The sequence below is a fragment of the Sus scrofa genome, chromosome 9 (assembly GCF_000003025.6).
Source record: "Sus scrofa isolate TJ Tabasco breed Duroc chromosome 9, Sscrofa11.1, whole genome shotgun sequence".
In the NCBI taxonomy this organism is placed as follows: domain Eukaryota; kingdom Metazoa; phylum Chordata; class Mammalia; order Artiodactyla; family Suidae; genus Sus; species Sus scrofa.
In genome coordinates this window covers 82,244,853-82,366,748 of record NC_010451.4, presented here as the reverse complement: position 1 = coordinate 82,366,748, position 121,896 = coordinate 82,244,853, and the positions used below count along the sequence as shown (strand labels likewise).

General features: G+C 37.3%; 1 long non-coding RNA gene across 1 annotated transcript; it reads right to left on the bottom strand.

The window, feature by feature from the left end:
• Positions 4,927-98,109, bottom strand: LOC102165070. The gene is made up of 4 exons (XR_002335837.1): positions 97,668-98,109; positions 10,211-10,306; positions 8,274-8,366; positions 4,927-7,977 (listed from the first exon to the last, which is right to left on the bottom strand). It is a non-coding gene; the product is annotated as an uncharacterized LOC102165070 (long non-coding RNA).

Genomic DNA, 121,896 nt, shown 5'->3' with positions numbered 1-121,896 from the left:
ATAGACAATCATTTTCTACTCTCAAACTTTGAGTCCTGCACTCTGAGATATTAGAGGGTCCATCTTGCAGTGATTTTTAAATTCAACAAATCTAGGTTTAACTTACAAATAGATAACAATAAGTGAACAGTGATAAGAATATTAAGAGGCAGTAAAAGATTATGGGCCAAAAGGAATTTTTGTGTAATTGTGGATAACAAAGACTACTCCTATGATGCCAAAAGCATATGAGAAGCGCTCAAAACATTATTAGGGAAATGCAAATTAAAATTACAATAATGCATCAATACACAAGCAGACTTTTGACCAGGAGAATAACTGACAATACAAAGTGATAGTGAAATGCAGAGTGGGAGTTCCCGTCGTGGCGCAGTGGAAACGAATCCAACTAGGGACCACGGGGTTGTGAGTTTAGATCCCTGGCCTTGCTCAGTAGGTTGAGGATCCCGCGTTGCCATGGGCCGTGGTGTAGGTGACAGATGCAGCTCGGATCTGGCATTGCTGTGGCTGTGGCATAGGCCAGCAGCTCTAGCTCCAATTGGACCCCTGGCCTGGAAACCTCCATATGCTGTGAGTGTGGCCCTAAAAGGCAAAAAAAAAAAAAAAAGAAATGTAGAGACTAGAACTCTTATACATTGTTGGTGGGAGTGACAGTTGTAACAACCACTTTGAAAAATTATTTGTCTATATATTAAAACTAAAAATATCTAGGACCCAACAAATCTGAACCTGGGAATGCACTCAAAAATAACGAGTTCTTAGATCCACTGAGACATGAACAAAATGTAAATAGAACCTTTATTCATAATTGTTCAGAACTGAGTTGATTCTAATGTCCCTCAACAATAGAATGGATAAATCGTGTGGTATTCATGCTCTCCCTAATGAAAAAGAACAAACCGGTAGTACTACAAGCAAAGACTTAATGAATCCCACAGGCAAAAGCAGACAGACTCAAACGAGGAAATGCTATATGATTCCCTTTACTTGAAGTTCAAAAATGGGAAAAATGAACTCATGATGATAAGTTATAATAATGGTTACCTTTGTGTGCAGATACAGAGAAGGGCATAAGGGAACCACTTGAGGTGCTGGAGATATTTCATATCTTGATCCATTGGTAGTTTCACAGGCATCTACAATTATAAAATTTAATTTATTTGATAAATCTAAGAAGTGTGCATAGAAAAACTATCAGTAGAGGCTTATAGCTTTATAATATTATAGTTTAAAACATAAATTCATCTTTTTCCGTCTCAGCACCTTTAGAACACACCAAAATAATACTGTGTGCAACACAGTCAAGTTGGGAAGAGTTGCCAAGAGCTTAATTTGAATTAATTATTGTGTTTGAAAAGAAAAGCTGCCTTTATAATTGTGTATCTTGATAGTAGGCAAGTATATTTAGCATGTTGAAATGTCCTTCTGTTTACTTAATATAAGAGTTTACTAAAATGAGTTGCATAGTTTCTCACTGATGAAAGCATTCATGAAAAATAAATATATTTTAAGTAGCAGTTACTTTGTTTACTACAAAGGCAAATTAGGAATATCTGGGTCAAAAAATGGTTTTAACTGAGACGGATTTGTTATTTTTGGAATTCTATAGCAAAGTTGAACTAAAATGACTTTTACCACATCACTTTCTCAAAAAAAAAAAAAATGGAATTTGCTAAAGAAAGCAGTCACTTGGAAAATTGTTCCAATAGTTTACCCCGAGTATCATGAACTTGAGGATGCAAAATTTCTAGTCACTAATTCTCTGAGGCAAACACTTTGGGAAGAGAGATGTGATTCATCCTGACCATGACCTCCCTTCTCTGATAAATCTACAGCTGCCTATGCACCCAGGTTCATTCAATACTTTCACTTATTCAAACAATTCTAATGGCAGCTACCTCCCTTAAAGAAGAGTATGAGAATAAAAGTAATCTTACTCTTTCATTGGTAATAAGATAAACATTAAAAATAGAGAAAACCAACTACTTAAAACATCCAGTACTTAAATTAGGAGTTCGGGATTAGCATATACACACAACTATATATAAAATAGATAATCAACAAAAGCCTATAGTATAGCACAGGAAATTTTGTTCAATAATCTGTAATAACCTATATGGGAAAACAATCTGAAAGAGAATGGATGTATGTATATGCATAACTGAATAACTTTGCTATAACCTGAAACTAACATAACATAAATCAACTATACTACAATATAAAAATTAAATTTAAGAAAAAGGGTTTGCAAAAAAAAAAAGCAACAGAGAGAGAAAGTGTTCAGAGTAGAGAGAGAGCAGAAAATACCTAACTCCTTCATGAGAATTTTTTTTCAATTGAATGGAAAGAGAAATTAATCAGACAAAGGAAGGAGGGGAAAAGATCCATTATAGAATTGAATATCAAATGCTTATACCTTTCATAATGTCATATGACATTACCTGAGTGGGGTCTATGAAAATAAAGGGAACATTTTTGAGAAGGGTCCAGAAACCCTCCTTCTCGAGGCCCAAGCTCCCCAGAGAGCAAGCTTTCAGAGTCTCCCCTGATAGAAAGGGACTGCTCATCCTCAGCACCACCACCGACCTCTACTATCCTCTTAAACCCCTGCCTTCCAAATCCTCACCCTACACTTGTGTTTTCATTTTTTTTTTTAATTTATTGAAAAAGCAGAAACTATGGTATAAAATGCAAAGAAAATGTTCTAGTTTCTGGGGAATAGTCCAACTCTTTGGGCTTTAAAAAAAAAATATTCAATAAATTTCTACTATATTCAAAGCACTATAATAAATTCAGGAAAATAAAGAGTATTAAAGGAAAATAAAACACATTCTATGAAAGGTTGACATCAAATTGCTTAAAATCCTGCAGGGGGAACTGGAGTTGTGGAGCTGTTTGAGACCAAGGACGTAAAAGAGAGAAAGGATATCCTAAATGCATCATATCTGGAACAATTAAACTTTACTCTTTCATGGGAAATAAGAGCATTTTAGCTAGTGAAGTTCATTTAAAAATCTGATCCCCAGTGTCACGGTGAAAGTGGAGTCCAAGATGATGTTTAAGGATGGGAGGGTAGGACAGGGCTGAACTCTGTGAAAAAGTATAGGGTAAAACAATAATTCTGTTTTTAGGAGGCTAAGTACATGGAACTATTGCCAGCACTACTTACCTTTGGAAGCTTCAGAAATTCCTAGGTTGATGGATCTAGGGGAGTGATCTGGTTGAAGAAAGGTAAGCAGACTTGCCTTCAAGCTTAATTTTCATTACAAGCAAATCATTGTATTTGGCATGGCTTAGGAGAGGCCAATGGATAATGTCTGTCTTCCCATATTCTCCTTTCCCTCCCCCACATCGCTTGGTGCCTCCACTGACTGTGAGTAAAATTAATAGTAAAGAACACGAAGTGTATAGCACAGGGAAATTTACTCAATATTGTGTAATAACCTATATGGGGGGAAAAAATCTGAAAAAGAATGGATATATGTATATGTGTAACTGATTTACTTTGCTGTATGCCTGAAATTAGCACGACTTTGTAAGTCAACTAAACTACAGTAAAATTTTAAAAAAACAAAAGAACATGAAGAAAAAACAAGAAGCTAGTTCCTAATAAGTTTAAAGGCAAAAATTTAGAATAACCAGATATTGTTTATCATTTCAGAATCAAATGATAATTTGCATAGCTATCTACAGGTTGATGATTCTTGAATTTTTATTGGTTACTGAGGTGAGAAAAAGATAGTCTCTCCCTTCCAAAGTACCTATATTTGTCTACCCACACATACGAAAATTGTACCAATTTGGTGAAGAATATGGATCATATTTTGTGTTTCTTTTAACCCACTGAGGAATCTGTTCCCCTCAGCCTCCTAGCAGCCCACCCCGACCCCAAATGTTTGGAAGCCAGAGATTGTTTCTATTTTCTTACTGCTCACTTTATTTTTCCACACAAACATCCTCCACCATAAAAGGAAATACATAGATGGCTTGCAAATACAAATCCTATGAAAATCCAGGAATTTCTGTATGATTCTTTAATTTGGTACTCATTATTGTCGCTGATCTTGGATTTTTAGAGCAATAAAGAAATAATGGAGTTCCCCTTGTAATGAACCTGACTAATAACCATGAGGATACAGGTTCCATCCCTGGCCTCAGTGGGTTAAGAATCTGGTGTTGCTGACAGCTGTGGTGTACGTCACAGACGCAGCTCAGATCCCACTTTGCTGTAGCTATGGTGTAGGCTGGCAGCTGCACCTTCAATTCAACCCCTAGCCTGGGAACTTCCATATGCTGCTGGTGTGGCCCTAAAAAGACAAAAAAAGAAAAAAAGGATGAAGGGTTATTTGAGTAAAAATTTTGACTTTGGTGTCTGTAACAGACTGCCTTTATGTACTATAGCTTTTGGTATATCTCATTACAAATAGAAGTAAATTATCAAAGTAAAACAGCCCCATCCCCCAAGTGGAGTTCTATTAATAAAAAATGGAGGTCTGAAGCCATAGTAATAAAATGCTTAATGCTAATAATTTATTTGCCTTAATAACATCTATCAGGCTTACAAATGCAAACAAGACAAAAATATGAAAATTAAAATTTTTTTCTTCAAAATATTTTTTAATTCCTTCAAAAGAAATAGAAATAAATAAATACCCATGAAAAATAAAATTAATTTATTTCAATGTTTTTCTTTTGTCCCTCTAGGGCCACACTCGCAGCATATGGAGGTTTCCAGGCTAGAGGTCAAATCACAGCTGTAGCCTCAGGCCTACACCAAAGCCACAGCAATGCAGGATCCAAGCCATGTCTGCAACCTACACCATAGCTCACAGCAACGCTCTGCAACCTACACCATAGCTCACAGCAACGCTGGATACTTAATCCACTGAGCAAGGCCAGGGATCGAACCCACGTCCTCAAGGATGCTAGTCAGGTTCATTAACCACTGACCACAAAGGAAATTCCTATGTCAAGATATTAAATTATTTATAGCAATATTCCAATCCCTTCTGAAAATAATCTTTTGAACAGTCTCATGGACTAAAATTTTAAAAAGAAAAACAGGTTATTAGTCAGTATTTAATAAAATGTTGCTCCATATTGCTTTTGAGATTGTGTAGCTAGACGTACTAAAGAAGTGAATAACAGACATTAGAACTTAACACCATTAAGCTAATTAAGTAGATGGGTAAATAATACTTGCTACAGAATTTTGAAATTCTGGGCCCTGAAATGGTCAAATTTTCTTTTATAATACACAGCAATAATAATGAAGGAATTATAGCATTTTTTAGTTGTATGTGTTGCTGAAACTCAGCCCCTGTCCACTGCCCACTGGTGCCAGAAAGAATCACAGAGACAGAGTATTGGGTAAAGGAAAAAATATATAATTATTGCTTTGCCAGGCAAAGGAGGCCATAGCAAGCTAATGCCCAAAGACTGTGGTCTTCTAAAGGAGAAAGATAAGAATTGCATGTAGTTTTACAACCTAAAAGGAGGAAAACAGGGCTTCAGATAAAAAATCAAGGTTGGGGCAGACTTGCATTCTTCTTTCTTTGGGGAATCTTAGTCATCAAAGCTGGTGTCAGGAGATTTCAACATGATCCTTGTGGTCATCTTCTTGGTTATGGCATCTTGACTTTTCCTGGAATAACAGTTTTTTGCAAAAAGAGCATATTGATCAGAGATTAGACCTAGGAAGATTCCTGAAAAATATAAAGTGCTTGTAATGTTTAACCCACAGGCAATTGTGGTCACGGTGCCTTTAGCTCACAGGTGATTGTGTTTAGGGGGTAATCCAATGAGGGAGAAGCAGAGGAAGGACTCCAAGTTGTTCAATTTTAAAATATTCGTTTCTAGGCTACTCATTTCTAAATGAGCATAAGGAACATAACTTTTCTCTTAGGTGTATAAGATGCCTACATCATTATGTGTCTCCTTTGAGAGGGACCAGGATCCTGCCCTAAGGCTGTACAATTGCTGCTTAACTGTTCCTCCCTTGTCTTTACATCCCTTCCCTTGCCTGATTAGCAACTCTCTGAACCTGCCCCTTGGAAATTAGGAAAGGCCGTGAAGGCTAAGTGAGGTTCCTTTCCTAAAAATAAGAAATGGAGGACCCAGAAAGACTTCTGTACCCGGGAGCCACTCAGGTCCCTATTTGCTTTCACAAGGGCTTTAGAATTATTTATTAAATCCATGTTTTAAAAAGAAGAGGGAGCAGAAGGTATTCATATAAAATATGAATTTTACAAAATAAAAACTAAATTATTTACAAAATAAAAATGAACTGTACTTGGAGTTGGATTACTTTGATGCAGAATCCAGCCCTGCACCTTAATAGCGTATGTCCTTGGACAAGCCATTTAACCTGTCTAAGCTTAAGGATATGAGCCAAAAGAGATTTAACAGCCTAATAGGGTGTTCGGCCCCAGAGAACAGTGAACTTAAATAAAAATCTCCCTAGGAAGATGATTTATACTCTGCATTCCTTTCCTCAAATAGTGGTTAGAATTTTGAAGCTCTGGATCCTGAAGCTATTGAAGAGGTAGAACCAGGATCAGAGACAGAGGTTTCTTTCCCCTCATTTCTGGAGGTTTGCTTAGGGCACAGCTGTGTTGGGATCCCCCAGTTTTCTCAAAGGGCCAGGTGGGCCTGGGGGGCTCATGGCTCATGGGCTGCCCTGCTCTGGCTGAAGCAGGTGGCCTTTTTCTCAATGTTAAGTACAAATAAGAACTCTTATTGCACAGTTTCAAGACAAACACAGCAATATTTCATTAATGTGAACCCCTAGAGTAGCCCCAGTAGTGGATTGTCAGGACTTGAGAGTTTGGGGTAGAACAATCACAGAGTTCCAAGAAGGCAGTTGGAGCCCTTCTGCTACTGGCCAGAAACTGAGATGTGGTGCCCAATGGACCCAGGGAGGGCTTCTTGGTGGTCACAGAAATGTCCTTCTGGCTAGTTCTGTGGCAGCTGTTCTGTGATGCTGCTGTCTGAACTATGGACACAAGGCTCAAGTCTTTTAATTTTCCTTAGAAATTCTGATATGTACTGCTTCGATGGTTTATAAGGTAAAATGCTAGTGTACTCGGAGGGAAAATAAGCCAGCCAAAGATTTTCCTGTCCTAGTTGAAAAGTAGCATAAACCCAGTGGGAAGATTAGGCTCATTACAGAAGACTTTGGAACCCTGGAGTCACCTGTGATAGGCCAGTCCTTTGAAGTTATAAACTCTGTTTGACAGCAGTTAGTAGAGATGCAAACAGGTCCACCTTCTCCCTGGGGGATATAGTAGATAGACCTTTTCAACCAAGAACAGAAGAGTTCCTAAAATTTTACTTCATGGAGTGACAACCACTCATCTTGAAGGACAGACATAGCCATTCAAAAAGACATCAAAATCTCTCCAGGCCCAAGGGATTGAGGCCAAAAATATCTTCAGGGCATCTTAGAAAAATGCAGAAAAATATCAGAGGAAAATAGTTAATGGTTTTGAAGACAATGTTCAGGAAAACATACAGCTGCTTGCCCAAAAGGTATTAATGGTAGGATAAAGGAACAAGAAGGCAAGCCTATCTATGTAAAGCTGAAGGAACAGAAAGAAACGCTTGAAAATTTTAACACACAAGGTTGTAAATGATAAAAAGAACTGATTAAATTATGACTGAATCTGTGTGAAAATCACTCACCTGCTCTCTTTATGGAGGATTATACAGTAATACAACAGGAAATTAGAAAAAAAGGAGTGAATCACAAAGTGGAGACTGAGATTATAGGTCAGATGTTAATTTGAGTAAAGTCACTGATGATGTTAAGAGCTATCTTTAGAAACTTGAAAAAGAAAAACAAGGAATATTCTTAAAATTACGTGAAGAAAGTCAAATAGACAAATTACTTACCATTCAAATCAATCCAACATCCTCACCCAGGAGTTCCCACTGTGGTGTGGTGGGTTAAGAATCTGACTGTAGTGGCTCCAGTCACTGTGAAGGTGCAGGTTAAAGATCTGGTGTTGCCACAGCTGCAGTGTAGGTTGCAGCTGAGGCTCCGAGTCTGTCCCTGGCAGGGGAACTTGCATATGCTGTGGGTGCAGCCATTAAAAAAAAAAAAGGTTCCCCACCCAACCAGAGAAATATGGTGAAAATTCATAATTTTAAAATACGGTTCAAAGGTTTCAGTTAAAACCCCAGACACTTCCCAAACTATATCCAGAACATGAAATGCAATTAACATGTATAACATAATTACAAGGAGAAAATCAATGGAGAAGGGAATTTACCTCTTAGAAATCTTGGAGAAACTTCCCAGCATGTATGAAAACATCAGTCTCACACAGCAACATTTCATTCCTTACAGGAAGATGACCAAATACCTGGAGGAAAAAAAATTGGAAAGTATCATTTCCTTTAATCAAAACTGGATCAGCTCCTGTGAAAAAATAGCTCAATAAAATTGGTTGGCAGTTCTGTTGACCAAAATAAAGCTCAAAGATCTAAGGGGAAAAAAATCTTCACAGCAGGCAAAAATTGGCTGAATTTGAATTGTAAATCCAGCCTTTTCGAGGGAGAGCCCCTGTAGCAGCTATTCTGCACCTGGTCCTGGGCAGCAGCGCAACAGGATCAGGACATCTCTGCATCCTTAGGCTGCATGGAAACCGGAAGGTTGGGCTATGAGGACCCCTGGATGGAAGGCAAACTGCAGGTTTGATTCTGGTTTACAACAGGCACTCCCTCCCCACAGGCAACGGCCACAGGCACAGCAGGGTAACAAATGTGTTTTCTCTCTTTAAATTCATTCTAATTGATGCCCTTTTAGTTTAGTTACTTAATTGATACTACATTTGCACTCACTGAAGTTTTACATAATTATTTTAAGACAGTGTTTACAGAACATAAATGGTTTTAATATAATTCTTAATCATAAAATATTCCCAGTTCATTGGACCCTCTAGAATTAAATCTCACATGGATTTCATTTTAATTTAATTGACTCACTATTATTTAAACACAATTGAAGTTTGGCATGCCCTATAGAGATAAATGAAACATGAAAAAACATGCTAGAAGCTGTGACAAGAAATCTCTACAAGTAACCTCACATTTATTTCAGTAAAGGTTAATTAGGTTTAAAAACAAAACAAAAAAAATCAAATCAACTATCACATTCCTTGTTAACTTATTCATATTTTTGTTCATTTAGCCCTAAATTCATAAATTAGTTTTGTGGAGTTGACATTTGGTAAGCATCTGTTTGGTTTTTTTAAATTTTGTTACAATGTTTCTAACAGTGTATTTTAAATATTTCTAAGTTATTTACAGTCAAAATAAATTTTCCTTATGTAGCTTCTAGTTTTAATTTTCACTTGGAAACAATCTCTTTTAAGATTTTTAAAAATTATACTCTTTGGTATTTCTATAATTTCAAATTCGTACATTTAAAACTAGATCCCACTCTGTTTTACATAAGAATTTGAAATCTAGCACCCTTATCCCTGAACCACCTACCAGTTTTCAAATAAGATTCATAATTTATGTTTTCTAACTATTTGAAATGTTGCTTTCATCAGTTATTAAATGCCCATGTGTTTTCAGCTCTATTCCAGTCCTTCGTAACAGTGATCACCAGGACTTTAAAAACAAGGATATAGAGTCTCCTAGGTTTTACTTTTTTTTTTTTTCCCTAATTTTTCTTGGGCGTTTAATCCTTCAGTTGAATCTAGTAGCATTTGGTCCATTTCTCCACCACACTCCAAAATGCAAAATTTATAGATTAATTTAAGACAATTAGCCTTATCCTAATGTCTTCATATCTAAGAAAAAACATACTTTTATACCTATGTATGCTCTCATCCATATATTAGAGTTCTGCACCCTTGTATTGCATCTTTATATTTAGGCTTATTTGTAGGCATTTTAACTTGTCATAATTATGAGTATATGATGCTTAAGATCTTAATCTTCGATCTCTTCCTCCTGTGTCTACCTCTTTCTTTAATTATGCACTGAGTAAAAGACCTTAGGAAGGAAATATCATGGGAAGATAAACCAAATCTATGCAGAATATTCTTGCCTTTTATTTGCAAAATCACAAGCCCTAGAGCACAGTGAGAATTTAGAGAATGAAGAAACCATCTTGAAGGAAAAGATGAGGAAAGTAGGATATCCCCTCCCCCACCCACTGCCACACACAAACACAAAACACATGTACACACCTTACCTAGACTGTGCTAGAATCTGAGAAGAAAAACATGAGGGGGGCTGGATCCTCTACTATCCATGTTTTTCCAGTCTTATTTGAGACCCTAGAAAATTTCTGTAGGAAAAAGCATAGGGATCTAATGAACTGTGATGAATGAGACAATGTCTGTCACAAAAGATAAGCAGAAAAGCAGAGTCCCCACCCTGACTGACATTCTTGCCACTATGTGGCATACATCACCCCCTCCAAAAGCCATATAATCTTGTCTTCCAGAAAAATCATTAAACTCCCCAAACACAGTCACAGAAAAGCCACTTTCTTCTACGGTACATTTCCTCATTTCAGCATAATTTTTCTGTCATTTTGTGGAGATTGGAAAGTTCTTCCTTGATTTTGCCTTTTCAGCTGAGAAATAATAAATTCATATCATTTCCTGTTATTTTTAGAGAATCCTGAATGTTATTCAAAATTTAGAGAAATATGCTTTCTCTTGGACCTTTCACCTGATTTAGTTAATATTTCACTAAATTTGGGGTGTATGTTTCACAGTTTAAGACATAGTTTTGGTTGCTTCCAAGATTTGATTTTTATTTTTTTTTTTTTGCTTTTATTCAGTTTTAATGTCAAATATAACTCACATACACACAAGTAAATAAACCATAAGCAAACAGTTACCTATAAATCACAAATTATCCCCTCTCTTACAGCACAGTGGCCAACAGAAATATCAGCAATACCCCCAAAAGCCACATTTCCCCCTTGCTTTGCAGAACCAAGACACTTGGACACATGAGATTTCATTTTATGGATATGAATCATAAATGAGAACAATATCCTATTCTTTTTTCATTTCTTCATTTAAAGCATTAACATACCATTGAAATACAATAAAATGTACCTCTTAAGTGAACAGTTCTGTGAGCACTGATAAATGCATACTCATACAGTCTTGCAGTCACCACCACAATCAAGATATAGCAGTTTCATCACCACCTCCCAAAGTAACCTCTTTCCCTTGATGTCAGTCTTTCCTCACTCCTCACACCTCTTCCCTATTCCACTAGGAGGGTGATTTCAAGAATGTCATAGAAATGGAAGCAAACAGTATTACAGCCTTTGAAATCTGACTTCTTTCACAGAGTATAGTGCATTTTGGTTTACCTCTTTTGTTGCGTGTGTCAGTTCTTCATCTTTTTTTCTTGCTAAGTATAGGTGCACCACAGTTTGTTTCTCTTCACCAGTGGGATGATATTTGGGTTGTTTCCAGCCTTGATGGTAAGCAATAAAGCTGCTATTCACATGTGCCTACAGGTTTTTGTGTGAACATAGGTTTTCATTTCACTTGAATAATTCCAAGTTGGATTGCTGGGTTCATAAGTTAAGTAAATGTTTTCCTTTATGAGAAACTGCCAGATTGTTCTCCAAAGTAGCTGTTCCATTTTTCATTGTACCATCAGTGTATGAAAGTTCCAGTTATTCAGCATCCTTGCAAGTGCTTGGAGTTGTTACTTTATTTAAAAACCATTCTAATATGCATGTGGTGATTTATCCATATGGTTCAATTTGCCAAGTGAGTAATGTTGCTGAGCATCTTGTCATATGCTTCTCTGCCTCCTCTATGTCTTCTATGGTGAAATATTTGTTCTAATATTCTGCATAATTTTCTGTTTTTGTCGTTTGTTTTCTTGTGTTAAGCATTGTTTATATATTGTTTGTATACAAGTGCTTTATCAGATGTGTAATTTGCAAGTATTTTCTGCAATTCATATGGCTTTGGTTTTCAATTTCTTAACAGTGTCTTTGACAGAGACTGTTAATATATATGACTGGACTTTCAAAGTTAAAAATATATACTACATGCATATACATATATACATATACACACACATATATATATAGTACACAGGCAGTATATGTGAGACATCTTTGCTTGACTAAAATTTACTCTTGATAGAAATACCAAAGAGGAATTTTTTTTAATTCTTAGATTGTTTCCAAGTAAAAAACTAAAACTAAGAAGCCATATAAGGAAATTTTATTTTGACTGTATGTAACTCAGAAATGTTCAAAGTACAAAGCATATAAAAAAGCAATATAACAAGAATTTAAAAAAAGAAACAGGAGTTCCCATTGTGGCTCAGTGAAAACAAACCTGACTAGTACCCATGAGGATGCAGGTCCCATCCCTGGCCTTGCTCAGTTGGTTAAGGATCCAGCATGGCTGTGAGCTGTGGTGCAAGTCACAGACATGGCTCAGATCTGGAATTGCTGTGGCTGTGGCATAAGTAGGCAGCTATAGCTCCAATTCTTCCCCTAGCCTGGAACTTCCACATGCTGAGAATGTGGCCCTAAAAAGACTTAATTAATTAACTGACTGATTAAACAGATGCCAAGAAAGAAAATGTCAACTCTCCAAAATTGATCTATGAATTTAGGGCTAAATGAATAGAAATATGAATAAGTTAACATGGGTTGTAATAGTTGACTTCATTTTTTGTTTTGTTTTGTGATTTATTTTCAAAACCAGTCAACATTCATTGACATAAATGTGAGATTACTTGTAAATATTTCTTGTCACACCTTATAGCATATAAAAATGCTTTTTTCATATTATAATTATTTTCATCAGGTCATGCCAAACTTCAATTATGTTTTAAATAATAGTGAACCAATTAAATTAAAATGCATAGAATGAACTGGGAATATTTTATGGTTAAGAATTATATTAAAACTGTTTATATTTTGAAAACACTACTTTAAAATAAGTTGTTATTTCTGTGTTTTTGTCTAGAAACATTTGGACTAGGTTTACATTTAGGTCTATCACCTATTTTGAATTAATATTGTATATGTTGAAAAGTGTAGCGTTTAGAAGAATGGCTATCATACTCATCAGCATGTAAGTATTTGTAAGTACTAAATTGTAACTACTTTATTAATACAGAATATATTACATACTTAATATATATTATATACCTAACATGTAACTATAAAAAGTATATTATATATTAAATATATGATAACTCAAATATTATATGAGTGCATATACAGGTAATCACCATATAAGTATACAACCACATTCTTTCTTCTATTTCTCTAGTTTCCAAAAAGAACTTGGCACTTTTCAATTTGAGAATAGCTGACTTAATTGGCATTCTTTACTTTAGAATCAGAATTTCAGAGAACCTAATACTCTTCCTTATCTATATAGAGTAATGAAAATAACAAAAGCAACAGCCACAACAAAACATTGCATTTCCTTTTTTCAAAGATCAAAATCACATTTTCATTCTATGTTTTAAATGAAATGGTTTATTCTAGGAAAGAAAGTACATATTTATGTTTCAATATAGGCCTTCCCTCATGATCCTGGTAAATCAAGGCTTTGTGCTTCTCTGATTTAAAATAAACATCTCCTACCTATTTCCACAGAACATATTGTTTATAAAAACCTTTATAAATGGCATTAGTATAATTAATATATATATTATAGTATATATAGAATGTTTATCACAGACGTAATTTCATTCTATACAATAGAATAGGCGAAACATTAGAGAACAAAATAGCACCAGCAAGTCTAATTACTTGCTTGTGATTATTTGAGGAGATATTTAATTTTCGCGCTTTATTTCATTGTTTCAAACATATAAACTTCAGAGCTGGTAACTTATAAACTAGTCTATTAATCAGATTCCTATTGGTTACAGGTGACAGAAACTCTAATACTAACTTAGGTAAGATGTGGATTATATTGGCTCCCTGATCAAACTATAGGCCTTGGGGCAAACACAACCAGAACCAGAACCATGAGAACCATGGAGGGGAGAGCGGTTAAGAAGGGGAATTCTCTGATTTTCTCCCTTCCTCCATTTCTCATTTTTTCTTCTCTTGCCCTGCTTATTTCATTCTCTCATACTACTTAATAAGGCTAGAATCATTGTCCCCAGCAGATTCCAGGCTATCTCCTCTCTAGGTTCACAGCACAACATAAAAGGAGCCAATTCCCATAATTCTAATTTAAATTCACCAGAAGACCTTTGATTATTTTGCTTGGTTCCTTGTGGGTTCGCTCCCTGGCCTCACTCAGTGGGTTGGGGATCTGGCATTGCCATGAGCTGTGGTGTAGGTCACAGACACGACTCAGATCTGGCGTTGCTGGTGGCTACAGCTCTGATTCAACCCCTAGCCTAGGAACTTCCATGTGCCGCGGGTGCAGCCCTAAAAAGGACAAAAGAAAAAAAAAACAAAAACAAAAACTACTAAGATTAGCTTGTTCTGGAAAAGGAACACACTGGGAAAGAACGATAGGTAAAAGGAGGATCAGGACTTGAACAAAAGCCATAGGATATATAACTTCCGGGGGAGCAAAAAAAAGGCGAAGCAATTAGTTTGAACTTGACACTGGCAGTTTGGGCACCTTGCAAGATACCAGGAAGGCCATTGTTGGATGCCATGCCCAGCAATGCCATGGTTGCTTAAGAGCTTGGGTTTACCCAAGTCTGCTGCCACACTCTGCTGATAAACCCACCCATCTAAATGCACAGCACTGGATGACAATGCCTTCTCATCAACCTCCTGCAATATGTGAACCTGGAGCAAACCATCACTGATAAAGATAGACTTTGGGAATGAGGGAGATAAGTACAGACAAGAATCATCCTCATTCTCTAACTACTTCTTTTATCTCCTACGCAAAAATGTCAAATGTTAATTATAAGTTACATAGACAACACACATCATCAAGATTTGGATCTTTGTAATGAAAGCCATAGCTCATGCTACTTCCAAAACTATCAAAATTTTTAAATCTGGCTCTGACTTTTTTCCTAAAAATTTTTTGTTAATAGAAACAAAAGAAATAGAAAAACACACAGGGCATAAATTAATTATAACAATAGACAACATTTGCTGCATACTCACTCGGAGCCATGTTACATGGATTATTTCATTCAAAGCTCACAACAGTAAAGTGGGATTAGTACTACTAAGTACCTGGATTTTCCAGCTGAGGAAATGAAATCTTAGAAAGGTTAGATAACCTGCCCTGAATTTGGACCTGATAGCCTTACCCCCAAGTCCTATGTTAAGGAGCACAGATGCTGCCCCTTTCAAATTAGTGCTGCCCCAAAGTCTAAGGAACAAGACTACTTTCCCAATAAAAGCAAAACACTCTCTAGGAAAGTACACTACTTACTATGATTCACCAACAATGACCTTAGGAGCCAATAGTTCAAGAGAAGAAAATTCTCTTTAATTTTTTTTATGTCTTATGAAACTTAAAATTAGCAGAGGAAATAGGGTCATTTCTTCTTTTTAATATTAATTCATCTGCAATGTGAATATCTGAGAGATGCCGAAATTGTGCCACATTAGCATAGAACATAATTCAAGGATTATTTTCCAGCACCTAATTTCAGTTAGCAAAAACCCCCTCTTTATCAGGGCTTTTCAACCTATTCTACAGTATGAGGGATGTACAGAATCTTCATTTAGAATGCATAATAGCTGCAGAAATGTTTTCAGTAGCCACCTAAGTAAAAACTCTGAATAACTCACAGCAGTTTTTAACCTCCAAGTAGAATTGAACCTTAAACATTTTTTTTCTATTTACATTTTCTATGGAAAAAAATAGAATGTCAGCACCAATTTTGCATTAGCTAAAGTACAAAAATAAAAGGATCAAAAAAGCACAAATATTATAAAACATGAAATGATAAATGAATTTATTCCATTTACTGGGTTTATTTACATTACATTTTAAATATATTTGACTTGGTGGTTATAATTCCAAGTACATATCTTTTGGCAAGTATATGCTGAAAAGCATTTTTACATGATTTCTATTCTGCTAGGCTTGGAAAATTTCTCTTGTGCTCTCCTGCTCTTCAGAGGTTATTTATCATTATCTTGGGTAATTGAGTCTATAGTTCTTTCATAAATTAATATGTTTTTTCTCATTTATGTATATATTAATTTTTTAATTGCTGATGTATGAATCAATTATTCTTCAAAAGGTAAAATTAATCACATAACTTCATGGTTTTAACTTTTTGGTAAATAACTCATAATCCCCTTTATCCCCTAAGCCTCTGTTCACTTTCTTTTTTTTTTTTGTCATTTTGCCATTTCTTGGGCCACTCCTGTGGCATATGGAGGTTCCCAGGCTAGAGGTCCAGTCGGAGCTGTACCCGCCAGCCTACACCAGAGCCACAGCAACATGGGATCCAAGCCTCTGTCTGGACCCACACCACAGCTCATGGCAACACCGGATCCTTAACCCACTGAGCAAGGCCAGGGATCGAACCCACAACCTCATGGTTCCTAGTCAGATTCGTTAACCACTGAGCCACGACAGGAACTCCTCTGTTCACTTTCTTGAGATTTCACTCTCTTTAATAAACCGTCAGGTCATAGTATGTTAACCCTCATAGGTGATGATTGATATAATACAAGTTTCTGGAGAGTTAAAGGAAAGACTCTATTGTTGGGAATTTCAACCTGTGCAAAGTCTGGGATGGATAACTTCTTGTAGTGCCAGTAACTCAAATTGTGTTCTGGGTTCTAAAAAGAGAAAAAAAAAAAAAAATGGAAAAGTAGAATTATTAAAGTAAAAAACCTGTTCTGTGCTATTTTTTTTTTTAAAGAATCATTAACTCCTTGCTTATATTCTTAAAAATAAATCCAACAATATTAAATAGGTACCTGTAAGGAATTTGTCTTCCTACTAGAAATGCAAACTAAAAACTAAAATAGTGTCTTGCTCTCAGGAAAGACCTAGAAGAAAGCACACAGCGGTCATTACAATGGTATTCTGCGTTCCAAATGAGGTGTGTGCACATGGAACAGTAAAGGCACAACTAGTAGAGGACAGAATCTTGAGGGAGGGGCAGAATGAGAAAAGTTGTGAGAGACTTCAGAAAAGGGAAAAATATTAAAAATGGATTTTAAAGAGTAAAGAGAAAATGTATGGTGACAAGGACTTCTGGTGTCCAGAAAGTATCAGGTGTCATAGGTCAGAAAGGCATGATGCATGGCAAATGAGTGAGATTGTGAGTGATTCAGAATAGCAAGGGATGCAGTTGAACTTGAAGGGTTAGAGAACAAATTATGAAATTAATTAAGTTCCATGAAAAGCATCTACTATCACCCTCTAATTAATGATGCACTGCTTCTCTGGAGAATCCCAACTAAAACAATTGGGAAACTACCAAAAAGTTAAAACCATGAAGTGACATGATCAATTTTACCTTTTAAAGAATAAGTCTGGCAATGGTGAGTGGAATTTCATTCTTTAGTTAATTTTCAAAAGGTGGGCATGTGTGTGTGTGTGTGTGTTTGTTAGGCATCGTGATGGCATTAAAATTTTAAACAAAAGATAAAATAAACACAACCCTTATCCCCATGGAGACAGTCAAAGCAGTGATAAGATACATTTATTAAAAGGAGATTAAATAAGTGATTATTGGAAAATCCCATCAAGAAATAATGAAAGTAGAAAGGACAGTAGTTATGACATGGACTGAGGAGATATCATTGGCAAGACCTGGCAAAACCAATGAATGTGTGGAGAGATGGTTTAAGAGAGAAAAATAACTTGAAGATGATGCCCAGGTTTCTGCTTTGGGAACAGCAGAGAAATAGCATTTAGAATGGAAGACAAAGCAATTCATATAAAAGGGTTAAACTTTACTGTATACAAATCTAGTCCCTTTGCATAAATTATTCATTTAATTCATAGTGCGATCCTACAGTGTAGGCATTATTATCTTCATGACTCCTTGAGGATAAGGAAACTAAATGTGGGGAAGTTTACCACCTCTAAACTGACATATTTTACAAGTAGCAGAACTGTGTTCAAATTCAGATAGGGCTGAAGCCAACTCATATCCTTTCACAGGCTGCCTCTCACTTGGTTCTCAGATGACTGAGTAAACAGAAAGATGCAAATTTAGAAGTTCCTTCAAAAAATGCAATTTTTTTTTTTTTTTACAGTACTATCCCTTCATTTAGACTTTTTTCCCCTTTTTTTCTTTTTTGGCTGCACCCACAGCACGTAGAAGTTCTCTGGCCAGAGATCAAACTCACACGACAGCAGCAACCCAACCTACAGCAGTGCTGACACCAGTTCCTTAACCCACTAAGCCACCAGGGAACTCCTAGACTTTTAAACAAAAAGTCTATAGATCACCATGAGCATAGTTTTTCTGTTTGATTCTCTGGTATGTGAGTTTAGCATGATTAATTAACAATCTTTTGAAAGCCATAAGTCTGATTGACTAATTTATTGAACTAGACAGTTTTACTTTTTTTTTTTTTTTTTTTGCTTTATTGGACCATACCTGCGGTATATGTAAGTTCACAGGCTAGGGCTCAAATCGGAGCTATAGCTGCCGGCCTATACCACAGCCACAGCAACTCCAGATCTGAGCTGTGTTTGTGACCCACACCACAACTCAGAGCAATGCCAGATCCTTAACCCACTGAGCGAGACCAGGGATCAAACCCGCCACCTCATGGATCCTAGTCAGATTCAATAACTGCTGAGCCATGAAAGGAACTCCTAGAGGCTTGCTTTTAATAAACTACTTGTAAACTGTTTGTCAAAGAGTTTCTTTGTACTCTTTCAGCCATGGCAAATGATACCCCTTAGATTTACTCACTGATGATATTCATGTATTTGGTTCTGATTTATAAATGATAATCCTATGCCAGGTGCAATAACTTAGGTATATTTAACATAAGTGTACTCTCACTACAGTTTTAAGTAATATCTTTAGGCTAAAAAGATAGTCTGTGCCACTTTTTCAAAAATGCAAAAAAAGTTCCTCAATGATATCCAACATTAATGTAGCACTGATGTGTCTGACACCATTGCAAGCACTTCATAGATATTAGCTTGTTCTTTTTTTTTTTTTTTTTTTTTTTTGGTGTGTGTGTGTACATATGTATTTATTCCATCTGCTAATTTGTTAGTCTGTCCATAATACAGATTTCAGAAGAAATTAAAAAGGCCTGTTGGGGACAGGGAGCATAATCATCTGAGCTAAGATCACCCATAGAAAGATTAGGGGCAGCTCCTGCAAGCTGAAAGGGTCTGTACAAATTATCTCTTTTCATCTAAGTTACTTAAAACTCATTGCTCTTTACATGGATTTTCTAACAATGGCAACAACAAAATAGCCAAACAGCTCCTGTATGCATTAAGCCACTTCTCTTCTTTTCTTTTCTTTTCTTTGAATGCACAGAAAAGTAGTTTATTAGGTTGCAAAGCTTTTGTAGCAACTCAATATCATTACGTTATTGTATCTATTTCTGACATTGTCTCTAATCTTGTACAACAACTGAAATGACCCTTAGTTGGGTGTATGCTATTTACCTAAATGCCATCCTGGCTAATGCATTTTTTTTAATGATTTTTATTCTTTCCATTATAGTTGGTTTACCATGTAGCTCATTCACTCTTGACAATGGACTTATGAAACAGATACTATTATTATCATTGTTGCCACTTTACAGATAGGGAAACCATGGCATTAGGTAATTTCAAGGTCATGGGGCTAGAAAGCAAGAAAGACGGAAGGAGGACCCACAGAGTTCAGAGTCGTGGCCTAACTACTGCACTATACTGCCTCTTACATAATGGGTCTTCATCTTTCAACCCCTAGTCTTCCATTTTCAGAACCAGTTGCATTTCTTCTGAGGGAATATTGAGAAGCAATATTGATGGAATTCTGAATCCTATCTAGAATTCTGAGTCCCTACAGTCTCTGCAGGACAGACTTGGAGGAGCCCTATGTCACATGGATCTCATTTTCTTTCCCTGCCACATAAATCCAAGAATTGAAACTTTGAGTGGACTTCATGGCCCACAATCCAGTAAAGATAATCTAGTAAAGTCAGGGGAGTTCCCGTCGTGGCGCAGTGGTTAGCGAATCCGACCAGGAACCATGAGGTTGAGGGTTCGGTCCCTGCCCTTGCTCAGTGGGTTGACGATCCGGCGTTGCCGTGAGCTGTGGTGTGGGTTGCGGACGCGGCTAGGATCCAGTGTTGCTGTGGCTCTGGCGTAGGCTGGCGGCTACAGCTCCGATTCTACCCCTAGCCTGGGAACCTCTATATGCCGTAGGAGTGGCCCAGAGAAATAGCAAAAAGACAAAAAAAAAAAAAAAAAAAAAAAAAAAAAAAGAAAAAGATAATCTAGTAAAGTCATGACGAAATTCCCTCCCTCTACATACCGACAGGGCCAGAGCAGACAAAACCAAATGTGACTGTGGCAGAGAAGAGAACGGTAACAGGGCTGAAAGTACATGTCACAGGAACCAGAGTCCCTGTTGTTAATTTAACTGCCAAATTATTAATATTGACTCTGTGCTTTTTGTTGCAAGCATCAGTTACTGGAAAGCACCTAAGTTGTGAATTTAGAGAAGCTTGGGGTTGAGGCATGGCCCTGCCATCTGCTCAGTGAGCGAACCCACAGAGCACATGTATCCTCCTAGAGACTCTGTCTTCTCATTTGTAAAAAAGAGGTTGAAATAATTTCATAATGTCGTTTGAGATAACAAATGGACGAAAGATATAAACCATAAAAGCACTACTCAAAGATTAGATATTATCATTATGGCTAAGCAACCAGAGTTTATTATGCTCAGTTGCTATGCATGTTATCCAATTGGCTCTGCCATTCTGATTATGGACTACTGGGTCAGAACACTTTTCTCTGTGGAACAGGCCATATTGCATTAGTATTTATATGCATAGGAAATACTTTGTAAGTGTATATTTATACATATAAAATGTTTTCATTCTGCTTTCTGAAATACTACTTTTAGATGATTTGGCAACTTTATCATATAATTCTCCTTAGTATCTTAACCCTTTTGACAAAACTTAATGATATCTTTTTCTGCAAGATGTAATAAATATGGGGATGCTGGAAAAATGGAAATACAGCACAAAAAGAAATATTTTTGGTGCGAAATTCTCACAAATATCTTGTTCATAACAAAATTGTTTAAATCACTTGATATTGATTATTATGGATCATAAGTGTAGGTATTCTGGGAAAACCTATACATTTAAAACTTCTTTCCTAAATTACTTTATAGAAATTATATTAATTACTGAATTTTACATAAGGAAATAACAGTGAGGAAAAGAATTCATGTACAAATGTTTGTCAGAAGAACATCTAAATTTTAAAAAAATAGATTTATACAGGTTTTATACTAGAAATTGAGTCCCTAATTCAGCAAGAAATGCTTTTTGTTTTAAGAAAGAAGGAAATTGTTGCAATTACAAATTTCAAGATTCAATTTTTTTTGCTTTTTAGGGCTGCAGCTAAGGCATATGGAAGTTCCCAGGCTAGGGGTCAAATCAGAGCTAAAGCTGTTGGCCCACACCACAGCAACAGCAATGTGGGATCTGAGCCATGTCTGTGACCAACACCACAGCTCACAGCAACCCTGGATCCCTAACCCACTGAGCGAGGCCAGGAGTTGAACCCACAACCTAATGGATACTAGTCAGAGTCGTTTCTACTGTATCACAGTGGGAACTCCAAGATTCTAATTTTTTTTTTTTTTTTTGTCTTTTTTAGGGCCACACCCATGGCATATGGAGGTTCCCAGGCTAGGGGTCTAACCGGAGCTGTTGCTGCCAGCCTACACCAGAGCCACAGCAACGCCAGATCCGAGATGCATCTGCTACCTACACCACAGCTCATGGCAACGCCAGATCCTTAACCCACTGAGCATGGCCAGGGATCGAACCTGCAACCTTATGGTTTATAGTTGGATTTGCCGCCACTCTGCCACGACAGGAACGGCCAAGATTCTAATTTTTTAAGAAAATATTTTCTAATGGCAAAGGCCCAGCATACTGAAAATGATTTACTTACTGTTTCAGAGAAAAATAATTTCCAGATAAAAGCAAAATACAGGTAATGACTTTAGTGGAAAATTGCCACAAACTGACCTCTCTGTAGGACTTGTGAGACCCCAAACATGAGCCCTAATAGAGAATAGAAAGTTCTGGAAGGAAACATAACAAAGTTCAAGATAACAGCTGCCTTGAGAAAGGGCAGAAAAGGGAATTAGTCCAGAGATGAACTTTATCTGCAATGGAGAAATTTCATTTATACTAATACAAGGACATTTTAAGTATGTTTATAAGATTTTTACCTTCATTAATTTTATAACTTCAATTTTAAATCTGTTTTGCTCCTAGTATTTTTGGAAACTGCTCAGATGCATAAACCTGTGTAAAGAAAGATAAAGATGGAGTTCCCGTTGTGGCGCAGCAGAAGCGAATCCAACTAGGAACAACGAGGTTGTGGGTTCGATCCCTGGCCTGCTCAGTGGGTTAAGGATCCGGTGTTGCCATGAGCTGTGGTGTAAGTCACAGACGAGGTTTTTATCTGGCATTGCTGTGGCTCTGGCGTAGGCCTCCGGCAACAGCTCCAATTAGACCCCTAGCCTGGAAACCTCCGTATGCCGCGGGAGTGGCCCTAAAAAGACAAAAGGTTGTGGCCCTAAAAAGACGAAAGGTTGTGGCCCTAAAAAGACAAAAGACAGGAAAAAAAAAGAAAGAAAGAAAAAGATCATGAAAAATCATATTTTTAATATCAGCACCAAAATAAATGTATCATTTTTACCATTCTTTCCTTCAAATGTAAAACACAGACTTTGCTTCTAGGCCATATTTAAAATGTGACCTATTTCTCATATACTTTCTATATGGGGAGATATATATGAAAATGTTTCAAATATAGAAAGATTTCTGAAGTGAAACAGTAAAACAAATTATATGATAGAGAACACTTTCACAGAATTGGTCTTGTCCCTTGACTGGGAGATGCTCATTTTTCTTTAAAGTTTTAAAGAGATTGCCCAGTGTCACAAAATGACATGCCATTTCATTTAATATTGTAACAATATCCCAGAGACAAATTCAGAGACATAGCATTTTCCTTCACCACAAATGCAGCTGCGAACAACAACAATACTTCACGGCAAACATGTTGTGCTCCTGGTGTAGTCACATAAATACCAAGATGAGAAAAACGAGGCAGCCTTTATTGATGATTGAATACTAATGTGACATCCGCTAATGTGAGTCTACTCAGTGATTGCACCGACCTTGTGAAAATGTACTCCAATAACATTACTACTAATCTGCTTGGTAGATTTTATTAAGGAGTGTGAACTTAGACCCAACACTGGTGGTTTTCTAAATTTGGAGATCAGACATTGGGAATATCTTTGCAATAGTAGTTGAAAATTCATATGCACTAAAAAAAGATCCAACTGAATAGCAAATTCTTTAAGAGTTATTCTTTACATATTAGAAAGAACTAGGTATATTTTAAATTTTTTCTAGCTACTGATTTTTACACTTACTTACCTGCTTATTAAAATAAGCAATGGAGGAGTTCCCATCGTGGAGCAGTGGTTAACGAATCCGACTAGGAACCATGAGGTTGCGGGTTCGATCCCTGGCCTTGCTCAGTGGGTTAACGATCTGGCGTTGCCGTGAGCTGTGGTGTAGGTTGCAGACGCTGCTCGGATCCTGCGTTGCTGTGGCTCTGGCGTAGGCTGGTGGCTACAGCTCCGATTGGACCCCTCGCCTAGGAACCTCCATATGCCGCGGGAGCGGCCCAAGAAATAGCAAAAAGATGAAATAAATAAATAAATAAAATAAAATAAAATAAAATAAGCAATGGAGTGACATCTAGCAACTCCTTCAAATACCATTAAAAATAATCTCTATGTTATATTTTGGTTAAAATCTGACCCCTAGATCTAGGAGAAAGCTATCATGAAGTACAAAGGTGAAAACTTAGGATATAAGGGTTTATCTTCTAAAGGGTCACAGTTATCTCTACACAAGATTTTGTTAGCAAATGAAAATTAACAAATTATGGAGTTCCCGTCGTGGCGCAGTGGTTAACGAATCCGACTAGGAACCATGAGGTCGCGGGTTCGGTCCCTGCCCTTGCTCAGTGGGTTAACGATCCGGCGTTGCCGTGAGCTGTGGTGTAGGTTGCAGACGCGGCTCGGATCCCGCGTTGCTGTGGCTCTGGCGTAGGCCGGTGGCTACAGCTCCGATTCAACCCCTAGCCTGGGAACCTCCATATGCCGCGGGAGCAGTCCAAGAGATAGCAACAACAACAACAACAAAAGACAAAAAAAGACAAAAAAAAAAAAAAAAAAAAATTAACAAATTATGAAGTAATTATGATTACTCTCTAGGGCAGAAAGGGTAGTGGACTACGTCACCCGAAGATATGCCACTTTGTCACATTGATTATTTATTTGACTAAAGGCACTTGAAAAACATCAAATGAAGAAAGACACTCTCTGAGCTCCCCTTATCTGTCCGAAGACAGATCCTCCAAAAAGAACTCAGTTGTCATAAATCCTCTCCCTGGTAGCTTCATCAACCAGGAAAAAGGAACTCTGATCATAGGAAAGAGACAGAAGTCAATACCACCCCCTAACAAACTGCCACAAGCCATCATACCTCCCATGGTATTCTGCTAAATGCCCATTCATCTTTGCTAAAAATCACTCATTTAAAAGCCTAAATGTCCCCCCCTGCCCTTTCCCTATTAAGACATTTTGAAGCTTAAATTCTAAGCTACCTCTTTGAGTTACTCATTTTTCCTGGGTATCTCTTATGTATACATAAGTTGTACCTATTAACAAACTTCTGGTGGTTTTTAACTTGTTACTCTGCCTTTCATTACAGGGTCACAGCTAAGAACTCAGAAGGGTAGAAGAAAATTATTTTTCTTCTCCTATGACAGGACACCAGAAAAGTTATGAATATTAAACAACAGCATCACTTACATCAAATGAGGTATGAGCTGTATCTGACAGAGCCTCTGAAAATTTCATTATCGCTTCTATGTGGAAATAGGAATGGGAAAGTCATCTGATAGGAAATCCACATATGTCTTCATGAAACTTTTCATTATTTTCAGTCAGATTTCTGCAAACCTGCCCTAAATGGCAACTGCTAAAATTAAACTATAATTATGCTTTATTTACTGCAGGACAATAAGGGGTAAGTGCATATGATGTTTTGTCTTTTTTGGAATAATTCAAGAGCACATCAGGACCACTTTTTAATTTATTTTTTATAACAGTAAAATATGCTCATAGTAAAAATATCAAACTGTTCAGAGGGTAAAAGAAAAAGTTACAAGTCCCTCTTACCTAAAACAACCCTGCAGTTTGACTCTACAGAGGTAAACACTGTTTATAGTTTCCTGTGTATCTTTCCAAAACTCATAAATTGCATTAATTTTTAAGTCTCCACAAAGGGTATAATTATCTAGTCTTGGACTAAAATGAAAGGAAATCAGTAATGACTATTATGCAATTAATATATCATTTGGCAACTTTCTTATGTAGAATCTTTTGATTTTTTTTGTGTACACATACAGGCTATCTGTGCAAACAATCATATAGGAATGATATAACTATCACGAATGATACAAACTTTCCAAAAAATTACTATCCCCTAAAAAAATCTCTTAAATTGACAAAATAAAAAATCATTTAAAAAATTAAATTTTGAACACTTTGTACAAATATCTTTATTCTAAACTCTATTGGGGGAAAGGTAATAACAGCTGTCTGGGGATTGCATGAAATCCTGGCAGCTTTTAAATGCAATTTGTGGAAATCCTGGATGTCATAGATAAATGTTTGCCTACTGAGACCATCTACATCACTATTTAGAAAAAACTTGCAACAAATAGCAGTGTTCATTACAAAGCACAGTCTCCAAATAGGCCAAAGATTTCTGGAAAGCAATACAATCAGCCCAGACACAGGGAAATCTCTATACCGACATTAACGAAAATGTTCAAAAGAATAAATTTTTTATCCTAATGTAGGAAAAGAGGGCAAAGTATGATAAGAAAGAATTACGAGAACAGAATGGGCGGGATACCGATACATTTAATTATATCCAATTTATCTTTATGTGCCATATACATTAATTTAAAACAGTTCTTTATATTAAAATTAAGGATTTCTCAAACTTACTAATAACTCTTTCCCACAAATGCCCAAATAATAAAACAGAAGTTAATAGGTTTTTATTGACTTTCTATAGATTAAAGTTAAATTACTTGAGAATAAAGACAAAATGATAAATGATTAGCAGCGGTAAAAAGGTTTAATATATCCGATCCCCTGCTAAGAAAAAGAGTTACCAATTTTAGTAAGATAATGTATCTTCGAAGAATGTATATCAGGGGATCTTTTCATATCTTAGCCTGTAGGTTTTCTGCAACAAACACATTTATGATAGTTTTTCCTCTGTTAACTTTATAAAGAACATATTTGCCTATGAACATACAGATGTATATACATCCATATTCCTCTCTATTCTCCCTATTCTCTCTTTACGGAAAATTATTAATCACCTGTAAATGTTTGCAGGGGTGCATATCTACCCGGAGCCTTCAGAATATATCCTGTCCCCAGTAAAACACTTCTAGTCCAAGAAAAAATAAGTCCTAAAATAAAATTTAGATGTGGAAAAGTCAAGATATCCAAATCATGTTTTGCCTCTGACTTCAAAGGACTCCTATGAACTTTGTGAAATAAGAAAGAAAGAGAAGGATTTGGCCAAGAGAACAGAAGGACTGGATCAAAGTACAAACTTGTGAGAATGCCTGAAAAACACTTCACTACGCTCAGAACCCTTGGCTGTGTGCTCTGAACAAAACCAAATTCACATAGACTTGTCAACTAAGTTAAGAAGCAAGTGATGCTAATGATGGTATTTTAATTGTTTTAATGGAATGATTTAACTTATTTAAGCCTGAAGAAAGTTTCCTTTTCATCCAAAGCCAATTTAAACTGATGTATATATTTGAATACTGCAAATTTATATTTGCCATTAATTCTGAATGTGGGAATTAATTAATAATTCAAGTATACTTAATATAGCACCTGTTTGGATTTCCAAAAATAAATCAACACATATAAATAAGTAGTGAGAGGTTATAGTGAGAGGTTTTATTGATCTAACACCAAAATTTTAACACTCTGTTTTCCAAAGTACTTTATGAAAGTCTTCTAAGATGTTCCAAATCATGAGAAGGGAAGAAGTTGAGTGATCTGGATCAAACAAAATCAAAGAAGCTATAAAGATCTTAACTGCAGGACTTCCCAGAGTTTCAACAGCTAATTCAATTGTTACTTTCCAAAAGTGGAATATTTGAGGAGTTCCCTTAGTGGCTCATCAGTTAACAAACCTGACTAGGATCCATGAGGATATGGGTTCAATCCCTAGCCTTGCTCAGTGGGTTAAGGATCCAACATTGCCGGGATCTGTGGTGTAGGTTGCAGACACGGCTCAGATCCTATGTTGCTGTGGCTGTGGTGTAGGCCTGCAGCTACAGCTCCGATTCGACCCTGTGTCTGGGAACTTCCATGGGTTGCAAATGTGGCTCTAAAAAGCAAAAAAAAAAAAAAAAAAAGTGGAATATTTGATTTGCAAAACGAAAGTCATTGGATTTTTTTTTATAAAATCCTATAAATGTCCTGAATTATTCAAATTTCAAAGTATATACCTGTAAAAATATTGATTTAATCATCTCCCTGGTGTTGGGGTTTTAGTGTGTTTTGATTTGATTAACTATCGTTAGTAATTATTTCAGGAGTTCTCTTGTGGCACCACAGGTAAAGGATCCAGCATTGTCACTGCAGCAGCTTGGGTCACTGCTGTGGTGAGGATTTGAAACCTGGCACAGAAACTTCCACATGCACCAGTAATGGTTAAAAAAATTAATAGAAGTTATTATTTGATAAACATTTTTAGATACTCATCTTTGAGTATTTTTTTATTACTCCCTTTAAATAAATTCTGAGACAGAATTGCCTGGCCTATTCACATTTTTAAGGATTTGGTGCAAATCATCAAATTGCTCCTAAAGATTTTATCAATTTACATCCAGCACTTTCTGAGGCTATTTTCCATAAACTAAGCAATGTATATTATCATTCCTCAAATTAACTTTTTTTCCTACCCTATTGATTATCCACCTGGGTCAAAAGTCTTACATCTAAATAACTCTGATAATCTCTTATGTAACAGAGCACCTCAGCCTGGGAATAAGCCTGGGAATAAGCCTGGGAATAAAGGTATAAGAAAACACTGATCATTGGAGTCTCACAAACTTCCATGCCCTCTTCCCCTATCTCTTGCCCCATCACCACCACTGGCACTCTCTGTTTCCATCAAATTAATTTCTACAACACAGGAGGAAAGACAAACATGAAGGTCACACATGTCCAACTTACCTAGGTAAATGGTACCATGACAACACTGCAAAAAATAAAAATTAAAAAGCGTGTATTGAAGTCTTTCAGATCTCCTAACTTCTACCTGGTAGTTATACCTCCTCCACAAATAGTGCCAGAACAAATAGAAAATAAATCTTAGAAAAGAAGATAATTCCCCAACCAAGAATTCCCAATCATTGAGGGAAAGACAGTACTATGAAAGAGAGGCAACAAACCAAAGGAGTAGGAAAATTTTATCTAGTGAAATATAGGTAAAAGAGCAGGCAAAATACGATTTTGAAATGTTATTAAAATATAAAAAGAAAAACAGGAGAAAGGATAAACAAAAATAAAACCTGATGTTTTTCAAAAGGGATGTATAAATAGGCAGATCTAATAAGATTAATAAACAGAGAAGGTACAAATAAATCAAAAATAACATTTGGTAATATGGAGAAAAGTATAAAACCTTAGAATCATAAGAGAATAATATAAACAACCACATGTCAATAAAATTAGATGAAATGAATAATTAGCTAGGAAAATATAAAATTGACTCATGAAATAGAAAAACTGATTATACTTGTATCATTTCAAAAACTGAATGAGTAGACAAATACCTACTCATAAGAAGCACCAGGCCTACAGTTTTGTTTCACTGAATCTATAAGAAAAAAAAGTAATTTTTATATACAGTTGTTCCAGATTTTTTTTTAATGTAGAAAAAAGAGAAAAAGCTATCCCAAACTTCATTTTATAAGGCTTTCCTAACATTGGAATCAAAATCAAACAAGGACTATATAACAAAAGTGTCTTATGAACATAGATTCAAAAATCCTGAAGAAAATATTAGCAAACTGAATACAGCCACAAATAACAATATGACTATTTATAATTTATTCAAAGAATGCAAAGATGGCTTAGCATGAGCAAGTTTATTACTGTCATTGCTAATTAAAAATTTAAAGAAAATATTATCTTTATCACAGAAGCTGATGCAAGAAAAAATAATTTAAAATGCCTCAATATCAGAGTTCCCATCATGACTCAGAGGAAATAAATCTGACTAGCATCCATGAGGATGTGGGTTCAATCCCTGGCCTCACTCAGTGGGTTAAGTATCCAGTGTTGGTATGAGCTGTGGTATAATTCACAGTCACGGCTTGGATCTGGTGCTGCTGTGGCTGTGGTGTAGGCCAGCAGCTGCAGGTCCGATTCGAGCCTTGTGGGAATCTCCATGTGCCAGGGTGTGGCCATGAAAAGACAAAATAATAATAATAATAATGATAATAAAATGCCTTAATATCCATTCATAACAAAACTTAATATCCATTCATAAAAGCTCTTAGCAAACTAGGGATAATAGGGAATATCTTGTTTTATCAAAAACTTGCAGCAAACATTATAGGTACAGTGAGATAGCAAAACCATTTTACTTAATATCATGAGCAACATAAATCCTATACTGCTTACAAGTTTTTAAAATACTAGAATAACAACTTAAAAAAAAAAAAAAAAAAAAAAACCCTAAACAAAGAACAGCTAAGAGAAAAGGGGACCTGGCACTGTCTTATATATTCTCTATGATACAGCCACAGTGAAATCTGCAGTGTCTGTTACAGTAAGAAAGTGTGCTCACTTTTGATTTGACAACTCTCTGTTTATCCCCCCCACATAAAAACAAAGAGGCCTATACAGGGAGGTAAAATGCAACACTGTTTAAGGTTGTTAAGAGTTGGAAATATCCTAAATGTCCAAAAATAAAGGAACTGATAAATCAACCATGATAGATCTACAGTACTACTAATGTAGAAAAATATCTAAGACATATATAGTTGGGGAAAAAAGAAAAAGCAAATAGCAGAAAATTATTTAACTATGCTATGATTTAAATTTTAAAAGAAGAATAAATAATATGCATTTTACAAGCATGTAAATATGTTTGTATGTGCCTAGATATAGATCTAGATGAATCCCCACCAAACGGGCAATAGCTGTCACGTCTGAGAAATGATTTTGGGAGTTCCCATCATGGCGCAGCAGAAACAAATCTGACTGAAACCCATGAGGTTGCAGGTTCAATCTCTGGCCTCACTCAGTGGGTTAAGGATAGAGCGTTGCTATGAGCTGTGGTGTACAGCTTGGATCTGGTGTTGCTGTAGCTGTGACATAGGCCAGCAGCTGTAGCTCCAATTAGATCCCTAGCCTGGGTACTTCCATATGCTGCAAGTATGGCCCTAAAAAGCAAAAAAAAAAAAAGGAAGTGATTATGGGTGTAGTCATGGAAGACTTCAGCTTTCATTGCAATGACTGAATGAGTTTATAGTAATATACTAGATATAAAATCATACATTGATACATTTTTAATTATCAGGGGCCTGTCGCAAGACATGTTTCCTTGAAAACTCCATCTTGTCCTTCTTTACTTTATCCCATCTTCTTGTCTTACTTTATCCCATCTTCCTTCTTGGAAAAACAGTCACAGTGCTGGTAAATGACTTAAGCTTAAGAGCAAAGACCTAAAGGCATAAGTGACTTAAGCTTAAGAACTGTTATGTGCCTAGAGGTCAGAGTAAGAGCTTAACCCTTTACCACCTAGGTGGCTTTTTAAATAGTAAAAGAACTTATATAATAGTAAACAAACCCTGTATCATCCACCCATAGCCACTCCTCACTTGATCTCACAATAAAAGCAGTGTGGTTTCTTGAGGCAGGGCGCTCTTGGTCCCTGAGACCTTGAGTCCCCTGGCTCCCACCTTTACTTAAGATAAATGTCTCTGTGTCTTGTTTTATGTTAACTATTTTTCCTTAAGTTCCACAGCACCCATTCTTCAGCCCCATCCTGCTGAGCTGGCCCCAGCAGGGGCCAATAAATAGTATTTCCCCAATTAATAAAACATGAAGTTTGCTACATGAATTTTTAAAAGAATTTTTTCACTATGACAGTAATCCCAAATTTCTTAGGGTCTAGATTTGTGATGAGACCAGAATTAGACTTCTGATATAAGGCTTAATACTAGAGAAATATGAAATACTAGATAAGGCCAGAATAAGTCTTAAAACAAACCAAACTGCAAAAAAAAAATTTAAAAAAAAAAAAAAAACCCACATCTTGGGAAATGGATTATGTCCCATGTCTTCTCTTAGATGGTATTTTTTTTTATTCCTAATGAATGGAGACTATGAATTCTAGAATATTTGTTATAGAACTTTTAGAGCCATCCCAATGACCATACATCACCGTAGCCCAGATTTAGGCACAGGATTCTCTAAGACAAAATGAGCTCATGGGCACTTCAGGTCCTTGGAGAAAAGCTTATCACCCGTTATCAGTGATCAACCAGTGTGCAAGTCAGCAGCCTTCTTTCTAGTCCCTGCTTTGCTCTGTTTCTTGGTCAATTCCTTTTTTTTTTTTTTTTTTTTTTTTTGTCTTTTTAGGGCTGCACTCACGGTTTATGGAGGTTCCCAGGCTAGGGTTCCAGTCGGAGCTGTAGCTTCCAGCCTATGCCACAGCCACAGTACAGCTGGATCCAAGCCACATCTACGACCTACACCACAGCTCACAGAAATGCCAGATCCTTAACCCACTGAGCGAGGCCAGGGACAGAACCCATGTCCTCATAGATGCTTGTTGGGTTCATTAACCACAGAACCACGATGGGAACTCCCAGTTACTTGGTCAATTCTTGAAGTTTATTTTTCTCCTCTAGAAAATGTAGATGCTATATCTATCAGCTCCCTTCCAATTATTTAATTCGGTGACTTTATTATTAATTAGTTAGCATGCACCTAGAAACAAAATTATCCCTTAAAACATTTTGAGACAGTATCTGTAATGCTAATGTCTGTGCCTACTCTCAAAAACTCTATCCTCTGAGATGTTAATCCCTAACATAATTGCTAAATGTGTGTTGTTGGAGAAAACAATAATATTGTGAAGTCACCTGATATTAGAAAGTAACATGAGATTAAGAGAGAGCATAGGCATGATTGGTCAAAAATATGCAACCAGAAGTAGCAAGGTTATTGTGCTACATGAACCTTGAAGCTTTTCCCCTTAGAAAAAGCTTGTATCAAAGCAAAGTTTCTCAGAATTTTGTAAAAAGTCCTTTACTAGATTTCTCAGGAAAAATTTTTGCACAAGGGTATGGGTTATTTAACTCTAATATAGCTGACCTTGGCGGAAAGAAGACTTGGCTTCCTGAAGGACAAGAACACACTTGTCCTAAAATAATTCTTCCAAGGGCTTGTCATGGCACCACCTCCCCTCTTCCCTGGCTCCAAATTTTCTTTCCTGTATTTAGTTCAAGGCTAAGAAAATCAGCATGAGCAACTGAAGGGCAAACATAGCAAGAAAATCAGTGTGAGCAAATGAAGGGCAAATGGAGTAGTGCTGAAATCATCCTTAGGCTGTCGGAGGACATGCGTGCTAAACAGTGAAAGGTCCCTCCAGGAGCATCAGGCACCCAACCTAGGGGATATGGGACTGGACTAGGGAAGGAAAGTAGAGTAGACTGGAGTGTTCAAGAGTAAACAGTTGGCAAGCTGAGTTGGACTGAAGGAGGAGATGCAAGTCACCTTGGCCTAGGGATAAACTCTTGTCAGAGGCTGTAATTAATTTTAGTCATTTCAGAAGCCGTTTTGCTAAATTATTTTTTCTTTTTTGCTTCACTAAGTCTTAAAAGTAGTGCCGACTCATCAAGATTAATCTACCCCTGGAGTTTTCTGATATTTTTTTCTCCTAAATGAACAAGTTAACGTCATGCAAAAGGGCTTAATATCTAAACATAATCTCCCTGTTGAAAGAGAGTAGTACAAACTTGCTTAAGTCCACACAAACTGGCATAATTGCATTTTATCCCCTAGTATTTTGAGCATAATCACTGCTTCCATCTCACCCTGTCTCCGTGACAGCCAGAGGGAAATTATAGCACTCTCCATAGTTACAATGGATGTAATAGCAGGATGGAAACTTCATGACTAATTATCGGAAAAAAATTAGATTAGCTAGATGAGAAAAAGACAGAGAGTATGTGTTGGTATGTATCCACCCAAGTTTACTGGACTAGTACCAAAATTGTAGGTTAGCTGTGACCAATAACTGAAAGGATGAAAAAGGATATTCAAGATTGAACACTAGACAGGTGAAAGCTAAACTAATTCATGATGGACTGCTGTTACTGGTTCAGTATCTTTGTGTTCCCTGGATAGCCATGTGGAATCCATGAAGACAACCGGACATAAATGATTTGCATAATATTCAATGAATTCTACTGACTCCAAGGTAGAATCCAATATGCTCAAATATAATGTAATTCACATGGAACTGCTTAACCAAAAATAATTTATTAAAGTTATTTTAAATGGCATGGCCATTGATGATTTGTGTTGATACCTTTAACTTATACAAATTAAATTTCATTTAATATTTTTTCAATAGTTTATTCTGCATCATTCAAATGTTATTACCCTTTTTCTTCAAAGTTTTGCACCTTAGTTTCCATTGAGTCCTAGTATCAATTCTGTTCCCCAGTGAAAGAAAAAAATATGTTAAAATTCACTAAATATACATATTTTTTCTTTTAAAACAATCTTGTTCTTTTTGTCAGTACAATGTTGGATCCTTTCAAATCTCTTGAGTCAGAATTTTTTTCTAAATTTAAAAGTTTAACCAATAAACCCAGGGGAAAAATCAAAGATCTAAGTAAACATAACTTTGCAAAGCAGTTAAAATTACATTCATTTTCATTTTTATTCATTCTTGCTATAAAGTTTCCTTATTGCCATTTGAGCTGAGAAAACTTTCAGAATAACTGGGCTCAATATAGGATTTGCCAAATGAGTTATTCTATGCACTAAAACAATAACTTAAAGGAGTTCCCGTCGTGGCGCAGTGGTTAACGAATCCGACTAGGAACCATGAGGTTGCGGGTTCGGTCCCTGCCCTTGCTCAGTGCGTTAACGATCCGGCGTTGCCGTGAGCTGTGGTGTAGGTTGCAGACGCGGCTCGGATCCCGCATTGCTGTGGCTCTGGCGTAGGCCGGGGGCTACAGCTCCGATTCAACCCCTAGCCTGGGAACCTTCATATGCCGTGGGAGCGGCCTGAGAAATAGCAACAACAACAACAACAACAACAAAAAGACAAAAGACAAAAAAAAAAAAAAAAAAACCAATAACTTAAAAAGAAAGAGTGCCCATAAAACTTAAACATTTTTATCTCTGTAGACAATTATTGACACATCCTATGTCAAGACTAACTTTAGTACCTATAGAGATAATTAAAAGCCTCAGGTAATCTCATGAGAAGGCAATAACTTCCCTAAGTATCCATTTCCACGTTTTAAAATTATACAGAAATTCACATGATGAGAAAGAAACTGGACATCTACTTCACACCATTCAGGAAATTAACTCAAAGTGGATCATAGGCATAAATGTAAGAGCTAAAATTATAGATGGCATCAGAACCACAGTAATAAAAAAAAAATTAGGAAGTTCCCTGGTGGCTCAGCAGGTTAAGGATATGGCATTGTCACTGCTGTGGCTCTGGTTACTGCTGTGTGGCTCAAATTCAGTCCCTGACCTGGGAACTTCAATATGCCACAGGTATGGCCAAAAAAAAGAGAAAGAAAAAAGAAAAGGAAAAAATTTAAAATTGGACAAATTAGACTTAAATTTTAAAATTGTTTTGCTGCATACAATATCAAGAAAGAAAACACACAGAAAGGGAGAAAATATTTGTAAATTGTGTATTTGATAAGGACCTAGTACCTGGAAAATATAAGACTCTTACAACTCAATAGTTAAAGAAAAGATAAGCACCACAATTGAAAATTGGCAAAGAGATGGGAGTTCCCTTAATGGCTCAGCAGTTAAGGAACGCAGCTAGGATCCATGAGGATGCAGGTTTGATCCATGGCCTTGCTCAGTGGGTTAAGGGTACAGCGTTGCCAGGAGCTATGGTGTAGTTTGCAGATATGACTCGGATCCTGTTTCAGTGGCCTAGGTTGGCAGCTATAGCTCTGATTCAACTCCTAGCCTGTGAACCTCCATATGCTCTTGGTCCAGCCCTAAAAACCAAAAAAAAAAAAAAAAAAAAAAAAAAAAATTGGCAAAGAGGAGTTCCCATTATGGCTCAGTGGCTTAGGAATCTGACTAGTATCCATGCAGATGTGGGTTTGATCCCTGGCCTCGCTCATTGGGTTAAGGATCTGGTGTTGCCACAAGCTGCAGTGTAGATTGCACATGCAGATCAGATTCTGAGTTGCTGTGACTGTGGCATAGGCCAGAAACAGTAGCTCTGATTCGACCCCTAACCTGGGAACTTCCATACACCTCAGGTACAGTCATTTAAAAAAAAAAAAAAAAAAAAAAGCAAATAATTTTAATAGACTTTTTTCTCTAAAACATATAAATGGCTAAGAACATGATAAAACTGCTGCACCATCTGTCATTGGGGAAATACAAATCAAAACCACAGTGATATACCATTTCATGGTCATTAACACAGCTTTTTGTCTGTGATAAAAAAAATAGACAATAAATTTTTCATGAGGCGGTAGAGAAGCTGAAATCCTTGTTCATTACCCTTGAGATTATAAAACGGTAGAGCCATTTTAGAAAATAGCATAGCAATTTCTCAAAATGTTACTACATGACCCAACAATTCAACGACTAGATAAGATACCCAAGGAAACTGAAAACATGTATTGACACAAAGACTTTGCACAAGAATGTTCATTGTGGGCATTATTCATAATAGCCCCAAAGTTGAAATAACGCAAGTGTCCAAAAACTGGAGAATGAATAAACAAAATGTGACATACTCAAATCCATAGAAAGAAATACTATTTGTCAACAAAAAGGAATAAAGCATTAATACATGCTACGGAATGGATCAACCTCAGAAACATTATGCTAACTAAAAGAAGCCAGTCAACATGTACTCCAATGTTCATTGCAGCACTATTTGCAATAGCCAAGACATGGAAACAACCTAAATGTCCATCAACAGAGGAGTGGATCAAGAAGATGTGGTACATATACACAATGGAATATTACCCATTAAAAGGAATGAAATACCGGCATTTTTAGCAACGATGGATGGACCTAGAAATTATCATGCTAAGTGACGTCAGCCGTATAATGAGACACCAGCATCAAAAGCTTTCACTGACATGTGGAATCTGAAAAAAGGACAGACTGAACTTCTTTGCAGAACAGATGCTGACTCACAGACATTGAAAAACTTATGGTCTCTAGAGGATACAGTTTAGGGGGTAGGGGCATGTGCTTGGGTTATGGGATGGAAATCCTGTGAAACTGGATTGTTATGATCATTATACAACTACAGATGTGATAAATTCTTTTGAGTAATAAAAAAAATTAAAAAAATAATAAAAGAAGCCAGTCATAGGAGTGACCATATATTTATGATTCCATTTATATGAAATGTTCAGAATTGGCAATTCTATAAAGACAGAAATAGATTAGTGGTTATGTAGAACTGGGCAGCAGTAGGAAAAAAGGTAAGGAAAGCGGGTGGTAGGAAGCAATAGCTAAAGCTCACATTGTGATACTGTGTTCTAGATCATACAATACTGCATACATGGAATTCAATTCAATTACATATCTGGTGTCCCTAAAATTTTGTCACTCCATCATACACAAATTATTCTACTATTCAACTATCAAGGAGAACTAAATTTTCTTGCTATAGTGCTATGGGGCAGAGAGGGAAGCTATGTTTATTCCTAAATTATGTGCCAAGAATATTGTTGGAGATAGATAAAGTAAAAGAAGATTAACAATGTTATGTTACAAGGAGGATTATGTTATAAGGTACTGCGGTGGTCTTTTTTAATCTCTCTAGTTACATCCTGCAGAGGCTTGTGGCTGAGGTAGCAGGAACGCTTTTGGAATTAATGAATGCAGTCATTTGCAAACAGGTACAGATGAACTTGCTTGTGCCAGTTGGCACATTGACATGGCTAAACCCCCGACTGGATCTAAATATGTCTGGGCTGATATATCCTGGCTTTGGGCCCACAGGGAAGTAAGAAGCTGTGTGGAAGAAATCCAAAAGGAAGAGGGCTTTCAGCACAGCAATTAACCTGGGAACCCAGTATAGGTCAGGATGGCAGAGCAAAGTACCCATGGTCTCTATCCACTACTGTGATTTGCATTCAGTCTCACCTTGCAAGAACCCATGTGTGACATCCATTGCAGAGAGTAGACTGTGGGTAAAAGCTGAGGAAAACAGATCTTTTTACCAAGAAGAGAATCACACATTCTGGTCTTATATCTTTACTTTCCTTATCTGTGTATGTCTTCCTTCAAACCATAGATCAGTGTGTACTGTTCTAACATCACTTGTGTGAAAATTATATTTATATTGTATTTGGCTCATTATACATAGAATAACTCTGAAAGGATTAACAAAATCTGATAACACTCATTAACTCTTATGGAGGAACTTAGGGGTCTGGGGACAGGTGTGGAGGTATGGAGAGAGTTTTTGTGATTTTCTTTTGAATATCTTTTGTACTTCTAAATTTTGAACTGTATGGATTACATTATCAATTCCAAAATAAATTAAAAATTAAATTAAATTAAAAGTGCTGGAGTTCCCGTCGTGGCGCAGTGGTTAACGAATCCGACTAGGAACCATGAGGTTGCGGGTTCGATCCCTGGCCTTGCTCAGTGGGTTGACGATCCGGCGTTGCTGTGAGCTGTGGTGTAGGTTGCAGATGTGGCTTGGATCCCGCGTTGCTGTGGCTCTGGCGTAGGCCGGAGGGCTGCAGCTCCAATTCGACCCCTAGCCTGGGAACCTCCATATGCTGCGGGAGCAGCCCAAAGAAATAGCAAAGAAGACAAAAAAATAAAAAATAAAAAAATAAAAGTGCTATCTATATGCAAACATATGTATACAGATATAATATATAATAATACAATAACATAATGGGTACATTAAATAGAGATACAGATATCTGTCTTCCCTGGGACAATTCTATCTACCTGAAATATAAAATAATTAACCAGAAAATTATTAGACTCTATATGAGAACTATAAAAACATGGATTTCCACTGATATAAAACTGATTAAGTACATAAATTAATATTATACCACTGTTAAATACAGTGAAATATATGGAAAAGAGTGATACGGAAAAGAATCTTCAAAATTGGAGTTTCCGTCATGGCTCAGTGCAAACAAATCTGATTAGTATGCATGAGGACACAGGTTCAATCCCTGGCTTCCCTCAGGGGGTTAAGGATCTGGCATTGGTGTGAGCTGTGGTGTAGGCCAGCAGTTACAGCTCCAATTCACTCCCTAGCCTGGGAACCTCCACATGCCATGGGTGCAGTCCCAAAAAGACAAAAAATTATATAATTAAATAAAGAAAGAAATACGGATCGCGCATTGCTGTGGCTCTGGCGTAGGCTGGTGGCTACAGCTCCGATTGGACCCCTAGCCTGGGAACCTCCATATGCCGCAGATGCAGCATAAAGAAATAGCAAAAAAAAAAAGAAAAAAAAAAGAAAAAAAAAAAGAAATAAAAATTAAGTGTTAAGTAAAAATGGCACAACATATATACATTTTTATGGTTAGCAGTTATTTGGTCCTGTCCAAAATATCCATAGATATTTAGTATGGACCTTTTGGTCCATACCTAAAGGTCCTTGAAATTTGGTCCTATCCAAAACATTCATGAGCATGACACATGTCAAGTGGCTCTTGACAGAAGCAAATATTAAGGACCTTTCTGCATGCATCAAATGTCTTATGGTCATTTTAAACAGGATCAAATGTCCTGCAAGGCATTTTTATATATACATATATACTGTGTATAATATATTTCCGTTGATGTAAAAATAGTTTAATGTATTTTTTCAGCTAAGCCATTTATATATTTTACATGTATAGAAAGTTCTGGAAAAGTGCACAAGGAACCAACCTTTAGCAGTGGTTGCTTCTGTGACTGGGATGGGTTTGGAAGGAGGTGGTTTAGGATATGTGGGAGTCTTTCTTACTGTACACATTTTCTAAATTTGAACGTTTTTGTCAAGTGTGTGTGTTAATTTAATTAACTATTTAAATATTAAATTAACTATGTATTAGTTATTTAAATCAATTAAATATTGATTAAAATAACTATTTAAAGATAAATAATTTATTATTTGAAAATGTAATGATATATATAATATTTGACAAAGAAATCTTAATTCTTTCCCTATTGCAAGAATTGTAACCTGGAGACATTTACTGGCAACCCACAACCTGCCATCAGCTATAATTTCTGACCATTGATCTGTTTTTATCTAAAGGTATTTGTGAGCAGGAAACAGATCTGATATTTTACTGTCAGTTTTTATCACCTCGAAGCCAGAAAGGCTAATGCAATTAATTAAGTTTGCCATGCACCAGAAACTGGAAGGCCTTGACTAATGTACCCCATTAGGTTTCTCTTTTTTTCTTTTTTCTTTTGTTTTTTTTTAATTTGGTGGATGCGCCCATAACATATGGAAGTTCCTGGGCCAGGGACTGAATCCAAGCCACAGATGTGACCTACGCTACAGCTGCAGCAACACTGGTCTTTTAGCCCACTACCCAGGGCTGAGGATCGAATCCACACCTCTGCAGCAACCCAGGCTACTGCAGTCAGATTCTTAACCCACTGCACCATGGCAGGAACCCCTCCACTAGGTTTCTGATTGTTTAAAAATTTATTACCCAAGAAAGTCCATTCTGCAAAATAATATGGAATGATTTAAAACTTACACTTACTACTGTTACTCATATTTATCTGGGAAACAAAGGGACACACAAAAATATTAAGTCCCTGACTGTACCTATTCTGCAATCATGTGTGCCTAGAGTCAAACTGCCTTCAGAACTATGCATGTGAAACATGATAAATCTTTGAGATCTAAATTAGGTGATGGGATTGTTCTGGTACCAAATGCAAGTGCAAGTTTAAAGTCCAGGTTCACATCCAAAGAGAAAAAAAGATCCTCAGTGCTTTTCCCAGAGCCATTTTATAAGAGTGAAAACATCAGAAACATCATTTCTAGAGACACTAAGTATTTGACCTTGCCTCCTCAGAATTTCTAGACTAACCAAGCAGTTTCTGAAATTACTGATATTTGACCCCTGCTCAGTATAAAACCAGCAAAGTCTCAGAGGAAGGTATCCTGATTAAAATAATATATTTACCATGAGAAATTAAAAAAAAAAAACATAACATTTATCTTTGAGAAAGTAAACTAGAATCTCAAAGTTGGGTCAGCAGGAGAATGTATTTTCATGGTATGCCCTGTTACCTTCTTTAAAGTGGTTTGATGTGTATGTAAATACACATTTTCAGAAATAATGGTAATAGTAAGCTTTTCAAACTTTAAGACAATCAAGAGTTGTGGGATGTTATGCCAAAAAGCACCATACTGAACTTTTGTTACTATTTCTTTTACATGCTTCTTCATTTCTTGATGGCTCTATTCCTATATTATTTAATTGTGAGCTGTGATGATTTACAGGAGGGTTAACTTAGAAATGCTTGTATCCCGTCTTGTTTTATACTTACTCACACAGCATAAAGGAGGGATATTATTATATCCCTCCATACAACTAGGTGCCAATCCATGCTTTGCCTGTTAGATAAACTAATGACTGAGTCACCCCAATTCTGATTACTGAAGAGCCCTACAGTTATCATTTACCTATGAGAGCTACTATCAAAAAGAAGTTACCACCACTACCATTAGCATTATTCAAAAAGATATAAAAAAACCTTATTTACTACTTGCTTACAACTTTTAAGTCAGCAAATGTTACTAATTTTCAAATCAAATACGCCTTTGAGCATGGATTGCAAGCTGAAAAACCCACTCCATGGGGTGGCGTGAGGTAAGGGCATATAAATGTATTTAGACACAATTCTGTGCCTATCAGGGCATTCATAGGGTATATTAAGTATTCCCACGGGTCACTTTGGACTCAGTAAAACCCAGATTAACACCATCTATTTAAATCAAGTCTCTATGTACCACAAAATATTCATCTCAGGTCAAAAATATCTAGATTCTTGTTAAAGATCTTGTTAATGGATTTTTAAACATCTAACTATAATAAGCCTCGATCACAAATAACTCTGCATAGTAGAAGGTTGATCTTTTTAAAAAAAAGGAAGCGAGTAAGGGAAATAATTAGCTCTTCCCCACTAAATGTAAAGTGCAGACTTTTTGTGTGTGGGAAAGTAAGCAAATAGTTTTAGGAAATAAATATTCAGTAAAAGAAAGAGTGACTGAGATGATCCTATTTTAACAAGCATTATTATGCTAGCTTATAAAACAAACATTTCTGAAGAGTTACATAGAAACTAATGTTTTCTCTTGAAATTATTTTGTGTTACCTGTGTGAACTGAAGTTTGACACTTGCCATCAGCCTCTACATGGAGTAAAACACCAGCCACTGCAGCTGCTGACCCGCAGCACCCCCTGAGCAGCACTCAGGGTGGAGACAAAGAGTGAGGCACTCTGTACTCTGGGAAAACTGGAAGAGCAGGTCTTTGGATAGCTAGATATTTTTAGGAGATGATTTTATGAGCCCAATTCTTGCATCTCCTCATATCTAGAAAAACACTAAAATCCTTCAATGATGACTGATGTCTGTGACTAGGAGTCACCTTCACGAGACTAGCAGTGAATTTCTATAAAATGTGTACATGGCTGCATGCACTTCCCGCTTCACCTTTAAGACTTTTATCTTGATATTGCCCGCTTTCTTCTTTGGGATAGCTCCGAAATACTGCCTCCTGGGCTGTAGTTTAGTGACAAAACAAAAGATGAAATGGCCATCTGTGAGAACAGCCACTCCCAAGGGTGGGCCTGTGAGCCCTGAGGGAACTCAGGAAAGAAACAAAGAAGACTGGCCCACAGCTGAGGTGTATATCAAAGGAGGGACGCCAGTAAGCCCAGACATTTACATCTTCCCATAGAAACTGGTTTTCTCTTTTTCTGTAAATCTGGTTTTCTATAAGTCTTCTGTTCCTACTACCTTACCTTTGTAGCAAAAACTCATATATTCCCCGCCTCACTTCTTCAGAATGGTTTCTCAGGGCTGAGATTCTGTCTCCTGAGTTTAAGTCCTAATTTCACCCCAAATAAAACTTAACTCTCAACTTTCAGGTTGTGCTTCTTCTTTTTTTTTTTTTTAAAGTCGACATTTGTCACACAGGACAATTGCTAATCCTATACTTCTGTTTTTACAAATGCACTTTAACTGCACTTCTTTGCTCTGCACATGCAATGTTTAGTGAGTTGAAACACTTCTTTCACTATAGGTTAATGCAACACCAGCCAAAAGTCAAAAATGTAAAATATTGCCAGTTCTCTGTGAAATATGCTCTGATTTAAGTTTATTATTACATTAACAGATGAGAAGATTGCCTGGGAATTGTACTCAATCTCTTGAAACAATTGCTTTCAAATGAATAATGTGAGTTAAAAAGTTATTTAAAGTTCCAATTAAAATAAAGTTTTTGAGCCCTGAGAAGAGCATAAATTGGTATTTTCAACACCGCCTAGCCATAGTCTTTTGATAAAGGGAAAAAGTTAAAAATAAGAACTCTTCTTTGACCCAATATATCTTTATTTTTTGGATTCTATTTTCATATAAAAAATAAGTTCTGTCTGAAGTCTAGGTTTTTAAGTTTGGGCCTAAAAAGAGACTCCGCATCTTGCTATCACTGACCAAGCCCAAGTCTGGGGAAAGTATGACCTTACATCAATGCCACCATCATCCCAGGCTCAAAAAGTTTCTTCTTCTATCTCATGTTGCTTCGCCAAATCTCTCCAAAACCAAATCTAAAGGAAAGAGATGCAACAAAAAAGAGAACTTACATAATTAGCAAATAGTGCCTTAACAGTATGTTTAGCTTCTGAAGAGTCTGAAGTGGAGCTTTTCTAATATCAAGCAGAAGACGTTTGGAGGAACTCTGTACACCAGAGTTCAGAGATATTGAAGGGAAATGTACCATAATTAGTGGCACAATTGTAAAGAAAAATCCAAATTTCTTTGAACAAATTTCTTTGAATATCTGCATGGAAATGCATGAGACACAGCTGTATCCTTGCTGTGTATTTCCCTCATGTTTTCCCCTCTGGTTTTGGATTCTGCTTCCCAAGCAACATTGATTAAACATTAAGCAATATCACTGAGGGGGTTTAAGGTTTAAACAATAATGATCATTATTCAGAGACCCTTTAAGTCAAAATATGTCCTAGAGAACACTCTATAAATTTTGGAGGTCTGGAACACAAACCTTGTTAACTCCCACCGTAGGAATTAGTCCTGTTCTTCAATTCTACTGTGTTTACTGGTATATACACCAGGATCCCAATGTGAAAGAGATGGTACACCCCATTTAGGAAACTTCAAAGACAGTTTATTTACAAAGGGACTATTTACAGAGGTATCCATGTAGGAGAATCACAAGGGGTAGTAAAGGAATGCTGAGCTTCATCCAAGCAGTTAACATCCCTAGGCCCAGGAGGACAAGGGGGAAGGAGCAAGCATTAGAACTGGAAGAGAATCATGCAGAGACATCTACCTTGAAAGGATGAGTGACTGTCCAAGGCATGCAGAGCTGGCCTTAAAGTATCTGTCAGGGAGGTCACTCTTTTCTATATATCAGCAGGAAGCAGTGAGGGGATGAGAGCTTGCGTGGCCCTAGTCAACAGTGCCACTCTCCACAAGCTATTAAGGAGAATGAATACCTCTGAATTTCTTGCAAGGGTTCACCAGCTGTCAAATTTCACCAAAAGCAGAAGGCACAGGAGCTATGTGATCAAGTATAAAAGAGTTGGCTTCCTGGGACAATGATCAGGATGAAAAAGTGGCAGCCTAATCAGAAGATACACATACACATGATGAAATGCTATACCTACGACACACTACTTAACACACACTTATACTAACACATATAAACCTCTGAAAGGAAACCTCTCAGAAAGGAATTTTCCCTGGAAATTCGCATAGTTTTGATGTCTTCTATGTTCAAATTTTCCATCAGGTACTTCAGAGAAGTAATACTGCTGATGATAAAATTTGGGGAGCATCGATAGTGAATTGGAAAGCCAAAAAAGGAAACAAACATTTTTGAATAGTACCCCCTGTACATATTTTATCTCATTTAATTTTCAAAATGACCCCATGAGTTATAAATGGTTATTATTTATATTTTAAAGATACATTGAAACTCAAATAGTTTAAAAATAATTTATCTAAAGTCACATGGAAAATACAAGGTGAATTACAGAAGCCAGGCCTGTTTAACTCTGAGGTCCATTCAGCTGATTCCCTCATGACATGGTTCATTGTTAACAGACTGAACTTGAGCACTTTAAGTGTAATATACTGTAATATTTTCCTAGCAGAATGTAGGGAAAGCAAGAGTCAACTAAAGGTATAAAAGGAGAAACTTCATGGCACATTGTCCAAGGTCTATCCAATAGAACGTGAAAGAGACAACCTTGAAGATAAAGGGAGTAGGGTAGTTAAGAAGGGGCTGTATGTCTAGGGAGAAAGGGAAATAGGAAGCGATTAAATACAATCTTTGGGTTCTTCCCACTCCCTTATCTTGCTGAGCCAGCCCTGCCACTTTTCAGTGCCTATGGACTTTGCACCTGTGGTTTACACCCTTTCACAAAGGAAGCATTTTATTATGTCTATACTGATGCAACACCTCACCCTAATAATAATTTTACCAGCATTCCATCTTCCCTGCTCCTGCCCACTGTAAGGCAATGGTGGGCAATGATCAATTGATTATAGGACACTACAATTACCCTCAGGGCCGGTGACTCCCTCAGTTGCACCTGCCTTTGTACATGTGTGCTGTCATGCCTCCTCAGCTAGGATGATGTTGTTCCCAATGGGTTTACATCTTGATAGGACTAGATGAGTCAGTCACTCCAGGCAGACAGGATGATTTCATAGGAAATCATAAAGGGAATGTGTTATCAGCAGACTCTGGGGATTAGTTTGCCTACAGAACAAGCAACATGGGTCCCAAATATGAGTGAGTCCTCTTTTGCTTTAAGGGGTCTGAAAGCATGAGTTGAGACCACAAACTCAAGAATCCATGGACCTGTGCTTTTTCCCATAGGTAAAAGTGGCCATTAAGAAGTGAGTGGTAAGAGAGATTATGGAGTTATGCTCTTTGCATCTTTTTCTAAAAATGGACTAAATGCCCTGATGGAGGCATTCAGTGTTTTCTTTTTAAGAACAGAGCTAGAAACCTCTAAAAACAGAACACAGAGGAATAACTTCCAGGGCTGGGCAGCCACTCCCTGAGTCAATGGGGAATCACCAGCAGTACTTTTATTTTTGACTCAAATTCCACAGTTGTCATAAGGCCATTCTCCTAGCTTCTTCGATTTCCACACTGGATTCTACAGAACTTATTTGTGAATATTCTGTTTACACTGTCAGCCTTCCTGCCTGAGCTGTGAAATCATTTCAGACAGCTAAATGGATAAAGAGCTTAAAATAAGGTGGCCTTTATTCTTTTTCAGCTTAAAATTGCCAGCCGGCAGCCAACTTGGGCTTTGGATAAATGCAGAAATGCTTTTGAGCTATTTATATTTTCTTTGCCATCCATGGAATAATTTAATTCAGAACTAATTTCAATAAAAGAGACTATATTTAACTCATGGAGTATTTTTGATCAAATATCTGATTAGCTAGGCCGCTTTAGATTACTCAAATGGTTTAAAAATTTACAGTTGGTAAATTGTTTGGAAGTTAAAGTACTATTTGAAAATACTCTCTCTCCATAAAATTCATATACGACAAAAAAATTATGCAATAGTTGTATTATGATCCATATATAGACATGTAAGTGTCCATGTGTCTTGATGGAGAAGCCCTAATTCATGAGTCAAAGACACAGGATTTAATCCATGTCTCTGCCACAAATTACTGGAAGATTCTGGTAATGTCACTTAAAATCCTCGGCCTCAGAGTCCCTCTCTATAAAATGAAAAGTTTGGATGAACACACAGTTTTCAAATAAAGATCAGAAGAGCATTCATGGGGTGACTGAATTGTTAGAGGTGGCAATGGAGCTTCCCACTCAACCCCCTCAACCCCATTACCGTCATCACAACAGCTCCATATTTTCCATCCTTATATTAGATTTTGGTTGACAACCACATTCAAAATTTTGGAAAGCTTTGCTACAGTATCTTTTTGATCAAGCTCTGACTCTGGATTTTTATTTCCATTGACATATAGGTGTGTCCCTTTGCAAAACAAATATCATTTCCCTGATGTATTTAATAAGTATAAAAAAAAATTGATGTACTTCACCAGATATACTGAGGATTATGATAGCCTTATTCCTTTGAAAATGGGCATACCCCTTGGTTTGGGAGTTCCCATTGTGGCTCAGTGGCTTTCAAACTCGACTAGTATCCATAAGGATGTAGGCCTCACCCAGTGGGATAAGGATCTGGTGTTGCGGTGAGCTGACATAGCTCAGATTTGGCACTACTGTGTCTGTAACATAAGAAGGCAGCTGCAGCTCCAGTTCAACCCCTAGCCCAGGGACTTCCATATGACAGAGGTGCGGCCCTAAAATAAAAGCAAAATAAAAAAGGCAAATTCCTTGGTTTGAATAGAGTTTTACAATTTTCCTTATATTAATACTTTACATTTGAACTGTTTGAAGAGACCTCAACAGATTTTTAAAGTTGGGACGAAACTAACTGGTTACTGGAAGAATGACCTCTCTCCTTGAAATGGCCAAAGTATGTAACTGATCCTTCAAAACACACACAAACAAACCACATATACACATCTCCTTAAAAATATGTCTTCATTTAGAGAACCAAATTCCATCTATGATCAAGAAAAACAAAACAGGGTGGTGGAAGTAAAAGAAGTGTAATTTTTCTGGTTCATCCCTCTGAGTTTGGAACAAAAAAGGGAGAGGTCTGGACCGCACTCAATTAAAGCTGCCTTGGAGGTCAGTGCAGATATGTGTGGGGTAGAGCAGGGAGAAGGAAGAGAAGGCTAAATCCCCAGGGAAGACCCCCAAGAGGCCTGCTTATGCTATCAGTCCCAGAACTGCTGCTATTAGAAGGGCCCAAAGCCAAAGGAACCCAGGAGGCCAATCCTCATATTGGAAACAAAGCAAAGAGTAAACTGCAAATAAAGGCGTGAGGAGTAGAGTGGCCTTGAAATCAAAGCACAAGAGAGGCGAAGGCTATAGGGAATGAATTTCCTAAACAAGGTTCATCTTTATATAGTATATAAATCTTGTGTGTGCGAAGTAGATGAAGGATGGAAGAGGCTTTTCCCTACAAGGTAAGAATCTATGTTAAATGCAAACATAACTTTTTCTTTCCTCCACTATGATTTCAATTACTTTGACAGTTAATGCTTTGGGTATCATAATAAATGTGTATTTTAACAATTGCATGGTATTTCTTTGGATAATAGATGTCTTCATGTTACACAAAACTAGAGAAAATTTAATAGTTATGGGACCTTATAGGCCCTTAGTCCAATTATAATACCATCTCCCCTAATATATACTATTTTTAATAAGATAAATATATTTTCTACTGTTTGAAATTTTTCTTGTCTATTTAAATATTCCACAAAAAATTTTCCAATGTACTGTTGATGAAATAATTACAGTTTTTTTTCTTTAGTGAAACAAAGCCGGAGCCAAAAGATCTACTCTTTCCTTAAAAATATGCTTTTGAGGAGTTCCTGTTGTGGCGCAGTGGCTAACGAATCCAACTAGGAACCACGAGTTGGCAGGTTTGATCCCGGGCCTTGCTCAGTGGGTTAAGGATCCAGCATTGCCTTGAGCTGTGGTGTAGGTTGCAGACTCGGCTCGGATCCTGCGTTGTTGTGGCTCTGGCGTAGGCCAGGGGCTACAGCTCCAATTGGACCCCTAGCCTGGGAATCTCCATATGCCACGGGAGCGGCTCTAGAAAAAGGCAAAAAGACAAATACATATATATATATATATATACATACTTTCTAAATAAGAAAAAAATTTGATTTCAGTCAAAATTTGTAAGTGAATGGAGCTTAAATTTAAATAAACGAGCTTTTTTTCCCCTCTCAAAAAGCACTTGAGAGGAATTTTTGCCCTCAGAATTGGATTTTATAAGCCTTTATTTTTGGCTTCTAGTAGTCTCATAAGTAAAAAGGAGGTCAGATGTACCATATATCTCAACTGTCACATATACAAAGGACCAGTCATAATTTTACAAATTAAAATAAGCAATAGCAGGTTTTGACAGTATACACAATTTGCCTAAAGAGGAATGTCATTATTCCTACTTCTATTAACAACAAAGTCTCTGGAAAAAAGCCATAAATCACTTTGACGTAAGAGAGGTGACAGGAAATTGACTAGCAACTGAGTGATCTATGCCAGGGGTGGAGCTAGCTTAATGTTTTGTAGGTACACATTTTCTTAGCCTATAAAGCAGAAACAACCTGGATTTTTATCTACAAAACCAAAGAAATGTTATTTCTCTCATGATTTTCTTCATTCAAATGTAGAGAGGTTTTTTTAAAATCATATAACTCCTCACAAAAATACTGAACATCTAATGACTCTAAAGCCATCACCGTCCAGATGATCAATATGTTTTCACAGGAGATACTCTTATTGTTTTTGGAGAATGAGAACACTGAACTATAAGGTCCCTTGAGTTAATTTTCTCCTACTATCTCAAGGCCTAAACTAGAACTTCTAAATGAACTATAAAAGAAACTAAACAGGGAGTTCCCGTCGTGGCTCAGTGGTTAATGAATCCGACTAGGAACCATGAGGTTGCGGGTTCGATCCCTGCCCTTGCTCAGTGGGTTAAGGATCCGGCATTGCCATGAGCTGTGGTGCAGGTTGCAGATGAGGCTTGGATCCCACATTGCTGTGGCTCTGGCATAGGCCAGCGGCTACAGCTCCCATTAGGCCCCTAGCCTGGGAACTTCCATATGCCAAAGGAGCAGCCCTAGAAAAGGCAAAAAGACAAAAAAAAAAAAAAGACAAGATGAAAATCAGAAATTCAAATCTATTACATTGACAACTCGCATTTCAAAGTAAAAATAATGAGAGTATGTGATTGTTTTAAGTAAGAGTCCCCAAGAAAAGAAAAAGACTAAGGAACAGAAATGTGTGTATAGAAATGTTCTTGAGGAACGCCATGGGGATGAATTCCCTTTTAGGGAGTAAGAGAACCAGGATCAGGCAAAATTGAACTTTTGGGTCATAGAAGCTTCACAAGCTATTGCAATGGGAATGGAATAGCATTTCAGCCTTGTCCTGGATGAGTGTCCACTACCCCATTCCCTTGAGAGTCACTTGTCTCGGTCTAGCCATGGCGAGAGTGTGTAGACCTGAGTGAAGGAGTTCCCTTCAGCAGAAGGCAATGTTCTGAGAGGTATTCTGGTGTGAGCCTTCAGCGCATGCATACACACACACACACACACACACACACACACACACACACACACGCTTGGTGAAAATATTTAAATTTTGAAAATGTGTACAATAAAAAGAAAGTCTCCCACAGTATTCTAAACTACCTCCTTCTGATCCCATCCCAGTCACAGAAGCAACCACTGTTAACACTTGGTTCCTTGTGCATTTTCCCAGAATTTTCCATACATGTAAAATATATAAGTGGCTTACTTGTACAAATACATTAAAGTATTTTTACATCAACAAAAATGTATATAATATGTACATATATATATAAATGCCTTGAAAGACATTTGATCCTGTCAAAAACTGCTGTAAGACATTTGGCACATGCAGAAAGTTTCTTAATATTTGGCACAATGTGTGTTTTGATGAGAAAGGAAGCATAGGGGTAGCACACCACAGCATCCACTAGAGTGATGAGATTTTTACCAAGCCTAGGATTTTCAGACTATTATTCCAAAGAAAGTAGAAATTACACTTAATTTGGTAAACTAAATGGCTTACACTTTAAAATTTTAGCATCTCTAGAATAGCCACCATGAATATCTCTCACATAAAATGACATGAAGTAAAATTCAGAGAAAGGACTGACAGAATAAAGTAATATCTTAATAAAAGCAATTGCTAAGAAACTAATCACCTTTGGTGCTAATTTCCAGACAGTCAAATCTCTGGTCCTCTGAACTGTAAAACTATTCTTAGGGATTTATCTCTGAATCACCTGATGAGAAGAACCAATGAAAAAATAACATTTGCTTCCAAACAGGTTTTCCTTTTTAACCTAGTATCCTAATCTCCTCAATTTTGGAGTATGGTTTTGTTCTTCAGGTTTAAAAGTCCAAAATAGGGGAGTTCCCGTCATGGTGCAGTGGTTAACCAATCTGACTGGGAATCATGAGTTTTCGGGTTCGATCCCTGCCCTTGCTCAGTGGGTTAAGGGTCCAGCGTTGCCATGAGCTGTGGTGTAGGTTGCAGACGCGGCTTGGATCTCTCGTTGCTGTGGCTGTGGTGTAGGCCGGTGGCTACCGCTCCGATTCGACCCCTAGCCCGGGAACCTCCATATGCCACGAGGGTGGCCCTAGAAATGACAAAAAAGCCAAAAATAAATAAATAAATAAATAAAAATAAATAAAAGTCCAAAATAGATGGATGGTATGGGAGGTGGAGGGGTCAGGAAGAATATTGTGTACATATTGCACTGTGGCAGAGAAGACTCAAATATTCTCAAGATGCTAAACAATTTTTTCTAACTATTTTCTTTATTTTATTTTACTTTATTTTATTTTATTTTTTGGTCAGCTTGAGATGGAATGACAACTCTATCAGCTTACAAGCTGCTGTGAGTTCACTCTCCCCTAACACTATGCAGCACTAGTTAGAAGATTTTCAAGAGATGCCCTTTATCTTCCAGGCCCTAGAACAACTCAACAAATGAACTTTAAGAATAGATAAGAATAAATATAGGCCACTCTCTGAAAACCTTAGTAGGAGTTTGTACTTTATTTTTGAAAAAGAAATGTGCCTATTTCAAGATGACATTTAAATTTTCCTGGAATATTTTCCTAATCTGAGAAAAAACTATTATTTGTTGTAATCTGTGCTAAAACCACATAGCTCAATGGTGTACTTCCTATACATCATACAAAAACTTACAAAAATGAAACTTTCCAAAGGTCTGGAAGAGAACAAAAGGAAAAAAAAAACCAACAATAAGTGACTTTCATCTTAAAAGTTACAAATTGAGTCTTAGTAATTTCCTTGACAAAAAGTCTCTCCACTTTCATAAAATACTATGACTTAGAGAAAAATTAGTGCATTGCATAAAGAAACATTGAAACTGTCTAAAAATAGATTTTAGCGGAATGGCATTCTGTACATTCTGCTAGGTACAAATAGTTTTTCCATGAAATGATGTTTACCCTGGTACATACACCATAGTTCAAGATCTAACCTTTAGTAGTTTTGATTTTATGTTCCAGAGTGGCTTACTCCCAAAACACAGATTCCTACTAACAAAGTCACAATGGACTGGTTGTAAAAGGCCATACTAATAAAGTCACAAATAAACCAGGTTACAATAAAATAGGTATACAAAGTCTCAGCGAATGAGACAAATTACCCCCATTGAACTGACCAGAAGATCCTCTCTTTAGCAAAATTACATGGAAAGCAAAATCAGTGGCCAAATGAACACAGAATATTATTTGGTTATTTAGTGGACTGTCATTCTGATCAACAAACACAGACTTCATTCTAAATAATAGATGTTTCTGAGAAGTAATAAGGAAATTTACATAAGCTGAATCCTCCTGGAATAGAGAGCTCTTTGATGGAAACTGGCAGCAATTGTGTGATTATTCTTTTTCTATAATTCCATGGATAGATCCATATTTGGTTGGTATTAGAGTTTGTATAATTTGGTAATCCTTCAGGGAAAAAAGATATACAGGTATACAAAGATATATATAATTAGGTATAAAAGTGATTATTTAGAATGACAAAAGAAATCACATTTACAAATTTAGAAAGCTGGTAAATACCAAAAGCATCACAAAATCTACAAAAATTGTGTATTTGTATTTATATTAACTAACTGCCTAATTCACCATTTACTATTTTCCCACATATTTGAGGCCTTCTTCCTATGATTACCATTTTGCAATATTATTTTCTATAGAGAGAATAGAAAGATATTTTAGTCTTTTCTCCAGCATAGCATATCAACAAATCATAGCAAAACAAAATGTTTTTTATAGAGGCTTAGAAAAGTTTATTTTCACTTCTCAAGTTGTTATTATAATGTCACATCTGTATCTTCCTCCCTTGTTTCTTGCTTCAGTTGTGGGGAATGAATGGGGGAGGGGAGGAACACAGAGCGGAGTCCTTGGAGAACCCAGCCCTTAGATCTTGCTAGATCACAGGGCCCCCTGCTGCTGCCACTATTCCAGCAAGAATATCGGCCCTTGTCCCATGTCCCCAGTCACCTTTGCCCTTGAGTTCTTGCAGGAGGAACACGGACAAGAGTAGCCATGAAGCTGGGTTATGGAAGCTGCCAAGTCACAGTTTAGCTGCTGCTCCAGATCTTTTCCTTGGGGTCAAACTTCGTACTAGTATATTTCGAGATCCACCTGGGCCATTTGCTACCATCGTCCACACAAGTGAAAGTGGTGCTGGCAGCAGAGGCCTCACCCGGCTGAAGACCTAGCCCCACCCAGGTTAGAAGGAACCCCTCATCTCCAGGTTGGGCCAGAGGCTACTGCCTCATTCTGCCTCCAAAGAAGAGAACAAACACAAAGGGTCTTGAGAGGACCCTGGCATCTCATCAATAGTACCCTACCTCACTCAAGTTAGACACGTTTTTCTAGGGAACCTGACTCTCTTGAAGGGAAGGGTATTAAACACGTCGATTTCAGGTCCTTCCCCGTAGACTCTGTTCAGAATTTGAGGCAGGACTCAGACTGTATTTTTAATCACTGCCCCAGGTTTGCTTTTTGTTTTGTTTTGTTTCGTTTTGTTTTTTGTCTTTTTGCTATTTCTTGGGCCACTCCCGAGGCATATGGAGGTTCCCAGGCTAGGGGTCGAATCGGAGCTGTAGCCGCTGGCCTACGCCAGAACCACAGCAACGCAGGATCCGAGCTGCGTCTGCAACCTACACCACAGCTCACGGCAACGCCGGATCGTTAACCCACTGAGCAAGGGCAGGGACCGAACCCTCAACCTCATGGTTCCTAGTCGGATTCGTTAACCACTGCGCCACGATGGGAACTCCCTGCCCCAGGTTATTTTTAAGCAGTGGTACATTTAAGAAGCAGGGCTTTAAGGCAACGGAGAATATCTCAACTTTGATTTTTTTTTTTTTTTTTTTTTGGCCACACCAGCAGAACATGGAAGTTCCCGGACCAGAGACAGAATCCAAGTCACAGCGGCCAGGGCAGATCCTTAACCCGCTGCCCCACAGCAGAAACTCCTCAAATTTGAACCTTTTAAACATGACTTATATTTGAAATCTCAATAGGCAATCTCATTCCTCTCACCTCCAGGTTCCTAAGGCATGACTGTGTGAATGTGTATGTATGGATGGTGGTGTGTATGTGTGTGGTGGGGTGAGAAAGTGGGCTGCCTGCTTTTGTGTGGTTCAAGTTGTGTGTGTGCAGTGTGTGTGCGGGTTGTGTAAGTGTGTAGAGTGACATATGTTGGCTACCTGAAGAAGAACACCTTATTTGCACTGCCCTGTATTGTGTCCAGGGTAATTTGAAAATCAAGACTTCCAGGAGTTCCCGTCATGGCACAGTGGTTAAGGAATCTGACTAGGAACCATGAGGTTTCGGGTTTACTCCCTGGCCTTGCACAGAGGGCTAAGGACCTGGCATTGCCGTGAGCTGTGATGTAGGCCAGAAGCCATAGCTCAGATTAGACCTCTAGCCTGGGAACCTCCATATGCTGCAGCCATCGGCCCTAGAAAAGGCAAAAAGACGAAAAACAAAAACAAAACAGAAAATCAAGACTTTTAGCTGTACTAGAAATGCATGACTCTTTCCTGAGAGAAGTAATGAAAATTAATTTTTTAACTAGCCATTCTTATAAAAGTAATCTCTTAAATTGATACTTCTCCTCCTCACCTGGATGTCTACTTCTTACCAGGTTTCTCTGATATTGAACCATCCTAAATATGTTTCCTAATTAAGTTCAAAGAACAATACTTTTGATTGAAAGAAAATGTTGTGCTTTAAATAAAAGAATCATGTTAGAATGTCACTGTCCATAAACAACCATTTTATTTTTTATAGATATACTTTGATCTGATGAACCACTGAGCTAAATTAAAATTTTAAAAATAATAATAATAATCTGGCTTTATCTTTCTCTTGAGAATCTCTATTCTTACTAAAGATATTAGCCTGCGGCACTTGTAAAACAAACCACAAGTGGCCACTCTTTGTGTCCATTAAAGATGAAAAATAACTGGTAATAATTTATTAATAGCCCAGTCGGTCAGTGGCTGAGTCAAAAGCAGACACAGCTGCCCAAATGTCTATTTGGCCTTAGGCTCTACTTCTCTTACCTTGAAGAGAAAATTTGTGGGCTTTGGAAGAAAAGTAGCCTGTGTTTGAATCTTTGGTCCATCATTTCACTGAAATTTTGTCACATTCAATTTATAACTAATACCTACCTCATAGGTTTGAAGTTCAAGATGTGATAATAAATGGTAATCACCTGTCTATAATAATAAATGTTAGTAGGAGTTCCCATTGTGGAGCAGTGGAAACAAATCCGACTAGTATCCATGAGGATGTCGGTACAATCCCTGGCCTTGCTCAGGGGGTCAGGGATCCGGGGTTGCCATGAGCTGTGGTGTTGGTTGCAGACTCGGATTGAATCCGGCGTTGCTGTGGCTGTTGTATAGGCTGACCAGGATAGCTCTAGCCTGGGAACCTCCAAATGTGGGAACCTCCATATGTGGGTGTGGCCCTAAAAAGCAAATAATAATAATGATAATAATAGTAATAGTAATAATAAATGTTAGTAAATGTCTTGGTTTTTCCTACACATTTTTAGTGTTCTAGTCCTAACACTGCTCTCCATCCTTTAAATACCATGTCACAAAATGTCTTCACTCGAAAAAAAAAAAATCTTTCAAGATTTTTGTCAAATTCACATAACGTCAACATAAGATTGTATTTCTTTGCACATATATTTTTTTAATTTTTTTTTTTTTTGCTTTACTCATCTTAAGCAATAATATACATTAAATCATGGGTCTGAAGTTTAGTGGAATTGTAATACATATTAACATAAATTACGACTATTAAAAAATCTACACCCGCCACACCTTAAGTTCTGTTCTATGCTGCTAGAGTGAAGCATACTTCAGTGAGCACTGTCTCTGGATCTGTCAGTGAAATAGATGTTGCCCCTTCTGCTCATGGCCTGACCTCATGACCCAAGAATAGATGCCACTGGGTCTATCGCCTACATTTACCAGGGCCTCAAAGGCACACTGAAGGCCCAGAGTTAAGCCATTAAATATATTCTAAGCAATTCTTAAAGCTCTAGATAACTGCACTTGCCAACCAAATGCACCTGCATCTAACATACACAGAACAATATACATGAAGGCCTCTGGGCTGTGTGGCTTCTCTGTGTGAAAACACAGTCTTCCTATCCCAAGTCCAAAATTGTGCACCCTTTCAGTGCTAGAGTACAAAATAGTAGGAAAGCTGATGATATGTTCACAGAAAGAACAGTGAAAATTTATGGGATTTCCTTCTAAGGTTTACACTAGAACTTGTTTTCTAGACTAGAGGCACGTACAAATATATTAGTCTACAGGTTGCTTGGCACATGAACATGAAAGATAAATTTAGTAATTTTGGTCCATTATACAAATAATTTACTCTGTGTGTTCAAGATGACTAGGCATGTTTTTAAAGTACTGGTAGAGTTATAACAAGATACAGAATACAAGTTTAGCAAGACAGAACAATCAGAGGTGAAAAGCTTTTAAATAAGAGGGACAGAAGAATACATGGGTTTATCAGTGGGCTTGCTGGCCTTTGGTATTCAGCATCCTCAGAGAAGAACCAGAAGCCAGGTTGCAGCTGCTTCTGCATAGACCATAGGGAAAACGTGAAGGTGGAAGCTGTCATTAAGGTGATGACTGATGCTTTCAGGCAGGAGGTGTGAGGACTATCCTCAGATCTACTAAAGTCTGCAAAACACTGGGACCACAAAATTCCTTTGGGAAATAAGTTAATAGTTCAAAATAAATATGTGATACCCTCACACTATAAGAATTAAAATCTTTCGTAAATAGGAAAAACAATTTCATATTTAGAGATAAAATCGATATTATTGTGGAAAAAACACACGGAAACTGAGCTCAAAGAATTCCTTGGGAATATGACTGTGCTCTCTCTCTCTAATCAATTTCTGAACTGTAGTAATAGAATTGTGGAATAGAAATCAATTCCATTTGCCACACGGAAATACAAGACAGTGCTGAAGAATCTTCCAGCATGGATTTTTTCAACCCACTTCCAATTTGGCCCAAGAAAAGCCAAACATTTAGAAATTCTAACCAAAAACATGAGTAAAAGTAGGAAAATGTGTGCCATTTCAACACACTCTTGTTGTGCAGGAACCAACATTATTATCCTTCCTTTCAACAGAATTCCATGTGCATAAAAATAAAATTTAAATAAGTTGTACACTGTTCATTACAACAGTTGTATTTCTGAGAAAATGTTAGTCAAATATTTTAATAGAGAATGCTGTTTTACATGCACTAGGGTAGCGGGCCCCAGCTTTTTAGGTTTTATAACAATTACATTTTTAAAAAAATTTTATAAACTAAATTGGAATCAAAATTAAATAAAATATAAAATATATAAATTTTAAAATTTGCAAAGATATAATTTCATAATAAAGAATAAGGAGCTCCCACTGTGGTGCAGCAGAAATGAATCCAACTAGTATCCGTGAGGATGCAAGTTTGAAACCTGGCCTCACTCAGTGGGTCAGGGATCCTGCATTGCTGTAAACTGTGGCATGGATTGCATCTGTACCTCGGATCCCACATTGCTGTGGCTGTGGTGTAAGCCCGGCAGCTGTAGCTCCGATTCAACCCCTAGCCTGGGAACTTTCCACATGCCTCAGCTACAGCCCTAAAACCAGCAAAAAAAATAGAAGAATCTTTCTCAAGAAGGCATTTGGTAACCAACATATCTAAATCAAGAGCTTTTTAAAAAGTTTTAAATAGACAAAAATAACATCTTATGAAATTACATTGGAGTGTGTATTTTAAAAAATTAATTTTCTAAATTACTTGACCTATGTCATAAAATCTCTACCAGTTGATTTCTGTCTTATGCTTATTTTGCAATGGTATTATTTGGAACAGATAGTCAATTATTTTTTTAAACTACTGAATCATCAAACTTCCACAAGCAAGTTAATTAAACCACATTTTAAATACGGTTTAATTGACTTCCAAGAATTTGTTCAATAACTTAGACTTTGCAGCAAACTACATTACTAATATTTTTAACTTCTTATTTTGAAATAAGAATCACAGGAAGCTGCAGAAAAGGTACAGAAAGATCTCATGGACCCCTTCACCCAGTTTACCCCAATGTTAACATCTTACATAACTTCTATACAGTATTAAGACCAGGTAATTGACACTGGAACAAATCACAGAGCTTGTTCAGATTTTACCTATTATACATGCACTCATTCTTACGTGTATGTGTGTGTTTAGTTCTATGCAATTTTATCACATGTGTAGGTTTATGTATCCACACTACAGTTAAGATATAAAATAGTTCCAAAGTCACAAAACTTCTCTGTGCTACCCTCTTGTATCCACTTTCACCCTCATCCTTAGCCCTTGGCAAATACTAATCTGTTCTCCCTCTCTATAATTATACTATTTTACAAATATTTGTAAGTAGAACCATGGAGCATGTAACCTTCTGATATCAGCTTTTTTCACTTAGCACAATTATTTGAGGTTGATACAAGTTATTGTGTGTTATCAATAGTCCATTTTTTTTTATTGATGATTAGTATTCCATAACATGGATATTTAACGATCCACCCATTGAAGGTCTTTTGGGTAGTTCCCATGTTTGGCTATTATAGCTGCTATGAACATTCATGAAGAAATTTCTGTGTAAAAATAAGTTTTTGTTTCTCTGAGTTATATATCCATGAGTACAATGGCCAGCTGTACTGTGAGGCCAGTTTTAGTTTGAGAAATGCCAGACTGTTTTCCAGAGTATCCAAGTTATTAACAGCCTACCAACAATTTGTAAATGATCCAGTTACTCTTCAGTCTCACCAGCACGTGGAATTATCACAATTTGTTATTCTGATAGGTGTGTGGTGATATCTCACTGTGGTTTTCAATATGCAGTTTTTTTGTTTTTGTTTTTGTTTTTGTCTTTTTGCCATTTCTTGGGCCGCTCCTGCGGCATATGGAGGTTTCCAGGCTAGGGGTCGAATCGGAGCTGTAGCCACCGGCCTATGCCACAGCTCACAGCAACGCCTGATCCTTAACCCACTGAGCAAGGGCAGGGATCGAACCAGAAACCTCATGGTTCCTAGTCGGATTCGATAACCACTGCGCCACGATGGGAACTCCAATATGCATGTTTCTAATGACTGGTGGCAAACATTTTTTCATGTGCCTATTTGCCGTTTTTATATTCTCTTTGGTGGAAACTTGTGCTCTTATCTTTTGCCCATTTTCTAAATGGGTTGCTGTTTTTCTTTATATTTAATTTTGAATTCAATTTGTATATTCTAGATAAAATTTCTTGTCAGATACGTATATTCTCCCTATATGTAATCTGTCTTTTCATCCTCTTAAGAGAGGATTTTACATAGCAACAAAGTTTTAATTTTTTATGAAGTTCAATCTCTCTAATATGCTTTTAAGAATACTTTTTTTTTCTAGTTGTTACACAATGCACAATTTTCAGTTATGCTTTAAGTATGGAACATTTTCTTTCAATAAATAAATAAATATGTGTGTGTGCGTATATATACATATATATATATATATATATATGTATATATACTTTTTTTTTTTTTGGTCTTTTTGCTATTTCTTGGGCCGCTCTCGTGGCATATGGAGGTTCCCAGGCTAGGAGTCGAAACGGAGCTGCAGCCACTGGCCTACGTCAGAGCCACAGCAACGCGGGATCCGAGCCGCGTCTGCAACCTACACCACAGCTCATGGCAACGCCGGATCGTTAACCCACTGAGCAAGGGCAGGGACCGAACCCGCAACTTCATGGTTCCTAGTCGGATTCGCTAACCACTGCGCCATGACGGGAACTCCTATTTTTTTGCTTTTTAGGGCCACACCCGTGGTATATGGAGGTTCTCAGGCTACGGGTCCAATTGGAGTTACAGCTGCTGGCCTACACCACAGCCACAGCAATGCAGGATCCTTAATCCACTGAGCAAGGCCAGGGATCTAACCCGCAACCTCATGGTTCCTAGTCAGATACATTTCTGCTATGCCATATCAGGAACTTCTCAGTAAATATTTTGAATTTTGTATTGAAGTGCTTAACTTTAGTACCTTGTAAATGTGATGGCTTCATAGAATTATTCCAGAGAATAATCCCATATACTATACACTCCAGGGATCATTTTTATTTACTTTAATAAACCTGAACTGATTTGTGAATATTGTCCTTATTTCTTTATGGACCAATTAAAGCTTTTCCATTTATTTATTTATTTTATTTATTTTATTTTTTTTAAAGCTTTTCCATTTAAAGGGGCAGGTGCTGAGACCAGCCCTGGGCAGCCACCACACTGAAGCTTCACTGAATTAAAGTCAGAAAAAGAAGACTGATTTGTCTTGGGTTACTATTTTGCCAAAGTGGTTCTTAGTTGTATCTCAGTTATGAAAAAAAAAAAAAGGAAAAAATATAACTTACTATTTTGCCAAAGTGGTTCTTAGTTGTATCTCAGTTATGAAAAAAAAAAAAGGAAAAAATATAACTTTATATAGGTAAAACCTTAAGAATCATTTGACAAGTGTTTAAAAAAGAGACTAACCCACAAATTTATCTAATGCAAAGTTGAAGTTTTTATTTGCTAAGGGGAAACTGCTGGCACAACACAATCTCTCTAAACAAAGCAGAGAGCCCAATTTATGTCACAATTAGGGGAAGCAAGCAGTTTAGGGACTGGCTGATTTTCCAGAGTAAAGGCACTGAAGCAGTGCTGTCACATGGAGTTGCAGGACAGGTGAACTAGGGCTGAATTAAAATCTGTTCTATGTATGATTTAGTGCCAGGAACAAGGAATCAGCCTGTCCCTTTTATGAGATAAGAAATGGGAATCTTTTTTTAAATATGGAATCTCAGTCACCATGCCATACCTACTGAATCTGAATTTCCAATAGTGATGTGTAATATAGATATATTTATAAATGCATAACTGATATATATATCTACATACACTATACATGCATATGTAGCTATACATATACACATGTATCTTATACATCTACGTATATATATCATCGATTTATACATATACATATATATATAATATATATATTTAGAGAGAGAAAGAGATGGTATGTAGACATTCTCATTAGTTATGGATTTCCTGTTTAAGTGAAGAAACGTGAAGCTGAATTGGGTTTGTGATATTTGTGAGACCACTGGAAGCATCCTGAGGTAGAGCTACCCAAGGTGAGGAAACTCATAGAAAGGAAGCTACAGTATCTACAGGCTTCTTTTAGAGCCAGCAAAGGCACTCAGAGCATTAACTGGGGTGACTCCATCTATATATATCCTCAAAAACAAGGCCCCCTGTTCTTATATCCAATTCTTTCTTTTTTTCCTCCACAAAGGGCCTGGATCATGAAGAAGTAAAATCCTCTCAGAACATTTGGCCTCTCGTTTATCCCTTGGAAGAACGATATTAGCACATCATACACTTAAGTCACATACTTTGAGGTCAGAGTTCTTTTTGTTATTGCAAAACGAGAGCGTCTTTAGATAAATTAGGGTAATTCAACTCAGTTAATCTTTTACCAGACCCATCAGCTCATACTATAGTGCCCTTTGGGATACTCAGTCCTATTAGAACTTCAATCCTTGATGTTCAGACCGAATTAGCCCCATTTTCTGCCATCTGAACTCCCCACTTAATTATCTGCTCATTTATATTTGACCCCGGAAAATCTTTAACTTAGTTACTCTTTTCAAAATGTCTAACTCAGTATTCTATATGTGTTAAATCAAATATAGATGGTTTTTATTTAAAACTTTAAAAAAGCAAGAAAAATCTCTTATCTCTTGCCTCTCACAAATCCTCTGCCCAAAGGCAACAACTTTTAACTGGTTTGGGTTCTTAAAAATACTGCCACATTAATTTTTAAAAATATGATTACTGTACTAGTTTTTTAAGGCTGCTGTAACAAATCACCACAAACTAGATGGCTTAATATAAAAGAAACTCTTTCCCTCACAGTATGGAGGCTAGAAGTCCAAAATCAAGTTGTTGGCAGGGCCACGTTCCCACCGACAACTCTAGGGGGAAAAAAATTCTTCTTCCAATTACATCAATGCAATTTCTGCAAATATACACAGCTGAAAAAATGCATACTGCCACCAATATTAAGATTTATATCACTCAGAGACATTCCCTTGTGCATATCTGCATTCAATTTCTCCCACCCCCAGGCAGAGAAAACTACTTGCTTTTGCTACAAATTAGAGCTTCCTTTTCTGTAATTTCATATAAATGAAATTATATAGTCTATATTCTTTTGTGTCCGGCTTCTTCCCCTTAATATAATACTTTTGATTAAAAACCTGGAGCTAGACCTGCATGCTTTTTGGGGTTTTTTTTGGCAGGGGGCGGGGGTTTGGTACAAACTTGACAAACTCCTTTTCCAAAGTAGTTGCAACACGTTACAACCGTATTAGTAAATATGAGAGTTGTAATTACTTCACTACCTTTCAAAAACTTGGCATTAACACCCTTTTAATTTTAGCCATTCTAATGGGTGTGTGGGGATAAATCACTGTGATTTTATTTTGCATTTCCCTGATGACTAATGATATTTAAAACCTTTTCATGTGCTGCTCATTGCTCATTTAAAGATCTCTTTCTGTGAAGTACCTGTTTTAAATATATTTTTGCTCCTTTTAATTGGGTTTATTGTCTTACTAATGAGTTGTAAAAATGTTTCAAGTCTTTTGGATATAGTCCTTTGTCATACACTAATATTGCTGGAGTACATTCTAATAATGCTTCCTAAGAAAGGATAAATACAAAAAAAATAAAAATAAAAATAAAAATTTTGGAGTTCCCGTCGTGGCATGGTGGTTAACGAATCTGACTAGGAACCATGAGGTTGTGGGTTCGATCCCTGGCCTTGCTCAGTGGGTTAAGGATCCGGCGTTGCCGTGAGCTGTGGTGTAGGTTGCAGACCAGGCTCAGATCCTGTGTTGCTGTGGCTCTGGTGTAGGCCAGTGGCTACAGCTCCGATTCGACCCCTGCCTGGGAACCTCCATATGCTGCAAGAGCGGCCCAAGAAATGGCCAAAAAAAAAAAAAGGATAAATACCACAGTTCTTGGATGCCTAAATAGCTTTATTTTCCCTTAGTCATATTTAAATTTTTTACTAAGTATATAATCCTAATATGGTACTATATTCATCCTTAGGACTTTGAACAATGTCTTCCAACATTAGGGTTAATGTTGAGAGGCAAAATACCTATCTAATTTTTTTTTCCTATTTTTAGATATGCAGCTATTGTTGATTTTCTTTTTCCCCCTTCAGAAACTTTTAGGTTTGTTATTTTTCCTTCATGTCATAAAGTTTTACTAATTTTTTGTCTTCTTGTTGAGCTTTTTTCAGTAACTGAGCTAAGCACTTGGTAAGTCCTGTCAACTGATGTTCTTTGCTAATGGTTAAGAGCATAGCCTCTGGTGTCAAACTACTACCATATTAGTTTGAGGCCACTAGAAATGGCTTATAATTTATCCAATATGAGGATTTAATTAGTTAATATAGTTAAGTAAAATAGCAAGACATTATTACTATTAGCAGTAATATTTGCATCTCTTTGAAAGCATTCTCCCATTTGTTTTCTATTTCTGTAACACTAGTTATTGACATTCTAGGCACCTTGGGCTAATTCTTTGTATCTATAATTTTTTTTCTTCCGTGTTTTTGTTATATTATCTGGGTAATTTCATTGTTTTTCTTTCAACACTAATATTAATATATTTGTCAATTATGCTTTTAGCTTTTAAGGGCTCTTGTTCTTCACACCATTGTTTTTCATTTCATTCTGTTCTTGTTTTATGGATGCAATTCTCCTAACTCTCTCTAGGAATATATATTAAAGTTGGGGGATTTGGTTTTTTAATTGCTTATTTGTTTTTGATATTCTTTTGTTTTATGTATTTTTTGTACTCCAAAGTGATTTTTTAAATTTGTTTAATTTGGACTTTCTCTTTTATTCTGCAAGCACTTATCAAATATGTAATTATATTCTATTTATACTTAATGCAGCACTAGACATATTGGCAATGAGCTCTGGATATATAATAGAACTTAACAACACGTCTCATAAACTGCATCACTTCATGCATATTCTAGGTATGATCTACACTTTCATACTTCATCAAGTGCCCCTTTTCCAACATTTTCTAACTCCAAAAATCTATAGGGAAAAGTACCATGTAGATACATTCCTCACATTCACTTCATTTTTGAGTTTATACCCCAATGTATTTCTTCATTCTCATTATGATGTGTTCACAAGAGGAAGCAATTATAAATATGTGAACTCACTTTACTATCTTCCTGGGTACCTATTCTTTGCTATTTGTTTGCTTGTTTATAGAAGGTGGTGTTATTTATTTGGATATTTTTAATGTTCAAATCCAGTAAAAGTTGAAAAAGGGGTATAACAAACAACTTCACTTCCATTCAAAGATGTGAAAATTCTAATAATCACCTTTTTCCCTCTATACATGAATACATACTTCTCTTTTTGCCAAACCATGTGAAAATAGGTGATATACATCTTGACATTTTTCCTCTAAATACTTCAGAATGTATCTTCCCCAAATGAAGACGTTTTCCCAAGTGACCACACCAGCACTCCTAAGAAATCATCATTAATCCAGATACATTACCCCACATTCCAGATCATCATGGAGTCTTCCAATTATCATAAAAATATCTTCAAGCAATTTTTATGCAATGCAAAGGACTGGTATATCTCTTTACAACTCCCAGCTCAGAACATTCTGCCAGCTTCCTTTACGAAATGTAATCCTTTAAAGGCTCTAGTCTGTCTCCTCTTTAATAACCTCTTTCTCTGTGGGCCTACTTCCCTTCCAGGAATAAGAACTGGTGGCAATTTACTATTCTCCATTCTGAAATTTTCAGTTATCTTTTTTCTTCTTTTTGCTTTTCTTTAAAATTCCTCCAACTAGTTTTCTCCTAGATTCTCAGAGCAGCTCCTTTGCCTTATTAAAGCACACTTTTTAAAGGATCCTCATTTTCTCTAAACCATTGTTTTAAACATCCCCAAGACACTTCACACTACATTACTTGCAAATATTCTGAACCACAATCTTTTTATCATTCTTCCTATGTAAAGTGTTTTCTTTGTATAAAAAAATTAGAGGCGTGCTTAAAGTTTATACCCAAACAAGTAAATGGACACATGCTTATATTCTATTTATGGATAGGAGTCTTTTACCTCATTATGCTTTAAATAAAAGTTTCTTTTGGTATCTAATGTGTATTTTATTCATATTTCAAATTAATGTTTCAGAAAATGTTAATGATCTAATAATTTAAACAGAACCAAGTGTAACTTTTTTTATTTGATAATCTCAACTCAAATGCAGAAAAAAAAGAAAAAGAAACAGAATTGCATTCAGCATTTGCAAACTGAAACCATTTATGAAATATAGCATAATAACATGTCATAATATAATATTTCCAACTTTAGGCATAGGAAAATGAAATTCCCTATCCTGTAAATAAAATACACATCAGAGATGAGATTATAACTAATTAACTAGCAGCTTAACTATTTAAATAAAACTTTTGATAAAAAAAGTTGTTCTCCGCCTTTCCTTTACCCCATTAAAAATAAGTCAGTGGTGATGTGACTCTCAGTCAATTTTTAGAGATTTAATCTAATATGACTAATAATCTAATAAAATTAGATTTTCTAGTAGGAAGATAATTTTTTTGAGGCATAAAAAATAGGTTGTGTAACATACACTTCTGTGAGACTGGTGGCCAGACACAGTTATAAACTGTGATACTCTTTGGTTCATACATGCATTTTTAATTAGGTAAATGAAGTAATTTAGGGACCAACAGGAATAATTTTATGACTATTAGGCCAGGTCTTGAGGGAAATTTACAGTAGGATGGTCAGAGAATTTGGCATTCTGCGCCTATTATAAGAATTTGCATCTTTGTATCTTAGTAAAGCTTATCCTTTCAAATATTTACTTTGCAACTCAAATACTCAGTGATTATAAGGGTTTGGTGAGAGAAAAAGCTGACTTGTATCTGTGAAGTTAATTAGTAATGTTTACTTTCTTTCCTTCAAAATAAAGCCATAGTCACATAATGTGGAACACAACGGCCGCCTACAGGATTCACCAGTATATAGATTCATTTGGTCTCTTGATATGAAATTATGCTCTTAAAATAATAAAAAAATAAGTGTACATACCAATGATATCCAAAAAGATTTCTAAATTCTAAGTATGTCTGTTTACCATAAGTAAATAGTAAACCAAAGTGTCAACAAGCAAAATAAAATATACTTAGAGCAATAAGAAAATCACAGCATTTTATAAACATGTGTGACCTGAAGGAAACAGCTGATCACCATGCTGACTGCAGTCAAGTCTTTGCTCCACAGAACCACACCTGAACCAGGTGAATGCCTTTCTCCAGCCTTGGTTAGCCACAGGTTCTGGCTTGCCTAACTTTTGAGCTAATTATGACCCAAGAGAAGCAGGATATACCAACCTGAGCCCAGGCTGTGTCCAGGGTACCTCCCAGTTTGCCCAATCTAGCTGACTGGTGCAAGGCCTTCTCCAAGGCTAGAGCCCTGGCTGAACCGCCAGACCATGTGACACCATGACACAATGCCTAGAAAAGTCTTCTGGTTCCTGCTTCAAGGGCTGTACATGGCTCTTACTGCAAGCTCTCCACTCCAAAGTACCAGGAATGCTCACCTCTCTTCAATAGCCACTACTTCCTACAAATTTGTTGCCACAGAGCCTCACCCTGACTATGGATTGTAATGTCTATCTGGATCTAGTTCTTTGCATGTGTTTTTGGACTCTTGACTGCTGATAGAGAGACAATCTCTACCCACATTAGACTCCAGAGCTTATGGAGTCTACCTACACCCCAGCTTATGGTGCTTTGGATCACTGGTTCTTAACCACCTAAGTTTTGAGATGCTTTTGAAAAAGATTTTTGCAGTGTCCTCACACCAGAGAAATGCACAAATGCACAGACACTTGAAATGCCCCAGGCTTAAGAATCCTTGCTACAGTTCAGGTGCATTAATATTTTCAGCTGCACATGAACCTCTAATTCTAACTACTCATTTTGCTTCAATGCAAGAATCCCCTAGTGAACAACTGTATTTCATTTTTCTCAGGGTAAAGTTTAAAAACTACATAGGTAAATTTTTTAGAAAAGAGGCAAAGCCCTACTTATAATATTTAATATAACTTAGACATCTTATTACACATGTTTAAAATATTGTTTCCATATTATGATGCCATTGTGCCCAATTCTCCATGTTTCTCTTCCATATCATTTACATGCCTCTTCCATTCAGCACTAGTGTTTCATGCTGAATCATCCATGAGTTTTCAATGGCAGCTGTTTTTCACTTCTGTTCAGATTTTCAAAATATAGTCCTTTTAATCCATAGATGATGGAAACTATATATGATACTAGAAACTAAAACACTAAGCCCCATATTCATCCTGAAAATAAGTACATATGGCCTTCATGATAGAATCACTTGCTTTTTGAAATGATCTTGGGAGTTCCCATCGTGGCTCAGCAGAAATGAATCTGACTAGTAATGCTTGTCTACAGACACCAACACCTGCATTAATGAGATAATATCACTAATCATTAAAAGCATATAGGTGCAAAATATCACTGATGAAGACCAAAGAACTTCACTGAGTACTTCTCTTTATGTTAGATCCCTTGGATCTTTGTGGGACCCCTGGGAAGGGACAGCCCATTAGCAGCCCTAATAAATAAGAGCTTTGTATCAAGTTAAATTTGACTTGAAGAAAATAAAGACATATACATCCGAGATTCTTATTTACCACACCTGCTATCTACACATCCTTCTTTTTTTCTCTGATATATCAGGTCTTGAAATCTCATCTGTAATTTCTACATCCCTTTAAAGAAAAGAAACAAAAGCTCTATAGTCTCATGTTCCTTGATTTTTCAAGTACCATTGTCCTACATTATCCCTCTCTGAAAATCTGCTGAGAACTATTCTTTCTTCCTTAGAACTTTCCTTACAATCACAAGCAAAGCAGTCTATTTGTTGGATTCTCTATCTAGGTTTTATTGTGACTGCACTAGAGAATACATTGTTGAGCTAATAACACTATATTTTCTGCTACTCTTTCCATTTTACTTATTTTTAGCATGGTGAAATGCAAAGATGGTTACATAGAGGCATAAATTGAAAACAGACAATGTAATAAGACAAGTTCATTTTTGATCAGTCATTTCATGGTCTGTGGCAGAGGCTGCAAATTAGGTGGGGAGGATGTGTAAGAAAACAACACAGCTCTTGAAAGCAATACAGTTGATCAGCTCTCCAGACTGGCCTAACATTCATTCACTGTCACTGTAGAAGATATATTCTCTGACTACAGTTGTGTTGAAAAGATTTTATAGACATTCAAGACATATTGACTTGTTTCATTGGATCACTATTCTTTTTATTAATTTGTTTTTTTTAACATTTATGCATCAATGTGAAATACATTTGGTTTATTAAAAGAAGATACACACTTTAAATATCTTAGTCTGTTTTAAGATTTTTGTACAATGTAAAGTAAGCTTATAGGGCCAATCCTTGGCACAAATGAAATCATTTTTGTTTTAGTTGTTTTTAACTGAACATGTTGCGATTATCAACATTTAAAAACAAGAGGTATCAGATAAAAATCTAGGTATCTGGCTTCCTTTGACTAAAGAAAGCTAAGCATGACTAGACTGATATTCCCTTGTTTCATGTTGCCCACCTGCCAACAACCTGCTCCCTGTTTGTACACAGTCTCTCAAAATTACACACTTGGTCCACTTCACTCAGAGTAACTTGGGTGGCTCCTGAAGACATTTAAATTAGAAAATATGGCTTACATTTTCTTTGTGTAATCATAAATGGACTACAATACTTTAAGATTCTTTCATAATTCATAACAAACAATACTACCCCATGTAGTTTGCTTTCTTTAAGCTAGCATTACAGGGACTGAATTGAATAACTAAATACGTCTATCTAAAATTACACCTAACATGTCTTTGTTCCAATAACTGCAGCATGCCTCTTGCTCAAAAATAAATCTCAGTATTGGATGTGGATGGCTAATTACCTAACTTTTTAGCCTAATATACTTTGTGATCTTTCCCTGGGACTAATGTGAAACCGTATAGAAATAATATGAATAAGAGAAAACAATATCTATATTATATCAAAATGGCGGTCACTCATGCTAATGGGATTACAGCTCAATGCACTGGAAAGTGAGACTGCTCTGGACCCTGGGGGGTTAAGCTTTAAAGGAATTCATTTTCCTATCACCACTGAGAATTCTTTCTGTCACAGAATGAGAGGCACTAAAACAAATTGGTGAAAGGAAACCTCTCTGCATATGGTGTTTGCTCAGAGGGTGAGGAGCCAGAGAGACTGCCAGTCACAGCAAGTTGGGCCCTCTCTGGCACTCTGTCATGGCAAGGGCTGCCCCTGACAAAGTCTCAGGCTTCTGCGCCCATTAGGCTCAGCGTGAAAAGTCTTCACTCACTTGCCAGCTGGCATAGTAGACTGTTATCTAAAGATGTATACAGCCTCAGCGCTGGCCTGGCTGCAACTGGAAACCAAAGTGACAATTAATTATGGATGGAATGCGGCCAGGCAAGGCTGCAATTGTAATCAAATGAGACCACACTGAGGAAAAATAACATTTTATCCTGTGCTGGGTACCTCACAGATAGATTTATGACTACACTGCCAGTTGGAGATAAAGTAAAAATCAATCATATTATTCACATGAGTAACATAAGCAACTACTGATGAAACAAAAAATATGCTTCCTATGATTGTGCTGCAGATACTTCATTTATACAGCTTTATTCAGCAGAATCGCAGATTCTCATTTTTTTTTCTTTTTTAAATGAAAGCTGAGAAACACGCTATCAGCTGGCACTGTAATGAAGAGATCTGGGAACTTTCTACATTCAAAACCTTAGCTGCAAAAATATATTGCAGTATTTTCTGCTTTACTGCCTTGCTCATATTTCATTATGATAACTCTATTGCATTTTAAAATGTGGAGTCTGGAAGCTATAGAATATCCACAGTCAACAAATAGAGAGGTTTGTTAATTACATCCATGAATAATCAAAAATAGGAAAAAAATAATGCTAATTCTTGCAGTAAAGAACTTATGTTTCTTTAGAACCACAATTTATTTATGGGGTTTTTTTTTGTTTGTTTGTTTGGCTGCATCCGCAGCAAATGGAAGTTCCTGGGCCAGGGATTGAAATGGAGCCACAACTTCCACCCTTGCCAGAGCTAGGGTGATGCTGGATCCTTAACCCTTAACCCTGTGCTATGCACCAGAGATCAAACTTGCTCTGCCACTGACAAAACGCCAGATCTTTAACCTGCTGCGCCACAACAGGAACTCCTAGAAGCACAATTTAAATCTCAGTCTTGCTCTGTAAAATGAGCACCATTAGCTGAACATTCCCTAAAAGGGAATATTGTCCTCCATTGTTTTTGGAGGACTAACCTGCCAAGCTAAACAGAGAGATGCTGCAATAAACCACAAGTTAATGGGGAAGAGTGTCTCACGGACTAAAATTAGTTACAATCTAACAATTTTTTAATTAAAAAAAAAAAACAGCCATCTGTTGATGATGCACTTATCCATTAGTGGCAGAAGTGCTACGTCTTTTTAAAAAATCCCTTTGAATGTGACTGCTTTACATAGAAGTTTATGTAACTTTGGCAATTAAAATGAAAATAATAGCTATTTAATCCCCAAACCTGTAAAGCATCTGGGCAACTGACATCTTCAAATCTATAATAGCCTAGGAGATTTTATATAGAAATTGAATCTGTCTGTCCAAATCTTCAATTCCACCTCACTTTCTACCCCTTTCTATGACCTGCCAAATTATCTGTGCAGTGAGTGGGGTGACCGGAGGGGAGCCAGGGGTTTCCAGCAAAAGAAGAGGGAAGTAGAGAGCAGCAATGGCAGAACGCAGGCTGGATGCCCTGTGCACCCACCACCCTCCTCTCCCCCTCCCAACCGACAGCAGCCAAAGCCAAAATATCCAGCGACTATAGGTTCTATGGGGTCATTTGAAGAATTGCTTAACCAACATAGGTCTTCTTAAGAAGTGGAACATTAGGCATTATAATGCAAAGGGGCATGATCGATGATAAAAAAATAAACCTATAATCCAAGAGCACGGTGAGCACATTTGTGGGGGTCTTTACACCCATCACTCTGGAGAGGGCTACAGTTTGGGTGTAACTTCTAATTAAAACTAAACAATAAATCCCGCTACAATGACAACAGTTTTTTTCACAGTAGTCTCTGTTTAGTATGGCCCCACTGATTTGGCTTTTCTTGGTTTCCTTGTTTCTTTGAATTAAGCAAATACACACATTTGTTAAAGATAACTGTTTGCTGTGACCCATTTGAATTCAGGATCAATTAACAAGTACATCATAAAGAATTCTAGGAAGCAGATGCTTCAAAGGTTGATGGGGAAAAGCACCATCTGCAGAGTATCTTGTAAACATAAAGGTTAGGGTGCCTGTTAGCAAGAGTCCCCCCACCTTCTTTATTGAGCCAAGGTCCCCTGCCCCACCCCCACTTACAGGTGAGTAAAGCTTCAATTTGTTTTCCTGCAAACTGGCTTCCTTCTTTCTCTGACACAGAATGACAGACAGAACACTGGGGCTCAGTCACTTGTCATTTTTTCCTGATGTAAAAAGCGAGACAGAAACAGAATTTTCAAACTGCTGAGGAATGTATGAGAGAAAGAGAGTATGTGTGTATGTCAAAGTTTTCAGGGTTAGAAAAATATATATCACTATGTTTAGAATGCAAAAATCTCCTAACTTCTGTCATACTTCTGCATCATGTCTTGATTTTTTGGAGAAAACCTCATCTCCCTTCAGACTGGGTTTTGTTCTCAGGCCCAGGCTAGGGTATGTGTTTCCCACCTGGACCTAAGAAATTCTTTTTAAAATCCCAGAACCTGTCACCTTTGAGAGGATCCTCTTCCTGCTCAGCAGAATAGCTCACCTACCTGTGTCTCTATGCTGGAACTATATGTACATTCACGTCATTGAATTTTTGGCTATTTCTGTGGGCATTGCCCCCCTCCCCCGCCCCAGTCTCCCACCCACGATTCCCCTTCCCCTTCCCCTCACTGCTCCTAATTCTTAATTGCACTGAGACTTATTTGAGGCCAGGAAGCACATCTTATCTGCTTTGGGATCTGAAGTGCTATGCACAGAGCCTGACACCTAATAGGTCCCCATTATAGTTTGTCAGATTGGATCGAGAATTCAAAATATATCTGAAGAACTGCTATAAATGCATAACCTCTTTGGGTTTATTTTCTTCCACCTTAGAAAATATATTTCAAAAGACATTTTAATCTATCTAGTCTTACTCTCTTTTTGGTAAAGTCATAAAAACAGCTGTCATATATGAGAATCCTAAGTGATTAAAATTCATACATATTTACTCAAAAATCTGTAAAGTGTCTGGGAAACCAGTATTTTCAATCCCACAGCTGAGGAAATTTTATGTAGAAACTCGTCTGTGTTCTCTGCTCAGACCTTCTGTTCTCCCTGACTTTCTACCCCTCTCAGTAAATAAGCTCTCTGGGCAAGAAGGTGGGTGAGTGGAGGAGAGTCAGAAAATTCCAGGCAAAAGAAGAGGGGGCTCTTTTGAAAAAAGGGCACTGTTTTAATGCTCCACATACATTATTTCATTTATTGCCAAGGGTGAGCATTAACATTATAGTTTTACCCATTAGGAAACCCAATATTAAGGATTTTCAGCCACAAAAACAAGTAAGCAACAGAGTCACAATTATTTTGATTTTAAAGACTATATGGCTTTTTCTGTGACTTTACACATCAAACAAACTATTGCATTTTTTTTTTTTTTTTTTTTTTGGCCACACCTGCGGCAGGAAGTTCCTGAGCTAGAGATTGAACCTGCACCACAGCAATGACAACGCCAGCTCCTTAACCCACTGAGCTACCAGGGAACTCCTATTGCATATTTTCATTGCATTGCTTTAAAAAAAAAAAATCCACAGAGTGCCCTGATCTCCAGAAACATACTAGGAAAAAAGGCAGAAATCTACTAACATGTTCTTTGTTTCTCTACCAAAGGTGTTTCATAATGAACATTCCAGAACCAGAGGAGAAAATCTCTTACAAATTTGCATTTAGGTCCCCAGCTGCGACTTGAGTCTCTATTTAGTAATTTAGATAAAGAGTGATTTGGATCAGTATATTTAGTCTATTTATATTTTCATTTTGAAAATTAGCACAGTAATATTTGTAGCTTGGTATATTAAAACAATATACATTTCTTCTCAGTAGTATATTATCGTAAAGAACATTTTATTGAAAGTTTTTGTATTCTGTTTTTATAACAAAGCCTAATAGAAATTTTGCATGTGCCTATATTGTAGCTGTACAGACTAATTCAAAACAACAAAATCCTTTGCTTTTAGCTTACTTTTGAGCTTGAAAAGCAAACCCAGTGCCTTGCCCTCTTTCCACATGTTTCTCTTTTCCTGCCTTTTTGTCATCATTTTGCTGCTTCTTGATTTTTTTCCCTCAGAACAAACTTCCACCTAAGGTTCTTTAAGCTGAGATCTATGGAGGCTTAAAGCCTCTACGGGTAGAATTTTATTTCTTTATGCTCAGTTTCTTTTGTAATGCTATACATTTTATTTCATGTTTAAGCTTTTTTTTTTTTTTTTTTCCCCTCAAAAGGGGCTCACGTCACAAAGGAGGTTAAGGGAGTTCCTCCTTTACATTCCCACATTGCTGTGGTCTCATTCCTAGATCAAAATGTGCTGCTGTTGTTTTTTGCCTCTGATTAAAGGGTGGAAGCCTCAAGGCAGGGAAGCAGCTGTGTTCACAACTGTGTTCCCTCTACCCACGCACCACTTGTATGTAGAAAAGGAACAAGAGATATTTGTGGGAGGATAGATGAGCTATATCAACTCAAAGTGACAACCCTGGCTATGTTCTGCTGCTCAGCACCATTTGAAAATTGTAGATAAATAAAAATGGGGGCATAAATTCTGATTAAATGCTATTTGATAGAAAAGAGCAGATTATGATGTGACTAACACACTAAGACTCTGAAAGTGGTCTTCATGCCTCTGGTACTATGATGTTTTCTTCTACTGCATCCCAGCTCTGGCCCTAAAGAGGACAGATATAAGGGAAGACTTGTAGAATCCAACTCTTTAAAATCACTGCCCTCCCAGTGACAGGATGAGAATGCCCTTGTGGCCAGGGCAATAACAGGCCCCTGAACTTGACCAATACTCCACAAATCCCTGGGTTTGTTTTACTGTTCTCAGTTGTCTCATTGTTATTTGAGAAAACTTAGTTTAGAAGGAAAAGAAGGTAGTAAAGGGAAAGTGACGTAAACTGCATGTGTTACATATGTAAATATTATACCATAGGCTGCTAGGGACAGGTATCATTCCTTTTAAATCTTTTTTTGTTTGTTTTTTTCAGGCCACGCCCATGGCATACAGAAGGTCCCAGGCTAGGGGTTGAATCAGAGCTGCATCTGCTGACCTACGCCACAGCCACAGCAATGCAGGATTCTTAACCCACTGAGCAAGGCCAAAAATCGAAACCACATCCTCATGGATACCAGTCAGGTTCATTACCATTGAGCCACAATGGGAATTCCCCTAAATCATTTTTTTTTTTTAATTTTTTTTTGGTCTTTTTGCCTTTTTCTAGGGCTGCTCCCGCGGCATATGGAGGTTCCCAGGCTAGGGGTCTAATCAGAGCTATTGCCACCGGCCTATGCCAGAGCCACAGCAACGCCAGATCCGAGCTGCATCTGTGACCTACACCACAGCTCATGGCAACGTGGGATCCTTAACCCACTGAGCGAGGCCAGGGATCGAACCTGAAACCTCATGGTTCCTAGTTGGATTCGCTAACCACTGCGCCATGACAGGAACTCCTCCCATAAATCATTTTTAAATGGTAAGTAATTTGTCCAACATTATGCAGAGATTCAAATGAAGAGTCTGAGCTTGACCAAAATCTGTGTGCCGTAAAAGCTAGTCTTTCTTGCTCAGAGCAAGAGTCTAGCATCTGGGAGAACTGAAGTGATCAAAAGCAGATAGTTGTATAAAGTGGGAAATGAAAACTGATATCACAGAAATAAAAAGGATCATAAGAGACTACTACAAGCAACTGAAAGACAATAAAATGGACAAGCTAGAAGAAATGGACAAATTCTTACAAAGGTAAAAACTTCAAAGACTGAATCAGGAAGAAATAGAAAATATGAATAGACCAAAAGTAGTGAAATTGAAACTGTGATTTAAAAACTTCCAGCAAACAAAAGCCCAGGACCAGATGGCTTCACAGTTGAATTCCATCAAACATTTAGAGAAGAGGTAACTCCTATCCTCTTAAAACTCTTCCAAAAAAATTGCAGAAGAAGGAACACTCCCAAGTTCATTCAATGAGGCTACCTGTACCTTCATGTCAAAATCAAAGATAGCACCAAAAAAAAGAGAAAATTACAGGTCAATATCATTGGTGAACATAAATGCAAAAATCATCAACAAATCATTAGCAAACTGAATCCAACAATACATTAAAACAGTCATACACCATGATCAAGTAGGACTTATCCTAGTGATGCAAGGATTCTTTAATATTTGCAAATCAATTAATTCATACACCATGTTAACAAACTGAAGAATAAAAACTATATGGTCATCTCGAAAGATACAGAAAAGGCAAAATTCAACACAATTTTTGATAAAAAAAAATCTCTAGAAAGTGGGCATAGAGGGAATCTACCTCTACATAGTAAAGCCCATGTATGACAAATCCACAGCTAACATCATTCTAAATGGTGAAAAGCTGAAAACATTTCTGCTAAGATCAGGAACAAGATAAGGATGTCCATTCTCACCACTGCTTTTCAACATAGTTTTGGAAGTCCTAGCCATGGCAATCAGAGAAGAACAAGAAATAAAAGAAATCCAAATTGGAAAAGAAGTAAGATTATCACTGTTTGCAGATGACATGATACTATACATAGAAAGTCCTAAAGATGCTATCAGAAAACTACTAGAAAGCATCAATGAATTCTGTAAAGTTGCAGGACACAAACTATATAATACAAAATATACAAAAATCTCCTTCATTTCTAGATACTAACGATGAAAGAGAAAGATCAGAAAAAGAAATTAAGGAAACCATCCCATCCATTTACCATTGCATCAAAGAGAATAAAATGCCTAGGAAAAAGTCTACCATAAGAGGCAAAAGACCTGTATTCTGAAAGCTATAAGACAAGACACTTATGGAAGGAAACCAAAGACAGCAGGAACAGATGAAAAGATATACCATGCTCTTGGACTTGAAGAATCAATGTTATCAAAATGGCTCTATTACATAAAGCAATATACAGATTCAATGCAATTCCTATCAAATTACTAATGGCATCTTTCACAGAACTAGAACAAAAAAGTTAAAAATTTGGATGGGAAGTTCCTGTTTTGGTTCAGCAGTAACAACTCAGTTAGGATCCGTGAGGATGCAGGTTCAATCCCTGGCCTCATTCAGTGGGTTAAGGATCCAGTGTTGCCATGAGATGTGATGTAGATCACAGATGCAGCTTGGATCTGGCATTGCTGTGGCTGTGGCATAGGCTGGCAGCTAAGGCTCCAATTCAATCCCTAGCCTGGGAACTTCCATATGCCATGGGTACAGCACCCCCCCCCCAAAAAAAAGACAACAAAAAAAATGTATGGAAAAACAAAAGACCCTGAATAGCCAAGGTAATCTTGGCAAAGAAATACAGAGTTGGAGGAATCAAGCTCCCTAACTTCAGACTATACTACAAAGTTACATTCATCAAAACAGTATGGTAATGGCACAAAAACAGAAATATAGATCAGTGGAGCAGGATAGAAAGCTCAGAAATAAATCCACACACATATGGTCAATTAATCTATGACACAGGAGGCAAGAATACACAATGGAGAAAAGATAGTCTCTTCAGTAAGTGGTACTGGGAAAACCAGGCAGCTATATATAAAAGAATAAAATTAGAACATTCCCTAATACCATACACAAAAATAAACTCAAAATCGATTAAAGACCCAAATGTAAGTATAGATCCTATAAAACCCCTAGAGGAAAACATAGACAGAATATTCTTTGACATAAATCACAATAATATTTTGTTTGATCCACTTCCTAGAGTAGTGGAAATAAAAAAAAAATATTAAACTTAAAAGCTTTTGCATAGCAAAGGAAACAATTTTTTAAAAAGAGGAAAAAACAACCCACAGAATGAGAGAAAATCTCTGCAATTGAAGTGACTGACAAGGAATTATCTCCAAAATATTCAAACACCTCATGAAGCTTTATATCAAAACAAACAACTCAATCGAAAAAATGGTCAAAAGTTTTAAATAGACATTTCTTCAAAGACATACAAATAGTCAGTAGGCACATGAAAACATGCTCAAAATCACTAATTATTAGAGAAATGCAAATCAAAACTACAGAGAGGGAGCACCTCACACAGTCAGAATGGCCATCATCAAAAAGCCTACAAACAATAAATGCTGGAGACGGTGTGAAGAGAGAGAACCCTCCTACACAGTTGGGAATACAAATTTGTGCAGCCACTATGGAGAAGAGTACGAAGATTCCTTAAATAAACTACATATAGAAGTACTATATTATATACAATCCAGTAATCCTACTCCTGGGCATATATCTAGAGAAAACCATAATTCAAAAAGATACATGTACCCCAATGTTCACTGCAGCTCTATTTACAATGGCCAAGACATGGAAATAACCTAAATGTTCCTCAACAGAGGAGTCAATAAAGAAGATGTGGTTCATATACACAATGGAATATTATTCAACCATAAAAAAGTATGAAATAATGCCATTTGCAGCAACATGGATGGACCTAGAAATTATCATAGTAAGTGAATAAGTCAGACAGAGAAAGAAAAATATATGAGATCACTAATATGTGGAATCTAAGTGTAGAAAAAGATAAAGAAAAATTTTTTACAAAACAGAAATAGACTCAAAGATTTTAAAACCAAACTTACAGTTACCAAAGACATTGGGCGGAGAAATAAAATGGGAGTTTGGGATTGACGTATACACACTACTGTATATGGAATGGATGAGTAACAAGGACCTAACGTATAGGACAGGAAATCTACTCAATACTCCGTAGCAACCTACGTAGGAAAAGACTCTGTAAAGGAATGGATATATGTATATGTATAACTGATTCACTTTGCTGTATACCTGAAGCTAGCACAACATTGTGAGTCAAATATACTCCAATAAAATTAAAAATAAGGTAAAATAAAAATAGTCTTCCAGCTGCTGGCAAAGAGGTTGTAGCCCAAAGACAGCTCTTGGAAGACAGCTACAGGTGACTACTATTAGAAGCCCATAATAAAGGAGATCCAGGGTAACCAGGAGGACAGCAACAGCAACAGCATCCACGACTTGGCACATCTAATGTATGAGTAAGACATGGAGGCTGATTTTAATGTGTGAGCTGTGGAATCATATATTTCATATATCTAAAAGGAACTTAACTGTATTTTGATCTAAAACAATAATCATAAATGATCAGAGAATTCTTAACTTTTAGTAACTTCTATTAATGCATCAATTATAGGTAACTTATTGCCATTTATTTATTTATTTATATTGCTTTTTAGGCCCATACCCAAGGCACATGGAAGTTCCCAGGCTAGGGGCCCAAATTGGAGCTACAGCTGCTGGCCTACAGCACAGCCATAGATGCAGGATCTGAGCTGTGTCTGTGACCTATAACAAAGTTCACAGCAGTGCTGGATCCCCAACCCACTGAGTGAAGCCAGGGATTGAATCAGCATCCTCATGGATACTAGTCAGATTCACTTCTGTTGCACCACAATGGGAACTCCCTAACTTTACTTTTTCTGGTTCTTAACTAATGGACATCTTTAAGAAACATTATATAGATATTCAGATTATATGCTGGACAATCTATTTGGTTGCCTTGTTATATAGTTCCAGGTTTAATAAGGCAATCTTGCTTCCTACAGATTAGCTGTACAATTTACATCACTGAGTTCAAATATATATAGCCATTAAGAGTCCAAGAGTCTACTATGAACATTTTTTAACTTGAAGGATGTAGAAATTGGATATAGAAATTATATATTTCTATTCCTTACTAAAGGATGCATGGAAATTGGCATTAAAATCCTGGTTATTAAAGATTCACTTTCCTAAAAGGGTATTACTGAGTAGGCCTATAATACTCTAGCCTCTGGGCAGGGTGTGGCAAGAACGAAACCAGGAGAATGTGTGAAGTCACTTTCAAACACACAGAGGTGAACTGGATCCAAGAGGAATAAAAGAATCAAGGGCCAAGCCAAGGTCAATTACAGGGTCGGGCTAGAAGATTCCAAGTAATGAATGAATAAGTACCTGAGTTAATTGTCATGGATGAAAGCCAGAGGTAAAGTGAAGAAGCAGGAAATGGGGGCACAAGGAGAACATTCAACTTGATTTGGGCAAAGACTGTCTTGCTGACCTCAGGTTCCTTTAAAAATGTGAAGACACTCTTCCTCTGTTGTACAGAGGTGAGAGGCACTTAAAAGGCACTGTCTAGGCCAGGATATGGTGATGTGTGCTTGGTTGAAGTACCACAATGTCTCACATGAAGTTTTGATTTCTCATATTATAAGAGACAGTGATTCAGAATCTATCAGTGTATTTCATAAAAACACACTCCACCTGGTATTCAAGAGCCACAACTAACTGCCCTGAGAGCCTCTGATGAAAGAGCTGAGATCTGTTAAACTCTCACTTCTTGGAGTTTTCCTTTGGCTTTAATACCATTCTTAAACATCACCTATTTAATAGACCACGGAAGAATTTTTGAAAAGTGTTAATGAGAACGTAGTTCATTGTCATCTCAGTTTCTCAGTGACTAAGTTATATGACATTTATTTATGCCCTTTGAATGACAACAGTCATGCCAGCTGCTGGCTGAAAGGGAATTTTTCAGCATCACTTAAACAGATTGTTTATCTTCATTAGTTCTTTGCTAGAATTCACTGTGAACAGACATGGAGGCTGTCATTCATTGAATTCTACAGCAGCCTTATGCCTGTTTTAAAGTTCTGGGGTCTGCTTAGTTATATCTTGTTTGATTATCTGTTTGATGTTTAAAATTTTAATTTATATTATCAACCTGTTTTAATACATGCCATACATTAATCTTTATCTAAATTTAATGTATCTACATTTTTATCTTAAATTTATAACCACCATAGACTTGCAACTCATTATATATTCTAGTTCAAGAAGACAAGCAGAATAAACGGTAGGGAAGTATCTAGCTAGAATTCATGTCACATTCAGATGCCTTTGTTGATGTATTACAGAAGTTGTCTATAATCTTTCCTTAGCATGTAAAACAGTAAACTCTCAGAGATGTTGCTTGAACAACAGGCTGGTATAGTCATTAACAATTTCCCTGGGTAACGTTCTCCATTTACAACTTTTTTAAAAATGGGTATCACTATATTTAAATTGAGTAATCATTTTTGATAAATGATATGTTTTCTATCATTGCACAGAAAAAAATGCAGAAGTGACTAGTAATCAAGATTTCTAAAGCATGAATTTTAACATAGAGTTTTCCACGCACAGATGTATGAATTTCAGACTTCAAAAAGGAGGTAACAGTCTCCCAACCTTGAAGGATGAACTGGTACTAAGATGAGTCAGTTTCAAGCAAATGAAAAAGATAATTGGGAAATAAAAAAGTAAAGAAAAATGTATTTCCAGAGCTGTTGAGATGAATATTAATCACAAAGTGCCCACTGGGAATTCCTGGCCCATAAAACTCAACACCACGTTAAAGAATTCTTTCCCCCTTTTCCACTAACAATTTTATTCACATTCTTAAATACATTTCTAAAGGTGGCAATTTTAAATATTGCTTTGACTACTGTATGTAACAAATGAATGAGGTATTTTGTTAAGTTAGTTTTCCACAGCATATGATCAGAAAGATACCTCCATGTCACTAAATAAGTATTGTTTACTACATACCTACCATATTTGAGGAACTGTTAAGTGTGTACTGTCCTAAAATTATTTCCCACTTCAGGGTCTTTGAATTCGTTGTCCTCTCAGCCTAGAAGGCTCTTCCCCAAATGAATAGCTGCCCCTGGCTCTCCTTTTAAGTTTTAGCCTTTTCTAACAACATATCAAAATTAGAACTCTCAGTCTTATCTCTACCACATTAACCTGTTTACTTCTTTCAAATTGCTCTTCCAAAACTGTGACTAATTTACTCATTTATCTGTTAACTTGTTTATGTCTACCTTCCCAGTCATCCAATGGCATTTCCATGAGGGCAGAAACTTTGTCTTATATACCTCTGAATTTTTTACCCGGGTACATAACAAATGCTCAAAAAAATAAAGATCAATGTTCTCATCGTGGTTCAGCAGTAACAAACCCAACTAGTATCAATGTGGACGTGGGTTCGATCAGTGGGTTAAGGATCCGGAATTACTGTGAGCCGTGGTGAAGATTGCAGACGTGGCTTGGATCCCATGTTGCTGTGGCTATGGCGAAGGACAGCAGCTACCACTCGGATTTGACCCCTGGCCTGGGAACCTTCATATGCCGTGGGTGTGGCCCTAAAAAGACAAAAAAAAAAAAAAAAAAAATAGAGATCAAGCAAATGTGTAAATGTTTCCTAAGCATTATCTCATTTAATCCTCCACACAATCCCATGGGATCATTTCAAATTAATCAAAGAGGCTCAAATAGATTAAGAACCCTGTCTGAGGTCCCTTGAAGATTAAAGTTATACTCTTTTTTTTTTTTTTTTTTTTTTTTTTGCTTTCTTAGGGCCACACTTGTGACATATGGAGGTTCCCAAGCTAGGGGGGGATCTAATCAGAGCTACAGCTACCAGCCTACACCATAGTCACAGCAACACAAGATCCGAGTCCCATCTGTGACCTACACCACAGCTCACGGCAACGCCAGATCCTTAACCCACTGAGTGATGCCAGGGATCAAACCCTCGACCTCATGGTTCCTAGTCAGATTTGTTTCTGTAAAACTATATTCTTAATCTGTGTGGATTTTTCATCTCTTATACTAATTTAATTAAGCAGTATTGCCATCTTGCAGCACTTGTGCTAGAACCCTGACATCCACTCCAGTCTTCCTTTCTTTTGCATTCCCACCCAACCAATTGTTTACCCTAGGTCCATCTGTTCTCTGGATCTAGTTCTCCTCTCCATCCCCATCTATACAGCCTTAGTTCTGGTCTCACCATGTTTCATCAGCATTCTCCTTTGCCTCCTAAATCATCTAACTGCTCTAAGTGACTTCATCCAGGATTACAATACAGATTTAACATTTCTATAGAAATTGTTCAGTGGCTTCTCCATCTTTAGGATAAAATTCATACTCCTTAGCTTGGCAAACCCCTTGAGGACTTGGCTTCTACCTTTGCCATTATAACCCATACTCAATGCTTAAAACACTGGCATTCTTCCATATCCCTCTGTTCTTATATTTGTTTCCTCTGCATGTGTTTCCTCCACTTGTCTCCTGATTCACACCTAATCATTTTCTAGGACACAAAACAAACATCAGTCCTTACATGATCTAACCCCTACGTGACCGTCACCACTAAGTTGAGACACACCCCTGCTCTGAACTGCCATACAACCTAGAACAAGCCTCAAACACTACATTTCACAGCATGTAGGAATTGTCACATTTCACTGTGTTTTTCTTTTGTGTTATTTCATTTTTTAAAAATCTGGCATTTCTTGATGGACTCTCTGAGGGCATGTCTCTAGCATAATACCTGGTGTGTAATGATTATTCAGAAGTCATTTGATGAAAGGATGAATTGAAGAGTGAATACATTTTTTAACATAATTGTAGTTAAGTTCAATTAGGAAAAGAAAGTGAAGTACAAATTGTGCCACGAATTTATCAAATAGTGTCAACAGTTGTATGCGGGGTATTCCGTTTCTGACTGCAGCACCAAAGAACCCTATGTGGAGAACATGGTGGGTGCTCTGCACTACATCAACCCAGTCCCCAAAATAGCTTCAAACCGCTGTGCTCAGTACAATGGAAGACACATAAATAAGAGAGCCTGTTTGGAACCTCACAAACCAATGAGAGAGGCATCGTTTTCCAAAGGAATTCACAGGAACCCCATGTCTTCCTTTGACTCAAGACATGTGACCTGCAAATGCATCAGAAATCATTTGGCCTGGTCTGTATTTTTAACAAATTGTTTCAAAATGTCAGATTTCCTCGAATCATTGATTCCATTTATTTGCTCTAAAACTCTTTTCTTTGAGACCTATTACATTTGAAGAGCAACTCCATGTCATAAATTCAGTGACTGCTTAAATGGATGCTTTATTATACTTTTAATCTCATTGTATTAAAAAAAAAAAAAACCCTCTGGGTTTGAGCTCACCCAAGAAATAACTTTATAGTCATACTCACTAAATCCTATTTTGCAGATTTCAGAGAGGCATAATGCTATATATAAATTTCAAACAGGGATTCCTAGAGAGTAAGGACAGTGCCAGCTGGCTGAACTGTTCAGGGGACACAGAATTGGAAACAAAAAGCAAAGGGGGGATTTTTTTTTTTTTCTTGTGGGCCTTGAAGAATTATTTTGCTTTGCCTTTGTCCGGGTTTCCATGGAAACTCCACTCCTGGAAATGTGCAGTTCTTCACAGCTCTCACCAATGCAAGCAGAAGAGAGACCTGAAGCCGTACTCTATTTTAGTGCTGCCATGAGTTGATGAAATCAAGCAATAATTGTTATATTCATAAAGAAATCAGTCAACATAAAAAATGAGTATAATAAGTATAATGACCAAACACTGGTTTCAGTACTTTCAATTTTCCTTCTTCCTTTGGGTAAATATAATAAGGGCTATATAAGATTTAGGTTTTTTACTTAATACATGAAATAATGGAAAATACAATAGCAGTGAGATACAAAAGAACCAATAATCAACCTAATCATTCCCTTATCCTGTGAACTTAAGTGAAATGAAAGAAAAAATTCAAGATAATATAAGTAGACCCAGAAATCACCTTCTTATATATAAGAAACAACTCAGGAAAAAAAAAAAAATCCCATTAAGGACAGGTAAAAGCAGTTAGCAATTACATTTTCAGTCCAGAAAGAGTTTGACGTTGACAAAGGCCCAGGCTACATATGAGTAGCACCTAGGAAGTGGTATAAACAAGAAATATGCCATAATACCACATGTTGTAAGAGAAACGCAGAAATTTCCAAAAGTAACAGACAAATAGAGCAAGGGAAAGAAAATTGTCAGGTTCTGGGTATGAGAAAGAAGGGAAGCAACATTTATTCATAGTGTACTATGTATTTAATTAATAGTGTACTCTGGTTTCCTCCAGTCAGCACAGAGTTAAGGATGTGATAGGCCTCTGGGACAGCCTGGTAAATAGGAGAAATGTGGTTCCTTCCTTCAGGAAACCTGTTTCTCAGCAGAAGCCAGAGGACATAAACATAAAAGACCTGCTCTTACACTTACTGAATTACAAACTGCAAAATGTGCTATAAAAAGAGATGGGGGGAGCTCCCGCCGTGGCGCAGTGGTTAACGAATCCGACTAGGAACCATGAGGTTGTGGGTTCGGTCCTTGCCCTTGCTCAGTGGGTTAACGATCCGGCATTGCCATGAGCTGTGGTGTAGGTTGCAGACACGGCTTGAATCCTGCATTGCTGTGGCTCTGGCATAGGCTGGCAGCTACAGCTCCGATTAGACCCCTAGCCTGGGAACCTCTATATGCCGCGGGAGCGGCCCAAAGAAATAGCAAAAAGACAAAAAAAAAAAAAAAAAAAAAAAAAAAAAGAGAGATGGGCGGGGTTCCTTGAGAGGATACAAGGAAAGAACCTAGCCTTATATGTTACCTCCTTCACAACAATTCCTTAAATTAGATGCTGTAATCCTGTTTCACATGAGCTAACAGAGGCACAGAGAAAGGAAGAAATTATCCCCAAGGTCAATCAGAAAGTAAATATTGGAGCCAGTTTCTGAGGCAGTGTTGATCTGCCAGAGTTCATGGTCTTCTTCCTATGCCACAAGACTTTGTGAGTGGCTGTCTCAATGTATTCTAATTATTGAAGAGAGAGATGAACTTTATTTCTCAGGAGATGCTAGAATTTCTGTAATGTCCAACTCTTTGAATCATTTTTTTAGTAAGCACTGATGGACTCTCTTTTAAAGAAACCTCTGGGACTGCTCATTCCATCATAATGACTGTCATTTAAATATTCATGAATTTGCCTACTGAAGATACAGACACATACCCAGTTAGGATTCCCAAAGCCAACCAAGTGGGTGGGCTGGGAAGTCAGCATGTTGACATCACTATACTAGCATGGAAGTTTGGAATCTACAGGGCTACACACTCAGCCCTCATGGAGATCTTCTCTCTGATCCGCCACTGCCTCCTCTCTCTCACTTTATTGTCCTGATACATGCCTGTCACTCTAACTGAACTACAAACAAGTTTGAATGTATAAAACATACTTTACTTATCTCTGCACCATAGCGACAAGCAAAGTACTTTATCATGGTAGGTATTCAATTGTTAAAGAAAATAAATAAGCTAAAATGCTCTCTTTCTAATATTTAATGGTAATACTTTTATTAAATATTATTGCTTCTAAGCTGGAGGTATAACCCTCCCAGATTTCAGATAATAGTACAGAGCTACATCAATCAAAACAGCATGATACTGGCACAAAAAAACAGACATATTGAACAATAGAACAGAAGAGAGAGCCCAGAAATAAACCCATACACATATGGTCAATTAATCTATGACAAAGTAAGCAAGAATATTCAATGGAGAAAAGACAGTCTCTTCAGCAAGTGGTGCTGGGAAAACTGGACAGCCTCATGTAAATCAATGAAATTAGAACACTCCTTCACTTACTACACAAAAACAAACTCAAAATAGTTTAAACAGAAATAAAAGAAAAAATAAACAAATGGAACCTAATCAAATTTACAAGCTTGTGTGCCAGTGGAAACCATAAACAAAATAAAAAGATGACCTATAGACTGGGAGAGAATATTTGAAAATGGTGAGACCAAAAAGGTGCTAATTTCAAAATATACAAAACAACTCATACAACTCAATATCAAAAAAGCAAACAACTCAATCAAAAGAATGGGCAGAATGGAGTTCCCATTGTGGCTCAGCAAGTTACAAACCTGACTGGTATCCGTGAGGTTGTAGGTTCGATCCCTGATCTTGGTCAGTGGGTTAAGGAACTGGCGTTGCAATGAGCTATTGTGTAGGTTGCAGATGTGGCTTGGATCTCGAGTTGCTGGGGCTGTGATGTAGGCTGGCAGCTGCAACTCCAATTTGACCCTAGCCTGGGAATTTCCATAAGCTGCAGATGTGGCCCTACAAAAGCAAAAAAAAGGGGGGGGGCAGAAAATCTAAATAGACATTTATCCAAAGAAGACACACAGATAGCCAACAGGCACATGAAAAGAAAGTCAACATCACTAATTATTAGAGCAATGCAAAACAAAACAAAACTACATTGAGATATCTATCACCTCACACTAGTCAGAATGGCCATCATCAAAAAGTCTACAAATACATACATGAGAAGGTATAGAGAAAAGGGAACACTGTTGGTGGGAAAGTAAATTGGTGCAGCCACTATAGAAAACAGTATGGAGTTTCCTTACAAAACTAAGAATAGAACTATCATATTATCCAGCAGTCCTACTCCTGGGCATATATCCAGAAAAGATGAAAACTCTAATTCAAAAAAATACATGCACCTTAATATTCATAGCAGCACTATTTACAATAACCAAGACATGAAAGCAACCTAAATGTCCACCAACAGATGAAAGGATAAACAATACACATACACACACATATACACAATATGGGATACTACTGAGTCATAAAAAAAGAAATACTGCTATGAAATATTGCTATTTTTAGCAACATGGATAGACCTAGAGATTATACCGAATGAAGTAAGTCAAAGACAAATATTATATGGTATCACTTACATGTAGAATGTAAAAAATAATACAAATGAATTTATTGACAAAACAGAAACAAACCCACAGACATAGAAAACAAACTCAAAGGGGAAAGAGGTGGAGGAGGAATAAATTAGGAGCATGGGATTAACAGATACACACTACTATATATAAAATAGGAAATATATTCAATGTCTTATAATAACCTGTAATGGAAAAGAATATGAATATATATTTATAAAATTGAATCACTTTGCTATATACCTGAAACACAATATTGTAAATCAACTATGCATATATACGTGTATATATATATAATTGCTTCAACTACATATATACATGTATGTATATAATTGCTTCAACAAGACTCAAGGTTCACATAGAAGATTCACACTGTCAACCAATTTTGAATTTTTTTTCCCAGGAGTATCATTGCTGAAAGAAGCTTATTAGCTACTACTGTGATGACATTATTCTGAGATTTCATTTGGAATGAGTCAAATTTTCTTCTGCATGATAAACTGGAAGAAAGAATGGAATACCAATCCATTTGACATTATCCCTAAATCTCAGAATTCCCTGGAAATAAAGGATTTCATAATTTTTGCTTAGTTGTTCTGCTAGTTTTCTCCTCCTTTCCTGGAACTGTAAGCTTTGTAATCTTAGAGGCATCCTCCCCTCACATCCTGCTGTAAACAATGAAGACTACTGTTTGGGCTTTCATTTTTTGACTATGTTTGGTGAAAGATGATGGTAAATGCCTTAAAACATCAATGTCAACAAAACATCCTCCTCCAACAATCAGTGCTCCCTTGACCCTAGATTACCCATCCAAGGAAGAGAAGGGGGCTGTGAACTGACTTTTGGTTAAAAATAGACACTGTAAAGAACACAACCCATTACTCATTTCTTCAGATCCTCTTAGTCCACATCAGTTCAAATGTTTTCTAAGCACCTGCTACATTCCACTTGCAGTGAGTGATGCTGCCAATGCAAAAGTGAATCAAGGTGCACACTCTGCCCTTACTTTCAGTGGGAGGAGATAGACATAGCAATGGATAATACCATCTAGTAGGAGAGGAACAAGGTCTCTCCTCCCATACTCACCCCACCATCCTCAACCACCTCTCCCTATAAACAACTCTTTTGCCCTCTATGAATTCAAGCAGGAAAAACTACATAAATCTTTAATGATGTATGGACAACACAATGACTGTATCTGATCATACTCTTCCTCGTCCCATGTATATTTTCTGAAAATGTCCCCCCATAGTCTCCAAATATTTCCGGTCTACCATTCACCGTGAACCAGAAATTTAAAAAGATTTGTGATTCCTAGAAATCCCTGGATATGAACATTAGGAGTGCAAGTAAAATTACCTAGTTTGTAGAGCTTCTGCTTCTGAAATCTTTAAACTTCTAAAAAAAGGAAACCCCCCCAATATCACCAAAGTCCACTGATCTCTTCTTTGTCCATCTATTGATTTTTATAGGTATCTTCTGACATTTTCTAAAATGCGTTCTTTATAACGCTACTCCAAGGGACAATTAAGAAAAGAAAATGGTTGTTGAGGAGAGGGTTCTGAGGTCAAGTGAACCAGAGAACGTCTACATACTACTTATCTTTTAGAGATTAATAAGATATATTAAGATAAAGCCTCCGAGAGATCTTGCAATACAGAAATGCCATTTTCTTTAACTCTGCAGTTCCCCAGCTTATATGGTCAAAATACTCTTTGAGCTTAAGATATATCCTGAGGAGTTCCCGTCGTGGCGCAGTGGTTAACGAATCCGACTAGGAACCATGAGGTCGCGGGTTCGGTCCCTGCCCTTGCTCAGTGGGTTAACCATCCGGCATTGCCGTGAGCTGTGGTGTAGGTTGCAGACGCGGCTCGGATCCCGCATTGCTGTGGCTCTGGCATCCCGCGTTGCTGTGGCTCTGGCATAGGCCGGTGGCTACAGCTCCAATTCAACCCCTAGCCTGGGAACCTCCATATGCCGCGGAAGCGGCCCAAGAGATAGCAACAACAACAAAAGACAAAAAAAAAAAAAAAAAAAAAAAAAAAAGATATATCCTGAGAAATCAGTTTTTCATAGAACACATTTAAGAAACTCTTTTGTAAATTGATACCTTTGGAGTTATTTGGCTGAGTTGGAAGACTTCCATTCTCCAGATCTAAGATCTTATAATTCATTCATTTTTTTTCAGCAAATATTTGAGCATCTACTATCTGCTAAGCACTTAATTTTCACTTGTAGTTTAAATCTAATCCAAACTTCAGAGATCAATCAAGTCCCTAAACATGTGAAATGTAAAGAGCCTCCATAGAGCTCTGGAGTGAACAACAAATACACTTTGTTATTAACCCTGTTATGATGACATTCCCTTTGCAATAAATTGGTATTCGGTCACATAACTTTCACCTAGCCCCAACCGCAGCTCTGCATCCAGGTATGAGTTTCCAGACTGTCCTAAATATATATGAGTGTCTTCTTTGGTTTCCTGTCTAGTTCCTTCTGGACTGAGTCCTACTTATGCTCACCAGGGCTTCCAGGGAATTGGAACCAGGCTTCTGAGCAGTAGTGTTCACATTTTGCTCCCTGATACCTACTGTCAAGCACCATAGCCAGGCACTCATGTTAGTCTATGTTTATTTCTTTCAGACCTTCCAAGATTTACAACTGTGACTTCCTATGTCTGCCTCCTGGATCCCAGCCATTTCCAATTTCCTCTGTCCTACATCTACCAATCCCTAAGTGTAAAATTCTCTTCTTTAGATCTGTGTGGGCCTATTTTTTCTCCTTCCTCTCTGAATACTCTTTTGCCACTTCTTTCATGAGTTTCATTTTTAGCTACAGTTTCTTAAACATAGTCTGCTCAGGCACAGTCCCAGGCCTTGTGTTTACTTTCTCTTCACTTTCTCACCAGCAGCCCATTTACCCTCAACACTTCCACTACTGTAAAAAATATGATCAATTTTAAAATTTGACTTATCTTTCATCTTTTCTGAAACTTACAAACTTGTGAAGAGGAAATGTAAATCTCTGAGTGAGGCATTCATAAAGAGCCCAGTAGACACTTCAAAATAGCAGTATCAAAATACTTCTGTATATCGGGAGTTCCCCTCGTGGCTCAGTGATTGGTGAACCTGACTAGCATCCATGAGGACACGGGTTCGACCCCTGGCATCACTCAGTGGGTTAAAGATCTGGCATTGTCACGAGCTGTGGTGTAGGTCACAGAGGCGGCTCAGATCTAGCGTTGCTGCAGCTGTGGTGTAGGCCAGTGGCTGCAGCTCTGATTCATCCCCTAGCGTAGGAACTTCTATATGCCTCCAGTGCGGCCCTAAAAAGGCAAAAGACCAAAAAACAAAAAAACAAAAAACTTCTGTGTATCAATACGTAACCAGAGAATAGAAGGCAATGACCACAAATATTATTTTTAAGTTGGTATCAAAATTTAGATCGGCCTTTGTTTTCCAGCTATTTTGAAACACACATTCCAAAGTACCTACTAAATCTTTTCTCCAGAAGATAAAAAAAAAATTTAATTTCTATTCTATCTAGTGTCATTAAACACTCATCTCGAAAGACATTAAAATAAATACTCCTCCCTCTATCATTACTTAACAAATGTCTTAGGTAAAGTAAGAGCTGATATTGTGTCCATATATGAAAGTGAAATTCCTTGACTCATTAATAGAACAATGGATTCTCTTTTTCAGAAATAATGATAGATGGTTAAAATAATAATACCTTATATTTGCAATGTGTTATACCCCTCAAGTATATCTATCCCTGTAGATGTCTATCCCTGGTAGATTCCACTGAGAAATGAGATATGAATTAGAAGCTCCATTTTTGCCGTTGTTGTTTAGATATTGGGTCACAAAGAATTTAAGTGACTTATTCAAGATAACATAGATAAACCCAAACAGAATCCAAATAAGAAAACCAGTATTTCCTCTTCCTTAGTGCAAAACTCTAAAAATCTCCATATAGTTTTTTATAAGCATTCCTGAGATGAATAATATATTTGAAAAAAAAGTAGTGTACCACAGAACATAAATATTAGATACTATCCCATTTCACAGGTAAAGAAAGGTAAGACCCAGAAGTGTTATGACTTGACCAAGTTCAGAGAGATATAAAAATCATTGCACAAACAAGGTTAAAGAAATATGAAATCCATTGCACAACAGATTTAAACTCTGAAATTTCATTTGTGTGGTAATACAAAGATAGATAATGTGATTATATTTTACCCTTTCTAGTGTCTTCCTGAGCTTCTGAACACATTTTCTGGTTCATTTTTCATCTTTAATGATGAAGTTAAATTTGTCCTCTAACACTCTTCGGAGGTAATTTCCTGAGAATAAAATGATGTTAGGTGAGCTACTAAATGAGGTCAATCACTTAATTTCTTGTACTATTTTGAGGTAACTGGGCTAAAAATGACTTTTTAAAGTCTGTCCTTCATAAACCTTTTTTTCCCCTTTCATAGAACTATTGTTGTCAATACACTAATAACAGTTGAAATGAACATAAATTCATGAGTGGGTATATCCTGCCAAATCAAAGACAATCTGATATTCTCTGTAAAAAACAATACTACAGTTTTTAGATGTGATAATACTTGAGAATAGTCACACATTATATTTTTATATATATCTATATATATAATCTATACTATTACATGTAATTGATGTAACTGATATGCAGTATATCTATAAAACATTTCAGATCTTTGACTTTAATCTCAACTCTTTTCAGTGTGTATGCATACTAATTACTTCGGCTTACTTAAACCTGGCTTCTGGATTTTTTAATGGCTGACTGAAACATAATACAGATACAGTATGAAAAATTTCCAAGGATTTAAAAGTATGTAATACACTCATCTCACAAGCAGCAATAATGCAAAATATGGAAATGTGATAGAGAACTGATGAACCAGTTTTCAACTTATATATTGACATATAAATAAATATATATTTGGTTTTAATGTAAATTTATTCTGCGGCTTTTTAAAAGTTAGAAAATTAAACATGTATGTGACTTTGAAGTAGTAAAAAGGTTGGAGCCAGATCTAAATTTCAATCCTGACTCTGTTAACTTGACTAAATTATTTATATCCTAGCTTCAATTTCTTTAGTAACCATTAAATCTGCTAATGATAAAATATGATAATAAATTAAAGGTTTCCTAGCATAAACATGAAAAAGAATAGATATCTTTTATTTTCTTTCTTACTCTATCATTGCTTTTATACTTCTCCAAGTAGAACCATATTTATTCAGCTTAAGCAACTTAAATTTAAATGCACATAATGAAATTTCTGCTTCATTCCAGTGTAAATCTTGTACAGGTAAGAACCCTAAACTCATTGCTTCAGTTTTAAGGACAAAGAGTATGTTTTTGGTTTGTTGTTTTGTTGGACCTAAGAAAAAGCACTTCTTAATTTGTCATCTTCCTGAATTATATCTCACTATGTTCACGATCTTTTTCATATTTTTATCTAAAAATGGGAGTCCTTTTCTAAACTTTAATTTACAGTCATACTGTCCCATTTAGGCATTTACTCTATATATTTCAATACCCCATATATTCTATAGCATGACACTAAATGTTTCTTGCAGTAATTCACCTCATGTGAAAGTTCAACACAAAAGAGATCACAGGCATCCACTGTCAGGAAAAACTAAGATGTTTATATCTGTTCTCATCCTAAAATTCTACAAGCAAATGGAAATCATGGTTCTCACTGACAGTTACTATTTCCTCTCCTAATAATTGACATCTTTCTTTGAAAATCTTGCCTAGAGCACATACTGTTAGAACAAAAAATCACAAATGACCCTTCACTTGGGACACAGTATTCAAGGATTTAACTTTTTGATGAACCACACCTTCTCTTTGGGGCCCAGAGATGGTAAAGCTCTACTGTGGCCCTTTTGTGGTTTCCTGGAAATGAAAGTAGCCCAATCACTTTGTGGAACACAGGCCCATTCTACTTATTCTGGAGTACTTGCTCAGCAGTAACTGGTTAATTTCCACAATTTAATTCCACATTTTTCAAAGGGCATGTTGTAATCTAATAGTGGATCTTGAAATCAAATTAGAGTGTTATTTTTAAAAAGTGTTTTAAAAAGTGAAGGAGAATAGAGTAATATGGAAGGTACTAAAAGAAAACACATTGAAATTGAGACTATCCAAAGAACATCACAAATAATAGGGACAAATGCTAAAATATTATTTTATAAAACCTTTGTTTTATTTACGTGTGCTTGTGTCGTCTGGAGTATGTGCCTAATGTGCCTGTGCCTGAATAGTAACATAAGATGTACTTCATACTGTGGACCATAGTGAAAAATCTCTGAAAGTCACTGAACCAGTATAATGGATGGAAAAATCAGCCTCCCAGTTGTCACTTCTAAGAAGGGCTTCTTGTCCAGGTGCTGAAGTACTGTGATCAGACATCTTCAGTGATCAGACTCTTCAGCGATTACCTCTGCAGAGAGCCTCCTCTCCTCTCAGATTAGATCTTGCCCTTCCCAGGGGATCCCAACTCCAACAGTTGACACAGGGGGAGAAAGACTAGACTATTCTGTTCCAAATCAAGACAACTCTGAACACGTTAATGCCATATTCCCCTTTGGGATCAAGTGAGACTGTTGTTCAGATTTGCATAGCACTACAGCCTCTCCCTCTACCCAGTCCTATTTTCTCCCTCTTTCTTCTATTGATGCTGATTCCAAGGCACTACGTAATAAACCTACCACATGCTAAACTCCACTCCAGCATCTGCTACCCAGAGAGCCCAACCTGTGATACCTAGTTGATGGAATAATAATTTTTGTGGACCAAGTCAGTTGAGAAGATCAAATATATAAGAAGCAAAATATATAAGAAGCAAAGTACCCTTTATAAAATACAATGCTCATTTTTTTCAATGGGACCACAAATTCAAAGGCTAACATTATAACCACACTCTGCTTATTCTCATGGCTTACTGCTGTCTTTGATCAAAATGAGCCCATCCATTTATTAATAATGGTTTTCAGAGTTCCCATCGTGGCGCAGTGGTTACCAAATCCGACTAGGAACCATGAGGCTGCAGGATCAATCCCTGGCCTTGCTCATTGGGTTAACAGATCCGGCATTGCCGTGAGCTGTGGTGTAGGTCGCAGACACGGCTCGGATCCCCCGTTGCTGTGGCTCTGGCACAGGCTGGCAGCTACAGCTCTGATTAGACCCCTAGCCTGGAAACCTCCATATGCTGCGGGAGAGGCCCAAGAAATGGCAAAAAGGCAAAAAAAAAAAAAGGTTTTCATTACCATCTTTTTCCTTATTGTCCTATTTCAAAGAAATATGCTGAAGTGGCTAGAATAGCAATTCCTTTATTCCCTTGTCTTCATCCCATTTTAGCAGCTCTTTGGTTACTCTTGCCATCCTTTGTCTTACAAATATGCCTACATCAATGCAGCAGAAAAACAGTGACAAAACCAACAATGTCACCAATAAGGAGGGGTGGGGGCAAGGGGAAATAGATGCTGTTTATAGTGAACCATGCAAGTTATTTACATTAAGTATTATCCAAGGAAAAATATTCAGAAATCTTTTAATAATTGGGCTATATGTTCTGTGTTTTCTGAGCCAATCAAATAAAATTCTTTCCTTTTCTTTTCTTTTCTTTCTTTTTTCTTTTTTTTTCTTTTTTTTTTTCTTTGTTTTTTTAGGGCATCACCCATGGCATATGGAAGTTCCCAGGGTAGGGGTCAAATCAGAAGTGCAGCTGCTGGCCTAAGCCACAGCCACAGCAATGCCAGATCTGAGCCACATCTGTGACCTACACCACAGCTCACAGAAATGCCAGATCCCTAACCCACTGAGTAGGACCAGGGATGGAACCTGCATCCTCAGGGATAGTAGTCAGGTTCATTACTGCTGCCACAATGGGAACTCCTCAAATAAAATTCTTATAGCAGACAAAATATTCTCAAAGAATGTTGGTTTTCTAAAATAGAAACATAAACAATAGAGCCTGACTCAATTATTCTGACCAACTTGGTCAGAATAGTTCAAAAACAAAAAAAAAAAAGACATTGGTTTGGGGTTTTTTTAATTTATTTTTAAATTAAAATATTTGTGTTTGCTCAGCCATATTGCTGTCTGCTGTCACATAAGATTTGTCTAACATCTTGCTCCAACTCTGAGACTTCCTGTTTGTTTTCTTCCTCTAATATATTTGGATGTATATCCTCTTGATAGAAACCAATGCTGGGAGGTGGGTCAAATATAAAGGGGAACATTTTTTTAACAAAAAAAAAATGAGTAAGGCAAAGAATTTTTAAGTAGAAAAATCCCCAAATAAAGACATAAGCAACATGTATGTAAACTTGATAAAAATATCCATTTAACTCTTTCTCATTTCTTTCCACTTTATTTCCAAAAGAAAATGATGGTCATTTTCTATAGTCTTTGTTTCTTAAAGTTAGATATACAGAAAGACTGATAAGTAGCAGTGAATCTGTTGTGCTTTCACTGAAATAAAGTTTATTTTCCTCTATTCTGGTAATATATTCAGAGAGGAGATGGAACATCAGGTAGGTTTGAATAAAGGGAATGGAGTAATAACCTTTGACCTAAGCTCCCATCCACAATATAAATGAATTAGAGGAAACAGCTGCTACCTAAGGCCTCTCAATAAAGCAATGCAGGGATTTTGTGTGACCTGGCATTCACAGTGTCTCAATGGTCAGCCAGATTTCTTTGTTTTGCATGCATTTTCTATGCTGGGAATGTTCCCCTAGCTTTTCAGTCTCCTCCCAGATCTGTCACTCCACTTTGGAAGTGCAGCAACTATGGCTGCCTGAAATGGTGACAACAAAACAGGGCCCCCATCTGCCTTTTCTTTCACACCATAAATAAAGCTGTTATCTCTTATAAAATGACTGAAGAGGCCCAGAGACAGATTGAGGGTTGAGGGAAGGCCCTTCAAAGATTCACTTGCAGATGGAGTTATGAACTGACTTGCAAGGCTAGACAGCCTCTAAAAGGTGAATTCTTCTCATTGGAAACCCAGGTCCTGTGTGCCTGCACTCACTGAGAATGAGAGAGAAGTGAGAATTTTAGCATGACTGGACTAAAGCCATATTCATACCCATCACTTGTCCCTGTCATAGCCAGAGGAAACACATTGTTGCAGATGAAGAATGAGTAGCACCTACTGTATTGAAGGTCTGACCTCTAGATCACATATGCAACTTCAGGTTTTCTCATAGACATTTATCATAAGACCTTTTCATTTACTTGAGGACTTGGATTTAACAAAGCAATCAAGAAAATTGAAAATTATCTGTTTCTACAGATAAATACCTACACTGAGGATAGTCAGTGTTTTCACAGTGTCATTCAATTATTCTAATGACAATAAATGAGTTTCAGGGGAAGGAAGGCTATTGCTGCTACCTCTTTCAAAGTATAAATTTTAAGTCACTCTGTGTGTCAAGAGAAAAATGTCCAGGATCCTCACAGGTACCTGTAGATACTCAAAAATAAATACAAAGAGAAGGAGACAATCTAAGCAAAAACTGCGTAAATAATTCAGTCATATTAACTCTAATCACACTATCTGAAATAAATTATGATGTCCTATCAATGAATAACGAAACATTCACACACTGGCAGCTATGAAAAGCAGCATTATAGATAGAGGCAAATTCATAAACAACAAATATTTTCTGCTGTGAGTTAAGTTAGAAACAATTTGGCACCAGGTCTGGTATAAAGTTATCATTCTGGCTTTTGGTCATATTTACACTCTTTTTACATTTTATCTAGATTCCAGTCCTCGGAGTCTTTCACTGCTTTTCTTTAAGTGGTTTCCAAACAGTTTAAATTAACTATCCTCTTCAAGAGAGAAGAGTTTAATCCTGCTCTAATTATATGACCTGATGGTGAACTGTGAAAGTAAATGATGTTAATTAGTAGGACAGACTGGGAATAAAAGAGGCAAAAGAAATCCTTTCTTTTTTTCTTTTACCCTTTAACCCCCATTAGTCACTTTCTTGTGAATACTTTAGTTTGTCTCTCAAAAGGACTTTCAAAGCATGGGATTTCTCACTTTTCTACTTCTTTAAATGGTAAGCATAATCCAGGCTGGACCATTTCCATTCTCTCTGTTATTTAAAGAAAGAAGGAAAGAAAGAAAGAGAACTAAAGCTTCTCAGTAATATTAGGACAGTTTTCTTTGTTTACATAGTATAACAATATTATATAGCTCAGGAAAACTATCATGAAGGTATTTGTTTTATATTAGTGTATAACATATTACTCCAAGTCTTAACAACGCAAAACAATAAGCATTTATTACCTCATACATTTTCTGAGGGTCATAATGGAAGTGTCATACCTGAATGGTTCTGATTCAGGGTTGTTTAGGAGGTCGCAGTCACTGCCTAGACAATGAGTTTCAGTCATTTTAGGGCTCCACTGGGGCTGCAGTGGCTCTTCCACATGGCTGTTGGCGGGAGGTCCCAGCTCCTCACCACATGGACTTCTCTACGGGGCTGTTTGATTGTTCTTGTGTCATGCAAGATCATTTTCCTAAAGTGAGCATACAGGAGAGGGCAATGCCTTTAATGCCTAGTCCTTAAAGTCACATACCATCATTCATGCAATATTCCCTTTGTTAGAAGCAAGTCAGCTAGTTCAACACACACTTAGGGGAGGACACTCAGGTTCCATACTTTGAGTTTGAGGACATAGATTCAAACTACCATAGGAAGAAATCCTATGGGAAGATCAGCTATCTCATCAATCTCATGTACAATTTCTGGAATCTCTATCCCAAAATCATCACACCCAAAAAGGCAAATATATTATGCAACCACAAAAAAGAAGGAAATCCTGCCATAGGCAGCAATATGGATGAAACGAGAATATTACTAATTGAAATAAGCCAGTCACAGAAAGACAATTACCACGTGACTCCACTTACATTAATAGTATAAGTGGAGTAGTCTAGCTTAAAGAAGCAGAGAGGAGTTCCCGCCGTGGCACAGTGGTTCAGGAATCCGACTAGGAACCATGCGGTTGTGGGTTCGATCCCTGCCCTTGCTCAGTGGGTTAACGATCTGGCGTTGCTGTGAGCTACGGTGTAGGTTGTAGACTCAGCTCGGATCCCGTGTTGCTGTGGCTCTGGTGTAGGCTAGCAGCTACAGCTCCGATTCGACCCCTAGCCTGGGAACCTCCATATGCCACAGGAGAGGCCCAAGAAATGGCAAAAAGACAAAAAAAAAGAAGCAGAGAGTAGTGTGGTTGTTTCCAGGGGCTGGGGGAGGGAGAAATGAGGAATTGCTGTTCAAAGGGCATAAAGTTGTGTGATGAGTAACTTCTAGACATCTGCCATACATCATTGTCTATTGTATGCTTAAAAATGTGTTAGGAGGGTAAATCTCATGCTCAATGTTCTTACCACAGTAAAAATATAATTAATTTAAAAAGAAAAAGTTGACAATTCACAAGATACTCTGCTTGGGTTTCCTGTGGTTAAAAACGGCTACATGGAGCTCCTGTCATGGAGCAGTGGAAACAATCCGACTAGGAACCATGAGGTTTCAGGTTCAGTCCCTGGCCTCGCTCAGAAGGTTAAGGATCCAGCATTGCCATGAGCTGTGGTGTATTTCGTGGATGCAGCTCAGATCTGGCATTGCTGTGGATGTGATATTGGCCAGTAGCTACAGCTCCAACTCAAGCCCTAGCCTGGGAACCGTCATATGCCACGGGTGCAGCCTTAAAACACAAATATATATATATGGCTACAGGTAACTTATTACATATGTCAGCACTTTCCAATGAGTACATTTTTTTGAATTTTTTTTTATTCAGGTTGTTAACTTGACCTGCCTCTTATGAATGCAGTAGGAGGATTTTTTAATGAAAATTCCATTATACAGTGGTTTATACTATACAAATACATTAGTTTCCTGTTGCTGCTATAATGAATTACCACAAACTTAATGGCTTAAAACAACAAGCATCTGTTACTTTATAGTCTTACAAATCAAAAGTATATCAAGTAGGTCCACAGGATTATGCTTCTTCTGGAAGCTCTAGGACATAATCTGTCTCCTTGCCTTTACTGGCTTTTAGAGGCCACTTACATTCTTCGGCTTGTGACCCCTTCTCTTCTATCTTCAAAGCATCTTCTCCCCTCTTGACCTCCTGTCTCCCTCTCATAGGGATTCTATGATTACATAAGGCCCACCCAGATAATCCGGGATAATATCTCCATCTCAAGATCATTAATTTAATCATACCCACATCTGCAAATGTCTTTTTGCCCTTGGAATATTCACAGATTTTCAGAATTAGGACATGGACCACTTGGGGAACGGGGCTGGTCATTATTCTGTGTACAGCCAACTGATTTTAGGAGGATGTCAGAGTTCAATTAAATTGTGGAAAATATAATATATATAATATATATAATAACCTGACAGATTTGGTTAATAGCATAAGAAAAAGACTTAATTTGACCTATTTGTTTGCACACAACTAGTGACCAAAGTGATAGACTTTTATGTACAGAGAACACATTTGGCCTTTTTTTCAAAATCAAGCCTTAGGAGGCTGGAAAATTGCCTTTACTTTCAGTAGTTGTGTATAGTTAACATCCTGGATAAACTCGAATTGAAGTCTGAAATATATGCATGTAATACTCTCAACACTCTCAGTTTCTTTCACCAGTGGTTCTAATCCCATGTTCTTATCTCAATCACCCCACTAATGATGAAGGAATACAAACCATACAGAGAAAGGTTCATGTTGAAACATGAACTTTGCCAAAAACTACTCTTGGCAATATCTTTTGAGACTGGAAAACAGCTTTCCATGCACATAGAACCATAGGACTTACAGATTAATGGGACCTAGGAAATTTTAAATATAGCTCTTCTCCATGCTCAATGCCCATTCTACAGCCCTCATTTTAAATATGAAGATGCTAAGAATCGGAGAGATTGTAACACTTATAACTTCTTAGTAAAGCTAGTAAGTCACAGATCTTGTCCTAGAGGACAGGTCTTCAGATCCCTGACCCAGTGAACGTATTTTTACTTTATCACATACTCATCACATACCTAGATTTATTCCTTGTATTAAAAAATGCAATGTAGGGAGTTTCCATTGTGCACAGGGGAAACAAATCTGACTAGTACCCACTAGTACCCATGACGATGCAGGTTCAATCCTTGGCCTCACTCAGTTGGTCAGGGATTCAGCATTGCAGTGAGCTCCAGTATAGGTCACAAACGTGGCTCAGATCCCATGTTGCTATTGCTGTGGTGTAGGCTGGCAGCTACAGCTCCGATTTGACCTCCAGCCTGGGAACCTCCAAGTGACACAGGTGCAACCCTAAAAATGCAAAAAAAACCAAAAAAACAAAAATGCAATGTAGCATGTGAAGACTGCATGGCATGTAGCCACGGTAGGCATGACTGTCAGGTGATGAGAATTCAATGTCTTAATAAGGTGACATTTTTGCTGGCTTCTATGACAGACACCTTTAAATATGTTACCTATCTATATTTTATCTCAGCAGGGTGGGAAGCATTACTGCTCTTTCTAAAGTGAAAAATGAGATAATGATTTTCAGAAGGGTAAAAAAAACCTGACTGAAGCAAGAATGCTAGGATGTGGTCTGGGACTTTCCTTTCAACAAAGTTCACAAATAAATTCTCACTTCAGTTCTGAGGAAAAAATAAAGAACTATGCAAGTTGAGGATAGAATTTCAAAATGCCTATGATATAACATTATGAGAAGAAATCCATGCATTAAAAATTACAAAACTCTACATGGTCAACAGATACATTTGTTCATTAAACAAACATTCATTGAGTATTAATTACATACCAGGTACAGTGTAAGATGTGAAAAAGATACATTGGGTGCCACTCTTATTTAATAAATAAATCATAAAAGTTTAGGTAGTGATATATCACATTTTCATTATATTATTATTATTATTATTTTTGCACTTTTTAGGGCCGCACTTGGGAAACATGGAAGTTCCCAGGCTAGGGGTCAAATCGGAGCTGCAGCTGCCAACCTACACCACAGCCACAGCAATTCTGTTTATGGCAATACCAGAGTCTTAACCGTGAACATGCATGTGCATGGATTCTAGTCGGGCTCATTACTGCTGAGGCACAATGGGAACTTTCAGATGTCACATTTTTAAAGAATCATATAATTTCAGAGGGGTAAAAAGGGAACAGAAAGTTGTAGAGGAAAGATATCTTAATAAGGTGACACGAGAAGCAATCTGAATAATGTGAAGGAGATAGACATGAGGTTTTGGAAAAGACTATGCAAGGCAGTGGGAAAAGCACTGTAAAGATACAGGCAAACCTGCCTTCCTCATGGCAGCAAGAAACCCAATATGAATTAAGCTAAAGGGTAAGACATTAGACAAGGTCTTGTCCATGTACAGTGTCATGGATCATTAAAAACAATTTGGCTTCTCTGTGAATATTTTGGAAAGTCTTCTGGAACCATTGATAAGGAGACTAAAATTGACTAGATTTATAGTATAAATAGATTGATATTTTCATAGCAAGAACACACTGTACATGGGCAAATATGGAAGTAGAGTGAGCAGTCAGGGAGGTTCTGCATAACCCATGTAGAAATAGCAGTGCCTGAGAGTTGATAATGCTGGAAGGTAAGACAACTGGTTCAAATCAGAACGTAGTTTAAAGGTACAGCCAAAATAATAGCTGGTAGGTTGAACGGGAAAGAAAAGAAACTAAAAATGACTCCTAGCTTTTTAGCCTAAATACATGGGTGAAAATAAGTACCATATACTGCAATAAGGAAAAGCTAGGAGATTTTGAGTGAAAAGGTGAAGTTCAAGAGTCATATTTTTCATATATTATTTTGAAAGTCAATTGGATGCCAAAATAGATATAAGTAATAAACAAATATACAAAGAGGCGTGGGACTCACAAGAAAGGTCTGGTAAGGAGATTAGAACAAAGGATTTATCAGCATTAAATGGCATTTATAGTCATGAGAAAAAATGAGGACATCTAGTTAAATTGAATTCCAGGTAAATACAAATAATGTTTTAGTAAAAGTAAGCCCCATGCAAACTGTGGGGCATATTTATTCTAAACAAATCATTAATTGTTTACCTGAAATCCAAATTTAACTAGGCAGCCTATGTTTTGATGTGTTAAATTGGCAACTCTATAAAAGGGAAACTATCGGACAGGAAGCTCATATTATTATCTGCCATAGAATCTGTGCAAAATTTCTCCATTCCTGGTTATAATGTTAGGCATTCTCTTTTTAGAGAATCTAACGTCAGAGATTAAATAGATGGTTTTTATTATTGCCAACCGTGATGGTTACTTTTATGTATCAACTTAAATATTTGGTAAAATACCAGTCTGTGAAGGTATTTTTTAGAGGAGATTAACATTTAATTCAGTAGACTTGGAATAAAGCAGATTACTCTCTGTCATATGGCTGGGCCTCAGACAGTTAGTTGAAGGCATTTAGAGAACACACCAGGTCCCCCAAAGTAGGGGGGATTCTGCCCAAAGATGTCTTTAGACTCAAGCTGCAACTTCATGTCTTCTGTGGTCTCCAGCCTGCCAACTTATTTTATAGCTGTTGCCCTTGACAGCCTCTACATTCCTGTAACCAGTGTCTTCAGATAAATAAATCTCTCCATAGACAGACAGATAGATAGATAGATAGATAGATAGATAGATAGATAGATAGATAGATAGATAGAAAGAAAGGTGGGCATGCATACATCCTTTTTGTTCTGTTTCTCTGGAGAACTCTGATGGATATACCAGGTCAAAACATTGAAGAAAATATTTGACTGAAGAAGTTTAAGAGTGTGAGCAGGCCTGTAAACAGCTGAAAAATCTGCAGGCTGGATTCATGGACTCTTTTTATGTTAAAATAAAGAGATGATAATTAGGTAATAACCAGCCACTAACTAGTTTTTCCCCCACTGGATTAAAATCTCCTCTTGAAAACCTCCCTTGCAATAACAGCTGCTGGTGAATTTCTTCATTTCTTTTTAATCTATTCTTGTTTTATAATCTAGTCATAATAGATGCTTCAGAATGCTCAAATTCATGGAGTTCCCATTGTGGCTCAGGGGGTTAAGGACGCAACTAGTAACCATGAATATGTGGGTTCAATTCCTGACCTTGCTCAATGGGTGAAAGACCTGGTGTTGCTGTGAGCCACAGCTCTGATTAGACCCCTATCCTGGGAATTTCCATATGCCAAAAATGCAGCCCTTAAAAAAAAAAAAAAAAAAAGAATACTTGACTTTGCATAATTGTACCCACTTTAATAACTTTTTTACTCCACTAAAATGAGGTCTATAAACTTCCCCACCCACTTAATCTCCTAGTGGGAGTCACAATGCCTTAGAGTGAAGACGAGTAGAAAGTGTTATGGCCATTTTTAAAAGTTTATATCAGTGCTATCATATGTACACATTTTCTAATATTTTGCTAGACCTTGTACTCAATGAAAATATCTTTTTTTCTATAAAAAATAAATTTCTAACACTAGTAATGTGTTGATTTCCCTTTACCTTAGAATGTGTCTGTGGTGACAGTTTATCAGTATTTTTAAGAGACTTCCTGGGTGTGGCCGGAGAACCTGTCATTCTTTGATAAGGAAAAAAAGAAAAAAAAGTTCCAGTGAAGGACAAAAGCAAACCTCTTATTTTCATTCACTCTCTTAGGTTTATTAAAAAAGAAAAAAAAATCTCTGTGAATCTAACTAGTTTCAGATAGTTTCTCTTAAAATTCAAAACATAAAATCCAGAATTACTGATATTTTAGAACATTTTTTTCTTCAGAATGAACCATGTTAAACTCTAAACAAAATTTAAAAAAAAAAAAAAGAAGAAAATGGACATACAGTGGTGTTCCTGCCATGGCTCAGCAGTTAACAAACTTAACTGATATCCATGAGGCCCTCGGTTCGATCTCTGGCCTTGCTCAGTGGGTTAAGGATCGAGCATTGCCATGAGCTGTGGTGTAAGTCACAGACATGGCTCAGATCTGGTCTTGCTGTGGCTGTGGTGTAGGCTGGTGGCTACAGCTCCAAGTGAACCCCAGCATGGGAACTTCCATATGCTACAGGTGTGGCCCTAAAAAGACAAAAAAAGACAGAAAAAGAAAAAGAAAATGAGCATACAGTAAGAATTTGAGGTTTTTTCCAATATATTTCGTTTGGAAATTTTTATGCAGAAGAATTCTAGAGTACTCTGCTTAATAGGCCAAACCCAACTTCTGCCTAAGTTCAAAGTTTAGGGAAAGCTGTGCCTAAAATTTGCAATTTCTTTTCTGCACTCTGCTCACCCAGACCTCTGTTCACTTATAGAAAACATACTCTGCCTTACCCCAACCATGCTGTTTTCTCCCCCGTGTGTCAGCACTGCCTTTCCTCTGCCTGACTCATGTTCACGTGATAGAAATAATCTAAACTGGATGTTTTTGCAAAGCCACAGGGAAAGCCTTAAATTGAATTGATACACAAGTAAACACAAGTTGTTGTCACCTGAGACTCATCAATCCTCCCCAGATGCTCACCCTTCACTCCAAACTCAATCCAGCAGGCCCTACTAGTTTTTAAAAGGATGAGGTAGACACTTGCTCTTGAAAGGTGAAGAGAAGAGAAAGGAGGAGGGTGATAATGAGTAAATCTCAAAGAATGAGTATTTCTCCCACTGGGAAACAATGGCAGGGAGGCATGAACACAAACATGGGGATACTGGAAGATTGGACCCTGGTTTCCCATTTTGCTGCTATGGTGCCCACCTGGGGCCTCTATGCTGTTTCCTTGCTCTGTACTGGGAAGGACGGGAATCTTTCTTCCAGACCCTCACCAAACCTCCCAGCAAAACCTAAATTCTTACAGTGTATTCCAGGCCAGGCTTATAGCCTCTCCCTATCATTCAGTGTTTGCAAAAAGTAGGTTAAAAAAAACAAAGGTCACGGTAGACAGGTGCCATTTGGTGCAAGGAGGACTGTACTTGGAGACACTACAGACAGGAAAGTTGTCCTAGGTCTGTCAATTAGAAGCTGTGCAATTTTAAGCATATAGTTTTTTTGGTGCTGTGGCTTAGAGTGAAAATGAAAAGAGAATTCCCCACTCTGAAGTTCCCTGGTGGTCTAGTGGTTAGGATTCTGTGCTTTCACTGCTGGGGCCCGGGGGGTTTGATTCCTAGGCTGGGAACAGAGATTCCACATCAAGCCAAGGCCAAGAAAACCATACACGAAACAAAACCAAAAGTTCCTAACTCTGGGGTGAGGAGACAGTGGTTAGGGGTGGGAAGGAAGCAGTGTTATGAGGTTAAATTATGCATGGAAAACACCCACGCAACCTTGGCACGTTATGTTTCAATGAGTCGGTGATTTCCTTCCTCTTTCCCTCTCTGAGAGAATTCCCTGTCAGGGCTGGAAATTCAGACTTCTCCAATGGTCTGTCCAAGATCCCCACCTTCATGGATTGAACATTCTAGCCATGGTGGGGCTTATACAGAGGAGTAACTGAAATAACATATGGTAAACTGATTTTTACATGTGTTCGTTGTTTTTAAATTAAAATATCCCCTTCCCTCAAAACTATAACTTTACACTTGTATATTTATTATACGCAGTGCCTTTCACTTTCGGCAGTTTCTTGCAAAGATTGATAAAAAAAAAAATTGCTGAGAGACTATAAAAAATAAAAAATCCAAATGTAGAAAATAGCAATCACTTTTTTATGCAAGAAAATGCTAATCCTTGCACTTTTCAGTTTTATTTGACTAATTTAGTCTTGAGACTGTAATCCTAAGTATACTGGCACATCTTTTGGAAATAAACAAAACAAAATCTAAGGAAGACATCTATTTTTAGCTTCCTACGAAGCCATTTCTTGCTCAGCTGTAGTTATTCCAAAATTGGTCAAAGTTTTATTTGAACTGTTCTAAGAGGGAAAAAAAAAAAAAAAAAAAAAAAAAACTTGTAAAGTGGATTTTTAAAATATGCACTACCAAATTAAATTGATCTTTAATGCAAGGATAAGCAGAACAGGACTTGTCAGATATTTATCACCATCATTTGCAAAACAATCAGTTTACCCCATTCCCAGACTCAACCTGCTGTTGACCCGACACCCTGAAGAGGGCAAGTCAGGCTTCCTCCGCCCCCCTGCCTGCACCCAGGGCCGCTCATTGTCTGGCTAATGGAATCCTGGAACCCAGCCAAAGCTGTAGCCTGTATATGCGGTTTGGTTTGGTTTTGTTTTTAAGGATCACATACATTTTGGCCAAAATGGCAGACAGAAGGTAGGGAGGAGGATCCTATTTTATTTAGAAGAGAAAACCCAAAAAAGTGAGCTCTTCGTGAGGTTGTCTCCATGTTATAAGCACCAAGTTTAGGTAAATGATTAAAATAGAAAGGCAAGACAAAGGAAGAAAAAAAAGAAAGGCAAAAGCATGTCAAATTTTAATGGAAGAAATTCCCAGACATATCATCAATAAATATTCAACTTTAAGCACAGAAATATTTGTATGCATTAAAAATAAAAACTAGTCTGCTTTTCTCCTAGAAACGATAGAGGAAAGGAAAGAGTAAGTGTGCAAAAGTTGAATTTGTTGTTCTTGTTTAAATACAAAATCTGAAAAGAAAAAGGTATATAATTTTGCTGAGAATTATATTTCAGGGCTTTTTAAAGTATTGAACAGCTACTCTTACAATTACATTGGTGTGTTTGTGTGTATAAAATTTAATCGCATAGAAGAATTTATATACATGGAAAAGCCTGAGAAACTACCTTCGAAAAATGATGTCAGCAAGCCAAGAGGCGGTGCAAAGAACTGCTTGTTTTTAAGTAAACTACAACAAAAGAGAGTTCAGAAAGGCATAAGGCTGGCTGTCAGGAAATGAGCTTAAGCAAAGGAAATGGGAGATGTCTGGTTCAGGGGATTTGAGGAAGGCCTTTACCAGTGGGTGCTTTTGTTTTCCTTTTCATGCTAAGTCAGGATACAGGCTTTGTCTTTCACATGTACAAAAAAAGAAACACCAAGGTGATAAGATAACATCTGGGGCAGTAAAAGGCCTCAAGGTTTCTCTAGGATAGAATGCTGTTCACTTCTACAGCCAATCTTCCTTGATTTGGACTGAAACACCTTCAGAAAGAGGAGGAAATTATTTGATACACATTGAGCCCTGATGTTCTTTACCCCATGAAAGTAGAAGCTGGGCCAACTCTATTCCCTGGCCTAGAAATATGGAATTAGGACACTGAAAATCACACTGAGTCATCTGCCAGGATACTCACAGACTGGCCAGGGGCAGCCAGATGCCTGACAGAGCACCTATGGGCCAATTAAGCACCTCACAGTCCCATCTAAAACTAATAGAATGTTTAATTTAAAACAGTTTGCTTGTAGCCTCTGTATACACACGACACTCTCTCCACAACCACCAGCAGATTTGTGGCTCTAGCCCTTGCTACATAGAAATTCTGGAAGTGTTTACAGGCGATTATTCTTCAGACCACAGAGTATAGCAGACACCCCCAGAGAAACTAGGACAAGACACCCTGTGGCCCTAGAAAAGGAAAAACCGAGAGAAAATTGTCCTATTGGCTCGAGGCCAGCTCTGTGTCCTGCACTTTTCTTTGATGAGCCTCACCAAGCTGCTTACAAGAAAATTGTTAAACCAGGCTGAGTGGGTAGCATGCAGCCTAGTAATTTCTCACCAAGACATATCCAGGACTTAGAAAGAGTAAAACCAAGTAGGCTCAGACAGAAGCACTGTTGCTATGGAAAAACTAGTGGGCAGAGACGGGAATATAGTATCACATTTCAGGAGTTCAAGGGCAACCCTTATTCAAACTGGGAGACATCTGACCTCCAAGCTGAGATCTCACCATGTGCCTCCTGTCTCATGTAACCTGCTCTACAGGCACAGATTTTGCCCATTCCTGGCGGTCCCCAATTAGAGTAGCATTTGTTCCAGAATTTCTCTCCTTAGAAAAGGCTCTACCCCAAATTCAACTTCATGAATACCTTAACACCAACCTCCACCCATCTTCCTCTTCCTACTCGCATTAAAAATCACGCAGGAAAGCTGCTCTCAGCTTATTGGTAGAAGGAAATTTGTTGACTAATACATTCTGTTTAAACTAAGTAGTGGCAAGAAGTGTTAACCTCCCAGCAAAATTGTATAATTTTAAGTCACTTGAATGTCAAAAGAACAGATTTGTATTGATGAGATGTCTGTGGACATATTTTTGACAAAAGCCTCCCCTCACTTTATACTTTCTGTAAACATTTTATTACGAACAAGGCCAGCTCTCCGCAGACTTAACCATTAATGGAAACAGTGCTTGGATGACACAATGGTTTCAAGGAAGGCCACCTTCCAAAAGGTGGAAGGATGAGTGGGTAGAGGAGAAAACAGAACAAGAAGCAGCCTAGGAATGCTCCCTGGTTGGGGAGGGGCAGAGAGCTGCAACAGGTACAAAAAATGATGGAAGGATCGTTTATGAAAACAGCCACCGGGATATAGAGCTGGCCTGCTCTGTGTAATGAGGGTAAGCAGTGAGGTACCCTGGAAAGTAAACGGGCTTAGAGTCAGAGAGGTCTGGGTTTGAACACCAGACCTTGCAACTTACTGAACGGCGAAATCTGGGCCGACTATTTAACCACAGTGACATTCAGTTTCTTCATTTTAAAAAACACAGAATTAGAAAATTAGAGATAATACACCCCAGGGCATATATTATCAGTCAGGATGACAATAAGTATGTCACTATTCACTATATACATCCTCAAAAAGAGCTAATAACTGAGGCACAGAGAGACTTTATGTGAAATAAATGATATGAGAGCCATAGTTTTCAGGATTTACGACAGGGTAGAATGGAGACCTAGGGCTCAAGTTTTCTTTCTCTGTAATGTTTTCTACCTAGCAGTTGGTTAGCTGTCAGACCAGAATTGCATTCCTCACCAAACCTTACTTTTGACCTTAACTATAGAAACACTCTTTTTTTTTTGAAACTTAAGTACAGATAGAAATTCAAAATGAGCTGTTTATAGCTATTACCCTGGGCTATAAATCTTAGAGGCAGGCAATGTGGATGCTGTCTTGGGAGCTCAGAGTCAAGCAGTAGTGTTAAAAGAGTGTAACTAATTAAAAGGGTAGTTTCTAATGAATTACTTTCCCATTTCAGTGTGGTGGGCGAAATGAGGGGATTAACAAATAGAGTGTAGCAAGCAACAAAATGATGAAAGGTACAGCTGTTGATAACTCAGATGACTTACTACAAATCTGGAGGAATAAAAGTCTAAAATTCTCTTTGCTATTATAAAAAAAACAATAGGAGTTGTCGTTGTGGCTTAGTGGTAAGGAACCTGACTAGTATCCATGAGGACACGGGTTCAGTCCCTGGCTTTGCTGAGTGGGTTAAGGATCCAGCATTACTGTGAGCCTTGGCGTAGGTCACAGACACAGTTCCAATTCGACCCATAGCCTGGGAACTTCCATATGCCATGGTGGCAGCCTTAAAAAGACAAATAAATAAATAAATAAATGAGACATAAAACAAGCTAAAGGTCCTGATAAATCATCCTCCAGATTTTTCATTAGTTTACAGAAATGATTGAATCTGTAAAGTAGAAAAAGTTGGACCATAATTAAAATACATTTTATAAAATATTTAGTCCTATCCAAATAAAACTTAGGATCCCTTTTTGAGAGTAAAAATCTGTCTAAAAGCACTTCTGTCATATTAAATAGAAAAGCAATACACTCAACATGATTAAGAAATGTTTTTATAATCAAGATCCCTCAATTTTATTGAATGAATAATTTATTTGTTGAACATCAAAGATGTATAATTCCTGGGAGTTTATTTACTAAGGAAAATTTTGCAGGACTAGACTCTTCTCAGGATTTTTAGTACATTGTTCAGTTATTCTTACTTAATACCATACAAATCTAAAATCCAAAGTGAGACTCTTGAGAAAATAAAATGTTGGTTTAAGAGAGAAGAAATGTGGAGTTCCTTGGTGGCTTAGTGGTTAAGGATTTGACATTGCCACTGCTGTGGCACAGGTTTGATCCCTGGCCTGGGGAACTTCTGTGCACTGTGAGCACAGCCAAATAAATAAATATTAATAAGAGAGAAGAAATATGCAAAGGAGAAATGGGAAGTTATCAATACTTTGGTCAGAGTATTCATTCACTTAGTGAATACTAGTGAGTTCCTTCAACACACTGGGGATACAGCCATGAAGAAGGTGGACCTGCTCCCCATGGTCAAAGCAGAACATGGGAATAATGAGGAAGAAAGAAATTACAATTGGGATTTATGTCACAAAAGAAAAAACTGAATCCAAAGGAAGGAGCTCACCCCCAGGAAGCTATTTTTTAATATTTCCCTAAAACCTAATAGAGGAAAAAAGTACCTGATAGAAGAAGAGCAGGATTCTGTAAACAACAGAAGGCTGAGGGACTTGGGGGGTAGTGGATAGTAGAAATATATGTCAGACAAGAAAGAAGTGTGCAAGCCTGGATGCAAAGGAGAGGCTGCTACAGTTTAGTAATGAAGGAAATCCAGAATTATTGGGAGAAAAAAAAAATCAAAAAGAAAGGGGAGTGAAAGATGGCACTTGGACTTTAAACTTTGGGTAGACTTTAAACTATGGGACTTAAAACTATGACTAGACGCAACCTAGAGTCATGCTGCCTTATAAAGGTCAATATTCCAATGATGTCACAAAGCTATTGAAGAGCTTTTAATAGAAATGTGGTTCAATTTGCATTTTGAAAGGATCACTAATGACGGGTGGCTGATGGGTTGTAGAGGATACTAGTGGACCATCACAACAACAAACCCTTATTAAGAGCTTCCCATGCACCCCACACAATTCAAAGAGCTTTATACACATTACCTTATGGAGCTCTCCCAAAAATCCTTTGAGGTAAATTCTATTTTATCCTCATCTCCTATAAGAAGAGGCTAAGCAAGGTGCCGAGAAGCAGAGATTTTGAAACCTGGAAGTCAGCCTTCAGAGCCTATACTTTATTACTGTCTACTGTGAATACAGATTAGTGAGCAGCCTATTAGAGAAATTCAGATAAAAGATAATTGAGGCTTGGATGGGGGGTGCGCAATGGGGTTAGAGAGAAGTGTAAAGATTCAAGAGATAGTACAGGTATTCTGGTACTAGGGTAGTGAAGTGGGAGGACAAGGCTGACCTGAGGTTTAAGCATTTGAGTAGATGTTTCATCTTTTAAGATAAGAAACACTTAGCAGAGGAGTAGGCAAATTTTGCTTTTGATCATATTGTCTGGAATTTTCCAAAGCAAACTGCCAAAGAAGCTGTTGGTTAAATGGGTGGGAAAGTCTGTGATGGAGACATAGAATTGAAAATCTCTAGCAAATATGTGGTAATTAAAAACCACTCTTGTGACATAATTAAGACTAAAATTTTCAACTGTAGTTTGTCTAAGACTCACTTGAAGAATTTGTTAAAAATGCAGTCTCCATCCAATTCCACAGTTGACTCTCATACCGTTGGTTAATTGAGCTATGAGAAACTCTGAGAGAGGGAGAGGATATGAAGAGGGAGCACTGGGACAGGGCCTGACGAACTCTGACATTTAAAGGGTAACTATATAAAGGGTTTCAGAATATGTCACCACAAAATATGCAACTTTGGCATAAGAGTGATCCTGACCTGTAGGCAATTGAGAAACAGCAGACACAGGAAAACTCTCTGCTATCCTCCCTTTGCCTAAAAGCAGGGCATAAATGTCCCTTTACAAACATGATAAAATTTCCATTTGTAAAGGCGTTTCCTGCCTTCTGTAACAGCTTTCTGTAACAGGAATACCAGAGATGTAGGGAGTTGAGTCTGCATAACAAACCATATTAATTAACTCCTACTTATCATACATTTCCTAGTCACCTTTCCACAATTGATTGCCCTTTGTTAAAATGGTATATAAACCTCCAAGTATAACTGCTTCTTTGGGTTTTCACTTCTTTTCTATGTAAAATGTTAAATGTTGTGCCTTTTCTCCTATGAATTCTGCTTTTTGCCTATTTAAATTTGCATACCTCTGATACTAAATCTAAGAGGGTAAAGTTTTTTCCTCTCCTTCATATATGAGGGCCTCTGGTAAAGTACATGGAAAAAGAGCAGCCAGAATGATAGGAGGACCATAGATGAGAACTGTGTTAGCAAATCCAAGAAAGGAGAGTGTATTTTAGGAGAAAGCTGGCAACAGTGTCAAGCGCTGATATCTTGTGATCATTTCTGTCCCTAGCCCTGACAACCTCAAGGAGAAATAATATAATCATGGTTATAGGGGAGATCCAACTATATCTGCCTGTCATAAAAGGCATTATTTTTCTATGCTTTACATTCTTTATTTTACTTAAAACTTATATAGACTCCATATGGCAAGTATTCATATAACTAGTTACAGATGAAAAATTTGTATGTCTATATAATTGATATATATCAAGGTTAAGATATATTCCTGGGTTTATAGTTAATAAATGCATTTAACATATTTAATAAATATTTAATATATTTAATAAATAAAACCCCTAATTCAAACTCAGATCTGTGTGATTCCAGAGGCCATACTCTTTCAGGTACAGAGCATCATACTGCCATTTAGAGTTCTGTCAGAGCTATGTAGCAGACTTTTAGGAAGCATAAAGGAGGGGCACATAATTCAGAAAGATGGAGACAGAAGTGTCAAGTGGTCAGATGAGACAAGCCTTGTATGAAAAGGAATTGGCCAGTCACACAAAGGAGGGAAGGGTGCTTTCAGCAAAACAGTATGCACAGACATTGATGGAAAAATAGAGCATCAGCTTCAGGGAACTTGTGAAGTAATGGATTCATGTAAGGGAGACAGGGGTCCTGTGGGGGAAAGAGTAGGGGTAGGAACTTCATCCCAAAGTGGAACCATATATAAATATTTTAAAATATTTTCATTAGATATAAAATATTAGATATAGAATACTGTATATTGATATATATATTTTTTTAATATATATTTATATTATATAAATATTATATATATACATATATTGGGGTTTAGGGCCACAGCTGTGGCATATGGAATTTCCCAGGCTAGAGGTCCAATCAGTACTGCAGTTGCCGGCCTATACCACAGCCGTAGCAATGGTGTAATCTGAACCTCATCTGCAACCTACACCATACTTCATGGTAATGCCAAATCCTTAATCCACTGAGCAAGGCCAGGGATCAAACCCACAACCTCATGGTTCCTAGTCAGGTTTGTTAACCACTGAGCCACCACGGGAATACCCCATTTATATATTTTTAATAGCAGACCCACTGGGGCAGATCCTGCATCAACAGTGAAAAGGATTAACTGGGGGAGGAGAATAAATGTAGGCCAACAAAGTAAGAGTCTGGACAGGGACCTGACTGACACTAGAGGAAAAGAGAGTGTATCAGAGAGCTCATAAAGGCCTGAAATAGGAGTTCCCGTCCTGGCGCAGTGGTTAACGAATCCGACTAGGAACCATGAGGTCGCGGGTTCGGTCCCTGCCCTTGCTCAGTGGGTTAACGATCCGGCGTTGCCGTGAGCTGTGGTGTAGGTTGCAGACTCAGCTCGGATCCCGCGTTGCTGTGGCTCTGGCGTAGGCCTGTGGCTACAGCTCCGATTAGACCCCTAGCCTGGGAACCTCCATATGCCATGGGAGTGGCCCAAGAAATAGCAAAAAGACAAAATAAATAAATAAATAAAGGCCTGAAATAAAAAAAAAACTGGATGACTTCGATCAGGGGACGGGGATTGGAAGAAGTGATAAGGGGAGAGGTATATGGGATGAATATCAGTTTTTTGACTTAGGCAAAGGGGCAATTGGCAGGAGATGTATGGAGGAAAGCAGCTATGGAAAGAGAAAACCATGGTTCAGTTCTGGAGTTTGAATTACCTACAGAACTTCCAGGAGGACATGATAAAAAGGTGACAGGCTATAAGAGACTGCCCTGAAGAGGAGCCTGTAATCATGGGGAACATAGGCAAATGATGATGCCCAAACTCATCCGACAACAGAACTCCTTATCCAAGGCAAATGTCCTGAGAAAATTTTATTATTCTCTCCTTATGGGAAAATTGTGAAGCTATTTATCAGCAGCTCTTCCCCATTTTTCTCAACAATGAAATGGCCACTGAAGAAAACAAGGAAGATAGAGCAGGGACCCATTTCTGAAACTTCTTCATAGTCTTTATTATTCTACCAAAGATTTTTTTTTTTATTGGTTTGGTGGAAAACTGGTGGCAGGAGTTCCCTTTGTGGCTCAGCGGTTAATGAAACTGACTAGGATCCATGAGGATGAGGGTTCGATCCCTGGCCTTGCTCAGTGGGTTAAGGATCCAGCGTTGCCATGAGCTGTGGTGTAAGTGGCAGACGCCACTTGGATCCTGCGTTGCTGTGGCTGTGGTGGAGGCCGGCAGTTCCAGTTCCAGTTCGAATCCTAGCCTGGGAAGCTCCATATGCCTCAGCTGCAGCCCATAAAAGCAAAAAAAAAAAAAAAGAAGAAGAAGAAAACTGGTGGAAATATCATTCATGAAGATAAGTGGATTTTATCTAACACAAAAATATAATTTATGACTCATTCTCTTTTTTTTTTTAATTCTCCAGTTTTCATTTGTTTGTGAATTATTTCCATTATCCAATGACTTGTTTTTTCTCAGTTTCTGTGTATAATTTGGATCAGAAAAAGGAGAAATGGTGAGGAAATTACAGTTTTTCCATCTTTCATATTGTGGTATTTTGAGTAATCAAAACAATTTAGCTTTCATGTTAAGAATTCTGCTGTCAAATAGACAAAAATCAGTTCATGCAAAGACAAGGATGATGTTCATTCTGTGAAGCAAATGCCTACCAAAACATTAATTTCTCTCTAATGGCAACAATGTCTCAGAAAAGAAACTTCACATCATTTTTTTCTTGTTGTGACATATATATTCTTTAGGAAGTTTGGGAAGAAATGTTGCACAATTTTCTTAAGTAATGCTTTTGAAAGGGAATTTCCATAACAATTATATAATTATTAAACAAAAATAGCTGCATTGCTAGACAGGAAGGCCCATCCCACCAAAAAAAAAAAGGGGGTTGATTTCTGTTTGGAAATTACTATTGGCAGACTGATGAGGTAAGGAGTAATATAAATAATTCTAGTTCATGAAAAGAGAGGCCCCCCCTTCTCTTCCGGCATGAAAACCACTTTCTTTTAGAAAGATAGATTGATCTCAGTGTACAATCTGGCTTTTCCTTCTGTGGATGCACTGATATGGTATGGCTCAAAATCCTGGCCGGCTGAAGGAAAGATGAATACCATCTCTCACACTTTCACTGAATTGTCAAAAGTAAGAATATTGACTATATATATATTTTTCTCTTTTAGGGAATTCTTAGAGTTGTCCATTTTTTCCCAATTATTCAAGATCATAATATAAAGATTTTAATTAAAGCAATTTTAATTGACTCTGATTGAATTCAAGGCTACTTAGTCACCGTCACTCCTAGGACATTTGATTAGCTCCAAAAAGTCTTCTTGGCAAGATCTGGTGATCTAAACTAGGCATGCACATTCAGGGAAGAAATAAAGTAAATAAACAAATCTTGCTGGGCTGGGCTCAGAACTTATGTCAAGGAAGGTTGGGAAACCACACACTCCAAGTTCGTTCTTAATCATCAAAGAAAAAAAAAAAAGATGGATCTGAAAAAAAAAGTCTTTTGAGAATAATCATTACTGGTAAAAGCATGATCCATTCTGGTTCTTTACATGAATGTTCAACTCAAAGGGACTACAAATATAAAAATTATTGAAAATTTGGTAAGAGTATATAGTATACATTATTGGGATGTTCGCCCAACCCATGCACCACCCAACCCCCTTCTCTAAAAATTGCCAGAGCTCCCACTGTGGCACAACCGGATCTGTGGCATCTTGGGAGTGCTGGGATGCAGATTTGACCCCCGGCCCCCATAATAGGTTAAATATTTGGCGTTACCACAGCTGCAGCTTAGGTCTCAGCTTCGACTCAGATCTGAGAACTCATTAAGCCACGAGACAAACAAAAATGGAAAAAAAAAAAAAAAAAAAAAAAAAAAGCCTTAATCATAACCTGGAGCCTGACTGCAGACCAAGACCTCAGTCCCAGTCTAGCTGCTGTGGATCAGAGTGGATGGCTACAAAGAGCTCATCCAAATGACTCTCCTTCCTTGGTCAGGGCTGGATTTGGTGTCAGAAGCCTCAGGCCCTTTCTTCTGGCCGCCAGCACTGAGAAGTGATACACAGCAAAAAACCTAGTCTGTACAGAAAGAGAAAATGTAAGAGATGTGGAGAGGTGCAGAAAAAAAGAGACCATGAAATAGCATAAACAATAGGGAAAATTGTATGTTGATTAACTATGATGGACAAGATTGGGAGAGAAAGAGTTTTGAGAGACTATTCAAAGTCCTTCTTTGTACCCGTGACAAATACTGTTATTGTCCACACAGAAGGAGACATGGACTAGACATCTGGAACTAGGGGAGATACCAGGACGGAAGATGGAAATCTTCAACTCTTCAGCACAGAGATGGTTTTTGAATTGTGGAGTCAGATGAAGTCAGAAAGGGCTAGAAAAGCGAAATCTAAATCAAATCCAAATACTCTTCCATTTAGCAGATGAAGAGAGAAGGAAAAACTAGCAAAGGAGTGGAGTAGCAAATGAGGCAGAAAGAAAATCACATAACTGTGCTGCCACACAAGCCACAAGAAGACAGGGTTTCCAGAAGGAGTGATCAAACCAGCTCACTCTTTCCAAAAAAATAAAATAAAATGAAAAAATAAGCACTTCTTAGAATTATTTGTTTTCAGTTTGAGGGCTCACTGAATGAATGATAATTGTACTAATTTTTGACTAATATTAAAATCACATTGAAATTAAAAAGTAAGAGAACATAATTTTTTTAATGCATCAGATAGGTCTAGCTGCATTTTTTTTTTTTTTTTTTTTAAGGCAGGAGTTGGTTATTGTACAGTATTTCTTGTAAAGACAGAAACTGGTAGGATTTAATTGTCAAACTTTAGAAAAATGTCAATAGTAAAATTTTTATGAGATTCACTTTGCAGAAGGGTTAGGATATAGCTTGATGGATGATAGTGAATGTCTATTCTAGGGAGAGGGGTCTGAGAGTAAAAAAGGAACATTTAATAAAGTCTACTTGACTGGAGCAAAAATGCTATCTCCAGTTGCTTTGTGAAGGCATGAAGGCTGCTAAGCAATAGAAGAGGAAGGGTAGGAGGAGAGAGTTAGCTAGGCCAACAGGGCTTAGCTGTCCACTAGTATTTATCAACCTCACTTCCCTTAAATATCAAATCCAAATAAAACCAATGTACTTCCTTGGCCAAGCCTTCACAGCAAGGCTTCTGGCCATCCAGTGTGATCAGACTGGCCTGCCTGCGCATCCCAAATCCTTTATAATGCAAAGGTAATTCTTGGGCTGAATTTCTTGGCGTTCAAGATCTTGAGCTGGGACGTCTACCAGGCCTTGTTAGAAGCCCAGTTTTTCTCATTATTAACTGAATTGCCCTATCTAGAGACTTAACACCTCTAAGCCTATCCCTCTCTTTATACATGAAAAACAGATTACAGAAGTTACTTCACAAAGTTAAATTTGCAAATTATGAGACTGATGTGCTACCTACTGCACTAACAAGGTAACTATTAAATTTGTGAGTTAAATGAGACACTAAACAGCATTATGCACAGTGCCTGTAATCGCCATCCAACAAGAGATCATTCTGTATTCTCCTATTGAGTGCAAAATGTAAAATTACACAAGATGCATTTGAGCCTGTAACACACTTTGAGGAATATGACCAACATCTCTCTCACAAAGGTGATTGTTGCTATGCTGGGAAGCAGGAGATGGATATTGCCAGCTGCAGCTCAACATCTAATTTCCTCCCTCCTTGCACCACAGCACTTCCTCCCTACAGCTGCCTGTGTAAACCAATGGGCCATGTACTATCATATAGAACATATAGAACATATATAAATGGCTATCTGCTATAAATGATGTGTTGTTAAAAAAGAAAAGTATGGATTATTCTAAATCGGAATACATTATTCCATTTCTTTTTCACTGTCACTGTACCTTTTCTTTTCAGATGTGTAATAAATGGATTTCTGAGCTTGTTTTAAGTGATAGAATCAATCATTGATCAAAGCCTTCACTGGCCAGCAATTGTGACCCAGAGAGCCTCACTGACCTAACGCTTTACATCACAATGGGTAAGTCACCATGAGGCAGCTCTGAAATCCCAGGGCTGTGGTCAAAGTAGGACCTCCCGGAAGGACAAAGTGTTCTGTTTGTGTAGCACAAGGGTGTGGCTTTTGTAGCTAGTAAAATAATCAAACACAAAGGCCTCGGGATCCTGCAGAGCCCTCTGCGGCGGTGTACTGACTCAGCGGAAAGTGGTGGGAAAGGAAGCTTGTTCTTAGATTTCAGAACCCTCCAAAGCTGCGCCCTCCCCACTTAGTTCCGTCCCCATTCAACAGGAAGGGGGTTTCACCAGCTAATAGGCTCACACACACACACACACACACACACACACACACACACACGGCACAGAGAGGATGAGATATGCCCAGAGTGAACTCAGGCGGGGCCCACTGCCTGTTCTTTACAACCTCCCCGTAGCCTCCTGCTTTTTCCTTGTTTCATTCCAGCAAAACCTAGTTGCTCTCTCAGACTGAGGAGAGGTGACCCTCTAATCATGCTGGATTACCTCAGCAGCTGCTCTAAAAGAGGATGCAAGATCAAATACCCCCAGTTAATTGGGCAGTATTTCTGAATATTGTGATAGATAGATGCTTTGATTTTCAATGTCCAAGAGAGACCTGTGTCTTGAAAGCAAAATACTGCTCTGTTACATATATGTTGAGCACAAATTAACTGGAGAGTTAAAATCTATCAGAAGTTTCCATCATGTACTTTTTTAGGTTTTGCACAAACATACATGAACACACCCACACACACCATTACCACCACCACCAACTTATTTATTTATTTATTTAATGGTACCCACGGCATATGGAAGTTTCTAGGGCAGGGATTGAATCCAAGCTGCAGCTGTATCAGTGCTGGATCCTTTGAGCCGGCCAGGGTCTAACCTGTGCCTCCATAGCAACTGGGTAGCTGCAGTCAGATTCTTAACCCACTGCACCACAGCAGGAGCTCTTACCACCAGCAATTTAGACTTCATATAAATAGAACACATCCTAGAAATTGTTACATAATTTAAAACTCTCTGATCCCTATATCTGGAATTAAGACAAAGGAAGTCTGAATTATACAAAAAATCAGTCCATACTGATTTGACTCCCCTCTTAATTACTCAACTCTTAATTTTACTCAGGTCATTTTGCCTAAAGACCACTTAGCCAACTTCACCCAAAGCTTTCTCTGAGAAAAAGACCACATAGAGCTTTATTTTCTATCAGTAAGATCAATGTTCTGTAGAACTTACATTCCAAAGAAACATATATTCAGAAAAAAAATCAGTTATTAGGAAGAACAAGACACAATTTGCCTTTCCTTAAAACTACAAGAAAGGCAATTAAGAACAAATTGATTTTTTAACTTTAACACTACATTTATATAATGTTCAAAAACATGCATAGATAGTTAAGAGAAGCTTTTTTGCCAAAAATTACTTAAAGTTAACCCAGGACAACATAGTATGTAGACAGTGTCGTATGGATTAAAATTTGACATATTCTCAAATGTTTTTAAAGTTTAAAAAATGATTAAGATATACATATTGGTAAAATATATGACATCCTTTTGCTTCACCAAGATTACTAAAAGTAATTTGCTTCCTTAGTGGTTTACTAAAAGCTTTTCTTTCTGTAATAGCTTACAGGATTCCTTTCTTATTCTAGAAGCTCTGAAAGGCACAGCTGGGAGCAGCAAAGGATCAACTGCACTGTCTGTAACTGTGACTATAGAACTCCTTGAAAAGTGAGGTTCCCTACAAAATACAAGGCAGGTAAAGAATATTTCAGTTAACATTTGTCTTTAGAAGAACATGCGTATTCATTCCCGAGGAAAATGTATTGACTACCTAGTATATGCTGGGCAGTGTCCTGGGTTCTGGGATTACAGTGGGGAATAAGACAGATTGGGTTCCTGCCCTCACAGACCCTGAATTCCTATGGAAGAAGACAGGTATTAAACACTTGAACGACCAAGTAAACAAGAGAACATTACCTAGTGCTGAGTGCAAGGAGAAAATTACCACAGAGCGCTGTATCAGAAAATGACTACAAGTAGGGTTGCCAGGCTTAGCAAATAAAAATAAAGGAAACCAAATTCAATTTGAATTTCAGATAAATAATGAGTAATTTTTCAGTATAAATATGTGCCATGCAATATTTAGGCCATGCATTTACAAAAAAATAATGTGTTGCTTATCTGAAATTTAAATTGAACTCATCCCCCTGTATTTTATCTGGCTACTCTAACTGGGAGACTTGTTTAACTGGAAGGATGGGAAAGGCCTCTGTAAGAAGGTGATATTGACATCACACGAGACATAATCTATAGCACAAGCCCTGAGGTAGAAACAAGTGTGTGTCCCTGGCAGTTAAAGAATGTGTGTGTAAAGCACATTGTTGAGAGATTGTGATAGTTAGAAGGGACCAAGAACACTTTCCCACCTAGTGCTTGGCAGTATTTACTACCATTGTGAGTTGGTACCTCTCAAATAAATTTTTTTCCTCAAAAAAAATTTTTTTTTCCTCATTTTAGAGCCACTGCATATGGAAGTTCTCAGGCCAGGGGATGAATTGGAGAGGTAGCCTCTGGCCTACACCACAGCACCACCATAGCCGAGCCGCATTTGCTACTTACATCATAGCTCATGGCAACACCGGATCCTGAACCCACTGAGCGGGGCCAGGAATCAAACCTGCACCCTCATGGATACTAGTCAGGTTCTTAACCCGCTGAGCCACTACGGGAATGCCCTCAAAATTTTACATTTTTCAATCCTATGACATTTGTTTGATTGCAGATGTTATAATTTAAAAATACATTTATTTTAGATATGTGTGAACAGAAAGAAATATAAAATATATTTCTTGATCTATGTTATTAAAATTCAAAGGAATAAACTGATTTACCAATAAATCTTAAATTTGTTATGTAATGTTTATACCACTGGAGTTTAGCAATGATGAACACTATTTCAGCAGGTTATGAAACTTCTGGATTTCAAAATAAAAGTATACTGTTGGCGCTTCATTTCACATGCCCAGCAACAGTCCAGGTATTCCACAGAGGCCACAACAGGCTGGGAGCTTACTGTGAAGAATTCAAAAGAAAAGGTTCCAACTCCAAGTCATACTTTATATTTTTAACTACATATTCCCAAATATTTAAAAATCAATAGAATTCAATGATTTACCAAATCACTATAGAATTTCATTAGCTAATAAATCTGAGGACAAAGGTCTCGCTAAACCGCATTACAGAATGT